Source organism: Salmo salar, chromosome 23 (genome assembly GCF_965601325.2).
Source record: "Salmo salar chromosome 23, fSalSal1, whole genome shotgun sequence".
Lineage (NCBI taxonomy): Eukaryota > Metazoa > Chordata > Actinopteri > Salmoniformes > Salmonidae > Salmo > Salmo salar.
In genome coordinates, this window is record NC_138313.1 from 34,331,688 (window position 1) to 34,445,166 (window position 113,479).

The 113,479-nt window shown below is 43.0% G+C and overlaps 7 protein-coding genes across 9 annotated transcripts; 1 reads left to right on the top strand and 6 right to left on the bottom strand.

Annotated features, from left to right (window-relative positions):
* Positions 1–25,961: 25,961 nt before the first annotated feature.
* On the bottom strand, positions 25,962–29,041 carry LOC106584264 (hydroxysteroid 11-beta-dehydrogenase 1-like protein). Its single transcript, XM_014169312.3, has 6 exons — positions 28,874–29,041; positions 27,645–27,775; positions 27,316–27,519; positions 27,087–27,180; positions 26,843–27,008; positions 25,962–26,687 (listed from the first exon to the last, which is right to left on the bottom strand). The coding sequence occupies exons 1-6, from the start codon at positions 28,959–28,961 to the stop codon at positions 26,510–26,512; spliced, it is 861 nt and encodes a 286-aa protein (XP_014024787.3). The 5' UTR covers positions 28,962–29,041; the 3' UTR covers positions 25,962–26,509.
* Positions 29,042–46,146: 17,105 nt separating this feature from the next.
* On the top strand, positions 46,147–47,883 carry LOC106584447 (MICOS complex subunit MIC13). Its single transcript, XM_014169800.3, has 4 exons — positions 46,147–46,335; positions 46,785–46,941; positions 47,047–47,098; positions 47,194–47,883. Exons 1-4 carry the CDS (start codon positions 46,307–46,309, stop codon positions 47,289–47,291), a joined length of 336 nt encoding a protein of 111 aa, XP_014025275.1. The 5' UTR covers positions 46,147–46,306; the 3' UTR covers positions 47,292–47,883.
* Positions 47,884–53,149: 5,266 nt separating this feature from the next.
* LOC106584448 (spindlin-Z) lies at positions 53,150–59,749 on the bottom strand. 2 transcript variants are annotated; one of them, XM_014169801.3, is made up of 5 exons: positions 59,606–59,749; positions 58,859–58,897; positions 58,381–58,634; positions 57,938–58,171; positions 53,150–57,635 (listed from the first exon to the last, which is right to left on the bottom strand). In XM_014169801.3, the coding sequence occupies exons 2-5, from the start codon at positions 58,876–58,878 to the stop codon at positions 57,430–57,432; spliced, it is 714 nt and encodes a 237-aa protein (XP_014025276.1). In that variant the 5' UTR covers positions 58,879–58,897; positions 59,606–59,749; the 3' UTR covers positions 53,150–57,429. The 2 variants fall into 2 exon arrangements, with proteins under 2 accessions (XP_014025276.1, XP_014025278.1); XM_014169803.3 differs by having other exon boundaries at positions 58,859–58,900; positions 59,606–59,725.
* Positions 59,750–77,593: 17,844 nt separating this feature from the next.
* On the bottom strand, positions 77,594–80,352 carry LOC106584449 (complement factor D). The gene is made up of 5 exons (XM_014169804.3): positions 80,215–80,352; positions 79,778–79,940; positions 79,500–79,632; positions 79,026–79,280; positions 77,594–78,478 (listed from the first exon to the last, which is right to left on the bottom strand). Exons 1-5 carry the CDS (start codon positions 80,267–80,269, stop codon positions 78,323–78,325), a joined length of 762 nt encoding a protein of 253 aa, XP_014025279.1. The 5' UTR covers positions 80,270–80,352; the 3' UTR covers positions 77,594–78,322.
* A 377-nt stretch (positions 80,353–80,729) lies between these two features.
* On the bottom strand, positions 80,730–82,707 carry ddn1 (Duodenase-1). 2 transcript variants are annotated; one of them, XM_082967830.1, is made up of 5 exons: positions 82,368–82,707; positions 81,781–81,931; positions 81,527–81,662; positions 81,147–81,413; positions 80,730–81,031 (listed from the first exon to the last, which is right to left on the bottom strand). In XM_082967830.1, exons 2-5 carry the CDS (start codon positions 81,870–81,872, stop codon positions 80,870–80,872), a joined length of 657 nt encoding a protein of 218 aa, XP_082823956.1. In that variant the 5' UTR covers positions 81,873–81,931; positions 82,368–82,707; the 3' UTR covers positions 80,730–80,869.
* Positions 82,708–82,872: 165 nt separating this feature from the next.
* On the bottom strand, positions 82,873–89,359 carry LOC123729825 (chymase-like). The gene is given in 5 exon segments (XM_045706185.1): positions 82,873–82,928; positions 83,478–83,607; positions 83,974–84,010; positions 84,012–84,113; positions 89,298–89,359. Coding segments are annotated over 5 exon segments (387 nt in total).
* Positions 89,360–98,688: 9,329 nt separating this feature from the next.
* LOC106584265 (duodenase-1) lies at positions 98,689–103,769 on the bottom strand. Its single transcript, XM_014169313.3, has 5 exons — positions 103,672–103,769; positions 103,243–103,411; positions 102,418–102,556; positions 101,941–102,198; positions 98,689–98,900 (listed from the first exon to the last, which is right to left on the bottom strand). The coding sequence occupies exons 1-5, from the start codon at positions 103,730–103,732 to the stop codon at positions 98,736–98,738; spliced, it is 792 nt and encodes a 263-aa protein (XP_014024788.1). The 5' UTR covers positions 103,733–103,769; the 3' UTR covers positions 98,689–98,735.
* Between the last annotated feature and the right edge of the window lie 9,710 nt (positions 103,770–113,479).

A 113,479-nucleotide genomic window follows, 5' to 3' on the forward strand; every position in this document is an offset into this window, starting at 1 on the left:
TAGGTTGTAGTTATTATAGGAATTATAGGACTATTTCTCTCTATACGATTTGTATTTCATATACCTTTGACTATTGGATGTTCTTATAGGCACTTTAGTATTGCCAGTGTAACAGTATAGCTTCCGTCCCTCTCCTCGCTCCTACCTGGGCTCCAACCAGGAATACATCGACAACAGCCACCCTCGAAGCAGCGTTACCCATGCAGAGCAAGGGGAACAACAACTACTCCAAGTCTCAGAGCGAGTGATGTTTGAAACGCTATTAGCGCGCACCCGCTAAATAGCTAGCCATTTCACATCGGTTACACCAGCCTAATCTTGGGAGTTGACAGGCTTGAAGTCATAAACAGTGCAATGAAGAGCTGCTGGCAAAACACACGAAAGTCCTGTTTGAATGAATGCTTATCAGCCTGCAGGTGCCTACCACCGCTCAGTCAGACTGCTCTATCAAATCATAGACTTAATTATAATAAACACACAGAAATACGAGCCTTAGGTCAATAATATGGTCGAATCCGGAAACTATCATCTCGAAAACAAAATGTTTTTTTCTTTCAGTGAAATACGGAACCGTTCCGTCTTTTATCTAACGGGTGGCATCCCTAAGTCTAAATATTCCTGTTACATTACACAACCTTTAATGTTATGTCATAATTACGTAAAATTCTGGCAAATTAGTTCGCAACGAGCCAGGCGGCCCAAACTGTTGCATATACCCTGACTCTGCATGCAATGAACGCTAGAGATGTGACACAATTTCATGTTAGCAGGCAATAGTAACTAAATATGCAGGTTTAAAAATATATACTTGTGTATTGATTTTAAAGAAAGGCATTGATGTTTATGGTTAGGTACATTGGTGCAACGACAGTGCTTTTTTCGCAAATGCGCTTGTTAAATCATCACCTGTTTGTCGAAGTAGGCTGTGATTTGATGAGAAATTAACAGGCACCGCATCAATTATATGCAACACAGGACACGTTAGATAAACTAGTAATACCATCAACCATGTGTAGTTAACTAGTGATTATGTTAAGATTGATCGTTTTTTATAAGATAAGTTTAATGCTAGCTAGCAACTTACCTTGGCTTTTTGCTGCCCTCGCGTAATAGGTAGTCAGCCTGCCATGCAGGCTCCTCGTGGAGTGCAATGTAAGGCAGGTGGTTAGAGCGTTGGACTAGTAACCGGAAGGTTGCAAAAACGAATCCCCCCTGAACAAGGCAGTTAACCCCCGTTCCTAGGCCGTCATTGAAAATAAGAATGTGTTCTTAATCTGACTTGCCTAGTTAAATAAAGGTGTAAAAAAATAAATAATAATAATAATAATCGTAAAATCGGTGGCCAAAAATACCGATTACCGATTGTTATGAAAACTTGAAATCGACCCTAATTAATCGGCCATTCCGATTAATCGGTCGACCTCTAGTTAGTACATCTACTTTGTGCACGACACAAGTAATTTTTCCAACAACTGTTTGCTGACAGGTTATTTCACTTATAATTCACTGTATCACATTTCCAGTGTGTCAGAAGTTTACATATACTAAGTTGACTTTGCCTTTAACCTGTTAGGGCTAGGGGGCAGTATTGACACGGCCGGATAAAAAAACGTACCCGATTTAATCCGGTTACTACTCCTGCCCAGTAACTAGAATATGCATATAAGTATTGGCTTTGGATAGAAAACACCCTAAAGTTTCTAAAACTGTTTGAATGGTGTCTGTGAGTATAACAGAACTCAAATGGCAGGCCAAAACCTGAAAAGATTCCATGCAGGAAGTGGCCTGTCTGACAAGTTGTGTTTCATCTTGACTCTTTTTATTGAAGACTGAGGATCTTTGCAATAACGTGACACTTCCTACGGCTCCCATAGGCTCTCAGAGCCCGGGAAAAAGCTGAACGATATCGAGGCAGCCTCTGGCTGAAACACATTATCGCTTTTGGCAAGTGGCCGATCAGAGTACTATGGGCTTAGGCGCGTGCCCGAGTCGACCGAATGCTTTATTTTCTTTCGTCTCTTTACCTAAACGCAGATTCCCGGTCGGAATATTATCGCTTTTTTATGAGAAAAATTGCATAAAAATTGATTTTAAACAGCGGTTGACATGCTTCGAAGTACGGTAATGGAATATTTCGATTTTTTTGTCACGAATTGCGCCATGCTCGTCACACTTATTTACCCTTTCGCATAGTGTCTTGAACGCACGAACAAAACGCCGCTGTTTGGATATAACTATGGATTATTTTGAACCAAACCAACATTTGTTATTGAAGTAGATGTCCTGGGAGTGCATTCTGACGAAGACAGCAAAGGTAATAACATTTTTCTTATAGTAAATCTGACTTTGGTGAGTGCTAAACTTGCTGGGTGTCTAAATAGCTAGCCCTGTGATGCCGGGCTATCTACTGAGAATATTGCAAAATGTGCTTTCACCGAAAAGCTATTTTAAAATCGGACATATCGAGTGCATAGAGGAGTTCTGTATCTATAATTCTTAAAATAATTGTTATGCTTTTTGTGAACGTTTATTGTGAGTAATTTAGTAAATTCACCGGCAGTGTTCGGTGGGAATGCTAGTCACATGCTAGTCACATGCTAATGTAAAAAGCTGGTTTTGATATAAATATGAACTTGATTGAACAAAACATGCATGTATTGTATAACATAATGTCCTAGGGTTGTCATCTGATGAAGATCATCAAAGGTTAGTGCTGCATTTAGCTGTGGTTTGGGTTTATGTGACATTATATGCTAGCTTGAAAAATGGGTGTCTGATTATTTCTGGCTGGGTACTCTGCTGACATAATCTAATGTTTTGCTTTCGTTGTAAAGCCTTTTTGAAATCGGACAATGAGGTTAGATAAAGGAGAGACTTGTCTTTAAATAGCTGTAAAATAGTCATATGTTTGAAAAATTGACGTTTTTGCATTTTTTGGTTTTTGAATAACGCGCCACGGGATTACACTGGCTGTTACGTAGGTGGGACGATTTGGTGCCACCTACCCTAGAGAGGTTAAACAACTTGGAAAATTCCAGAAAATGATGTCATGCTTTAGAAGCTTCTGATAGGCTAATTGACATCATTTGAGTCAGTTGGAGGTGTACCTGTGGATGTATTTCAAGGCCTACCTTCAAACGCAGTGCCTCTTTCCTTGACTTCATGGGAAAATCAAAATAAATCAGCCAAGACCTCAGAAAACAAATGGTAGATCTCCACAAGTCTGGTTCATCCTTGGGAGCAATTTCCATATGCCTGAAGGTACCACGTTCATCTGTATAAACAACAGTACCCAAGTATAAACACCATGAGACCACGCAGCCGTCATACCACTCAGGAAGGAGACGCGTTCTGTCTCCTAGAGATGAACGAACTTTGGTGTGAAAAGCGCAAATCAATCCCAGAACAACAGCAAAGGACCTTGTGAAGATGCTGGAGGAAACAGGTACAAAAGTATCTATATCCACAGTAAAATGAGTCCTATATCGACAAACCCTGAAAGGCCGCTCAGCAAGGAAGAAGCCACTGCTCCAAAACCGCCATAAAAAAAGCCATGGAGAAAATGTCCTCTGGTCTGACGAAACAAAAATGGAACTGTTTGGCCATAATGACCATCATTTTGTTTGGAGGAAAAGGGGGAGGCTTGCAAGCCAAAGAACATCATCGCAACCGTGAAGCATGGGGGTGGCAGCATCATGTTGTGGGGGTGCTTTGCTGCAGGAGGGACTGGTGCACTTCACAAAGATGTGGCAAAATGGCTTAAGGACAACAAAGTCAAGGTATTGGAGTGGCCATCACAAAGCCCTGACCTCAATCCCATTGACAACTTGTGGGCAGAACTGAAAAAGCGTGTGTGAGCAAGGAGGCCTACAAACCTGACTCAGTTACACCAGCTCTGTCAGGAGGAATGGGACAAAATTCACCCAATTTTTTACGGGAAGTTTGTGGAAGTTCTACCCGAAACATTTGACCCAAGTTAAACAATTTAAAGGCAATGGTACCAAACACTAATTGAGTGTATGTAAAATACTGACCCACTGGGAATGTGATGAAAGAAATAAAAGCTGAAATATATCATTCTCTCTACTATTATTCTGACATTTCACATTCTTTAAATAAAATGGTGATCCTAATTTACCTAAAACAGGGAATTTTTACTAGGATTAAATGTCAGGAGTTTTGAAAAACTGAGTTTAAATGTATTTTGCTAAGGTGTATGTAAACTTCCGACTTCAACTGTATCTCCATCAATTACCTCGTACCCGTGCACATAGACTGTGTACTGGTACCCCATGTATATAGCCAAGTTATCATTACTGATTGTGTATTTATCCCTTGTGTTATTATTTGTCTATGATTTATATTTCTCGCTGCTTTGTTTGGAAGGACCCTTAAGTACGCATTTCACTGTTAGTCTTAACCTTTTTACAAAGCATGTGACAAATACAATTTGATTTGATTTACAATCTCATCATTTTTCCACAGAATGGACACAATGGCAGTATGGTAGGAATTCCTCCTTCATCTTAAAATAAACATAAACTTTTTGTACTGTATGCTAAGGGTATACTATTTTACTTTCCAGGGTAAAGATACTGTAACATCCATGACCATCCATGTCATGCATCCATATTCCATAACTGAGTATGTTATAGACAGGAGGTGTCTTTTCTGAGGGGGAAAAATATGTATGCCCCCAGCAGCTATAAATTGTGTTGAGACAAGCAGGCCAGTGCAGAGCTGGGGGATGGAGAAAGTGGAGAGATCAGGAAGTGCCTCTCTCTTCTTAGTCTGGGAGTCTCCATTTCTCCCAGGGTTTAACCCCTTTCACCCCTCCTCATTCGCCACTTTTATTCAAGTGGCTGATTTATGGCTGTGTGGAGGGGAAAAATACAATGGCGCTACGGCCATCCCAAACCTCCATCTTCATCTCAGAAAAGACCCCAGGTTCCACCAGGGAAGAAGGTGTGTGGTGGTGATTGTGGGATTGGGACTGTGTTAATGGGTTTACTGTAGTCTTTGTGATGACCGCTGTGTGTAAATTGGCCTCTTGTTTGGGTTGTTTTGCATGTGTTTGACGGAGAGAGAGAAAGAGAGATCTGTATTTCTTGGACCAATAGGCCTATAAACATGCTTGAACAAAAATGTATGACACTTGTAAACTCGGAAGCAGAGTCCAAATTCATGACTCCATTATTAATTAATACCTGTTTGTGTGTTTACAGCAGGTTGAGAAAGCCGGCTGTCTGTGCTTCTAAAATGGTACATTAATAATAATTCATGCAGCAACACAGACAGACGGCAGCCAGAGGAAGAGTCCCTTTTCTGTAAACATTTTTTTTCCTTCTCCTGGTTGTTTCTCTCCTCTCACTCCATCCTATCCCTGCACAAAGCAGCCCCTTTTCTCTCCCCAAATTAAATTCTTTGGAAAGTCATTTTATATCACCCTTTGAACGTGCATTGAACTGTAAAAGCACCCCTTTGGAAACCAAATAAAGGGATAGGAGAGGGAGGGAGAGGGGGTATGAGGCAAGGAGGAGAATACTATTTTTTTTGCAGACCTTTGGTATTAACCCAAACACCATAGCTGTCAGCGGCTCAGAGAGGGAGGTGCGAGGGGCAAACATTCAGTGTTAATTGGCACTTTGTAAGCTCTGAGCCTTCCTTTTGTAGTGAAAGTGGATGAGAGAGAGAGAGTGGGACAGAGAGAGCGAGGGAGAGAGAGTGACCGAGAGAGAGAGGGATTGACAGAAAGAGAGAGAGAGTGAGAGAGAGAAAGACAGCTTTTGTTCTTGTAAGTTTGTTGGGTCTTGTAGAGGGTGTTTACGGTTCACTTCTTATCCTTTGTTAATTGGTCTTTCTCTCCTCCTATGAAAAAAAGAAAAATAAGAATTCATCTGACCCCCATCCAACCACCCATGCTCCCTAACCCACACACACACACCCCAACAGCAGCCAGATCTGTTAGAGGGAGAAACAACCAACGAGAGTCGAGAGTACATCAACATGATTGTTCACAAAAGCTCCAATATAGGACCATCCAACCACCCATGCTCCCCCCCCCCACACACACACACACACACACACCCCAACAGCAGCCAGATCTGTTAGAGGGAGAAACAACCAACGAGAGTCGAGAGTACATCAACATGATTGTTCACAAAAGCTCCAATATAGGACCAAAACATTTGAATGCTCGTTCTATCATAACACATGTCATTTGAAACAATTCCTTTGTTAGGGTGCCTGAAAACATTCCAAAGTCGATGCAACTGGAGCACATGACATCCAACCAAACCATTTTAATTGGGAGGCCAGTCATAAAAAATCTTTCAATCTATTTTTCACACAAAGTGAAGTGTAAAAAATGAACAAGTGCAGGATGGAAATTAAGAAGAGAATGAGGAAAAAATTATATATACAAAATTGACTTCCACCACCCTTCCTTGTCTGTCATTTCAGTCCCCCCCCCCCCCCCCCCCCCCCAGGCATGTTTTAAACAACCAACACCAATCAGGAGTTTCTTTGACCTCACCTTAAACCCTCACTCTTAATGGAGCTGATAGAGAATAATTAAAATGGGAAAGACAGAATTAACCGGGCCAAAACAACTCTCTCTCTCTCCTCCCTCCCATCTCACTGCATCCACTCATGTGTTTGGGGCAAGCTCACCATAATTAGAGGGGGAGCTGGAGAGAAAGGAAGGGACCTGTTTTTGGGTGAGAGATGGGGGGACAAGGGTTGGCCTGCTCCACAGCACCTCTGGCCCCTCTTTCTCCCAGTGAGTGATGTAAACAACAATAGTGTCAGGACTGAAAGGACACAGGTGTCAACCATTGTGCTGCTGTGAATGGAGCTGGGGAGGAATGTCAGGGGGGGCACATTGCCGGCTCAGCCACCTCTCACACCCACACTAGTTTTTTTCACCACCACCTCCCTCTTTCATGGACTTCATATTGTCTCCTTTCTGTCATCCTCCCTTTGTTATTATTAAGGCTAACTGCATAGCTTCATGTTGCAAAGGCTTAACATTACTTAACATCATGAAGTGCTTTGAGAGGCTGGTCATGGCCCACATCAAGGCCAGCATGCCAGGCACACTGGAGTCACTCCAATTTGCCTACCACTCCAACAGATCCACGGAAGATGCATTTCCATCACTATTCACATGGCCCTAACACATCTGGACAAGAGGAACAGCTATGTGAGAATGCTGTTCATTGTCTACAGTTCAGCATTCAACACTATTGTTCCCTCCAAGCTCGACACCAAGCTCAGAGCCCTAGGTCTGGACACCAATCTCTGCAACTGCATCCTGGACTTCCTGAAGGGCAGACCACGGGGCAGTGAGGATTGGCAACAACACCTCCAAACTGACTCTTAACACAGGGCCCCGCCAGGGGTGTCCTCAGACCTCTGTTGTACTCCCTGTTCACCCACGACTGCATGGCTTTGCACGACACCAACTTCATCATCAAGTTTGCTGTCGACACCACGGTTGTAGACCTGACAACCAACAACAACGATTAATTTTATAGGGAGGAGGTAAGTGAACAGGCATTGTGGCGTCATGACAACAACCTCTCCCTCAATGTCAGTAAAACAAAGGAGTTGATTGTTGACTCCAGGAAGCAGAGGAGGGAACATGCACTGATCCACATCAACGGGCCTGCAATAGAGAGAGTCACAGGTTTTAAGTTTGCTCCGTTCACGACCACAAGCCCCTCCAACGGGTGGTGAGGACGGCCCAGTACATCACTGGGACCGTGCTCCCACCAATCCAAGACATTTACTTGAAACGGTGCCTGAGGAAGGCATGCAGCATCTTCAACAACCCCACACACCCCAGCCACAAGCTGTTTTCTCCCTTACTGTCAGGCAGACAGTATCGGAGCCTGAGGTCTGATACCAACAGGCTCAGAGACAGTTTCTATTTACAAGCTATCAGACTGCTGAACACTTGAACTGGACTGACCACCTGATCTGATTCTCCACACCTTAGCACACATGCACACACCCACACAACATACACACACACACACATATACATTCATACTTCACAAACATCACAACTGCTGCTACCAGACTCTTATTATACTGCTGAATTTATACATTTGTGTCCCATCCCCCTTCTCCAATACACATGTAAATATTGCATTATAATTTGTGCCTTCCTGTATTATACTTATACTAAAATGTCTATTCTATTCTACTGAACCATTTACTTATTGTTCATATTCTTATCTTTTATTATTTCTTATTGTTGTGAAGGAACCTGCAAGTAAGCATTTCGTTACATACGACTAATAAAACTTGAAACTGATTGAAACTCAAACATGACTGCTTCAGCACAAAACAAAGGCCTGGTTTGGTGTGGTCTTTAACATGCTTTGATATTTTAATACTATGTTTTTTCTTTGATTACATCTCGAGATATAGTATAAGAAAAAAAAAATGAAACGTAAATGCAATTTCTTACTAACTAATACAACATCAACTAACACTTTACGTAGCCTGTATTATTACCGAACAAGCAGCATGCATAGTCAACTGTTTTCTAAAAACACCAGGCAAGTTGAGTTATTTCCCAAACCTACACCAAACACATGATTCCTGCAGAAAGGTACACTACCATTCAAAAGTTTGGGGTCACTTAGAAATGTCCGTGTTTTTGAAAGAAAAGTTCATTTTCTGTCCATTAAAATAACATCAAATTGATCAGAAATAGAGTGTAAACATTGTTAATGTTGTGAATGTGTCATGTCCTGACCATAGAAAGCTTTAATTTTTTCTATGGTAGAGTAGGTCAGGGCGTGACAGAGGGTTTTGTCTAGTTTATTTATGTCTATGTGGGGTTCCAGTTTTTGTATTTCTATGTTGTTGTTTTTTGGGATGATCTCCAATTAGAGGCAGCTGGTCATCGTTGTCTCTAATTGGGGATCATATTTAGTTGTTGTTTGTCCCACTAGGTTTGGTGGGAGAGGTATTTTGAGTAAGTGTATGTTGCACCTCTTCGTCACGGTTTGTTGTTTTGTTCATTAGTTTATTTGTATGTCTTGCATAGTTTCACAGTTATAATAAAATGTGGAACAATACACACGCTGCGCTTTGGTCCCATTCTTCAGACAGCCGTGACAAAATGACTATTGTAGCTGGAAATGGCCGATTTTTTATGGAATATCTACATATGCATATAGAGGCCCATTATCAGCAACCATCACTCCTGTTTTCCAATGGCACGTTGTGTTAGCTAATCCAAGTTTATCATTTTAAAAGGCTAATTGATCATTAGAAAACCCTTTTGCAATTATGTTAGCACAGCTGAAACTGTTGTTCTGATTAAAGAAGCAATAAAATTGGCCTTCTTTAGACTAGTTGAGTTTCTGGAGCATCAGCATTTGTGCGTTCGATTACAGGCTCAAAATGGCCAGATACAAAGACCTTTCTTCTGAAACTCGTCATTCTTGTTCTGGCAGCTTCATTAAATAGTACCCGCAAAACACCAGTCTCAACATTAACAGTGAAGAGGCCACATTGTGATGCTGGCCTTCTAGGCAGAGTTGCAAAGAAAAAGCCATATCTCAGACTGGCCAATAAAAATAAAATATTAAGATGGGCAAAGGAACAGACAATGGAACTCTGCCTAGAAGGCTAGCATCTCAGAGTCACCTCTTCACTGTTGAGACTGGTGTTTTGCAGGTACTATTTAGTGAAGCTGCCAGTTGAGGACTTGTGAGGTGTCAGTTTCTCAATCTAGACACTCTAATGTACTTGTCCTTTTGCTCAGTTGTGCACCAGGGTCTCCCACTCCTTTTTCTATTCCGTTGCCAGTTTGCTCTGTGAAGGGAATCGTTTTTTATTTATTTTACAAGGCAAGTCAGTTAAGAACAAATTCTTATTTTCAATGACAGCGTAGGAACAGTGGGTTAACTGCCTTGTTCAGGGGCAGAACGACATATTTGTACCTTGTCAGCTCGGGGATTTGATCTTGCGACCTTTCAGTTACTAGTCCAACACTCTAACCACTAGGCTACCCTGCCGCCCCACAGGGTTGTACGAGACCTTCAGTTTCTTGGCAATTTCTCGCATAGAATAGCCTTAATTTTTCAGATAAAGAATAGACTGACGGGTTTCAGAAGAAAGGTCTTTGTTTCCGGCCATTTTGAGCCTGTAATTGAACCCACAAATGCTGATTCTCCAGAAACTCAACTAGTCTAAAGAATGCCGCTTCTTAAACAGAACAACAGTTTTCAGCTGTACTAACATAATTGCCAAAGGGTTTTCTAATGATCAATTAGCCTTTTAAAATTATAAACTTGGATTAGCTAACATAACGTGCCATTGGACACAGGAGTGATGGTTGCTGATAATGGGCCTATGTACGCCTATGTACGCCTATGTAGATATTCCATAAAAAATCTGCCGTTTCCAGCTACAATAGTCATTTACAACATTAACAATGTCTACACTGTATTTCTGATCAACTTGATGTTATTTTAATGTACAACAAATGTGCTTTTCTTTCAAAATCAAGGACATTTCTAAGTGACCCCAAACTTTTGAACGGTAGTGTACATTCTCACGGTATTAACCGAATTAATCAACACTGAAGGCAACATATAAAACTGATCAAATGTGCTGCAAGCAGAGACCAACCCCAACATACATGCAGCTACCCCACCATAAGCATGTCAGAGCTGTGTGCAGGGGTTAGATACTATATGTGGCTATGTGGGAGAACATGGGACATCCACCAGAGATAGTGGAGATGCTTTGCTATACATCAGCATTTTTTTGTGATTTACTCTTCGTCATCTTCCCTTCCCCAACAGTTCTTCTCCACCTGGAAGAGAGGAGATTTATGAGTCCCATTTCCACCAGTGGCCCACCCATTCTCCAGGCTATGGATTATAAATGTTACACACACACACACCTGCACAGTCACACACACCTCAGAACATGGGCTAACCATCCAAAGCCATTCTTCCCATGTTTCTCACAGGAGCTGGTGATGGTGACTGGATGAAGATTTGTGGACTGGTGTCCTTTGTGCTCAAACACCCAGGGTGAGGCAATAACATAAATTGAGATGAGCGCATGATGACTGTGGTGTGCCCCACTTTTTTAATGGATGGATGATTATTTATGTTCTGCCATCTCAGCAGCGTGGTGGCACAAATATAAACATCGATAGATTAGAAACATTTCCTCAATGATGACTGTAAAAGAAAACAGAGTTATTTCAACTAATTATTATTTAGTAACTGGTGCCACAGCCTTTTTATTTGTTTACTCAACTTTTCAATCAGTGTTCCCTGAACTTAAAATGTTTAGTTGGCCCAAACTTGGCTCCAACTTAAGAAAACTTAAATAAATAAATAATCTTACAAAAAATGTATTTAAAAAAAATAATGCAACACAAAACATCCACATACAAACGACAAAATAGAGACGCATACAAACATCCACAACATCACCCCTGCCCAGACCCACCTGCTCACACCCCTATCTCCAGCGCCCGCATATCTCCAGCGACCACACACTTTCAACATTTAGATAATAAAGCATTGGACCTTTCCATTGTGTTAACAATGGAGGATTGGTTGATTTCCAGTTTTTAAGTACACGTTTTCTCAAGCTGATTGAAGAGAAAAGTATCATCCAACCCATCGGTATCTCAGTGCACCCTCATATTCCATGGCTTGAAATATAGTGGTTTAACATACAATGTTTTCAATTGACATAGTTGACACACATTGACATTGTGCATTTACACAGTAGTTATTATTCAACGTGTCTTCACCTGGGACTTGAACTCCTCTTGAACTCCTCCAACCTCTTGGTTCACGGCATTCCAATCGTCCTGCTACTCCACCATGTCTGTGTCAGTTGTCAGTTAATCTGACTATTCTCAAATCATTGATTTGATTTACTTGTTTACTTATTTTGGAGTTTTCTGTTTTAATGTTACTCCTTAATCACTATGATAAATAAAATAGGCTAGTTAATCTTGAGTGTACTTTTAACAGAGCTGAGATTTACCTTGAAGTGCAAAGTGTAGCAAAACAGTTGAAATCAGTCATTGACACAGACATGGTGGCATAGCAGGAAGATGGGAATGCCATGAACTAAGAGGTTGTGAGTTCTTTACACAAATATGGAATTTCCATCACAGCAGAATACAAATCAAGAGGCAGCCCAGAGCACCTACATGTTATTGATAGTAATGCATGCATCAAATTGGAATGTGTTATGCAGCCCTTTCCTTGAGAAACATACTAGGTGAATAATAGGTAGATTAAAAGGGACATCATATATCGAAACCATAGGGAAGGTATCCAAGGTGCACAATCAATAACATTGCTTGCACTACTGTAGTCTCTAACAACACATCATGGTAGGATCACATGTGAGAACTGGGCTTGACAGGGTGTGTCTTTAGTAAAAGTGTGTGTGTATGTGTCTCCCAGTGCTTGGGCTCCATGCTTGGTGGAGATGCTAGAGGAGAGTGAAGGGATTTATTACGAAGCATTAGGAGCACTAATCTGTTTCAGGTGATACTGGCTGCTATCCCAGGCTGTGCCTTCTCCCTTCCCCAGGAGGCCCAACGTGTGTGTGTGTGTGTGTGTGTGTGATTCTGTTTAGTTTAACATTCCTTAGAAGGACCATGCCATCTTCTCACAATATCAAATGGAACCTCAGAGAATGATTTGATTTCTAAGTGGAAAAATGTGTTTCAATACAATACGGATTTAAGATGTGGTCAAAAAGGTTAGGGCAGACGTGATCACTTCCAATCAGTCAGCCAAATCAAAGGAATATCATAGACAGGTTGGACGGACAGGGTTTCAAACCCTATGGCTGCTGCATGCCACAATACAGTGTTAGCCAGCTGAGCTAAAGCCTAAGCATTAGGCTGGGGAGCTAACGCAAGACTACAGGTCTCATGCAAGGTTCACTGAACCGGCTCCATGACACAGGGAAATAGTACATCATGATCATGTAATCTACCAACCCCACCATGTTTAAACCATCACTACAAAACCTGAAGGTTACATGGAGCTCCCTAGTAACTTATAACTCAGGATAATGCCTGGGGTACTATATTTAAATACAGTGGACCACCTAGATGGATTACCCATTCTGGCAGGATGCCACACATCCTACTGTGACAAGTTACGACATTGAGTGCTGGGGGGGTGTTCGCTATGATTTACAATTAAAATATACTAAAGAAGAAAAAAGTAAGTGAAACTCCTAGAGTACACTAGAGTACAACCTACCCATACATTTCTGGGAAAGTGAGCATTAAAATAAGGATGAAACAGTACTGTAATATAGATTTATGAACTTTACAGTATACTACAGTAGTTTCATTCCATTGTGGGTATATCAAGGTAGGGGAGTTTTGGGAAGGTAAAATCATGCCAGACTAAGTAGGAGGCTGCTGGAATCTAAAATGCCTCTCATGTCTAGGTTCTGCCTCCTTTATTGGGAACTACTGCCCTCGAGTGGGCATCATGGGGATTGTTCATTGATGCAATAAAAAAGGTTGTCTGGTGGAACCAGCCTGATCGAGCAAAAGCTCACAGAAAATAAATATGAACGCGGCAGTCGGTCTGCTTGTCTAGGCTATAAAATGTATCATAAAGTTAAACAGATAACACTACACACTACTAAAACGTGTATTCTGCATTTAACTCTTGTTTGTTGTTCATGTTTTTGTTATTCACCCAATGTTCCCGGGTCTGATGGGTTTTTAAAATAATACAGCCATAACAATTTACGTAAAAATACCTAATACTTAGATGTTTACTTATATCAATTACAAGCAATATAGACAGCGTACATGGCTATAATTGCCATTTACTACCTCCGCTAGATCACATTTATCAATAAAAGCACTACACTTTTTAATTGATAAAATGTGATTTTTGTAAACAAAAATCTATTATAATCAAGACATGGGTGGAATAAATCATGTTTATCTTGAACAAATATAAATGAAACAAGGTTTTCATCACTATTTATGTTTATTACACTGAACAAATTAGGACACATTTTACATACAGTATTTTATGGAAATGATAAATAAGCCCCATTGAACACAAATGAAGGCCAGTCTACACACCACATGAGGGACAGAGTTACTGTGTGTGTTGCAAATGTATTTCTTGCACTTGATGCATGTGTACTGTGTCTTCCTGTACTTCTTGGGAACACACACATCACAGCGCTTCTTCTTGACGCTTCCAGCTGCAATTTAGAATTTTAACAACACTTAGTTCAGGAAATTTTACTAACATCTCACTCACTCACTCACTCACTCACTCACTCACTCACTCACTCACTCACTCACTCACTCACTCACTCACTCACTCACTCACTCACTCACTCACTCACTCACTCACTCACTCACTCACTCACTCACTCACATACAGCTTAGCTAAATACATTTAAAATCAGTAATTCCTGACATTTAATCCTAATAAAAATCCCCTGTCTTAGGTCAGTTAGTAGCCTTCCACAAGCTTCCCACAATAAGTTGGGTGAATTTTGGCCCATTCCTCCTGACAGAGCTGGGGTAACTGAGTCAGGTTTGTAGGCCTCCTTGCTCACACATTCTTTTTCAGTTCTGCCCACACATTTTCTATAGAATTGAGGTCAGGGCTTTGTGATGCCCACTCCAAAACCTTGACTTTGTTGTCCTTAAGCCATTTTGCCACAACTTTGGAAGTATGCTTGGGGTCATTGTCCATTTAGAAGACCCATTTGTGACCAAGCTTAACTTCCTGAGTGATGTCTGGAGATGTTACTTCAATATCGCCACATAATTTTCCTGCCTCATGATGCCATCTATTTTGTGAAGTGCACTAGTCCCTCCTGCAGCAAAGCACCCCCACAACATGATGCTGCCACCCCGTGCTTCACAGTTGGGATGGTGTTCTTCGGCTTGCAAACCTTCCCCTTTTTCCTCCAAACATAACAATGGTCATTATGGCCAAACAGTTCTATTTTTGTTTCATCAGACCAGAGGACATTTCTCCGAAAGTACGATCTTTGTCCCCATGTGCAGTTGCAAACCGTAGTCTGGCTTTTTTATGGCGGTTTTGGAGCAGCGTCTTCTTCCTTGCTGAGCGTCCTTTCAGGTTATGTCAATATTGGACTCGTTTTACTGTGGATATAGATACTTTTTACCTGTTTCCTCCAGCATCTTCACAAGGTCCTTTGCTGTTGTTCTGGGAGTGATTTGCACTTTTTGCACCAAAGCCGCGTGGTCCCATGGTGTTTATACTTGCGTACTATGGTACCTTCAGGCATTTGGAAATTGCTGCCAAGGATGAACCAGACTTGTGGAGGTCTACAATTTTTTTTATGAGGTCTTGGCTTATTTCTTTTGATTTTCCCATGATGTCAAGCAAAAAGGCACTGAGTTTGAAGGTAGGCCTTGAAGAAATACATCCACAGGTACACCTCTAATTTACTCAAATGATGTCATTTAGCCTATCAGAAGCTTCTAAAGCCATAACATCATTTTCTGGAATTTTCCAAACTGTTTAAAGGCACAGTCAACTTAGTCTATGTAAACTTCTGACCCACTGGAATTGTGATAAAGTGAATTATAAGTGAAATAATATGTTTGTAAACAATTGTTGGAAAAATTACTTGTGTCATTCACAAAGTAGATGTCCTAACCGACTTGCCAAAACTATAGTTTGCTAACAAGAAATTTGTGGAGTCGTTGAAAAACGAGTTTTAATGACACCAACGGAAATGTGTGTAAACTTCCGACTGCAACTATATATAAACTCAACAAAAAAATAAATGTCCCTTTTCCAGGACCCTGTCTTTCAAAGATCATTCGTAAAAATCCAAATAACTTCACAGATCTTCATTGTAAAGGGCTTAAACACTGTTTCCCATGCTTGTTCAATGAACCCTAAACAATTAATGAACATGCAACTGTGGAATGGTCGTTAAGCCGTTAACAGACGTTAGGCAATTAAGGTCACAGTTATGAAAATGTAGGACACTAAAGAGGCCTTTCTACTGACTCTGAAATACACCAAAAGAAAGAAGCCCAGGGCCCCTGCTCATCCGTGTAAACGTGCCTTAGGCATGCTGCAAGGAGACATGAGGACTGCAGATGTGGCAAGGGCAATACATTGCAATGTCCATACTGTGAGATGGCTAAGACAGCGCTACAGGGAGACAGGATGGACAGCTGATTGTCCTCACAGTGGCAGACCACGTGTAGCAACACCTCCACAGGATCGTTACATTCGAACATCACACCTGCAGGACAGGTACAGGATGGCAACAACAACTGCCCGAGTTACACCAGGAATGCACAATCCCTCCATCAGTGCTCAGACTGTCCACAATAGGCTGAGAGAGGCTGGACTGAGGGCCTGCAGGCCTGTTGTAAGGCAGGTCCTCACCAGACATCACCGGCAACAACGTCACCTATGGACCAGACAGGACTGGCAAAAAGTGCTCTTCACTGACAAGTCGCGGTTTTGTCTCACCAGGGGTGATGGTCGAATTCGCGTTTATCGTAGAAGGAATGAGCGTTACACCGAGGCCTGTACTCTGGAGCGGGATCGATTTTGAGGTGGAAGGTCCGTCATGGTCTGCGGCGGTCTGTCACAGCATCATCAGACTGAGCTTGTTGTCATTGCAGGCAATCTCAACGCTGTGTGTTACAGGTAAGACATCCTCCTCCCTCATGTGGTACCGTTCCTGCAGGCTCATACTGACATGACCCTCCAGCATGACAATGCCATCAGCCATACTGCTTGTTCTGTGCGTGATTTCCTGCAAGACAGGAATGTCAGTGTTCTGCCATGGCCAGCGAAGGGCCCGAATCTCAATCCCATTGAGCACGTCTGGGACCTGTTGGATCGGAGGGTGAGGGCTAGGGACATTCCTCCCAGAAATGTCCGAGAACTTGCAGATGCCTTGGTGGAAGAGTGGGGTAACATCTCACAGCAAGAACTGGCAAACCTGGTCCAGTCTATGAGGAGGAGATGCACTGCAGTACTTAATGCAGCTGGTGGCCACACCAGATACTGACTGTTACTTTTGATTTTTACCCCCCCTTTGTAAAGGGACATTATTCCATTTCTGTTAGTCACATGACTGTGGAACCTGTTCAGTTTATGTCTCAGTGGTTGAATATTGTTATGTTCATACAAATATTTACACATGTTAAGTTTGCTGAAAATAAACGCAGTTGACAGTGAGAGGACATTTCTTTTTTTGCTGAGTTTAGTTACAGCAGGCCAAGGTTGGAGAGTCAGACACACACACTTGCAACAACATCACTCACACTTACTTCCGGTATTGGGCAGATGGGGTACCAGCATCCTTCTCCTGAATCCTCCTCACAATGTCTGCAGAAGCTGGGGTCCTTGGGATATGTTGCCTCCTCTGGATTTCAGGTCTTACCAATGCCTTGCACAGCTCCTCGAGAAAGAGCCGTCTCCTTTGGAGCTTCCCTCTGTTCCAATCTAGGTTCAATGCCATCCAGATGACAAAGATGTCCAAGATGTTGAAGAATATCACAAGTGGCCAGCGTAGGGTTTTTATTTTGCAGCAGTAGCCAATCACCAGCTTGTCTAAATAGTCCACTCCTCCTTTTGTGGCATTGTAATCCATTATGATTTCTGGTTTTTGATGTTCCTGGCCACAGATTCTCACATCCGTATGCAGCGTACTCATGAGTATCACATTTTTTCCTTTCTTTGGCAGATAGGACACTTGGGACGTGTCTACCGTGAACACAAGCAGAGGAATTGATAGGCCTGTTCCGTGTATTCAACAGCTGAGGTGGGAGCTCTGGCTGTTTTTTTTCGTACTGTTCCTACCATCGTCAGCTTCCTCTTGAGGAGCTCCTGTCCCAGCTTGTGCGAAGTAAAAAAGTTATCGCAAGTGATGTTGTGGCCACGGAATCCCTGTATCACGTCCAGGACAACCCGCATCCCTTGGTTCTTCTCAGGTGCTCCTCCATCTGTCTTCCCCGTATACACTTGCAAGATCCAAGCATATGATGAAGCAGCTTCACAGGCAGCCCAGATATTGATTCCATATTTTGCGGGTTTAGACGGTATGTACTGCCTGAATGGGCAGCGGCCCCTGAATGGCATAAGCTGCTCATCAACAGTAACGTTGGGCCCAGGGTTGTAAAACAGGGGAAGGCGGTTCACCCACTTGTCCCACACTGACTTGATTGCAGCTAGCTTGTCACTCTGCCGCCGAGCTGGTCTGGTGTCTCTGTTATTGAAGCGGATAGTCCTGGAACTAATATGGAAGTTTTCCAGACATTGTTTCACAGAAACGTTCTATGCCCGTTTCTGCATCCCACCTGGATTCTGTGGATTCCCCATTGGATCTGAAAACACCAGCAAGGATAAGAACCCCAAAGTATGCATGTAAATGAGTTTGGTCCATCTCCTTCCATCTCTCTCCAAAAGCATGCCTTCCCTCCAAATTAGTGCAGTCCAGAATGATTTTCTAGATGGTGTCTAGGATGAACAGTTCAAAAGAAGACTTTATTTCCTGCACATGAGTAACCACCATCTGCATCCTTATCACATTGGCAGCCGTGTGGGGTGACTCATACCTTGGAGAAACTGCTGATGAGCTGGTTACTGACGGGCTGGTCCTGGGGCTGGCTAAGGGTCATTCTCATCCTCTTCTTCCAACTCACTGTCAGACTCCAAATTGACAGAGACACGATCCTCATATTCTGAAAATTCTTCATCTTCCAAAGTGGAAGATGCTCCTTCCACTCAAGCTTCTCTCTCTTATTTCTAAGGCCCTCTGAGCAGAGATTATGTTTGCCATACTAATTGTTTGAGGTAAGGAGCAATACATGCAAAGCTATTTATTTGTTGTGTCCCTCCCCCAATTTGCACCTGGCTGGGGTAGAGTGGGGTAAAATACTGCATTTCTTACAATGTATCAAAATAGTTTAATTGATATTATGTATTGTAATAACATTGTGCAGGTTCGTACAAGACATTGTGTAGTTTCAGACACTACAAAGGGTAAAGTGTGTGAGAAAAGCAGGAGACAGGCAGACAGGCAGGAAGACAGACAGGTTCTTGGTGCTATATTTTACTTCATTTGTTTCACTGGACCCAAACACCACATATGTAATATAAATGTGCAGGGGGGTGCACAGTGTGCACTCAATGAAAATGTGTTATTTGACATGTTCTTCATAGAAAATGAGCCAAGGCCAATGAGCCTCAGGTTGAAAAAACAATTCATTGTATAATTTTTATTTTAGTAAAGATTGAAAATGGGTCCCATAGACCCAAACACCACACAAGGGTTAAACCGACTCCTTTAAAACAGAGAGGCGCGGGGGGCTGCCTTAATCGACATCTATGGCACAAGGGGAGCAGTTGTTGGGGGTTAACTGCCTTGCTCAAGGGCAGATTCAAACCAGCGAACTTTTAGTTACTGGCCCAACATTATTACCCGCTAGGCTACCTGCCCCACAGTTGCACATGAAAGCAAATCCCATACTGAATAATCTAACGATCTTTAAAATAAATGTTTATAGAATGATGTTTACATGATCAATGTCAGAGAAGTTGGCTTTAACAGCATTTTAAAAAGTCAACAAATAGGCTAACTGAAATAGCTGTCATTGTAAAAAATATTTTGTTCTTAGCTGACGTGCCTAGTTAAATGAAGTTTAAATATAATACAAATTACTCAGTACTTTGTTGAAGCACCTTTGGCAGTGATTACAGCCTTGAGTCTTCTTTGGTACGACAACGCAATATTGGCACACCTGAATTTGGGGGGTTTCTCCCGTTCTTCTCTGCAGATCCAAGCTCTGTCAGGTTGGATGGGGAGCATCGCTACACAGTTTTTTTAGGTCTCACCAGAGATGTTCGATCAGGTTCAAGTCCGGGCTCTGGCTGGGCCACTCAAGGACATTCAGAGACTTGTCCTGAAGCCACTCCTATGTTGTCTTGGCTGTGTGCTTAGGGTCGTTGTCCTGTTGGAAGGTGAACCGTCATCCCAGTCTGAGGTCCTGAGTTCTCTGGAGCAGATTTTCATCAAGGATCTCTATGTACTTTGCTCCGTTCATCTTTCCCTCGATCCTGACTAGTCTCCCAGTCCCTGCCGTTGAAAAACATCCCCACAGCATAATGCTGACACCACCATGCTTCACCGTAGGGATGGTGCCATGTTTCCTCCAGATGTGACTCTTGGCATTCACGCCAACGAGTTCAACCTTGGTTTCATCAGACCAGAGAATATTGTTTTTCGTGGTCTGAGAGTCCTTTAAAACCTTTTGGCAAACTCCAAGCGGGATATCATGTGCCTTTAACTGAATAGTGGCTTCCGTCTGGCCACATAAAGGCCTGATTGGAGAAGTGCTGCAGAGATGGTGGTCCTTCTGGAAGGTTCTCCCATCTCCACAGAGGAACTCTTGAGAGCTTTCAGAGTGACCATCGGGTTCTTGATCACCTCCCTGACCAAAGCCCTTCTCCCCCGATTTTTCAGTTTGGGCGGCTCTAGGAATAGTCTTGGTGGTTCCAAACATCTTCCATTTAAGAATGATGGAGGCCACTGTGTTCATAGGGACCCTCAATGCTGCAGACATTTTTTGGTACCTTTCCCCAGATCTGTGTCTAGATGCAATCCGGTCTTGGATCGCTACGGACAATTCCTTCAACATCATGGCTTACAGTGAGGGAAAAAAGTATTTGATCCCCTGCTGATTTTGTACGTTTGCCCACTGACAAGAAATGATCAGTCTGTAATTTTAATGGTAGCTTTATTTAAACAGTGAGAGACAGAACAACAACAACAAAAATCCAGAAAAACTCATGTCAAAAATGTTATAAATTGATTTGCATTTTAATGAGGGAAATAGGTATTTGACCCCTCTGCAAAACATGACTTAGTACTTGGTGGCAAAACCCTTTGTTGGCAATCACAGAGGTCAGACGTTTCTTGTAGTTGGCCACCAGGTTTGCACACATCTCAGGAGGGATTTTGTCCCACTCCTCTTTGCAGATCTTCTCCAAGTCATTATGGTTTTGAGGCTGACATTTGGCAAATCGAACCTTCAGCTCCCTCGACAGATTTCCTATGGGATTAAGGTCTGGAGACTGGCTAGGCCAATCCAGGACCTTAATGTGCTTCTTCTGGAGCCACTCCTTTGTTGCCTTGGCCGTGTGTTTTGGGTCATTGTCATGCTGGAATACCCATCCACGACCCATTTTCAATGCCCTGGCTGAGGGAAGGAGGTTCTCACCCAAGATTTGACGGTACATGGCCCCGTCCATCGTCCCTTTGATGCGGTGAAGTTGTCCTGTCCCCTTAGCAGAAAAACACCCCCAAAGCATAATGTTTCCACCTCCATGTTTGACGGTGGGGATGGAATTCTTGGGGTCATAGGCAGCATTCCTCCTCCTCCAAACACGAGTTGAGTTGATGCCAGAGAGCTCCATTTTGGTCTCATCTGACCACAACACTTTCACACAGTTGTCCTCTGAATCATTCAGATGTTCATTGGCACACTTCAGGCGGGCATGTATATGTGCTTTCTTGAGCAGGGGGACCTTGCGGGCGATGCAGGATTTCAGTCCTTCACGGCGTAGTGTGTTACCAATTGTTTTCTTGGTGACTATGGTCCCAGCTGCCTTGAGATCATTGACAAGATCCTCCCGTGTAGTTCTGGGCTGACTCCTCACCGTTCTCATGATCATTGCAACTCCACAAGGTGAGATCTTGCATGGAGCCCCAGGCCGAGGGAGATTGACAGTTCTTTTGAGTTTCTTCCATTTGCGAATAATCGCACCAACTGTTGTCACCTTCTCACCAAGCTGCTTGGCGATGGTCTTGTAGCCCATTCCAGCCTTATGTAGGTCTACAATCTTGTCCCTGACATCCTTGGAGAGCTCTTTGGTCTTGGCCATGGTGGAGAGTTTGGAATCTGATTGATTGATTGCTTCTGTGGACAGGTGTCTTTTATACAGGTAACACGCTGAGATTAGGAGCACTCCCTTTAAGAGTGTGCTCCTAATCTCAGCTCGTTACCTGTATAAAAGACACCTGGGAGCCAGAAATCCTTTTGATTGAGAGGGGGTCAAATACTTATTTCCCTCATTAAAATGCTAATCAATTTATAACATTTTTGACATGCGTTTTTTTCTGGATTTTTTTGTTGTTATTCTTTCTCTCAATGTTCAAATAGACCTACCATTAAAATTATAGACTGATAATTTCTTTGTCAGTGGGCAAATGTACAAAATCAGCAGGGGATCAAATACTTTTTCCCCCCTCAATGTAGTTTTTGCTCAGACATGCACTGTCAACTGTGGGACCTCATGTAGACAGGTGTGCTTTTTCAAATCTTGTCCAATCATTTGCATTTTCCACAAAAAAACTCCAATCAAGTTGTAGAAACATCTCAAGGATGTTCATTGGAAACAGGATGCACCTGAGCTAAATTTTGATTATCCTATTAAAGGGTCTGAATACTTATGTAAATAAGCTATCTGTATTTCTTTGTAATACATTTGCAAATATTTTTAAAAACCTGTTTTTGCTTTATCATTATGAGGTATTGTGTGTAGATTGATGAGGATAATTGTTTATTTAATCCATTTTAGAATAAGGATTGAACTTTTCAAAATGTGGAAATGTCAAGGGGTCTGAATACTTTCCGAATGAACTGTATATAAACGCAATATCATTTGGTATTTGGTATTTTATTAGGATCCCCATAAGCTGTTACAAAAGCAGCAGCTACTCTTCCTGGGGTCCACACAAAACATGAAACATGACTTACAGTGCCTTGCAAAAGTATTCATCCCCCATGGCATTTTTCCTATTTTGTTGCATTACAACCTGTAATTCAAAAGGTTTTTATTTGGATTTCATGTAATGGAATTACACAAAATAGTCCAAATTAGTGAAGTGAAATGAAAAAAATAACAAACATTTTTAAAATGTAAAAAAACGGGAAAGTGATGCGTGCATATGTATTCACCCCATTTGCAATGAAGCCCCTAAATAAGATCTGGTGCAACCAAATACCTCCAGAAGTCACATAATTAGTTAAATAAAGTCCACCTGTGTGCAATCTAAGTGTCACATGATCTGTCACATGATCTCAGTATAGATACACCTGTTCTGAAAGGCCCCAGAGTCTGCAACACCACTAAGCAAGGGCACCACTAAGCAAGCAGCACCATGAAGAGCAAGGAGCTCTCCAAACAGGTCAGGGACAAAGTTGTGGAGAAGTAAAGATCAGGGTTGGGTTATAAAAAAATATCAGAAACTTTGAACATCCCACAGAGCACCGTTAAATCCATAATACATTTTTTTTAAGAATATGGTACCACAACAAACCTGCCAAGACAGGGCCGCCCACCAAAACTCACGGACCAGACAAGAAGGGCATCGATCAGAGAGGCAACAAAGAGACCAAAGATAACCCTGAAGGAGCTGCAAAGCTCCACAGTGGCGATTGGAATATCTGTCCATAGGACTACTTTAAGCCGTACACTCCACAGAGCTGGGCTTTACGGAAGAGTGGCCTGAAAAAAGCCAGTGATTAAAGAAAAAAATAAGCAAACACATTTGGTGTTCACAAAAAGGCATGTGGGAGACTCCCCAAACATATGGAAGAAGGTACTCTGGTCAGACGAGCAAAAATTTAGCTTTTTGGCCATCAAGGAAAATGCTATGTCTGGCACAAACCCAACACCTCCCATCACCTCGAGAACACCATCCCAGTAAAGCATGGTGGTGGCAGCATCATGCTGTGGGGATGTTTCTTGTCGACAGGGACTGGGAAACTGTTTAGAATTAAGGAATGATGGATGGCACTAAATACGGGAAAATTCTTGAGGGAAACCTGTTTCAGTCTTCCAGAGATTTGAGACTGGGATGGAGGTTCACCTTCCAGCAGGACAATGACCCTAAGCATACTGCTGAAGCAACATTCGAGTGGTTTAAGGATAAATATTTCAATGTCTTGGAATGGCCTAGTCAAAGTCCAGACCTCAATCCAATTGAGAATCTGTGGTATGACTTAAAGATTTCTGTACACCAGTAGAAACCATCCAAATTGAAGGGGCTGGAGCAGTTTTATCTTGAAGAATAGGCAAAAATCCCAGTGGCTAGATGTGCCAAGCTTATAGCGACATACCCCAAGAGACATGCAGCTGTAATTGCTGCAAAAGGTGGCTCTACAAAGTATTGACTTTGGGGGTTGAATAGGTACAGTTGAAGTCGGAAGTTTACATACACCTTAGCCAAATACATTTTATTTTTCACAATTCCTAACATTTAATCCTAGTAAAAATTCCCTGTCTTAGGTCAGTTAGGATCACCACTTTATTTTAAGAATGTGAAATGTCAGAATAATAGTAGAGAGAATTATTTATTTCAGCTTTTATTTCTTTCATCACATTCCCAGTGGGTCAGAAGTTTACATACACTCAATTAGTATTTGGTAGAAATGCCTTTGAATTGTTTCACTTGGGTCAAACGTTTCGGGTAGCAATAATTTGGGTGAATGTTGACCCATTCCTCCTGACAGAGCTGGTGTAACTGAGTCAGGTTTGTAGGCCTCCTTGCTCGCACACGCGTTTTCAGTTCTGCCCACAGATTTTATATAGGCTTGAGGTCAGGGCTTTGTGATGGCCACTCCAAAACCTTGACTTTGTTGTCCTTAAGCCATTTTGCCACAACTTTGGAAGTATGTTTGGGTTCATTGTCCATTTGGAAGACCCATTTGTGACCAAGCTTCAACTTCCTGACTGATGTCTTGAGATGTTGCCTCAATATCTCCATATAATTTTCCTTCCTCATGATGTCATCTATTTTGTGAAGCGCACTAGTCCCTCCTGCAGCAAAAGCACCCCCACAACATGATGCTGCCACCCCGTGCTTCACGGTTGGGATGGTGTTCTTCGGCTTCCAAGCCTTCCCCTTTTTCCTCCAAACATAATGATGGTTATTATGGCCAAACAGTTCTATTTTTGTGTTCATCAGACCAGAGGACATTTCTCCGAAAAGTACGATCTTTGTCCCCATGTGCAAACCGTAGTGTGGCTTTTTTATGGCGATTTTGGAGCAGTGGCTTCTTCCTTGCTGAGCGTCCTTTCAGATTATGTCGATGTAGGACTCGTTTTACTGTGGATATGGATACTTTTGTACCTGTTTCCTCCAGCATCTTCACAAGGTCCTTTGCTGTTGATATTCACTTTTCGCATCAAAGTACGTTCATCTCTAGGAGACAGAACGTGTCTCCTTTCTGAGCGGTATGACGGCTGCGTGGTCCCATGGTGTTTATACTTGCGTACTGTTGTTTGTACAGATGAACGTGGTACCTTCAGGCATTTGGAAATTTCTCCCAAGGATGAGCCAGACTTGTGGAGGTCTACAATTTCTTTTGATTTTCCCATGATGTCAAACAAAGAGGCACTGAGTTTGAAGGTAGGCTTTGAAATACATCCACAAGTGCACCTCCAATTGACTCAAATAATGTCAATTAGCCTAACAGAAGCTTCTAAAGCCATGACATCATTTTCTGGAATTTTCCAAGCTGTTTAAAGGCACAGTTAACTTATTGTATGTAAACTTCTGACCCACTGGAATTGTGATACAGTGAATTATAAGTGAAATAATCTGTCAGCAAACAATTGTTGGAAAAATGACTTGTGTCATGCACGAAGTAGATGTCCTAACGGACTTGCCAAAACCATAGTTTGTTAACAATACATTTGTGGAGTCGTTGAAAAATGAGTTTTAATGACTCCAACCTAAGTGTATGTAAACTTCCGACTTCAAGTCCATGCACTCTCAGCTAGAAGTTTTCATTTTTTTTGTCTTATTTCTTGTTTGTTTCACAAGAAAAAATATTTTGCATCTTCAAAGTGGTTAGCATGTTGTGTAAATCAAATGATAGAAACCCCCCAAAAATCTATTTTAATTCCAGGTTGTAAGGCAACAACATAGGAAAAATGTGAAGGGGGTGAATACTTTCACAAGCCACTGTAATACAGAACATCAATAAACAAGAACAGCAGGACAGAACTACATACATTTTTTTAAAGGCACACATAGCCTACATATCAACGCATACACACTAACTATCTAGATCAAATAGGGGAGAGTCGTTGTGCTGTGAGGTGTAGCTTTGTCTGTTTTTTTAAACCAGGTTTGCTGTTTATTTGAGCAATATGAGATGGAAGGAAGTTCCATGCAATAAGGGCTCTATATAATTTATATATTTTTTTCTCTATTGTGTTATTAACTGTATGTTTGTTTATTCCATGTGTAACTCTGTGTTGTTGTTTGTGTTGCATTCTTTGCTTTATCTTGGCCAGGTTGCAGTTGTAAATGAGAACTTGTTCTCAATTAGCCTACCTGGTTAAATAAAGGTGAAAAAAATATATATATAATACTGTATGCTTTCTTGATTTTTTTTGTCATCATAACGTGTATTTCAAGCATATGTTTAATATTTATAAAAGTTACGTATAGAAATATCCCTTAAGTAGGGGAACCAGTCTCTGATGAGAGAGCCATAATACCAGAACCAGGGGTAGTAAGACTCTGTCTGACGAGTGGCTCCAGAAGTGATGATGTGAAGCGCTGCCTCACTGGCCGGCCAGGCTGGGATGTTGGTGAACCCCCTGTAATACAAACAGTGATGGCTCTGCATCCTTTCAATATTTTTTAAATGTATCCAAGGATACTTGGATAAAGGTGCTCTAACAACTATCAAGACAACCATAAAACACTTTGTAGGGTTGCAACTTGACTGAAGTTGATATCAACAATATCGTACTTGACTTTCTCCATAGCCGAGTCCGTATCGATCAGGGCCAGGACGGTGATAGTAATGGACACGTTGCTCCTCTGCATGGCCAGCTCATGCTGCAGCGTCCCAAAGAAACCGTTCAGGGCAAACTTAGTGGATGTGTAGGGGGCCATAAACGGGCTGCACATTTTTCCTGTGGGACCAAAACACTAGCCAATCATAGGTCCAGGGTCACTTGGAAAGCTTTGTTTAGAGAAGAGCTCTGACCCACCTAATAAGGAGGAGACGACCACAATGGAACCGCTACTCTGCTCAAGGGTGGGCAGAGCAGTCTTCGCCATCTGCAGATAGCTGAGGAAATTTACCTGACAAAGAGCAAGTAAAAGAGGAGATAAAATAACACTATTGTAATAGTGGTACTGTACATATAATGGTAGGCTACATGTACATGTCATCCTACTGGGTCACATGAAACACAGTAGTCGAGATAGATACCCCACCTGCATTAACCATCTAGTGTGCTCCACATCTCCGTCCCACATGGCGAATGGGCTAGAACCTATGTGGTTCAGCACCAGGTAGTCCAGTCCTCCCAGCTTGTCCACAGCAAACTGCACCACTCTCTCTGGGTCAGAAGGATTGGCCATATCTGCTGCTACGTACAGAGCTTTCTGGGCCCCCAAACCCTGGCACTTCTCTACTACCTGCAATACAAGAGAGTGATGTTTGCATAAGAGTAACATAATTTTGAAAAACATTAAAAGGTATTGTCATAGACAACTATTGCCTAGCGACATTGATGAAAACACCTGATTGAAGTGTCACTGACCTGCTGTAGAACCTTCTCCCTCCTGGCTGTAATAACCACCTGGGCACCAAAGCCGGCAAGGTGATATGCCATTTGTTCACCTATACCCGTACTGGCACCAGTCACCAGGACCCGTGCACCCTTTAAAGACTCTGAAAACCAGCCATGTTGAAAGTCATTAAAGTACTCATTACATTTTACAGTATAGTTTGTCTAAATAAAATTCAAAACGGAAAAAACTAAGACAAGGAGATGTTTATTGTCGATGTGAGGCCTATCAAGAAAATGTGCATTTGATGTGCACTAAAGTACATGCTGCATCTTAGACCTGATGGACACTTTCCTGGCATCCAACTAGCTGGATGATATGGATCTTTATGTCTGTCTAGGACTCAGTGTATAGTTCAATGTGTAATCTATATGAGTAGAAACAAGGGGAATGTTAATTATAGGCCACCAGAGAATTACTGCTTTAAACACTTCCCACTGAGCACACACTGTTTGAATGAACATTGTTTACACGTCATTTCAATGAAATTATGTTGAATATATGTTGAATTGATGTCTGTGCCCAGTGGATTATGAATGAAGTTAATTGTTAGATAGTGCCTGAGTTTGCTGCTTTTGGATCTGAAAAAACCCAGGCTAATTTATGGTGAGAAATAGCAGGGGAAAACAAATGTCCACACTTAGAGAAATAACGATAACCTAGGTTTAAATGTGATAGATTATTAGAAGTATAAGGCTGTGACTGCAATTTCCACTGCTTTTTACTGTACATGGAAACTACTCTAGCCTGATTATCAACTACTACGGTTTCCACCCTAAACCAGTTATGAGTGGAATGCATATTACGTAGTAGGCTGTAGTTCTGTATGGTTCCAATTCCACATGGTTGCCTCTGACTCATTTCAGGCCTATGACGACTATACTGTATTATCGTATGTGTATTGTACTGTATTGCACTCACAAAGGTCATCTGGCCGAAAGCTTAGCTCAGTAAACCTGAAAGTTGCATTGAATAAGTGTTTGTGAATTCATTCATATCAGATTGGTTATTACGGAGTGCACCAAGTAGTGCACCAAGGAGTGCACCAAACATTACTCATCACTTAGCCTACCAAAACAAAACGGAAACACATTCCAGCAGTGTTGCTTTGGATTTAAACGTGTAAGTAAACGTGTACTTTGAAACAGTTTTACTTGATAGACCAGTCAAGGATCATGAAGAAGCTAAATAAATATCTTACCTGAGTCCAAGGTGGGTCCACTCCATTGGAAAGCAACAAAAGCTACTCCTATAGCACCAACAATTAAGAGTTTAGTAAAAGCCTTCATCTTGTGACTGCAATACCGTACTCAATGGGCTTGTTTGAGTGGTAAGGCGGAAGCAACTAGCCTCTGCCGAGTCCCCAACAACCGGACATTCCGGTTTTCAGGGGAAATGGAAAGACAGCCTGTGATGCAACTTCCTCTTTGGTTGTTAACAAGGTGACACTATCTTAACTCTTCCTCCACATATACTGGATTGGTTAAACAGTTTTTGTCTTCTCGTCAAGACCAGTATGTAGGGGATTTAGTTTCAGGTGTTCATTTTACACCTGTAACTGACTATAGACCAAAGTCCAGGAGTGAAGTCGGGAGGTGCATCAGCTACAGCCCAAAGTCGGACACTGATGTGGTTTTCCAACAGCAAAGCTTAGTGCAACATGGCAGTGTTGCCATTGTTTATAAAAGTTTTTCTTTGTAATGTCAAAATAAACATGTCTCCAACCCCCATATCACACACTCATAAACTGAAAATATACGTGTATGTGTGTACATTGTACCAGTGGAGGCTGCTGAAGGGAGGACGGCTCATAGTAATGGCTGGAATGGAATCAATGGAATGGTATCAACCACATGGAAACCAGATGTTTGCTACCATTCCATTGACTCCATTTCAGCCATTATTATGAGCCGTCCTCCCCTCAGCAACCTCCACTGCATTGTACTATCAATTGGGGTTGAGAGAGCCGCAAATATCACATTTATCTGTACATATCCACTGTATACATATGAATCGCGGCAGTAAAATATCGGGGTCGTAAAATATCCCCAAAAACTAAATATGTTTTGGATGAACACATTTATATGAACTACCAAAAAAAATAAAACATGAACCAAAATTCACGCTACTTCTGCTAATAAAATCCTGTGCAATCTGATCCCTACACAGGCTCAGGAGCCTGGGAGGGCGGTACTTCTTCCGTTGCCAGTACCCCTTGGAGGTCTTCTGCTGTGAATTCTTTCAAGCCCAGAAACGTTTCTGCCGCAGCCACAATGATGTACAATTTGTGGGATTTTTTCGACACTTGAGCGGTACAATTAATAATCGTTGCAATAAACAGCACAAAATCCACATTTTTCACACAAAGCGTGTCCGGTTCTCTTGATTGACAAACATTCACTAACGGCTGGGGTGTATCTACTACTATATCATCAACACTAGAGTCGCTTGCTTTCTCAATTCAATTAATCAATCAAATGCATTTATAAAGCCCTTCTTACATCAGCTGATGTCACAAAGTGCTGTACAGAAACCCAGCCTAGGGCCTTCCTCTGACACCGCCTGGTATAGAGTTCCTGGATGGCAGGAAGCTTGGCCTCAGGCAACAGAACATTGTACTGTCTACACTCGGTTTGTTGATTATATTAAAAAAGTTTAATTAAATCGTTTTTAATCCGAACTAAAGTTTTGTTGCTAAGGATTCCACGACGCGGTTAGCCTTTATGGCTGGGACTGCAAGTTTGTGTTCCGTTTTTTGCGTGGATTCCGCGACTGCTACAGTGGGGGGAAAAAGTATTTGATCCCCTGCTGATTTTGTACGTTTGCCCACTGACAAAGAAATGATCAGTCTATAATTTTAATGGTAGGTTTATTTGAACAGTGAGAGACAGAATAACAACAAAAATATCCAGAAAAATGCATGTCAGAAATGTTATAAATTGATTTGCATTTTAATGAGGGAAATAAGTATTTGACCCCCTCTCAATCAGAAAGATTTCTGGCTCCCAGGTGTCTTTTATACAGGTAATGAGCTGAGATTAGGAGCGCACTCTTAAAGGGAGTGCTCCTAACCGCAGCTTGTTACCTGTAAAAAAGACACCTGACCATAGAAGCAATCAATAAATCAGATTCCAAACTCTCCACCATGGCCAAGACCAAAGAGCTCTCCAAGGATGTCAGGGACAAGATTGATGACCTACACAAGGCTAGAATGGGCTACAAGACCATCGCCAAGCAGCTTGGTGAGAGGTGACAACAGTTGGTGCGATTATTCGCAAATGGAAGAAACACAAAATAACTGTCAATATCCCTCGGCCTGGGGCTCCATGCAAGATCTCACCTCGTGGAGTTGCAATGATCATGAGAACAGTGAGGAATCAGCCCAGAACTACACGGGAGGATCTTGTCAATGATCTCAAGGCAGCTGGGACCATAGTCACCAAGAAAACAATTGGTAACACACTACGCCGTGAAGGACTGAAATCCTGCAGCGCCCGCAAGGTCCCCCTGCTCAAGAATACAAATACATGCCTGTCTGAAGTTTGTCAATGAACATCTGAATGACTCAGAGGACAACTGGTGAAAGTGTTGTGGTCAGATGAGACCAAAATGGAGCTCTTTGACATCAACTGAACTCGCCGTGTTTGGAGAAGGAGGAATGCTGCCTATGACCCCAAGAACACCATCTCCACCGTCAAACATGGAGGTGGAAACATTATGCTTTTGGGGTGTTTTTCTGCTAAGGGGACAGGACAACTTCACCGCATCAAAGGGACGATGTACCGTCAAATCTTGGGTGAGAACCTCCTTCCCTCAACCAGGGCATTGAAAATGGGTCGTGGATGGGTATTCCAGCATGACAATGACCCAAAACACACGGCCAAGGCCACAAAGGAGTGGCTCAAGAAGAAGCACATTAGGGTCCTGGAGTGGCTTAGCCAGTCTCCAGACCTTAATCCCATAGAAAATCTGTTGAGGGAGCTGAAGGTTCGAGTTGCCAAACGTCAGTCTCGAAACCTTAATGACTTGGAGAATATCTGCAAAGAGGAGTGGGACAAAATCCCTCCTGAGATGTGCGCAAACCTGGTGGCCAACTACAAGAAACATCTGACCTCTGTGATTGCCAACAAGGGTTTTGCCACCAAGTACTAAGAGTCATGTTTTGCAGAGGGGTCAAATACTTATTTCCCTCATTAAAATGCAAATAATTTTATAACATTTTTGACATGAGTTTTTCTGGATTTTTTTGTTGTTATTCTGTCTCTCACTGTTCAAATAAACCTACTATTAAAATTATAGACTGATCATTTCTTTGTAAGTGGGCAAACATACAAAATCAGCAAGGGATCAAATTATTTTTTCCCCCACTGTAGCTGGCTGTACTACAAACACCTATCGTTGTCGTGTGAAAGACTCATTGTTATCTTTTCGTAAAACAACTGGTTGCAGTAAAGAGCCAATCTGGATACTAAGGAGATCCTCAGGGAAATCGACGAGTACCAACAGCTTTACGCTATGGAGGGACAACATACTCCATCATGGAAAGATCCAACCACCTCACAAAATAACTTTAACCTGACAAAAAAAATAAAAACAGATTCATCTACAGACACGGACGATTTACTTACCATTGAGGTAGAGGCTAGTGCTCTGGCTGGAATCCATGCAACACTGGAAAAGTTGTGTGAGGAGGTACCAGGGCTGAGAGGGAGTTTGGAGTTCAGCCAGAGGGAAATTCTCACGCTCCAAAAGAGAAAACAAGACACTCACAGCCAAGATAAAAATCCACGATTCCGACATGGATTGTCTACTCAGGGAAAACAGGATGATGAAGGAGTTGCTACTAGACATACAAAGTCATAGCATGCGTGAAAATAAAAAAAATTCTGGGATTCCTGAGGACGCATACAATAATCCTGAGGGCGCGATCAAAAATTCAATCAAACCGCATTGAAACTACCTATAGAGACTTTAAACAAGAGGGCATTCCACCGAGTACACAGACTTGGAGCTCGGAGCGACAAGACCAAGGGTCCCCGACCGATCATCGCAAAATATGAACACTACCAACAAAAGGAGCTGATCAAAAGCAGGGGAAGGGAGCTTAAAGGGACCAAATTCGGTCTCAATGACAAATTTCCAAGAGAGATAAATTAATGTCGTAAGAGACTGTATCCAGTACAAAGACAACAAAGGGAGAATGGTAACCGTGCCTTTATCATTGTGGACAAACTCTTTATAGATGGACAGCTATTCCGAGACAGCTCCGTAACACCGTGGCTGTACTAAATTCTACAGGGACTTCAGGTTACGAAAAACAAATAAGGTATGGGAACTGTAAAAATATCTGAACATTATGAAGTGGATATGAACACGCACATACTCAATTACATGCTTGCTTACACATATGGACACACACACACACACCTGATCTCGCTCTTTTCTCTCACTCTCTCTTTCTCTCTTTTCTCTTCTCTTCTCTCCCTCTCTCTATTGTCAAGAACTGTTTTATAATTTAATGTGTATTGTTTGTCTATCTTTTTTATGTATTTGTCTACAAGTTTATATATGTTAACAACAAGCAAGGGGAAGATATCAGAATAGGGCCATTGGGGAATAATAACATATTGTACGGAATACATTTGTACTGTAGTGAAGCCGTCTCTCGAGTAATGCAAGGTCTCTTTCATGATCATGTGAAACGTCAATTGCTATGGAAATGCTGGGATGTGTTTTTCAATTATGTTAAAGGTAATTATGATGGTGATATGATGGTGATATGATATGGATTACAATTATCATCATGAATATTAAGGCTATACACACTACATGTTACACACATAGACACTTAACCATGCAAATTTGCAGAGTTATTATTTATTTGGACATCACACATTATAGTCTTACTCTTATACAGACATCGTACACACTCTCACTATATCACATCTAATATCATACACATCAACCTACTCAGATTTGCTACACACATAATATATTGTCTCAATTTTCTAACATCTGTGGCATTGGCTCACAAGCAAACAAGCAAGGGAATAAAACAAATATTGCTAAAAACCTATTTCTTGAATTCTAAATATCAGACATTTGAAAGATCTAGTTTTAACCTTCATAATACCTCTGATGGCAGTAACTTTACAAGCACTAATTATGGTCAATTTAGACTGAGAATAGTATCTAGTTATGGTAAGGGCTGAAATAAGTATAGCCAGTTATAATTGGAATGGTTTAGCAGATTATTTTAAAAAAGATCAGTCTTTACATGGCTAAAAGAAAAGGAATATAACATATACTGTTTACAGGAAACTCACTCTACATCCTTAGATGAAGTTGCGTGGAAAAAGGAATGGGGTGGTGAAATATTTTTCTGTCATGGACAAAGGAACTCAAAGGGTGTGATGATATTAATTAACAAAAATCTCAATCTGAATGTGCAAATAGTCACGAATGATTCGCAAGGAAGGTGGATCCTTTTGAATATGAAAGTGGATGAAAAAGAGATTTGGCTCATTAATCTATATTGTCCAAATCAGGATGATTCACCCTTCTTCGACAACATTTATACCAATTTATTGAACTTACAGGCAACAAATGATCTAGTCATTATGGTAGGAGACTATACCACAGTGTTAAGTACCTCAATGGACTGTAAAGGTAATCACTCTACAAACTATCATCATCGTGCCCTTAAGGAAATCACAAATATTATGGACACATTAGAAATAGCGGATGTTTGGAGACTAAAAAACCCTGACCTAGTGAGATATACATGGAGGAGACTTAAATCAAGCTAATCATCTTGACTACTTTCTTGTCTCTTTCTCTCTTGTATCAAAGGTTAAAAAAGTTTTCATAGGAATACGATCGGATCATCATCTAATTGGCATTCACATAACTCTTATTTTCCACGTGGACAGGGATATTGGAAATTTAATCAAAGTTTACTGGAGGACAACTTATTTTTAACTAAGACAAAATAATTTATAACTGAATTTTTCCAGTATCCAATGGAAATGAACCAATGGAAATGTTCAGCTAATCCCCGTATTGTTTGTTATACCTTTAAACCATTCAATTCAATAATTCATCAATAATAAAAAAGCAGTTTCTGGCTAAAGAGACAAGACTAACAAAGGAAATCCATGAACAACAGTACAGGTAGATAGTAATAAAAACGATACTACAGAGATAGAAAATAAGTTAGAGGGAAAACAAAAAGAACTTGAGGAACTTATCCTCTATGGGCTAGGCGGGACGTAATCGCAAACTTCCGGTGAATTTACTAACAATTTACTAAATTACTCACGATAAACGTTCACAAAAAGCATAACAATTATTTTAAGAATTATAGATACAGAACTCCTCTATGCACTCGATATGTCCGATTTTAAAATAGCTTTTTGGTGAAAGCACATTTTGCAATATTCTAAGTACATAGCCCAGCCATCACGGGCTAGCTATTTAGACACCCGGCAAGTTTAGCCTTCACCAAAATCAGATTTTCTATTACAAAAGTTTGATTACCTTTTGTTGTCTTCGTCAGAATGCACTCCCAGAACTGCTACTTCAATAACAAATGTTGGTTTGGTCCAAAATAATCCATCGTTATATCCGAATAGCGGCGTTTTGTTCGTGCGTCCCAGACACTATCCGAAATGGTAAATCAGGGTCGTGCGCATGGCGCAATTCGTGACAAAAAAATTCTAAATATTCCATTACCGTACTTCGAAGCATGTCAACCGCTGTTTAAAATCAATTTTTATGCAATTTATCTCGTAAAAAAGTGATAATATTCCGACCGGGAATCTCCTTTTCGGAAAACAGAGGAAAAAACACAAAGACGGGGGCGGCCAGTGCACGCGCCTAAGCCCACAGTCCCTTGATCGGCCACTTGAGAAAGGCGATAATGTGTTTCAGCCTGGGGCTGGAATGACGACATTCAGGTTTTTCCCGGGCTCTGAGAGCCTATTGGAACCGTGGGAAGTGTCACGTTACCGCAGAGATCCTTTGTAATGGAATGAGATGTCAAAGAAAGACAATAAATGGTCAGACAGGCCACTTCCTGTAAAGGAATCTCTCAGGTTTTGACCTGCCATTTGAGTTCTGTTATACTCACAGACACCATTCAAACAGTTTTAGAAACTTTGGAGTGTTTTCTATCCAAAGCCAATAATTATATGCATATTCTAGTTACTGGGCAGGAGTAGTAACCAGATTAAATCGGGTACGTTTTTTATCCAGCCGTGTCAATACTGCCCCCTAGCCCTAACAGGATTCAAGAACGATCTAAAAAATAAAGCAAACTGGATGGAATATGGAGAAAAATACACAACATACTTCCTGAATCTCCAATACAGGAACGCTAACAAAAATAATTTTCAGAAACTCATTACTGAAGACGGAGTCATCTATGATTCTCCGAATGATATTTTAAAAGAGGAAGCTAATTATTTTAGGCAGATGTTCTCTTTTCCGTAGTCACGACTTCCGCCGAAGTTGTTCCCTCTCCTTGTTCGGGCGGTGTTTGGCGGTCGACGTCACCGACCTTCTAGCCATTGCTGATCCATTTTTCATTTCCATTGGTTTTGTCTTTTCTTCCATCCCACCTGGTTCCAATCCCATCAATTACATGTTGTGTATTTAACCCTCTGTTTCCCCTCATGTCCTTGTCGGTGATTGTTTATTGTAAGTGTATGTGTACGTCTGTACTGGTGTGCGTCGGGTTATGTTACCCATTGATTTTTATTATTATGTTTTCCGGTGGGTTTTTTGTAAATAAACTGCGCCGTTGGAAACACAGTTATTTCTCTCCTGCGTCTGACTTCTCTGCCGAAAGTTAAACACCCTTACATCCGTCTCATCCTTTCCCACTGAATGAAGATTATGGTAAGGATTTTTTTCCAAATAATACAAAAAATGGAAAAATAACAAATGTACAGAAAGATCAGTGAGAAGGCCAAATTACAGAGGAATAACTTTTTGAGGCTTTTAAATCCTTTCAGTCTGGAAAAACCCCAGGGCTTGATGGCATACGGGTAGAGGTATATCAAATAATTTTTAATATACTAAAAGCTCCATTGTTAGATTGTTTTAACTACTCCCATAGAAATGGTAGTCTGTCAGGTACTCAGCAGGAAGGTCTGATTTCTCTATTACTAAAACAAGATCCAGATGGCAAATATAAAGACCCAGTCTATGTAAAAAACTGGAGGCCCCTTACACTTCAATGTTGTAATGCAAAAATACTAGCAAAATGCATAGCACTCAGAATTAAAAGGGTTTAACCAGGTATTGTTCATCCTGATCAGACAGGTTTTTTACTTGGACGATACATTGAAAATATTATACAACAACTACTAGAAATAATAGAACATCATGAAACATATAAGAAGCCAGGAATGGTATTTATAGAGGATTTTGAAAAGGCATTTGATAAAGTAAGACTGCATTTTATTTAGAAATGCCTGGATTTTTTCAATTTCAGTAATACTCTTATAAAATGGGTAAAAATAATGTATAGCAACCCCAGCTGTAAAATAGTAAATAACGGCTACTTCTTATTGAGTTTTGAATTGTCAAGAGGAGTTAAACAAAGGTGTCCACTGTCACCAAATCTATTCATTATGGCCATCGAAATGATAGCTATTAAAATCAGATCCAATGACAACATTAGAGGATTAGAAATCCAAGGCTTAAAAACAAAGGTGTCCATGTATGCCGATGACTCAAGTTTTATATTAAGTCCGCAAGCTAGATCCCTGTAATGTATCATTGATGATCTAGATAACTTTTCTGTACTCTCTGGACTAAAACCTTAAATACCTGTCTATTTATGGAAAAATTGCCCTGATTAACTCCTTAGTCATATCTCAGTTTACTCATTTACTTATGGCGCTGCCTACTCCTGAAGATTCATTTTTCAAATCATATAAGAAAAAAATATTTCACTTTATCTGGGACGCTAAACCATACAAAATAAAACGTGCCTATCTATATAATGAATATGAATTGGGTGGGTTGAGATTATTAAATATAAAACCACTAAACCTCTCTCTAAAAGCTTCACACACTCAAAAGTTTTATTTGAACCCTAAATGGTTCTCAAGTAGATTACTAAGAAAAGCTCATCCATTGTTTAAAAATGGTCTTTTTGCCTTTGTGCAGATTGCCATGTCTCATTTTTGATTAATTGAAAATTATACTTTTTTCAAAGTATCTCTCTTTTTCAAACAAGCATTGCAAAGCTGGCTACAATTTCATCCCCCTGAAAAGATAGAACAAATATTACAACAAATATTATGGCTGAACTCAAATGTGCTGGTTGTTAAAATACCTGTATTCATGGGAAAGATGTTTGAAAAGGGTATTTTGTTCTTAAATGATATTGTAAATTGGAATGGTAGAGCTATGTCCTTCAGAGTTATCAGAATTGTACAGAAAGGTCTGCTCAATCCAAGAGTACAACCAATTAATTACAGCATTACTCCAAAAATGGAGGCAGGTGGCAGCGGGAGAAGGTAGGGAACTTGTCTGTCTGCCCAATATAAAGGATCAAAACTGGCAGAGGAATAAAAATATCATAAACTGGAAAGTATACCAGTTTCATTTGAGGACCTGGATGTTGACAACTGTGCCATACAGATAGTTGGGAAGAGAATTTTGATGTACCGATTCCATGGTACAGGGTGTATGAGTGGATATATAAAACAACGTAAGATTCAAGACTTCGTGTTTTTCAGCTAAAATTATTATATAGAATTCTTGCCACCAACAAAATGTTGAATATTTGGGGCATAAAATCATCAAAGCTCTGCAGATTTTGTTGTGACAGAATCAATTGACCATTTATTTTGGTATTGCCCTCAGGTAGCCTGTTTCTGGTCTCAGGTTCAGGAATGGCTGAAAATGCATAGCATTGATCTAGAATTGACCCTAGAAATAGTATTGTTAGGAGATCTGGAGAGACCGGGTCAGTCAATTACTAATATACTAATACTCTTAGTAAAAGTATTTATCTTCAACTCGCAATCTGTAGATTCTATTCAATTAGATAGATTGAAATTGTACGTTAAACATCACAGCATAGTTGAAAGATATGTGTTGCGTAGAAACCCGAAGTGGGTGGCCAGCAGAGATAGATGGGATGGGCTGAGGGAAGCTGAGGGTTGGTATGTGGAATTGGAGACAAGTGGGAGTGGAGTTCCTGTGTGGGAGATAGAATGATGGTCAAAGATGAAAGTAAAAAAGTCAAAATAAAACATAATAAAAAGTACATTTGAATGACGCTAAGTGTGTCATAGGTGTCGATGAAGGGGGACCAAAACGCAGCGGGTAAAGTGCTCATCTTCTTTTATTATTAAATAAATTGAACAAACAAAAATAACAAACCGACAATAAACAGTTCCATAAGGCACATAGGCTATACCGAAAACAACCACCCACAAAAACACAGGAAAAACAGGCTGCCTAAGTATGGCTTCCAATCAGAGACAACAAAAGATAAGCTCTGGATAAGAGCGTCTGCTAAATGACGTAAATGAAAGACACCTGCCTCTGATTGGAAGCCATACCTGGCCACACATAGAAAAAGAAACATAGAAATAGAAAACGAGAACCAAAATCCCCTAGAACCAAACAACCCCAAAACAAACACCCCCTGCCACGCCCAGACCATACTACAATTACAAATGACCCCTTTACTGGTCAGGACGTGAAAGTACCCCCCCCCCCCCCCCCAAAAAAAAAGGTGCACCCACAAAACAACCCCAAACCTAAAGGGAGGGAAGGGAGGGTGGCCACCGTCAACGATGGTTCCTGTGCTACACCCCCCCCCCCCCTTCGCCAATCTTCCCCCTATGGAGGTGGCTCTGGTTCTGGGCGTAGCTCCCATTCTGAAGACTCTGGGCTGCAGACCACCGCTGAAGGCTCTTGGCTGCAGACCACCGTTGAAGGCTCCGGGTTGAGGAGCGTCGCTGAAGGCTCCGGGCCGAGGAGCGTCGCTGGAGGCTCCGGGCCGAGGAGCGTCGCTGGAGGCTCCGGGCCGAGGAGCGTCGCTGGAGGCTCCGGGCCGAGGAGCGTCGCTGGAGGCTCCGGGCCGAGGAGCGTCGCTGGAGGCTCCGGGCCGAGGAGCGTCGCTGGAGGCTCCGGGCCGAGGAGCGTCGCTGGAGGCTCCGGGCCGAGGAGCGTCGCTGGAGGCTCCGGGCTGAGGAGCGTCGCTGGAGGCTCCGGGCTGAGGAGCGTCGCTGGAGGCTCCGGGCTGAGGAGCGTCACTGGAGGCTCCTGACTGGGGAGTGTCGCTGGAGGCTCCTGGCTGAGGAACGTCGCTGGCGCCCTCCTGCGTGGAGCTGGGACCGGTCTCCCCGGACTGGGAAGACTTACAGAAGACTGGGTGCGCAGAGCAGGCACGAGGCACACTGGGCCGTGGAGGCGCACCGTAGGTCTGGAGCTCAGGGCTGGCACACTTCGTCCTGGCTGGATGGTCCCTGTAGCCCGGCACGGGCGGAGCGCTGGCACAGGGCGAGCTGGGCTGTGCTGGGGAATGAGGGCTGCCGTGCGTAGAGCAGGCGCTGGATAAGCTGGACCGAGGAGAGGCACTGGTGGCCAGATGCGCTGAGCAGGCACACTCCTTCCTGGCTGAGTGCCAACTCTAGCACGGCAACGCTGCGGAGCCCGTACCGACCACACCGGACTGTGCGTGCGGATGGGCGAGAGAGTGCGCATCACCCCGTAATGCGTCATTCGCCCCTCTGCACACCTGCTCAGTCGTGCCCTCTCTACCAGTACCTCCTTCCGGAATCTCGCGTCAAGCTCGGCGCTCGACTCCTTTCTCGGCTCCGGTTTGCTCCACGGCTCCCTCCGAATAGCCCGGGAAGTTAGGTCAGGGTTCCCCCCTGACCTAGCAACACTCCCCTTATGCCCCCCCCCAAAAAAATGTTTTGGGGCTGCCTCTCCACCTCCTGAATAGGAGGATACAACACCTCGTACCTCCGTCGTTCCCTCTTTGCTTCCTCCAGCTCCGCCTTCGGGCGCTAGTACTCCCCAGCCTGGCTCCATGGACCCTTGCCGTCGAGGATCTCCTCCCACGTCCATGACTCCAAATACTTCTCCTGCTGCTCCTTCCTCCGCTGCTTGTTCCTTCTTTGGTGGGTGGTTCTGTCATAAGTGTTGATGAAGGGGGGACCAAAACGCAGCGGGTAAAGTGCTCATCTTCTTTTATTATTAAATAAAGTGAACACTTAAACAAAAATAACAAACCGACAATAAACAGTTCCGTAAGACACATAGGATATACCGAAAACAACCACCCACAAAAACACAGGAAAAACAGGCTGCCTAAGTATGGCTTCCAATCAGAGACAACGAAAGACACCTGCCTCTGATTGGAAGCCATACCTGGCCACACATAGAAAAAGAAACATAGAAATAGAAAACTACAACCAAAATCCCCTAGAAACAAACAACCCCAAAACACACAAAACAAACACCCCCTGCCACGCCCTGACCATACTACAATTACAAATGACCCCTTTACTGGTCAGGACGTGACAAAGTGGCAGTGTTTTTACAATTAATGCCGGTTTGCCTGAGGCTAATGCCGTGCAGGTGTTTGTACACATGCACATACACACACTCTCATTCAAATAAGCACATACAAGAACACACACATACATGTAATAGTGCCAGGCATGCACACAAACATATACATTTGGCATGGTTGTTATGGTTTTAGTTGTCCTTGACGTCCTTTGTTAAAAAATGTATTTGTATTTATAAATTGTTTTTGCATTGTTGTTTGCTGTTTTCTTCTGTCTTTTTTTTCCTTTTTCTCTTTAGTTCATTCTCTTGGTTGTTGGTGCATTGGGGGGTTCTTGGGGTGGGGAATGGAATAGATTGTATTATTTATTTATTTTTTATTCCTGGCGGGGGGGACTGTGGGAGGGGACTCCAATGGTTGAGGCACAGCTATTGGGGAACTGTGGGGGGATCTTGGAGGGTTCGGGTTCACGTTTTTTGACCTGATGGTAGATCGGTCAACATGCCCTTGAGCAGGGCATTGACTCTGGATGCTTCTGTGTGTCGCTCTGAATGGGAATCTGTTGGATGACTGGTATGATGTAGTTGTTGAGCGGCTTCACTGCAAGTATATTGTATGTTTCGAATATAAAAAAAATATAAAAAAAATATTTCACCTTTATTTAACCAGGTAAACAAGTTGAGAACAAGTTCTCATTTACAACTGTGACCTGGCCAAGATAAAGCAAAGCAGTTCTACACAAACAACAACGCAGAGTTACACGTGGAATAAACAAACATACAGTCAATAATACAGTAGAAAAAGTCTATATACAGTGTGTGCAAATGAGGTAAGATAAGGGAGGTAAATAAAATAGGCCATAGTGGCGAGGTAATTAAGATATAGCAATTAAACATTGGAGTGATAGATGTGCAAAAGATGAATGTGCAAGTAGAGATACTGGGGTGCAAAGTAGCAAAATAAATAAATATATACAGTATGAGGATGAGGTAGTTGGATGGGCTATTAACAAATGGGCTACGTACAGGTGCAATGATCTGTGAGCTGCTCTGACAGCTGGTGCTTGAAATTAGTGAGGGTGATATGAGTTTCCAGCTTCAGTGATTCATGCAGTTCGTTCCAGTCATTGGCAGCAGACAACTGGAAGGAAAGGCAGCCAAATGAGGAATTGGCTTTGGGGTGACCAGTGAAATATTCCTGCTGGGGCGCGTGCTGTGGGTGGGTGCTGCTATAGTGACCAGTGATAAAAAAAATGAAAAAATAAAAAAGCTTGGCCTCAGTGATGTACTGGGCCATACGGACTACCCTCGAAAGTGTCTTGAGTCTGATGGTTCGTCGGAGGGCGTAGTGGGATTTCCTATACACTTCTGGTTAGAGTCCCGCTCCTTGAAAGCGGCAGCTCTACCCTTTAGCTCAGTGCGGATGTTGCCTGTAATCCATGGCTTCTGGTTGGGGTATGTACGTACGGTCACTGTGGGGACGACGTCATCGATGCACTTATTGATGAAGCCACTGACTGACGTGGTGTACTCCTCAATGCCATCGGAAGAATCCCAGAACATATTCCAGTCTGTGAAAGCAAAACAGTCCTTTAGCTTAGCATCTTTTTCATCTGACCAATTTTTTATTGACCGAGTCACTGGTTCTTCCTGCTTAAATATTGTCTTCTATCAGGAGCATAGAATTAGGGTCAGATTTGCCAAATAGAGGGCGAGGGAGAGCTTTGTATGCTTCTCTGTGTGTGGAGTAAAGGTGGTCTAGAGTTGTTTTCCCTCTGGTTGCACATTTAACATGCAGGTAGAAAATTGATTTAAGTTTCCCTGCATTAAAGTGCCCGGACACTAGGAGCACCAACTCTGGATGAGCGTTTTCCTGTTTGCTTATGGTGGTATACTGCTGATTGAGTGTGGTCTTAGTGCTAGCATCGGTCTGTGGTGGTATGTAGACAGCTACGAAAAATACAGATGAACCTCTCTTGGTAGATAGTGTGGTCTACAGCTTATCATGAGATACTCTACCTCAGGCGAGTAAAACCTTGAGACTTCCTTAGATATCGTCCACAAGCTGTTGTTTACAAATATACTTAGACCACCACCCCTTGTCTTACCAGATGCTGCTGTACTATCCTGCTTATACAGATTAAAACCGCCAGCTGTATGTTTTTCATGTCATTGTTCAGCCACGACTCGGCGAAACAGAAGATATTACCATTTTTAATGTCCCGTTGGTAGTTTAATCTTGCTCGTAGGTCACTAATTTTATTTTCCAATGATTGCACGTTAGCCAATAGAACAGACATCTTGGATTCTCTTGAAGTATCCCATATCTACCCATCCATCAACACCCAGGCTATGACTCCTTTAACTGGTGCTCTACTTCGCAGTTCAAAGCATAATACTTCGGGATTTGCAATTCTTGTAATTCCAAATGCCTTCTTCTTCTGCTCTTCAGAAACAAAATTAACCTGAACAAGCCCATTCCTGGTCACTCTGATTGATTCCACTTTTCACAATACATGCTTCACCTTCTTCGATACCTCAAACGGGTTTCTCAGATACACATCCTTATATACACTGCTCAAAAAAATAAAGGGAACACTTAAACAACACAATGTAACTCCAAGTCAATCACACTTCTGTGAAATCAAACTGTCCACTTAGGAAGCAACACTGATTGACAATACATTTCACATGCTGTTGTGCAAATGCAATAGACAACAGGTGGAAATTATAGGCAATTAGCAAGACACCCCCAATAAAGGAGTGGTTCTGCAGGTGGGGACCACAGACCACTTCTCAGTTCCTATGCTTCCTGGCTGATGTTTTGGTCACTTTTGAATGCTGGCGGTGCTTTCACTCTAGTGGTAGCATGAGACGGAGTCTACAACCCACACAAGTGGCTCAGGTAGTGCAGCTCATCCAGGATGGCACATCAATGCGAGCTGTGGCAAGAAGGCTTGCTGTGTCTGTCAGCGTAGTGTCCAGAGCATGGAGGCGCTACCAGGAGACAGGCCAGTACATCAGGAGACGTGGAGGAGGCCGTAGGAGGGCAACAACCCAGCAGCAGGACCGCTACCTCCGCCTTTGTGCAAGGAGGAGCAGGAGGAGCACTGCCAGAGCCCTGCAAAATGACCTCCAGCAGGCCACAAATGTGCATGTGTCTGCTCAAACGGTCAGAAACAGACTCCATGAGGGTGGTATGAGGGCCCGACGTCCACAGGTGGGGGTTGTGCTTACAGCCCAACACCGTGCAGGACGTTTGGCATTTGCCAGAGAACACCAAGATTGGCAAATTCGCCCTGTGCTCTTCACAGATGAAAGCAGGTTCACACTGAGCACGTGACAGACGTGACAGAGTCTGGAGACGCCGTGGAGAACGTTCTGCTGCCTGCAACATCCTCCAGCATGACCGGTTTGGCGGTGGGTCAGTCATGGTGTGGGGTGGCATTTCTTTGGGGGGCTGCACAGCCCTCCATGTGCTCGCCAGAGGTAGCCTGACTGCCATTAGGTACCGAGATGAGATCCTCAGACCCCTTGAGAGACCATATGCTGGTGCGGTTGGCCCTGGGTTCCTCCTAATGCAAGACAATGCTAGACCTCATGTGGCTGGAGTGTGTCAGCAGTTCCTGCAAGAGGAAGGCATTGACGCTATGGACTGGCCGCCCGTTCCCCAGACCTGAATCCAATTGAGCACATCTGGGACATCATGTCTCGCTCCATCCACCAACGCCACGTTGCACCACAGACTGTCCAGGAGTTGGCGGATGCTTTAGTCCAGGTCTGGGAGGAGATCCCTCAGGAGACCATCCGCCACCTCATCAGGAGCATGCCCAGGCGTTGTAGGGAGGTCATACAGGCACGTGGAGGCCACACACACTACTGAGCCTCATTTTGACTTGTTTTAAGGACATTACATCAAAGTTGGATCAGCCTGTAGTGTGGTTTTCCACTTTAATTTTGAGTGTGACTCCAAATCCAGACCTCCATGGGTTGATAAATTGGATTTCCATTGATTATTTTTGTGTGATGTTGTTGTCAGCACATTCAACTATGTAAAGAAAAAAGTATTTAATAAGATTATTTCATTCATTCAGATCTAGGATGTGTTATTTTAGTGTTCCCTTTATTTTTTTGAGCAGTGTATATACAGTACCATTCAAAAGTTTGGGCTCACTTAGAGATTTCCTTTTTTTTTTTTAAGAAAAGCAAAAAAAATTGTCAATTAAAATAACATCAGAATTGATCAGAAATACAGTGTAGACGTTGCTAATGTTGTAAATGACTATTGTAGCTGGAATATCTACATAAGCGTACAGAAGCCCATTATCAGCAACCAGAAAGAGACGCCTCACAAGTCCTCAACTGGCAGCTTCATTACATAGTACCCGCAAAACACCAGTCTCAACGTCAACAGTGAAAAGGCGACCCCGGGATACTGGCCTTCTAGGCAGAGTTGCAAAGAAAAAGCCATATCTCAGACTGGCCAATAAAAATAAAAGATTAAAATGGGCAAAAGAACACAGACACTGGACAGAGGAACTCTGCCTAGAAGGCCAGAGTTCCTCTTTCTTTTTTTTTATCCCAGCCCCTGCAGGAGGTCTTTTGCTTTTTGGTAGGCCGTCATTGTAAATAAGAATTTGTTCTTAACTGATTTGCCTAGTTAAATAAAGGATAAATGAAATTTAAATAAATAAATGTATGCACATGTTTTCTTGTGTTCTGAAATGTACAATCCCCCTCCCCCATCAACAGCAGCTGCATCACGAACTTTTTCTATCATTATTCGTTTTTATACCCAGACGAAATCCAGAAAAAAATATGATTTGTAGTATAATATAAATAATTTGATACATGACAGTCTCTAAATATATTTATTTTTATGTATTATATTTTTGCGAATCAGCTACTCTCGTTAAAAAATCGTTTAAAACAACTGTGTCAGAGGGTTGCCCTTCAACGTAGTTTTCGAGGTAGCGTAACCGGTTAATCTTCGTTGTCGAGTTCATTCATTTCATGTGCGCTGTTGCAACTAGCCAGTAAATACACAACGTTAATTGAAGAAATATATAGATTTACCTGTGACACTATGGCTGCTAAGCTATTGCCTGTTCTAAAGTAAGTTTTCGAGAAAGCATAGCTAACGTTAGCTAGCGAGTTATCTGGCAAACTGGTTAGCAGGTTGACATTTAGCTAGCTAACGGTAGTAGCTAGCTTTAATTTTGCTTTGAATTCAGTAACTATGTCCATTAGTCATTATCCAGCCAGTTAGCTAAACAGCACACGATCTAATAGTTAACTAGCTAGTTAGTAACATGTAGCTAACAACACTAACTGGCTAACGTTAACTAGCGAATATATACCAGATAGCTAGCAAACGTTGATGCAACATGGTGTGGTGGTTTTCAAGTTATGAATTTACTTTTTGTGCATTTAACACGTGAATGTGTTTGTACACTTTAATGTCAGGTGTAACGTTTAACAAGGCATGTTTCTCTGTCATCAAATACGTGGCACTTCGCCATCCACTTAGTTGTTTTATCTCGGTGTCAATCTTTTTCTCACAGGTTGGCCACTAAGGTGACAATTGCAGGAGGTGCTTTGTATGTTACCTATGATTCTGGACTATTAGGGGGAAGTGAGCAGGGCTCAGAGGTCCTTGGAAAAGCTAAAGCTGCTATTCCCCCTGCAGTGGATGAGTGGGTGAAGTATTTTGGCTTTGAGGTAAATATGCCTTTATTGTACTGTGATTTAACTGTCTGACAGCCAGAATAATGCACTATGGAGTATGAGGTGAGGGAGGATTAAACGTGTATGTCTTTCGTCTAGCTTCCAGCCGTCCCAAAAATGGGATTCTCCCCTGTCGAAGCGTGGAACTCGGGTAAGAAATGGTTGACAGCTGATTCATAAAGGACTTTTCCAGACTTACAAGTCTAAAATGTAGCAATTTCAAGAGTTTCTGTTATTTCATTCCAGGGGTGCAGTCATCCATATCTGCTCTCTCATCGGGCCCTACAGCATTAGGTGGCTACACCAACCAAGGCTTGCAGTACCTGAAAGACCTCACCAAATGAAAAGTGACATCCAGCAACTAGCAGACATTTAAATAACCTAATTTCTGTTTTGGATTGGTCCCTATGCAATCACAACCAAATCCTCAGGAGTAATATGACTGGTGCAAATACATACAGCCCTCCTGTAAAAGTCGCTTGCTTTGAATGCATAGCACATCAACTATAAAATGCAGTGGTACAGTAAAATCAGTGGAATTAGGCCATGGCCATTGTTGATTTGTGGAATGTGTAGTTGCTGATAATGCCAGAACTCAATATTTGCATTCTATTGGGATGACAGTAATTTGTCAACACAAGTAGAATACATTGCTTTATGCTACTTTGTGAGTAAAAAAAAAGACTGAATCTGGATACCACAGCAAGACCTGCACCCAAAAGAAATTACAACTGATTGACATGTAGTGTTATGTCTTGTGTGCACATTGTTAATTGTACAATTTATTTTTCTCAAGACTGATATATTTGGCATGTTCTGACATTGACCTGATTCCATATGTATCCCATCCAACACATTTTATACAGACTGTTTTCTGTATGTGTATATATTTCACTATTTAAGAGTGTAAAATAAACCTAAACATGTCAGATATGAGGCCTTTGGTGGGATCTGTCTTTTTTACTGAATATGTGCTGTGTACTTTAAATCAGTGGTTCCCAACTGTTTTTGCTCCAACTGAATTTTGCTCTGCTCGGAGTACCCCGTCATGTGTATTTTAACAGTAAGCCTATGGCAGGAATCAACTATACTTACCAAATATAAACAAAACTTGTGAAGTGTTTCTCAGAACATTTCTCAGAACAAGAATAGACTGACGAGTTTCAGAAGAAAGTGCTTTGTTTCTGGACATTTGACTTGTAATCGAACCCACAAATGCTGATGCTCCACATACTCAACTAGTCTAAAGAAGGACAGTTTTATTGCTTCTTTAATCAGTACAACAGTTTTCAGCTGTGCTAACATAATTGCAAAAGGGTTTTCTAATGATCAATTAGCCTTTTTAAATGATAAACTTGGATTAGCTAACACAACGTGCCATTGGAACACAGGAGTGATGGTTGCTGATAATGGGCCTCTACGTCTATGTAGATATTACATAAATCTGCCGTTTCCAGCTACAATAGTCATTTACAACAAAGTGTTTACACTGTATTTCTGATCAATTTGAAGTTATTTTAATGGACAAAAAATGTGCTTTTCTTTCAAAAACAAGGACATTTAAGTGACCCCAAACTTTTGAGCAGTATGGTATATACAATCAAATGTATTTTTAAAGACCTTTTTAAATCGGATGTCACAAAGTGCTATACAGAACCCCAGCCTAAAACCCCAAACAGCAAGCGCTACAGAAGTAGAAGCAGTGCCTTCGGAAAGTAGTCAGACCCCTTGACTTTTTCCACATTTTGTTAGGTTACAGCCTTATTCTAAAATTGTTGAAATAGTTTTTTCCCCCCCCTCATCAATCCACACAATACCCCATAATGACAAAGCAAACGCTGTTTTGAAATTTTTGCTAATTTATTACAAATACAAAAATGAAATCTCATTTACATAAGTTTTCAGACCCTTTACCAAGTACTTTGTTGAAGCACATTTGGCAGTGATTACAGCCTCGAGTCTTCTTGGGTATGAAGCTACAAGCTTGGCACAATCTTGGCACACCTGAGTTTCTCTCATTCTACTCTGCAGATCATCTCAGGTTTGTCACATGCGTCAAATACAACAGGTGTAGACCTTACAGTGAAATGCTTACTTACAAGCCCTTAACCAACAATGCAGTTAAGAAAAAAAAAGTTACAAATAATTAGAGCAGCAGTAAAATAACAATAGCAAGGCTATATACGGGGGTACCGGTCAATGTGCGGGGACAACGGTTAGTTGAGGTAATATGTACATGTAGGTAGAGTTATTAAAGTGACTATGCATAGATAATAACAAAGAGCAGCAGGGTAAAAGAGGGGGGTGGGGGGGCAATGAAAATAGTCTGGGTAGCCATTTGATTAGATGTTCAGGAGTCTTATGGCTTGGGGGTAGAAGTTGTTTAGAAGCCTCTTGGACCAAGATTTGGCGCTCCAGTACCGCTTGCCATGCGGTAGCAGAGAGAACAGTCTATGGCTAGGGTGGCTGGAGTCTTTGACCATTTTTAGGGCCTTCCTCTGACACTGGCTTGTATAGAGGTCCTGGATGGCAGGAAGCTTGGCCACCAGTGATGTACTTGGCCGTACGCACTACCCTCTGTAGTGCCTTGTGGTCGGAGGCCGAGCAGTTGCCATACCAGGCAGTGATGCAACCCGTCAGGATGCTCTCGATGGTGCAGCTGGAGAACCTTTTTGACGATCTGAGGACCCATGCCAAATCTTTTCAGTCTCCTGAGGGGGAATAGGTTGTCGTGCCAGCTTCACGACAGTCTTTCTTTTTTTTTAAAGTTTTTTTTAAAAAACATGTTAAGTCAGTTAAGAACAAATCCTTATTTACAATGACGGCCCAACCCGGCTAAACCTGGATGACGCTGGGCCAATTGTGCGCCACCCTATAGGACTCCCAATCACGGCCGGATGTCATACAGCCTGGATTCAAACCAGGGACAATAGTGATGCTTCTTGCACTGAGATGCAGTGCCTTAGACCGCTGCGCCACTCGGGAGCCCAGACCGCTGCACCACTCGGGAGTCTTGGTGTACTTGGACCATGTTAGTTTGTTGGTGATGTGGATGCCAAGATACTTGAAGCTCTCAACCTGCTTCACTACAGCCCCGTCGATGAGAATGGGGGCATGCTTGGGCCTCCTTTTCCTGTAGTCCACAATCATCTCCTCTGTCTTGATCATGTTGAGGGAGAGGTTGTTGCCCTTGGACCACACGGTCAAGTCTCTGACCTCCTCCCTGTAGGCTGTCTCGTCATTGTCGGTGATCAGGTCTACCACTAGTGTGTCGTCTGCAAACTTAATGATTGTGTTGGAGTCGTGCCTGACTGTGCTGTCATGAGTGAACAGGGAGTACAGGAGGGGACTGAGAGCGCACCCCTGAGGGGCGCCCGTGTTGAGGATCAGCGTGGCGGATGTGTTGTTACCTACCCTTACCACCTGGGTGCGGCCCGTCAGGAAGTCCAGGGTCCAGTTGCAGAGAGAGGTGTTTAGTCCCAGGGTCCTCAGCTTCGTGATGAGCTTTGAGGGCACTATGGTGTTGAATGCTGAGCTGTAGTCAATGAATAGCATTCTCACATAGGTGTTCCTTTTGTCCAGGTGTGAAAGGGCAGTGTGGAGTGCAATAGAGATTGCATCATCTGTGGATCTGTTGGGGCAGTATGCAAATTGGAGTGGTTCTAGGGTTTCTGGGATAATGGTGTTGATGTGAGCCATGACCAGCCTTTCAAAGCCCTTTTTTTTTTTTTTTTTTTTTAGTCATTTAGCAGACGCTCTTATCCGGAGCGACTTACAGTAGTGAATGCATACATTTAATTTCATACATTTTTTTTTTCCTGTGCTGGCCCCCCGTGGGAATCGAACCCACAACCCTGGTGTTGCAAACACCATGCTCTACCAACTGAGCTACAGGGAAGGCACTTCATGGCTACAGACATGAGTGCTACGGGTCGGTAGTCCTTTAGGCAGGTTACCTTAGTGTTCTTGGGCACAGGGACTATGGTGGTCTGCTTGAAACATGTTGGTATTACAGACTCGGACAGGGAGAGGTTGAAAATGTCAGTGAAGACACTTGCCAGTTGGCCAGCGCATGCTCGGAGTACGTGTCCTGGTAATCCGTCTGGCCCTGCGGCCTTGTGACTGTTGACCTGTTTAAAGGCCTTACATCAGCTGCGGAGAGCATGATCACACAGTCTCCGGAACAGTTGATGTTCTCATGCATGTTTCAGTGTTACTTGCCTCGAAGCGAGCATAGAAGTAATTTAGCTTGTCTGGTAGGCTTGTGTCACTGGGAAGCTCTCGTCTGTGCTTCCCTTTGTAGTCTGTAATAGTTTGCAAGCCCTGCCACATCCGACGCGTCGGAGCCAGTGTAGTACGATTCGATCTTAGTCCTGTATTGACGCTTTGCCTTTGATGGTTCATCTGAGAGCATAGCGGGATTTCTTATAAGCTTCCGGGTTAGAGTCCCGCTCTTTGAAAGCGGCAGCTCTACCCTTTAGCTCAGTGCGGATGTTGCCTGTCTTGACTGTGTGCTTAGGGTTGTTGACTTGTTGGAAGGTGAACCTTCGCCCAAGCTTGAGGTCCTGAGTGCTCTGGAGCAGGTTTTCATCAAGGATCTCTCTGTACTTTGCTCTGTTCATCTTTGCCTCAATCCTAACTAGTCTCCCAGTCCCTGCAGCTGAAAAACATGCTTCACTGTAGTGATGTTGCCAGGTATCCTCCAGACGTGGCACTTGGCATTCAGGCCAAAAAATTCTAACTTGGTTTCCTCAGACCAGAGAATCTTGTTTCTCATGGTCTGAGAGTCTTTTGGCAAAGTCTTTGGCCAACTCCAAGCGGGCTGTCATGTGTCTTACTGAGGAGTAGCTTCCGTCTTGCCACACTACCATAAAGGCCTACTTGGTGGAGTGCTGCAGAGATGGTTGTCCTTCTGGAAGGTTCTCCCATCTCCACAGAGGAACTCTAGAGCTCTGTCAGTGACCATCGGGTTCTTGGTCACCTCCCTGACCAAGGCCCTTCTCCCCCCCGATTGCTCCGTTTGACCGGGTGGCCAGCTCTTGGTGGTTCCAAACTTCTTCCATTTAAGAATGATGGAGGCCACTGTGTTCTTAGGGACCTTCAATGCTGTGGAAATGTTTTCCCCAGATCTGTGCCTCGACACAATCCTGTCTCGGCGCTCTACGGACAATTCCTTCGACGTCATTGCTTGGTTCTTGCTCTGACATGCACTGTCAACTTATATAGACAGGTGTGGGCCTTTCCAAATCATGTCCAATCAATTGAATTTACCTCAGGCGGACTCCAATCAAGTTGTAAAAACATCATGGATGATCAATGGAATCAGAATGCACCTGAGCTCAATTTCAAGTCTAATAGCAAAGGGTCGGAATACATACGTAAATAAGTATGTCATCAATTTGCTAACATTTCCAAAAACCTATTTCGTGTTGTCATTATGGGGTATTGTGTGTAGATGGTGAGGAAATTGTTTTATTTAATTCATTTCAGAATAAGGCTGTAACGTGACAAAATGTGGAAAAAGTCAAGGGGTCTGAATACTTCCCGAAGGCACTGTACAGTATGATCACATATCTCTCTTATGTGTGGGAATACTTTGGAACAGATTTCCAAAATTAAATTAAAATCACTTGTAGCTGATTTGCTGGTATTTTTACAGCCTTATGTCTAAAATACAAAATATATTATTATTTTTGGAAGGGAGGCTCAACTTGGGGGGGACAAATAAAAACCCCTGCGGGCTGCCAGGTGGGGAACCCTGGCCTATGGTCTCATGCGTCTTCTCATGTACTCCCTGTGGAAAGGCCAAATACCCGCAGGGGTCCTCGTACCCCTGGTTGGAAAGCACTTTAAGATATGTCATAGCCTACTTAGGTAAAGTACTTGGATGTGAGGTTGGGTCAGTAGTATTATTAATTACATTCTACAATGTATACTGCCTCAAAGTCCTATAACTTTGGGGGGAGTGGGGTTTTTAAAAGTTTCAGTCAAATTAAATCACAACTGTACATCATTCTGAACCTAAATCACATCCAATGGGTGAAAAATGGCAGAGAAAAGGGATGTGCAAAAAAATAAAATAATGTATTACTCATGACATAACAATTACACAAATGTGTTATGGATTGCTACAACTCCAGACCTGGGAGGAGTAAAAAAAAAAAAGAAAGAAAGATGAACAATAACAGAAGAGTGCACACAATCTTTTGGAGTTTCATTTTACTGTACATAGAAACACCACAACACAAATGGTGGTGATACAAGTAGCATTAAGAGATTGGTAGTTTAGCAACAAAACCGACACGTACGCAACTATGGGGCAAAACATACAGGGTTGGCTTAGATTTTTGACAAACTATATTTTGTCTCCAATGTTTATTGAAAACATAAATGTGCACAATGAGCACTTGTATGGGGTCAATTTCACTCCATATGTATTGAATTCAAAATAAAATATAACGTCAACATGAAAAATAAAGTTGAGAATGTAAACATATTTTCGAGGACGGGTGAAATAATGGATGTTGAAATGAAAAACCAAACAATTGAAAGCAAAATGTATAGAATTGTAAACAAAAATGAGACATCAAAAGCCAAAAACTTGTAAGCAAATCATTTTAAAGCGAGAGGAAAACTATGACAAATGGTAAAAATATATATATATATTTGAAAACGAATGCAAAAATTGTTTTCGGTTAAACTTTCCCAGCAACCAATCCTGTTGAATACATTTTGCCTACGCTCTTGCCTGCATGTACTACCTTTTGGTTACGCTACTCGTATCTTTGCTTTTGTTGGCTGTTTCTTTGCTTTCACTGCCAGTCTTTTCGATTGTGAGTTTTGACATTATTTTTCCGTGAAGAGCGGGGTTTAGAGGGAGGTGTAGACAATGAGTCTCCATTGGTCCACTAGTTTTGGAGTGACGGTTCGTCTTAACCCAATCAATGAACACGATAAGTAGGTAATAGAAAAAAAGCTTGTCTAAGTAGACGGTCTGACGTCACCTGGTTTTAGCTAACGTACTTCAAAATTGTCAGTCACGGGTCAATAATGTATGGATATTAGAAGCATGTCTATCTAATACATTTAATGACAAACCATCTAACTACTTAGGTAAACATATGAATAACCTGTTGCACAACGTTTGGCGCAGGTGTAAGTCATATGTTTACCTAAGTAGTTAGATGGTTTGTCATTAAATGTATTAGATAGACATGCTTCTAATATCCGTACATTATTGACCCGTGACTGACAATTTTGAAGTACGTTAGCTAAAACCCTAAAACCAGGTGACGTCAGACCGTCTACCTAAGTAGGTAATAGAAAAAAAGCCTGTCTATCATGTTCATTGATTGGGTTAAGACGAACCGTCAATCCAAAACGAGTGGACCAATGGAGACTCATTGTCTACGCATCCCTCTAAACCCCGCTCTTCACGGAAAAATAATGCCAAAACTTACAATCGAAAAGACTGGCAGTGAGAGCAAAGAAACGGACATAGAAAGCAAAGATACGAGTTGCGTAACAAAAAGGTAGCACATGCAGGCAAGAGCGTAGGCAAAATGTATTCAATAGGATTGGTTGAAAGTTTAACCGAAAACTATTTTTGCATTCGTTTTCAAATAAAAAATATATATAATTTGTCATAGAGTTTTGCTCTCGCTTTAAAATTATTTGCTTAAAAGTTTGTCTTATTTGTGTTTCCAATTCTATACATTTTGCTTTCAATTGTTTGGTTTTTGATTTCAACATCCATTATTTCACCCGTTCTCTAAAATATGTTTACATTCCCAACTTTATTTTTCATGTTCACATTTTTTTTATATTTTTGAATTCAATAATTATAGCGTGAAATTGACCCCATACACTTGTCCCTCAAATATAACGTTACAGAATATTAGCATAGATGTGACATCAGTCAAAACGCCTCAAAACAAGACATGGTATCAAGAACTAGGTAAACGAGCCCTACAGATTCCCCACGTGGCAGGTTCTTGACATTTTTGCTAGCTATCTGACCATCCAGAATCACAACACACTGTCTTCTGCCCCATTGAAGCGTGCGCATCGTTTTCGTGACGTCAGCTAACCCGTCTATAGATAAGCCCTGACAATTGTATTTTTTTACAGTCACATTTTCTAGCTAAATATTTTACTAAAATTGGACTGCAAAGACTGCCACAAAATTATCTGCCAGATATATCATATTATACCTCTGCAACTGTCATAACCAATATGCTTGGTTGCATTCAAGTTATGCATGCACATCTGACAATAAAAGGCTACATTTATACTGGCAGCCCAATTCAGTATTTATTTCTCGCTAATTGGTCTTTTGACCAATCACATCAGATCCTTTCACAGATCTTTTTCAGAGCTAATCTGATTGGTCAAAAGACCAATTAGTGAAAAACAAGATCAGAATTGGCTGCCTGTCTAAACACAGCCTAAGTACAATGACCCTTATGCACCATGGACCAATGTACTGTGTAAAGAGATAGACTGGATACCCTGGACTGGATACCCTGGAGTGGTGAGTAGGACAGGAGACTGTAAATCTGAATTCTCCTAGCCAGTCCATTGGAGTTTTGGGCTTCCTGGGATTACATTATGGAGTGTAGCTCCCAAGTCTTTAAAATAAGATTAAAAAGTGAAAACTTGTATTTTTCCTCTCAAGGGACCAGGCCTAAGGATTTTTTGGAAGCTGTCTTTGCTGCATTTCTCTAAGTGAGATTTCTAGATGGGTTTTAAAGCTGGTGTTTCAATGGGATATTTACAATATAACGGGAGTAATCACAACAGCATACATTTACAACACAATCTAAAGTTACAGATGAAATACTGTATGCCGTGTCATAAATGTTTTATTTTCTCCATGCGTTTTACCATTATGGTTTACCATTGCTACAATATACCACTTGTTGTTGTTGGTCATGGATGTTATATTGGGGGACATTATTGTATACTGCATTAACTGCCAACATTGCACATATTCTCTAATACAAACCGACAATAGCAACAACCTTGTCACGTAGTCTTTGACACATTTGTTTCTTTCGAGCATTTTTTACTTTTACTAATACTGACCAAATAGTGGCTTTAACATTAAACAGAATAAAATTGTGAGAGGTTAGCAAACATATAGAGTATGGCAACATGATCAGCCTGAAGGCACTTTATGATGCTTGTTTATTTTCTATTGAAGATCAGAATGTAGTGTAAAGCCCTGCCTCTATTCTACTCCTCAAGCTAATCATACAGTCTGATGATGTTTTGAACATGTCAGGTATTGTTAGGGTGAGGAGTTTTCCTGATCTGGACAACTCATCAGGTTGTGTGGTCAAGAAAAACTCTCGGCCCTAACTTTATGAAAACCTGTATTCCTTGTTTCTAACAAGTCTTGATTCAGCATTATGAGTGTTATTTGAGGCAGTTCAAAATAGTGTTTGAACCATCACCACACAGCAGTGCTTCTCAACTCCAGTCGTCCAATAACCCCAACAGCAAAGATTTTTGTTGTAGCCCTGGACAAGCACACAGATTCCAATGGTTAACTAATCATCAAGCCCTCAATGAGCTGAATCAGGTGAGTTTGTCCGGGCCAACAACAAAATGGTGTGCTGTTGGGGGTACTCGAGGACTGGAGTTGGGAAACACTGCTATACACTACTCCTAGGCCAGTGCAACCCAGTGCTATGAATCCAATGATAGCACTGTGGGTTTATCAAGGAATGATTGTCTATGAACTGACTGACACAAATCAAACAAAGTTAGTTGCCTATTAATAAAGACAACAAAAAAATGTAATGATGCTTTCAGGGGCATCACAGCTTACTGCATTTCACTTTCAAAGCTAACACTTCACTGAACAAAACAGCTCAAACTAGTCTCTACAAATAATCACTTATACATCATGCTCACTGTTTGGTCATTCAAGGAACAAATATGAATGGCTACTGGGGGCAGCTTTTAGTTTTATAATATATAATTCAGTTCTGCTTTGAATTAAGCATCAAGATGTGAGAAACAATTGAAATGTGGTCGTTCTTGCACTATACTGTAAGTCTGTCATAGGGCAAGGTGCACTCCTGGACTGTCCAAGATGTGAGTCTGTCATAGGGCAAGGTGCACTCCTGGACTGTCCAAGATGTGAGTCTGTCATAGGGCAAGGTGCACTCCTGGACTGTCCAAGATGTGAGTCTACGGTGGAGCACAACCACAAAATGGGGTAACCAAAGAAGTGGGGAGGGTAAAAAGGTCCTTCCAAGTGTACACGTTCCCACCCTCCTCCTAGTGGCCTACAATAGCATTGCTACAGTTCTGCTGTGCATATCATAGAACTAGATTGAATGTGGACTAATAGATTGCACTTCCTGAATGACAAAGCATAACTGTTAAACCCTCCAGGGCCTTTAGAGAGTTCGAGAGATAGAGAGAGGAGGATAAGTGAAAAGTAAGCGATGGAGTGAGTAAAGAAGTGTCCTATGTGGTCTTGACCAGGTCGTAGACATGGATGTGAAAGTCATCGTCGTATTTGATGTAGTATACAGAGGGCTTGGCAGGGACTTGGTAGATCACTAGGCCTGTTCGCTTCACACCTTTGTCAGTAACATACTCCACCTGCTTACCCACAAGACTCTCAGTCTCCTCGCCTGGCTTTCGGTCGGCCGGAAGCAAGTGCTTATTTTCTAGAGGGAAAAACAATGAATAATGTCAATGCTAGGGGTCTGTTCTTGAAATCTGCTTAGGGGAATTATCAAAATATGTTATGCTTATAAGTATTCATAGATAAATATTTGTCCTTTCTACAAGAACAAACACAGCAAATACTGTAAAGTAACCCTCCTAAATCCACTATCCTATAATTGGTGTGTAAAGAATAAACAAGTTGTACTCTGTAATCAGCCTCTCTCCAGTTCTCTGTAGGGGGAAGTATCTGAACACTCTGCTGCAGGTGGAGATGATACTGAAGCTGAGAAATGGTCAATACCTGCTTCAGGTAAGATCCTGAGATCTCCCTCGGCATAATCGTCCCACAGCTGGTACATGTATAGCACTGGGTCCTTCTCATAGGTGATGTAATACCAGTTAGTCATAATGGGAGCTCTGGAGAGGACCATGCCTCGCCACTCATTCTTCTCTCCATCCTCCTTCTCAAAAAGGTGCTCCACCGCTTTGCCTACCAAATCCTCTGCCCCGTGAGGAACCTTGATCTTGTTGTTGACTGAGGAAGCAGATAAGTGTCGTCAAGGCAGAGACCAACATCGCATAACCACTGTGTCCCTGCTGTCTGATCATGCAGTAGCAGATATACAATAAGAACACGTCATAACCTGTGCAAACCAAATTATGCAGTTTTTGTATTACTCAGAGCAGAGGATATGATGCCTGATCTAAAAAAGGAGTCAAACCCATCATATTCACAACACTCACCAAGTTTCTCTGTGAGGACCTGTAGATTAGACACCCTTTCGTCCTTGAATAGCTCGATGCCGTAGACGCAGTCAAACCCGTCGTACTTGACCATGAATAGTGAGGGGTTGACACTGAGACGGTCCAGGACGGTGCCTTTCCATTTGCTCTGGTTGCCCTTCTCCCTCCAGTTGTGTTGTATTCTCACTCCTAGGAGACTGTTGGGGTCAGGGGTCATCACTGTGGTGTCACTCAGCTCCCCGCTACTCCGCTTTCTGGGGACACAATTTATGTATGTCATAGTTGGATATGCAAACTCATAGGATAATTTCACAAGGAAGTGGGACATATTTTACACGTTATTATGAGAGTTAAACAATTCATATTTGCTCATAAGTGAAGCCTAGTGTAGCTTACCCTGACAGTCTGGAAAGAGGAAAATCCCAAAGTGTGCATGTCATGATAACATATTTACAGAAAACAACATGTTTACACATACCTGCCCCTTTTCTTGGACATGCCTCCAAAACTTCAAATACTGCTGAGTGAAGAAACAGAAATGTTCAGAGATTGGGAGAAAAACAGCCATTTTCAGAAAGATAATGCTAATCTTAGAAAGAGACTGAGCTGTTATGTGTACAGTAGTGGTTGAGACAGACAACCAGAGCAGCCAATGGCTTAGCATGTCTGAATAACTTCCTGGTTATTTCCTTGTATGCATTGCATCCATGGAGGTCACTGCAACCAATGCAGAACAAAACTGCCGCAGTTATACATCTTTACCCCACATTTCATAATCTATAATAATTCATGTAACTAACTATTTGAAGATACACAACCGGGATCAGGAAAAACAAACTCATAGACTGCAAGTTGGCTATGACAGATCAAGAGAAGTGCTATTCAACTTCAAGAAAAATACGTCAGTCAACACCACTGTATCCCACATGCATAAATGACAGGAGTGTAGCCAATTTAAATTCGCCACAACGATTGTATCACAAATGTAACATCGTCAATGTTACTATGTGACCCAGTGCTAGCCTATCGCACACACTGCTGATGAGACATGGAAAATGCGCGCCACAAGCACTGTTTGATCGTAATAGGTTATCAATAATTATTGTATTGATGTCAACTCCACGATATGCTGTTGTTCGGCGCACAAGAAAATCTAAATCTGTGTTAATGTCCCCGATAAATAATCAATAACACGATGGATTCTCTCCCATAAATATCATATTACCTGTACACGAATTTCATGCCAAAACGACTAAATTCTTCCAACAGAGAAACGCACACTACCGTCAATGCAAACCTTGCGAAACCTATGGAAAATGGGAGGATACTTCCGTGGGAAAAAAATAACTACAGCCCCCATAGAACCTCGAGGAGCGATGTCCGTTGATAGATAGGTGAAAGTCAGCGCAATGAACAATGGGAATTGTTGTCATTGTGGTGATGACCGCAGGTTTCGTTCAGGGTCGTTCTACGAAAATGGTGACTTTTTGACCAGACAACGATATATATATATATATATATTCATTTTTTTTTTTTTTCAGGGTCGTTCTACGAAAATTGTGACTTTTTGACCAGACAACTTTAATATATATATTTATGTTGATTCATAATGTAAAGGGGTTAACTATTACCTGACTATAAGTTTTGGTAAAATATAATATATATATATATATTTCACCAAAACTTATAGTCCTTTACATTATTACTTTTACCCCTTTACATTATGAATCAACATAAATGACATCTTAATGTATTTTTATATTTTTACTACATTAAATACAAATAAAAATGCTTGTGCTGCCTTTTTGTCACTGGTGTTACTGTTACCTATATTTGATAACAATTATTTAACATAACAATGGCTAACTGTGAACATCAAATCAAATGTTATTGTACCTATGTGTCTGGCTAAACTGTAAACTCTTCTTCCAGGTTCACATTAAGCATCTCCAATCCAAAGTTAAATCTAGAATCGGCTTCCTATTTCACTCATGCTGCCAAAGATACCCTCGTAAAACTGACTATCCTACCGATCCTTGACTTCGGCGATGTCATTTACAAAATAGCCTCCAACACTCTACTCAATAAAATGGATGCAGTCTATCACAGTGCCATCCATTTTGTCACCAAAGCTCCATATACTACCCACCACTCGACCTGTATGCTTTCGTTGGCTGGTCCTCCCTACATATTCGTCGCAAAAACCACTGGCTCCAGGTCATCTATAAGTCTTTGCTAGGTAAAGCTCTGCCTTATCTCAGCTCACTGGTCACCATAGCAACACCCACCCGTAGCACGCGCTCCAGCAGGTATATTTCACTGGTCATCCCCAAAGCCAATTCCCCCTTTGTCCGCCTTTCCTTCCAGTTCTCTGCTGCCAATGACTGGAACGAACTGCAAAAATCACTGGAGACATATCTCCTCACTAACTTTAAGCGTCAGATATCAGAGCAGCTAACCAATCGCTGCAGCTGTACACCTGTACACCCATCTGTAAATAGCCCATCCAACCAACTACCTACCTCATACCCATATGTGTTTTTGTTTTTCTGCTCTTTTGCACACCAGTATTTCTACTTGCACATCCTCATCTGCACATATATAACTCCAGTGTAAATTGATCAATTGTAATAACTTCGCCACTATTGGCCTATTTATTGCCTTACCTCATTACTTCATTTGCACACACTGTATACAGATTTTTCTATTGTGTTATTGACTGTATGTTTGTTTATCCCATGTGTAACTCTGTGATGTTGTTTTTGTCGCACTGCTTTGTTTTATCTTGGCCAGGTCATAGTTGTAAATGAGAACATGTTTTCAACTGGCCTACATGGTTAAATAAAGGTGAAATATATATATTTTTTTTTAATTAGTCACATGCACCGAATACAAAAGGTGTAGGTAGACCTTACAGTGAAATGCTTACTTACGAGCCTCTAACCGACAGAGCAGTTTAAGAAATATGGATAAGAATAAGAGATAAAAGTAACAAGTATTTAAAGAGGAGCAGTAAAAAAAATAAGAATATATAGAGGGGGGTGCCGGTACAGATACTAATTTGCGGGGCACCGGTTAGTTGAGGTAAGTGATCAAAGTGATCCATTTTTCATTTGGAAGAGTCAGCTTTTTAAACCAACATGGCTCAGTTTAAATTGTACATGTAAGTAGAGTTAATTAATTAAAGTGACTATGCATAGATGACAACAGAGAGTGGCAGTGGTGAGGGGAGGAGGGGGCAATGCGAATAGTCTGGATAGCCATTTGACTAGATGTTCAGGAGTCTTATGGCTTGGGGGTAGAAGCTGTTTAGAAGCCTCTTGGATTTAGACTTGGCTCCGGTACCACTTGCTGTGTGGTAGCAGAGAGAACAGTCTATGACTAGGGTGACTGGAGTCTTTGAGGTCTTGGATGGCAGGAAGCTTGGCCCCAGTGATGTACTGGGTCGTTCGCATTACCCTCTGTCGTGCCTTGCGGTCGGAGGCCGAGCAGTTGCCATACCAGGCAGTGATGCAACCAGTCAGGATGCTCTCGATGGTGCAGCTGTAGAACCTTTTGAGGATCTGAGGACCCATGCCAAATATTTTCAGTCTCCTGAGGGGGAATAGGTTTTGTCGTGCCCTCTTCGCGACTGTCATGGTGTGCTTGGACCATGTTAGTTGGTTGGTGATGTGGACACCAACGAACTTGAAGCTCTGAACCTGCTCCACTGCAGCCCCGACGATGAGAATGGGGGCGTGCTCGGTCCTCTTTTTCCTGTAGTCCACAATGATTTCCTTTGTCTTAATCCCGTTGTGGGAGAGGTTGTTGACCTGGCACCACACGGCCAGGTCTCTGATCTCCTCCCTGTAGGCTGGCTCTTTGTTGTCTGTGTTCAGGCCTACCACTGTTGTGTCATCGGACATTTTAATGATGGTGTTGGAGTCGTGCCTGTCCGTGCAGTCATGAGTGAACAGGGAGTACAGGAGGGGGCTGAGCACGCACCCCTGAAGGGCCCTATGTATTGAGGATCAGCATGGCGGATGTGTTGCTACCTATCCTTACCACCTTGGGGCGGCCCGTCAGGAAGTCCAGGATCCAGTTGCAGAGGGAGGTGTTCAATCCCAGGGTCCTTAGCTTATTGATGAGCTTTGAGGGCACTACAGTGTTGAATGCTGAGCTGTAGTCAATGAATAGCATTCTCACATAGGTGTTCCTTTTGTCCAGGTGTGAAAGGGCAGTGTGCATTGCAATAGAGATTGCATCCTCTGTGGATCTTTTGGGGAGGTATGCAAATTGGAGTGAGTCTAGGGTTTCTGGGATGATGGTGTTGATGTGAGCCATGACCAGCCTTTCAAAGCACTTCATGGCTACAGACGTGAGTGCTACGGGTGGATAGTCATTTAGGCAGGTTACCTTAGTGTTCTTGGGCACAGGCACTATGGTGGTCTGCTTGAAACATGTTGGTATTACAGACTCGGACAGGGAGAGGTTGAAAATGTCAGTGAAGACCCTTGCTAGTTTGTCAGCGCATGCTCGCTGTACACGCCCTGGTAATCTGTCTGGCCCTGCGGCCTTGTGAATGTTGACCTATCTAAAGGTCTTACTCACATTGGCTGCGGAGAGCCTGATCACACTGTCTTCCGGTACAGCTAGTGCTCTCATGCATGTTTCAGTGTTATTTGCCTCGAAGTGAGTATAGAAGTAGTTTAGCTCGTCCTGTAGGCTTGTGTAACTGGGCAGCTCTTGGCTGTGCTTCCCTTTGTAGTCTGTAATGGTTTGCAGGCCCTGCCACATCCGACGAGCGTCAGAGACGGTGTAGTACGATTCGATCTTAGTCCTGTATTGACACTTTGCCTGTTTGATGGTTCATCGGAGGGCATAGCGGGATTTCTTATAAGCTTCCGGGTTAGAGTCCCGCTCCTAGAAAGCAGCAGCTCTAGCCTTTAGCTCAGTGCGGATGCTGCCTGTAATCCATGGTTTCTGGTTGGGGTATGTACGTATGGTCACTGTGGGGACGATGTCATCGATGCACATTTAAATTTACGGCATTTAGCAGACGCTCTTATCCAGAGCGACTTACATATTGGTGCATTCACCTTATGATATCCAGTGGAACAACCACTTTACAATAGTATATATATATATTTTTTTTTGGGGGGGGGGGGGGTTAGAAGGATTACTTTATCCTATCCCAGGTATTCCATAAAGAGGTGTGGTTTCAGGTGTCTACGGAAGGTGGTGATTCACTCCGCTGTCCTGGCGTCGTGAGGGAGCTTGTTCCACCATTGGGGTGCCAGAGCAGCGAACAGTTTTGTCTTGGCTGAGCAGGAACTGTGCTTCCGCAGAGGTAGGGGGGCCAGCAGGCCAGAGGTGGATGAACGCAGTGCCCTTGTTTGGGTGTAGGGCCTGATCAGAGCCTGAAGGTACGGAGGTGCCGTTCCCCTCACAGCTCCGTAGGCAAGCACCATGTTCTTGTAGCAGTTGCGAGCTTCAACTGGAAGCCAGTGGAGTGTGCGGAGGAGCGGGGTGACGTGAGAGAACTTGGGAAGGTTGAACACCTGACGGGTTGCGGCGTTCTGGATGAGTTGTAGGGGTTTAATGGCACAGGCAGGGAGCCCCGCCAACAGGGAGTTGCAGTAATCCAGACGGGAGATGACAAGTGCCTGGATTAGGACCTGCGCCGCTTCCTTTGTAAGGCAGGATCGTACTCTGTGAATGTTGTATAGCATGAACCTACAGGATCCCGTCACCGCCTTGATGTTAGCGGAGAACGACAGGGTGTTGTCCAGGGTCACGCCGAGGCTCTTAGCACTCTGCTGTAGAGCTCATCACTCCCCCAGTTAGGGGGAGTGATGAGCTCTACAGCAGAGTCTCACAACTCAATCGCTGGTTGAAAACTGTTTTCTGCCCCTCCCAAAAGATAGAATTTGTAGATAATTGGCCCTCTTTCTGGGACTCACCCACAAACAGGACCAAGCCTGGCCTGTTGAGGAGTGACGGACTCCATCCTAGCTGGAGGGGTGCTCTCATCTTATCTACGAACATAGACAGGGCTCTAACTCCTCTAGCTCCACAATGAAATAGGGTGCAGGCCAGGCAGCAGGCTGTTAGCCAGCCTGCCAGCTTAGTGGAGTCTGCCACTAGCACAGTCAGTGTAGTCAGCTCAGCTTCCCCCATTGAGACCGTGTCTGTGCCTCGATCTAGGTTGGGCAAAATTAAAAATGGCGGTGTTCGCTTTAGCAATCTCACTAGTATAAAGACCTCCTCCATTCCTGCCATTATTGAAAGAGATTGTGATACCTCACATCTCAAAATTGGGTTACTTAATGTTAGATCCCTCACTTCCAAGGCAGTTATAGTCAATGAACTAATCACTGATAATAATCTTGATGTGATTGGCCTGACTGAAACATGGCTTAAGCCTGATGAATTTACTGTGTTAAATGAGGCCTCACCCCCAGGTTACATTAGTGACCATACCCCCCGTGCATCCGGCAAAGGCGGAGGTGTTGCTAACATTTACGATAGCAAATTTCAATTTACAAAAAAAAAAACAACAATGACGTTTTCGTCTTTTGAGCTTCTAGTCATGAAATCTATGCAGCCTACTCACTCACTTTTTATAGCTACTGTTTATAGGCCTCCTGGGCCATATGCAGTGTTCCTCACTGAGTTCCCTGAATTCCTATCGGATCTTGTAGTCATAGCAGATAATATTCTAATTTTTGGTGACTTTAACATTCACATGGAAAAGTCCACAGACCCACTCCAAAAGGCTTTCGGAGCCATCATCGACTCAGTGGGTTTTGTCCAACATGTCTCTGGACCTACTCACTGCCACAGTCATACTCTGGACCTAGTTTTGTCCCATGGAATAAATGTTGTGGATCTAAATGTTTTTCCTCATAATCCTGGACTATCGGACCACCATTTTATTACGTTTGCAATTGCAACAAATAATCTGCTCAGACCCCAACCAAGGAGCATTAAAAGTCGTGCTATAAATTCTCAGACAACCCAAAGATTCCTTGATGCCCTTCCAGACTGCCTCTGCCTACCCAAGGACGTCAGAGGACAAAAATCAGTTAACCACCTAACCGAGGAACTCAATTTAACCTTGCGCAATACCCTAGATGCAGTTGCACCCCTAAAAACTAAAAACATCTGTCATAAGAAACTAGCTCCCTGGTATACAGAAAATACACGAGCTCTGAAGCAAGCTTCCAGAAAATTGGAACGGAAATGGCGCCACACCAAACTGGAAGTCTTCCGACTAGCTTGGAAAGACAGTACCGTGCAGTATCGAAGAGCCCTTACTGCTGCTCGATCATCCTATTTTTCCAACTTAATTGAGGAAAATAAGAACAATCCGAAATTTCTTTTGATACTGTCGCAAAGCTAACTAAAAAGCAGCCTTCGCAAATGGAGGATGGCTTTCACTTCAGCAGTAATAAATTTATGAACTTCTTTGAGGAAAAGATCATGATCATTAGAAAGCAAATTACAGACTCCTCTTTAAATCTGGGTATTCCTCCAAAGCTCCATTGTCCTGAGTCTGCACAACTCTGCCAGGACCTAGGATCAAGGGAGATACTAAAGTGTTTTAGTACTATATCTCTTGACGCAATGATGAAAATAATCATGGCCTCCAAACCCTCAAGCTGCATACTGGACCCTATTCCAACTAAACTACTGAAAGAGCTGCTTCCTGTGCTTGGCCCTCCTATGTTGAACATAATAAACGGCTCTCTATCCACCGGATGTGTACCAAGCTCACTAAAAGTGGCAGTAATAAAGCCTCTCTTGAAAAAGCCGAATCTTGATCCAGAAATTATAAAAAACTATCGGCCTATATCGAATCTTCCATTCCTCTCCAAAATTTTAGAAAAAGCTGTTGCACAGCAACTGACTGCCTTCCTGAAGACAAACAATGTATACGAAACGCTTCAGTCTGGTTTTAGACCCCATCATAGCACTGAGACTGCACTTGTGAAGGTGGTAAATGACCTTTTAATGACGTCAGACCGAGGCTCTGCATCTGTCCTCGTGCTCCTAGATCTTAGTGCCGCTTTTGATACCATCGATCACCACATTCTTTTGGAGAGATTGGAAACCCAAATTGGTCTACATGGACAAGTTCTGGCCTGGTTTAGATCTTATCTGTCGGAAAGATATCAGTTTGTCTCTGTGAATGGTTTGTCCTCTGACAAATCAATTGTAAATTTCGGTGTTCCTCAAGGTTCCGTTTTAGGACCACTATTGTTTTCACTATATATTTTACCTCTTGGGGATGTCATTCGAAAACATAATGTTAAATTTCACTGCTATGCAGACGACACACAGCTGTACATTTCAATGAAACATGGTGAAGCCCCAAAATTGCCCTCGCTAGAAGCCTGTGTTTCAGACATAAAGAAGTGGATGGCTGCAAACTTTCTACTTTTAAACTCGGACAAAACAGAGATGCTTGTTCTAGGTCCCAAGAAACAAAGAGATCTTCTGTTGAATCTGACAATTAATCTGGATGGTTGTACAGTCGTCTCAAATAAAACTGTGAAGGACCTCGGCGTTACTCTGGACCCTGATCTCTCTTTTGAAGAACATATCAAGACTGTTTCAAGGACAGCTTTTTTCCATCTACGTAACATTGCAAAAATCAGAAATTTTCTGTCCAAAAATGACGCAGAAAAATTAATCCATGCTTTTGTTACTTCTAGGCTGGACTACTGCAATGCTCTACTTTCCGGCTACCCGGATAAAGCACTAAATAAACTTCAGTTAGTGCTAAATACGGCTGCTAGAATCCTGACTAGAACCAAAAAATTTGATCATATTACTCCAGTGTTAGCCTCCCTACACTGGCTTCCTGTTAAGGCAAGGGCTGATTTCAAGGTTTTACTGCTAACCTACAAAGCATTACATGGGCTTGCTCCTACCTATCTTTCCGATTTGGTCCTGCCGTACATACCTACACGTACGCTACGGTCACAAGACGCAGGCCTCCTAATTGTCCCTAGAATTTCTAAGCAAACGGCTGGAGGTAGGGCTTTCTCCTATAGAGCTCCATTTTTATGGAATGGTCTGCCTACCAATGTGAGAGACGCAGACTCAGTCTCAACCTTTAAGTCTTTACTGAAGACTTATCTCTTCAGTAGGTCCTATGATTAAGTATAGTCTGGCCCAGGAGTGTGAAGGTGAACGGAAAGGCTGGAGCAACGAACCGCCCTTGCTGTCTCTGCCTTGCCGGTTCCCCTCTTTCCACTGGGATTCTCTGCCTCTAACCCTTTTACAGAGGCTGAGTCACTGGCCTACTGGTGTTCTTCCATGCCGTCCATGGGAGGGGTGCGTCACTTGAGTGGGTTGAGTCACTGACGTGGTCTTCCTGTCTGGGTTGGCGCCCCCCCCCCCCCCCTTGGGTTGTGCCATGGCGGAGATCGTTGTGGGCTATACTCGGCCTTGTCTTAGGACGGTAAGTTGGTGGTTGGAGACATCCCTCTAGTGGTGTGGGGGCTGTGCTTTGGCAAAGTGGGTGGGGTTATATCCTGCCTGTTTGGCCCTGTCCGGGGGTATCATCGGATGGGGCCACAGTGTCTTCTGATCCCTCCTGTCTCAGCCTCCAGTATTTATGCTGCAGTAGTTTATGTGTCGGGGGGCTAGGGTCAGTCTGTTACATCTGGAGTATTTCTCTTGTCTTATCCGGTGTCCTGTGTGTATTTAAATATGCTCTCTCTAATTCTCTCTTTCTCTCTTTCTGTCTTTCTCTCGGAGGACCTGAGCCCTAGGACCATGCCTCAGGACTACCTGGTATGATGACTCCTTGCTGTCCCCAGTCCACCTGGCCGTGCTGCTGCTCCAGTTTCAACTGTTCTGCCTGCGGCTATGGAACCCTGACCTGTTCACCGGACGTGCTTGTTGCACCCTCGACAACTACTATGATTATTATTATTTGACCATGCTGGTCATTTATGAACATTTTAACATTTTAACATTTTGACCATGTTCTGTTTTAATATCCACCCTGCACAGCCAGAAGAGGACTGGCCCCCCCTCATAGCCTGGTTCCTCTCTAGGTTTCTTCCTAGGTTTTTGGCCTTTCTAGGGAGTTTTTCCTAGGGAGTTTTTCCTAGCCACCGTGCTTCTTTCACATGCTTTGCTTGCTGTTTGGGGTTTTAGGCTGGGTTTCTGTACAGCACTTTGAGAATATCAGCTGATGTACGAAGGGCTATATAAAAATAAATTTGATTTGATTTGATTTGGGAGGAGGACACAAGGGAGTTGTCCACCGTGATAGCGAGATCATGGAAAGGGCAGTCCTTCCCCGGGAGGAAGAGCAGCTCCGTCTTGCCGAGTTTCAGCTTGAGGTGGTGATCCGTCATCCACACTGATATGTCTGTCAGACATGCAGAGATGCGATTCGCCACCTGGTTATCAGAAGGGGGAAAGGAGAAGATTAATTGTGTGTCGTCTGCGTAGCAATGATAGGAGAGACCATGTGAGGATGACAGAGCCAAGTGACTTGGTGTATAGCGAGAATAGGAGAGGGCCTAGAACTGAGCCCTGGGGGACACCAGTGGTGAGAGCACGTGGTGCGGAGACGGATTCTCGCCACACCACCTGGTAGGTGCGACCTGTCCAAGAGTGAGCCGCGCCGGAGATACCCAACTCGGAGAGGGTGGAGAGGAGGATCTGATGGTTCACAGTATCAAAGGCAGCAGATAGGTCTAGAAGGATGAGAGCAGAGGAGAGAGAGTTAGCTTTAGCAGTGCAGAGAGCCTCAGTTGAATGACCAGTCTTGAAACCTGACTGATTTGGATCAAGAAGGTAATTCTGAGAGAGATAGCAGGAGAGCTGTCCAAGGACGGCACGTTCAAGAGTTTTGGAGAGAAAAGAAAGAAGGGATACTGGTCTGTAGTTATTGACATCGGAGGGATCGAGTGTAGGTTTTTTGAGAAGGGGTGCAACTCTCGCTCTCTTGAAGACGGAAGGGACGTAGCCAGCGGTCAAGGATGAGTTGATGAGTGAGGTGAGGTAAGGGAGAAGGTCTCCGGAAATGGTCTGGAGGGGATAGGATCAAGCGGGCAGGTTGTTGGGCGGCCGGCTGTCACAAGACGCAACATTTCATCTGGAGAGAGAGGGAAGAAAGAGGTCAAAGCATAGGGTAGGGCAATGTGAACAGGACCAGCGGTGTCGTTTGACTTAACAAACGAGGATCGGATGTCGTTGACCTTCTTTTCAAAACGGTTGACGAAGTCATCCGCAGAGAGGAAGGGGGGGGAGGGGGGGAGGATTCAGGTGGGAGGAGAAGGTGGCAAAGAGCTTCCTAGGGTTAGAGGCAGATGCTTGGAAGTTAGAGTGGTAGAAAGTGGCTTTAGCAGCAGAAACAGAGGAGGAAAATGTAGAGAGGAGGGAGTGAAAAGATGCCAGGTCCGCAGGGAGGCTAGTTTTCCTCCATTTCCGCTCGGCTGCCCGGAGCCCTTTGGGTCTTTTTTATGCACTTATTGATGAAGCCAAGCAACTGTTTTGATTATGCAGAAGTTGTTGATTCTGCTCTTCACAATTCCTCACTGCCAGGCCTAGCTATGGAAACACAATTTCTCTAGTTCAACATCAGGGTGTATTCACTAGTGTAACACTGGTGTTAAAGTCAAACCCGCAGGAACAGTAACACCAGTGACGGTAACAACAGTGACAAATCTGCAGACAATATGACAGCCAATATGGCAGCCAAAGGAGCTCCAACCACACATCTTAAAATTGTAAATCATTAATGAATCATGTGATTTGATCAATTGTTTTAAACACATTTATTTTCCCCTTACTATAAACTGTGTAACAACAGTTACACATCTTAAGGCCTCACAGGAAATCATCAAATGAACAGCTTCCACCCCCAAGCCATAAGATTGTTAAGACAATACTGCTAATTAGCTAATGAAATGGCTACCCGCTGCTGCTACCATCTATTTTCTAGCCTGTTGCTTAGTCACTTTAACCTGACCTCCAGTTGTAGCCGGAAGTTTACATACACCTAAGCCAAATGCATTTAAACTCGGTTTTTCACAATTCCTGACATTTAATCCAAGTAAAAATTCCCTGTCTTAGCTCAGGTAGGATCAACACTTTATTTTAAAAATGCGAAATGTCAGAATAATTGTAGAGAGAATTATTTATTTCAGCTTTTATTTCTTTCATCACATTCCCAGTAGGTCAGAAGTGTACATACACTCAATTTGTATTTGGTAGCATTGCCTTTAAATTGTTTAATTTGGGTCAAACGTTTCGGGTAGCCTTCCATAAGCTTCCCACAATAAGTTGGGTGAATTTTGGCCCATTCCTCCTGACAGAGCTGATGTAACTGAGTCAGGTTTGTAGGCCTCCTTACTCACACACGTGTTTTCAGTTCTGCCCACAAATTTTCTATAGGATTGAGGTCAGGGCTTTGTGAAGGCCACTCCAATACCTTGAGTTTGTTGTCTTTAAGCCATTTTGCCACAACTTTGGGGTCATTGTCGATTTGGAAGACCCATTTGCGACCAAGCTTTAACTTCCTGACTGATGTCTTGAGATGTTGCTTCAATATATCCACATACTTGTCATTTTTTGGGATGCCATCTATTTTGTGAAGTGCACCAGTCCCTCCTGCAGCAAAGCACCCCCACAACATAATGCTGCCACCCCCGTGCTTCACGGTTGGGATGGTGTTCTTCGGCTTGCAAGCCTCACCCTTTTTCCTCCAAACATAACGATGGTCATTATGGCCAAACAGTTCTATTTTTGTATGATTTTGTACGAAAAGTACGATCTTTGTCCCCATGTGCAGTTGTAAACCGTAGTCTGGCTTTTTTATGGCGGTTTTGGAGCAGTGGCTTCTTCCTTGCTGAGCGGCCTTTCAGGTTATGTCCATATAGGACTCGTTTTACTGTGGATGTAGATACTTTTGTAAATAAGGGAGAGCCGCACACTCTAGAAGCTCAGATGCAAAAATTTCATATCCAACGTTTCGACAGCCAAGCTGTCTTAATCAGGGTATCATCACAAACACTGCGAGATGACTCGTTTATATAGTGTCAGAAGACACACAGATGTCTGTAATCATGGCCAAATGTGGCCTAATATCATTGGTTAACTCTGAAATATAAAAATGGCATACAAAGAACATACAAAAGAAAAAATGGATAGCATACGATCATAGATACATTTTAGACTACACAAGCTTACAAACAGTTACAATGGCAAAGTCACAAAAATCACAAGAATGGCTTCAGATCAAAGTCTACGTTGAGACCGAAGGGAGCAAGGGTCTTTAAATTAAAGATCCAGGCAGCCACTCGTTTTAACAATAAATTATCAAGGTCACCCCCTCTCCTAGGGAGGGTGACATGTTCGATGCCAATATAACGCAGAGACGAATCGAGTGGTTTGCTTCCATAAAGTGGGCCGCAACTGGGTATGTCAAGTTTTTGCACCTAATGGTGCTACGATGCTCTGAGATACGTACTTTTAATTCACGCTTTGTTTTACCCACATAATTTTTACCACAAGGACAAGTTATAAGATAAATAACTGCCTTAGTGGAGCACGTAATAACACCTTTGATTGGGATCGATTTCCCTGTTTGTGGGTGTTTGAAGGATCTACATTTATAAGTGCCATTGCATTGAGCACAGCCATTACACTTGTAGTTTCCATCCAGTAGGGGCGCAAATAGGCGTTGTTCAGGAATATCTTGGGCTGGTAAATCAGAGTGTACCAATTGGTCTCTGAGATTTCTGCCCCGCGAGAATACGACCAAGGGAAGGTCCGAAAACACATTACCGAGACTATCATCGGATTTTAGAATGTGCCAATGTTTGAGAACGATTCCCTTAATTTATTCAGAGCGCTTTGAATAGCGGGTAGTTAGAACGCAAGAATGCGTCTTTTTGCGAGACTGACCTTGAAAAAGGTCATGTTTTGTTTTGAATTTTCTCAATGGCAATATTAATCTGATCATTTTTTGTCCCCCTCTCCTTGAACTTTCTGTGCGTCTCAGCCATATTTCTGTCGAAATCTGATTGTTTTTTACAAATTCTTTTGATTCGACAGAATTGGCTGTAGGGCAAACTATTTTTCATGGGAAGTGGGTGACAACTATCAGCCCTCAACAAACTGTTATGATCAGTAGGTTTCCTGTAAAGATCAGTATATAGAACATTATTTTCACACAAGATCAGAAGATCAAGAAAACTGATTTGACGTGTATCAGATTGCATAGTAAATCTCAAATGTTCAGAACAGGAGTTAAGAAAAGTATGGAATGCCTGGAGCTGTTCTGCATCACCCCTCCATAGAACAAAAATATCATCAATATACCGTTTCCAAATAATGATGTTAGGCAAGAGGTCCCGTGTGGCTCAGTTGGTAGAGCATGGTGTTTGCAACGCCAGGGTTGTGGGTTCGATTCCCATGGGGGGCCAGTACGAGAAAAAAAAAAATATATATGTATGAAATGTATGCATTCACCACTGTAAGTCACTCTGGATAAGAGTGTCTGCTAAAAGACCAAATTGTAAATATAATGCAAGAAAACATTTTTGAGAGGGTTGAAAATGGACTGTTTCTCCATGTAACCCACATACAAATTAGCATAGTTAGGAGCCATGGGGAATCCCATAGCAGTACCCTTCGTCTGAATAAAGAAATCATTTAGAAACATGTAATAGTTATGTGTGAGTAGTATTTTAGCCAATGTTATAATACAGGCACTGGAAGGTAGTTCATTAGGGTCACGTTGCAGAAGAAAATGTTCCATGGCTTCAATACCGCCCTCGTGTGGAATATTTGTGTATAACGACTCAACATCAAAAGTAACTAACAAGGTATTCTCAGGGAGAGGATCAAGAGATTCAATGATAGAGATCATACTGCTGGTGTCCTTTACAAAGGAGGGGAGCTGTTCTGCGGGTGGTCTAATAAAAAAGTCAACAAAAGTAGATAGAGGGGCCGTTACTGCATCAATGCCCGCTACAATAGGGCAGCCTGGAGGGTTTGTAACATTCTTGTGTAATTTCGGCAAAGTATAAAAAGCGGCAATTTTAGGGTGTTGAATAGCCAGAAAGTCGTTCTTTTTTGGTTATCTGACCAGAATTTAAATACCCATCTAGGACAGTAAAGATAGTGTTCTGAAATTGGGAAGTAGGGTCACTTCTGAGTTTCTTATAAAAGGTGTTGTCAAGCAGCTGTCTATGACACTCATTTACATAAATTTTGAGTTGTCAACAAATGTGAATTCAATGTTAAACCAAGAAAAGTGTGTGAGTGAGCTCAGAAACATTTAGAAATAACTGTTTTGAAGTTATGTCTTGGTAAAAGCCCATACCCACTGGCGGACTAAGCATTAGGCAGAAGTGGCAATTGCTTCAGGCCTCACATCATCAAAGGGCCTTTCTAGCTGGGCATAAATTATTATTGTACATTTTTTATCATGTTTAAATAATTTATCCCCCACATGCTCCACTCGAGGCGTAAAAAAATAAAAAGACCCATCAAAATCTGTTTAAGCTAGAGGTATGTTTTTTGCATGGGCTGCGTCTCAATCCATCACATCTGCCCATCGATTTCGGACTTCCGCATCTGCGGTGGAAGGTTGCAGAGCTACAGCAGTGTTTGTCAGAACAGAAGACAACCCTGAAAATCGGTCTTCTCACGAAAACATCTGTAGCATCGAACGGTTTGGCTACACACTAATATGACCCATCTTTGGAAAGACCCCCACAAGTGTCACGGGACACCTCTGAAGGTAACCCGGAAACTGGCCAAAAAATGTATGAAAGCAAATAGGGCATTTCCACAAAAGATATAAGGGTAATTCCACTGTAAAAAAAATAAAATAAATATATATATATATATTCTGAGCTTTCTTATCTCTCAGATAGACGACAGACACTTCAAAACATACTTCCTTTTGATTACATTTTTGACTAGCAGTTTTTCCATGTTATTCAATGCGTTTCTATGGGCTAATAGCAGTTTTTCCATGTATGTTTCATCAAATAAATGTTTTTTATTTTTTTATCAGGGGTCCTAAAATTTGAAATCAAATAGCTAAATGATCCTTGGTATGACCATCGTTAAACAATTCCATATGTTAGCTTAGAAATCCCATCCCGGGCTCTTAGACTCAAGGGGATATAATACACATTTATTTAGTAAAAAGACAAGTGTTGCTAATAATACTGCCATCATTGTCCAGGCAGAGGACAAATACAGTATGTGTAGCCCATGGACAGTATCTGATGCTGTATGGAAAAAAATAGTATGGGGGCCTCTACATGGGGCCTCCAAATCACTAAATTTGCTCCTGCCCATACTTCCTGGTAGACACCTGATTCTAAAAGATAATCAAAGATAGATGCCACATGTGGGTCAGAAGTCAGTGATATAGGGAAACTGATTGACAATTACATTGGTAGAAGTTTGTATGCCTTTTTACCTCTTTTCACAGATGGATCCAAGGACCCAGATAGTGGGCGCACAGGAGCAGGCGTTTACATGAAGGCTAATGAACTGTTGTCCCCAAGTGGGTGGAGGACGTAGAACCTGTTAGAATCATAGTATGCACAGATTCTCTGTCCGTATTGAATAGTTTATCATCTGGTAAATCTAATAGGAGTGACCTACTATTGGAGGTATTAGAGCTTTGAAACAAGATATAATTGATATTAATGTTCCACTTGGTAGAGGTGAGGCCAAATGTAAGATCAGAGCCATTTTGATAGATGAGTGGCAGAAGAGATGGTACTCTGAGCACAATGGCTGGCATTTATATGCCCTCCAAACAAAGGCCGGTGGACCAAGATTCTAAGGTCAGATTAGGAAGAAAGAGGTGGTATTTTCTCGATTGCGTTTAGGACATTGTACATTGAACTTCTCATTACATCTGGTTGGCAAGCATGTGAATGGTTTGTGTCTGAATGTGTATGGTCAATGAAATGGTGGAGCATGGGTTGTTATATTGTTCTAAATATGCTGAAGAGAGGGAAAGATTGAAGTGTGGGGTCATCGAGGTTGGACAGGGTTGGGCGGTTTGGAAGGGATTTTGGGGATGGGCGAGGGTCTATTAGAAGTTATTAGGGCTTTTTTTTTATTTTCTCAGAAGTACTGAGTTAGGTAGGAGGATTTAGAAATGTGGAACTGATGTTGTAAAACGTGATTGACCACCCACTTCAGCACAGTAGGTGGTGGCATGCACCTTTAACATTTGTTTGCAGACCGCCATTATATCATAGAAGAAAAAGAAGATGCCACGTCTCAGACAGCCGTACTTTGCCCCTCCATATATGTGAGTAGGCTGCATTATATTTAGGAGTGGTTGCAATATCAGAGACAGCCTAGTGCACAGTGTGCTCCCGAATCCTGCATCCGCTATCTGGCTCCCAGGTCCCCTCAATGGTTTCTACCGCTGCAGTCATTGTACACATTGTTCCAACTTAAATGACGCAAAAGTATTCTACCACCCACGCTTGTGTAAAATTGTAGTACAACACATGTTGTTTAAATGCTCAAATGCCCATGTGGGCTTGTTAACATTGGTCAGACAAAACACACGCTCAAATTAAGAATAGCTGAACACAAAACAACTATCTGCACCAAAAATATGAACTGCTATGCGATCGTGCGGCACTATGTGAATGTCAATCATAGCTCTGCCTAAACCTTACAATTCTGGGGAATTAAGAAAGTTTCTCTTTCCTCCAGAGGGGGCAATATTGTGAGGGAATTATTACAGAGAGGTACGTTGGATCGACTGCTTAGATTGCGTCGAGCCAAAGGGTCTGAATGAACAGCTCTCTTTCTCATATTTTTTGTAAATATGTTTTTATTTGTTAATTCTCTTTCTTTTGTTATTCAAGTGGAATGTATGTGTAGGAATCTTGAATGACGATCATACTCTTGTTTGAATTACCTGTCTATTTGCTACTGACAGTATTGACATTATTGACATGTTTGATTGACAAGACAAGTGGGACACTCCTCTGCGAGGGTACTTAAAGGCTCTGGTGATTTATGCCGAAACGTAAGCCTATTGTTTGTTTGTTCCATTTAATAAATCTATCAGATTTACACAGAAACGGAGTGCTCCTTTTTCTTTATTCTCCCGGATAGTCACCAGTTGAAGTATCTGGGGTAATGAATGATAGTCACCATGTCACGACTTCTGCCGAAGTCGATGCCTTTCCTTGCTCGGGTGGTGTTCAGCGGTCGACGTCACCGGCCTTCTAGCCATCATTGATCAGTTTCTCATTTTCCATTGGTCTTGTCTTGTTTTCCTACACACCTGTTTACAATCCCATTAATTACATGTTGTGTATTTAACCCTCTGTTTCCCCTCATCTCCTTGTCGGTGATTGTTTTTGTGATGTGATGTTACGTGTGGTTTGTATCGGTGTGCGACAGGTATATGTTACCCATGTTATTTTGTACTTTGGTTGTGGAGTTCGTTTTTTTAATTAAATACTCCATATTAACCAATTTGGTTTCTCACGCGCCTGACTTCCCTGCCACCTACATACACGAATATGACACACCAGTTGAAGTATCCTGTGGTAATGAATGATAGTCACCAGTTGAAGTATCCTGTGGTAATGAATGATAGTCACCAGTTGAAGTATCCTGAGGCAATTAATTTCTGGGGGATTTTCAATTCCCCCTTTTTTGTTTAAGCTGGGCTGAAGCATGGTTGGATATACTTTTTAATCATTAGGCTACGTTATGCTTTGAGACAGGCAAAAACACTGCAATGATTAATCAATCAAGCACACCAATCAATGACATAGTCTGACAAGGTGCAGTATCTGACACTGAGTCCTCTCCTCAGGAGTGGTGTAAAGTACTTAAGTAAAAATACTTTAAAGTATTACTTAAGTAGGTTTTTGGGGTATCTGTACTTTACTTTACTATTTATATTTTTGACAACTTACTTTTACTTCACTAGATTCCTAAAGAAAATAATGTACTTTTTACTCTACACATTTTTTCCCTGACACCCAAAAGTACTCAAAAGTAATTTTGCATGGCTAGCAGGACAGGAAAATGGTCAAATTCACTCACTTATCAAGAGAACATCCCTGGTCATCCCTATTGCCTCTGATCTGGCGGACTCACTAAACAAAAATGCTTTGTTTTTAAATTATATCTGAGTGTTTGTGTGTGCCCCTGGCTATCTGTAAATAAATTTAAAAAAAGAAAATGGTGCCATCTGGTTTGTTTAATATATGGAATTTGAAATTATTTATACTTGTACTTTTACTTTCAATTCTTAAGTATATTTTAGAAATTAAATTCACTTTTGATACTTACGTTTATTTAAAACCAACCACTGCTCCTCAGGTAAACTATCGTAGGGATTTGATGGAACCTGCTGGAGCCAACAATGCATCCAACCTTCAGTAACATTGGCCAACTTATATATATAGAGTCTACTGCCTGACCATCCATACCAGGTGAGTGACCAAGAGCCTAAATGATGTAGAGAATCTGCATATGCTAATGTTACATTGTTTTGTTTTTACTTTAAATCAGTAGTTGCTTTTAGTCTTTGAACATCAATTCAAGAAATGATGGCCTGAGGATTTTTGCTAAACCATTTAGGGAACTCATGTCCTCCAGAGTGAGACACAGGAGCCAAAATGAGTTAACAAAGTTGAATAAGAACGTCAACAAGGGAACAAGTGATCATTAAACACCTTGTGCAAACCTGGTCTAAATGAGATCATCAGTTATATTGTGTAAACACACACTGACAGCTTACATGCCCAAAACCTTAAAGGCAAAATCCACCAAAAAATTTGGGCTGGTGACACTTTGCTTCTTGAGTCCAGTATCTTAACTTGACTGCTGATATGCAAAACATTTTGTGACTATTAACAGTGGACTAATGAAAACAATTATAAAATATATTTTTGTTGAGTGGATTTTCCCTTTAAGGGTTTCTAGTTAACACTGTCTGAATCCATCGGCGGTAGGAAGCCACTCGTGTGTACACATCAGGGGTACTGGGGTTGGCACACCTCTGCCCTGAGAAAGAGACAATGCCCGCTGACATCCCGTTACACACCAACGGACCTCCTGAATCACCCTGCAAAGAACAAAGGAGGAGTAGCATAGTTACAGCCTTGACTAGGATCAACTTTTATTCTAGTTACCTTAAGAGTCTAAGTGGTTTTAAGATGGTCATACCAAGGATAATTTAGCCACTGAATGTTGAATTTTAGAACCCCTTTAAGCAGTCAACAATTTATGTGTTCTCTGTCACCTGCATGTTAAATGGTCCAGGAACAAAGGACAATGCCAAAGGACTAGACTTTATATATATTTTTTACCCACATAAAAAAATGGCACTAAACTACTTCCATATATTTGTTGATAATTTTTTTTAAACTGGTACCGGGCTACCTTCAGACCAGTCCTGTGACGCAGTGGATTGCAGCCCATGCAAAAAAACTGATATCTCTAGCTTAAACTGATGGATTTTGATGGGGATTTATGTATTATCTAATTTGATTTCTGCAGGGGCATGGACATCGGCTCTAGGGAGTTATAGCCAAGTTGTAGACAATAATAGCCTGTCCCGACCAGGAAAAACTCATTGCAGAGAGTTATAGCCTAAAACAGTGCAGTCATACCGAGCAGAAGCCTTGGAAAGCTCTGGGGCCTGTTGCGCACACCATGCGGCTGGAGATTTCAACGGCTGTCCACCTGCGGGCACATTCTCTGGGAGGGACGATAGTGGCGTTGACCTCCTGCAACTTGTCTGGTAGTGTGCCATTATCACCTATATCCCCCCAGCCGGCCGTGGTGCACATGCTTCCCTCAGCCATAGAGCCATTCATCAGAGGGATCAACTGTACTGCTGTGTTGAGGGTGGCCCTCGCTCTCAACTAAGAATGATCACAGAGATAACACACTGTATAGATGATCTGTATGTCTTCATATATATATGTATGATGTAAATATATTTAGGATATAATTATACTTTTTCTATCAGTTTTGCATGATTCTATAATCTATTTGATGTATTTTCATGGACATTAAACCTACAATTAGAAGTTAGCTTACAATAATCTCCATGGTGATACTATGTCCTTGATGTCACTCACCTTGAGAAGCATGATGTCATTCTCCAGGTTGTCCCCATACCTCGGATGTGGAATGGATCGAACCACATCCAATACTTGTTGTGAATTTTCATCCTCTGACAAGTCGTGAGCCCCAAGAACCACCTTGTATCGTCTGAAAATCAGTACATGAAAGAATTTAGGAGGCAATATTTATTTGCGCAATTACCTTGAAGGACTAGTGCAATAACTTTGAGGGAAATTAGTTTGAGAAAATCTGAGAGAGGTTAATATGTTAATGTTTTGATAGAGATTCTCACCCATCACAGTGAGCAGCGGTGAGGACAAAATCCTCTCTCACCAGAACTCCTCCACAGATGTGTTGACCACGAGACTGAAGGGAAGCCATGTAGGGACGAGAGTTGCGAGCAGCCTCTCTGCCACCAACAATACCCACTTTCGGCACCTTGCGCCCATCAGTGCCTTTGAACAGAAAGTAGAGAAGACTATTTCAATAGCTTTTGTCTATAGCTCTGCAATGCTACTATATCCGCACAGCTTACAACAAATTATGGTACTGTATGTCAGTTTGTTCATTACTGCGAAATAGAATATGAACCGCTGTATGCAAAAGCATTGAAATTGGTCAAATATACTTTTCATAACTAGTGCTATACTTTTCAATGTTAGTCTGCATGGTGCAGTCAGTTTAGTGCTATTGGTAGTTAGTGTGTTATAGAAATGAAACATAGCTTACTATTCAAGGCGATGAGCAGAATAACTATGTGAAGAACCACTGAGCAGATTGCCATAGTGCAAATGGACAAATGCCATGATGCACCTCGTGGGTATAAATATGTAGGGTGGGCGGGAGGGTGTTACTTTTTCAAAATGTGGTTATAGACAGTACTGGCTCTTTGTTCAACCCCCCAGTGTTTGCCAATATGTTGCTGTGGCTTCATGGTTTCAAATGTTGCTTGGTGTAGTCTATGATGAAAGCTGGTTGTGATATTATGAAATGATAATTCTGCTGGTTGGTCTGATTGCATAGAGAACACTTGTGCAATGAGATGCTACCACTAACCGTTGTTTAAAGTGTTAGAAATTTGTGGTGTTTGTGGTTCTGTGCATTACAGTTTGCCATGATGGGCTCAGTTTGTTGGTTTAACGAATAAATACAAAAAATGGTTTGGCCTGCAAAATTGTTTAGGTATAACACACAGTGCATGCCTTCTGATGTGTATGCAAATAATATCACTAGAGCAATTTCACCATGATTAAGAACACATTTATTTCCCTTACAGTACATGGTAATGCATTAGACAGTTTAACAGCAAACTAAAGAATCAGTAATATCATCAGTTATGTGTAATAGCCAAAGGCATAATTTTGCAGCAAACAAAGTATCCATTCTAACATGACTGCTTGTTGATGACCTCCTTTATCCAGGGTAAGTACTTGGAAATCTGAGTGTAAACATTGGGCACGTTGGGATAGGCACAGTTTCCATTCATGTTGAAGGAGACGATGCCCACTGCCTCTCCATTGCACACCAAAGGACCACCAGAATCCCCCTGTGGGAAAGAGAATAATCCCCTTATATGCCAAACATTGCTTACTGGTTCTTGCTTTGGATCTTCATTTATGATGTGTGTGTATTGAATGTAAATTAAATTAAATTAGACAAACCTGACATGTGCCTTTGTTGGTCGGGTATCCACCTGCACAGATGACATTGGGAGGAAGATTAAAGTCGACATGGTCCCACTGCTTCTGGCAGACCTTCAGATCAATGGCTTCCACATCCACCACTTGAAGTTCGTCAACGAATGGTCTGTCTGTTGTTGTAGTGCCCCATCCAGCAGCAAGGCACTTTGTGTTGGGTTTGAGGACTTTATCCTTGGTTGGAAGCCTCACTTTTTTCACAGATTTGCTTAATTTAACTTTCCTAGACAGCTTGAAACACATTTAATATCTGTTTAGCAGTTATGAAAGTATATGACCTTCTAGCACTTTCAGGATACTCTGTTATATCATATGAAGACAAATATATTTAACTAAAGCCCTACCTTTAGAAGCATGATGTCACTACCATCCTTTACATTTTCATATGAGTTGGATTTGCATTTGCGTTCCACATTGTATCTGACAGCTTTCCCGAGGCCCATCTTGATGTTGTGGGTACCAAGAACAACACTCAAGTTGCTACACAAGGTGCAGAACAATGTGTTTATCAGTCTGAGTAGTAAGGACGCTCAATGTATGTAATGATATGTTATTATTTGGAATTTACAGTTGTAATTGAGTTAGGCTACTACTGTACCTTTTGTTACAGTGTGCAGCTGTTAGCACAAAGTCTGGAGTGATCACGAATCCTCCACAGATGTGCTTCTCATTGTTCTGCACAGAGGCCATGTACTGCAAGGAATTCCTCTTGGCTTTTTTCCCATTGATGATTTGACCCCCAAATGCAACTGAGAGGGTAAAAGTAGTACAGACAGCCACAATGAACTAAACCGTAAGGTAATAGGCAAATGTTAGAATCTCATTGATGTGTGTCCATTGAGTTCAGCAGAGAGACTTACCCGAATGTCCCAGATAGGTCAGGAGAACAGTGAGTAGAAGTTTGTTTATGGTGTGCATGTTTGGAGGGCTTGTCAAATGATCCAGGATTACCTGATTCATATGGCCCCTTTATATACACTAGACAGCAGTTTTTTTCTGCAGAAAACTGTGTGGCTTCACTTCTATGATGACTATCTATGATAATTCTAGCGATCCATGTATGGTTTCTTCCGGTTAAGGCAAGGTAGGTGGTCTCTGCATTTACTGGAACTCTGGCAGCCCTTCTACACATTAATGTAGGTGGTGAGTTATCATAGACACATAATAGCCTGCAGTATTGCATACCTCATAGGTCAACTCATCTCCCCCTCTCTCATGAAAAAGCCTTGTCTTCTCTGGTTCGATGCTTTCCGGTGTTAGCATGCCAACCAAGTGGTTTACAAAGGAGGACAACACTCTTGATGCCTTGAAAGACACTGGAACCTTGCCAATCCCACCAGGGTAAAAAGAGGGACCGTTCTTTTTCACAATGAAAACAAAATGTAAAAATATGAAACGGGGCATAACTTTCAAGTCACTATAGAAACAACAGTAAATGACATATTTAAATGTGTTGCTAGTTTAAGATTAAGAGGAAGTTGTGCTGTCAACCTTGTTGACTCATCTTGATCCTTTGTGGTATTCTTCTGTCAAATGTTCTGCATCCCCTCTGAGTGACAGACAGGCAAGCAGGCAGAGAGGCAGACTGGAAGACAGACAGACAGACTTACAGACAGATCATGTCCTCTGGTCTGGGAACTGCAGCTGTGGTGTGGTTTCAAAGCATTGTGTCGCCTTCATCAAACCAGAGTTACTTTGTTGTCTTGACCACAAGTTTCCACGTGTGGTGGAGTTTGATGAAGACAGCTGAAGATGTAAGAGGAGATAGCTTTCTAAAGATGTATACATGTTGGCTTAAAGAGCTAAGTCATCATTTTAATTGCACATACCCTTGGTCTGAAGTGAAAGATGGAAAAGACACATTCACTTGCATGCATATACACTCTCTCTTACAAGCGCATTCATATTCTTCTCACACTCTCACGCTAACACACAGCACAAGGTTTATTTAAGGACTGATGGTCTTTTCTGTTTGATAAATTACATTTTATTAATTACAAATGTCTTCATTTGGTTCCTTAATACCTTATGATACACTTGATCCAGGAGAGATACTTGGATATTTTGGTATAGATGTTGGGCTCCTTGTGATTGTCACAGTTTCCTTTTTCATTGAAGGACACAACTCTCACTGCTGTCCCCTTACACACCAGAGGCCATCTGAATCTCCCTGGTTAAAAACAGCTACTCTGCAAATCAAGTCACTTCTCTATAATGAATGCATTATCAGACCAACCTTAACTACATTATCTGACCATACCTGACAAACACCTTTATAATCAGCCGCAGTATCACCAGCACATATCATAGACGGGGTTATGGTGGCAGTGTTCCCCCATGATCTCTGGCAGGAGGCTCTGTCTATGACGGTGACATTCACCTCCAGAAGATGTGGGTTTGCAGTTCCACCTGTTTTGGTGGCACCCTACCCAGCTACATACAGTACAGTAGAATTTGGCCATGATGTCCTAGTCTTTCTTAGGGAGAGGGGGGGATCTGTTGCACAGATTTGTTTTTCGGCATAGTTTTGACGAGCTATATTTGGAGCATATGACTGTAGTTAGATACAGTCGATTCTCAAGTAACCTATATGATATTATGCAAAGCAGTGTTATGCACATCTTCAAAAGGTTTTCATATATGATTACTGCACCGGATTTGAACAAACGCAAAATGTTTGCTTATTTCTTTCTCTATTTGATCTAAGGGCTGTTGGCATATATTACCTGGGCAATGGTGTGCTAAGCTAAGAGACATTCTGACATGTGTGCATTCTTCCACTGTCATGTACCTGCAACAGCATGATGTCGTTCTGAAATGTCTTAGTTGTACCCAGGATGTATGTGGTAATATTTCACATCAATCTTGCGAGCAGAGCTTTCCTGCCTTGAAATGTCATGAGCACCAACCACAACCATCAGATTCACACCGCTGTGAAGAGGAAACAACAGTCTACTTGCTGAGCATTGTCTCCGCAGAGGAACTCTGGAGCTTCTTCAGAGTGACCATCGGGTTCTTGGTCACGTCCCTGACCAAGGCCCTTCTCCCCCAATTGCTCAGTTTGACCGGGCGGCAAGCTCTTGGTGGTTCAGATGGATTGAATCACTATGGGGGCCCAAGTTCCTCACACGGTACGTTGCTGTGTGGTTGAGTAGGTCAAATTTAAAAGAAATTGGTCACGCCCTGACCATAGAGAGCCCATGGTTCTCTATGGTATAGTAGGTCAGGGCGTGACTGTGGGTGTTCTATGTTGTTTATAAGAAACAATACTGTGCTGCCGTATTCATTGATCTGGCCAAGGCTTTCGACTCTGTCAATCACCACATCCTCATCGGCAGACTCAGTAGCCTTGGTTTCTCAAATGATTGCCTCGCCTGGTTCTCCAACTAGTTCAATGTGTCAAATCGGATGGCCTGTTGTCCGGGCCTCTGGCAGTCTCTATGGAGGTGCCAGAGGGTTCAATTCTTGGGCCAACTCTTTTCTCTGTATACATCAATGATGTCGCTCTTGCTGCTGGTGAGTCTCTGATCCACCTCTACGCAGACGATACCATTCTGTATAATACTGGCCCTTCTTTGGACACTGTGTTAACAACCCTCCAGACGAGCTTCAATGCCATACAACTCTCCTTCCGTAGCCTCCAACTGCTCTTAAATACAAGTAAAACTAAATGCATGCTCTTCAACCAATCGCTGCCCGCACCTGCCCGCCCGTCCAGCATCACTACTCTGGATGGTTCTGACTTAGAAAATGTGGACAACTACAAATACCTAGTGTCTGGTTAGACTGTAAACTCTCCTTCCAGACTCACATCAAACATCTATTTCGCAACAAAGCATCCTTCACTCATTCTGTCAAACATACCCTCGTAAAACTGACCATCCTACCGATCCTCGACTTTGGCAATGTCATTTACAAAATAGCCTCCAATACCCTACTCAATAAACTGAATGCAGTCTATCACAGTGCCATCCGTTTTGTCACCAAAGCCCCATATACTACCCACCACTGCGACCTGTACGCTCTCGTTGGCTAGCCCTCACTTCATACTCGTCGCCAAACCCACTGGCTCCACGTCATCTACAAGACCCTGCTAGGTAAAATCACCCCTTATCTCAGCTCACTGGTCACCATAGCAGCACCCACCTGTAGCACGTGCTCCAGCAGGTATATCTCTCTGGTCACCCCCAAAGCCAATTCCTCCTTTGGCCGTCTCTCCTTCCAGTTCTCTGCTGCCAATGACTGGAACGAACTACAAAAATCTCTGAAACTGGAAACACTTATCTCCCTCACTAGCTTTTAGCACCAGCTGTCAGAGCAGCTCACAGATCACTGCACCTGTACATAGCCCATCTATAATTTAGCCTAAGCAACTACAGTGAGGGAAAAAAGTATTTGATCACCTGCTGATTTTGTATGTTTGCCCACTGACAAAGAAATGATCAGTCTATAATTTTAATGGTAGGTTTATTTGAACAGTGAGAGACAGAATAACAAGAAATACATCCAGAAAACGCATGTCAAAAATGTTATAAATTGATTTGCATTTTAATGAGGGAAATATGTATTTGACCCCCTCTCAATCAGAAAGATTTCTGGCTCCCAGGTGTCTTTTATACAGATAACGAGCTGAGATTAGGAGCACACTCTTAAAGAGAGTGCTCCTAATCTCAGTTTGTTACCTGTATAAAAGACACCTGTCCACAGAAGCACTCAATCAATCAGATTCCAAACTCTCCACCATGGCCAAGACCAAAGAGCTCTCCAAGGATGTCAGGGACAAGATTGTAGACCTACGCAAGGCTGGAATGGGCTACAAGACCTTCGCCAAGCAGCTTGGCGAGAAGGTGACAACAGTTGGTGCGATTATTCGCAAATGGAAGAAACACAAAAGAACTGTCAATCTCCCTCGGCCTGGGGCTCCATGCGAGATCTCACCTCGTGGAGTTGCAATGATCATGAGAACGGTGAGGAGTCAGCCCAGAACTACGCGGGAGGATCTTGTCAATGATCTCAAGGCAGCTGGGACCATAGTCACCAAGAAAACAATTGGTAACACACTACGCCGTGAAGGACTGAAATCCTGCAGCGCCCACAAGGTCCCCCTGCTCAAGAAAGCACATATACATGCCTGTCTGAAGTTTGCCAATGAACATCTGAATGATTCAGAGGACAACTGGGTGAAAGTGTTGTGGTCAGATGAGACCAAAATGGAGCTCTTTGGCATCAACTAAACTCGCCGTGTTTGGAGGAGTAGGAATGCTGCCTATGACCCCAAGAAAACCATCCCCACCGTCAAACATGGATGTGGAAACATTATGCTTTGGGGGTGTTTTTCTGCTAAGGAGACAGGACAACTTCACTGCATCAAAGGGATGATGGACGGGGCCATGTACCGTCAAATCTTGGGTGAGAACCTCCTTCCCTCAGCCAGGGCATTGAAAATGGGTCATGGATGGGTATTCCAGCATGACAATGACCCAAAACACACGGCCAAGGCAACAAAGGAGTGGCTCAAGAAGTAGTACATTAAGGTCCTGGAGTGGCCTAGCCAGTCTCCAGACCTTAATCCCTTAGAAAATCTGTGGAGGGAGCTGAAGGTTCGAGTTGCCAAACATCAGCCTCGAAACCTTAATGACTCGGAGAAGATCTGCAAAGAGGAGTGGGACAAAATCCCTCCTGAGATGTATGCAAACCTGGTGGCCAACTACAAGAAACGTCTGACCTCTGTGATTGCCAGCAAGGGTTTTGTCACCAAGTACTAAGTCATGTTTTCCAGAGGGGTCAAATACTTATTTCTCTCATTAAAATGCAAATCAATTTATAACATTTTTGACATGTGTTTTTCTGGATTTTTTTCTTGTTATTCTGTCTCACTGTTCAAATAAACCTACCATTAAAATTATAGACGGATCATTTCTTTGTCAGTGGGCAAACGTACAAAATCAGCAGGGGATCAAATACTTTTTTCACTCACTGTACCTCTTCCCCTACTGTATTTATTTATTTATTTTGCTCCTTTGCACCCCATTATTTCTATTTCTACTTTGCACTTTCTTCCACTACAAATCTACCATTCCAGTGTTTTACTTGCTATATTGTATTTACTTTGCCACCAAGGCCTTTTTTCCCTTTACCTCCCTTATCTCACCTCATTTGCTCACATTGTATTTAGACTTATTTTTCTACTGTATTATTGACTGTATGTTTGTTTTACTCCATGTGTAACTCTGTGTTGTTGTATGTGTCGAACTGCTTTGCTTTATCTTGGCCAGGTCGTAATTGTAAATGAGAACTTGTTCTCAACCTGCCTACCTGGTTAAATAAAGGTGAAATAAATAAATAAATAAAAATAAAAATGTTGGTGTGCTTGGTATGGTTCCCAATCAGAGGCAGCTGTTTGGACATGTCTCTGATTGGGGATCATATTTAGGCAGCCATTTCCCCAATGTGTTTTGTGGGATCTTGTTTTTGTGTAGGTGCCTATTTGCACTTCACTGTCTTCACGTTTCGTTTGATCATTTATTGTTTTTGTATTTTGCTGAAGTTTCACGTTATAATAAAGATGTGGAACGCTACTCATGCTGCGCCTTGGTCCAATCATTACGATGAACGTGATAGAAGATCCCACCACAACAGGACCAAGCAACGTACCCAGGAGGAGAAGGCCTCCTGGACTTACGAGGAGATCGAGGAGAGAATATCATGGACTTGGGAGGAAATCTTGGCAAGATACGAAAGCCTGCCGTGGAAGCAGACGCAAGGAGAGAAGGGAGGACAGCGACGACACCGGGGTTCGCGGCCACAAAGACAGCTCAAAAGACAGCCCAAAATCTTTTGGGGGGGTGCACAAGGGGTGGTCGGCAGAACCGAGGAGTGAACCAGAGCCAGTCTGGGAGAAGAGGAAAAAACTGGAGGAGAGTGAACGGAGAGAATCAGAGACCGTCAGTGAGTTGAGGGAGAATTTGGAGGAGAGAGAAATGAGAGAGTTGTTGAATTGGTGGAGGATGCACGACATTTGCCCTAAGGAGCGTGTTATTGGTTTACTGCCACCTGAGTCAGCTCTCCATACTCGTCCTGAGGAGCGTGCTATCAGTCTGGTGAAAGTTGTGCCGGCTCCACGCACCAGGTCTCCAGTACGCCTTCCCAGCCCTGTACGTCCTGTTCTAGCTCTCCACACTCGCCTTGAGGAGCGTGTCATCGAACCGGTACCATTGATGCCGGTTCTACGCACCAGGTCTCCAGTGCGCCTCCACAGCCCAGTACGTCCTATGCCAGCTCCTCGCACTTGCCGTGCGAGGTGTGTCATCGAACCGTTACCATTGATGCCGGTTCTACGCACCAGGACTCCAGTGCGCCTCCACAGCCCAGTACATCCTATGCCAGCTCCTCGCAGTGGGTCATCGAACCGGTACCATTGATGCTGGCTATACGCACTAGGTCTCCAGTATGTCTCCACAGCCCAGTACGTCCTATGTCAGCTCCACGCACCAGGCCTCCAGTGCGCCTCCCCAGTCTGGTACGTCCTGTGCCGGCCCCACGCACCAGGCCTCCAGTGTGCCTCCCCAGTCCGGTACGTCCTGTGCCGGCCCCACGCATCAGGCCTCCAGTGCGCCTTCACAGTCCAGAGCTTCCAGCAACAGTTCCCAGTCCAGAGCTTCTGGATACGGTTCCCAGTCCAGAGCTTCCGGCGACGGTTCACAGTCCAGAGCTTCCGGCGACGGTTCCCAGTCCAGAGCTTCCGGCGACGGTTCCCAGTCCAGAGCTTCCGGCGACGGTTCCCAGTCCGGAACCTCCTGAGACGGTCCACAATCCGGAACCTCCTGAGACGGTTTACGGTCCGGGACCTCCAGCGACAGTCCACGGTCCGGAACCTCCAGCGATGGTCAACGGTTCGGAACCTTCAGCGAGGGTCAATGATCCGGAGCTTCCAAACACGGCGTCCAGTCCAGCTCCATGGCAGGAGCTCTCCTCTGGGCAATGCCCAGTCCAGACACGTCGTCCAGTCCCGCTCCATGGCAGGAGCTCTCCTCTGCGCCGATGCCCAGCCCAGATACGGCGTCCAGTCCCGCTCCATGGCAGGAGCCTTCCTCTGCGCTGATGTCCAGTTCAAACACGGTGTCCAGTCCAGCTCCATGGAAGGAGCCCTCCTCGGCGCCGATGCCCAGTCCAGACATGGCGTCCAGTCCCGCTCCATGGCAGGAGCCTTCCTCGGCATCGAGATCCAGTCCAGGCACCGTGTTCAGCCTGGACCGCGGGATGAGCGGTTTCTTCGGCCCGCACCAGAGCCACCACCAAAGATGGTGGATTCGCGAGCTGAGCGGTTTCTTCATCCCGCACTTCAGCCCCCGATGCTGGCAGATCTGCGGGTACTTCGTCCCGCACCAGAGCCGCCATTGACACTAATCACCCCCCCACCCTCCCTATTTGGTTTCAGGTTTTGTGGCCGGAGTCCGCACCTTGGGGGGGGTACTGTCACACCCTGACCATAGAGAACCAAGGGCTCTCTATGGTATAGTAGGTCAGGGTGTGACTTGGGGTGTTCTATGTTGTTTATTTCTATGTTGATGTGTTTGGTATGGTTACCAATCAGAGGCAGCTGTTTAGCGTTGTCTCTGATTGGGGATCATATTTAGGCAGCCATTTCCCCACTGTGTTTTGTGGGATCTTGTTTTTGTGTAGGTGCCTGTTTGCACTTCACTGTCTTCACGTTTTGTTTGATCATTTATTATTTTTGTATTTTGCTGAAGTTTCACGTTATAATAAAGATGTGAAACACTACTCACGCTGCGCCTTGGTCCAATCATTACGACGAACGTGACAAAATGTGCCATCTTACTGCCCCAGAAGTCAGGGGTACAGTTCCTGCTTCTGCCTGTCCCACTTTCCCTCCTCTGTCTCCTGCTATTTCTAATCTGTCGAAACAAAGCACTGAAAAATAAAGGTAGACTTCCACAGAATAATATTCTCCCAAGGCCCTATTCAGACTTGACACATTGATTTAACGTGGACAAAAGGAAAAAGAAAAGGACCACTTGCCCCTTGAAGTTTAAACACAGCAAAATTCCAAGCCAAAGAAAAGAGGAACAAACCAAAGTAATGGACAAATGGAAGAACTCGAACAGGACAATGACGATGAATTTTACAGATATGAAATACCGTCATGGGCATACCGAGCAAAAAAACTGAAAGTGCTGATGTAGAACCTGCAGAACACACAGTTGACCCCAAGCAGGACACACCTGTGGACAACCCAATGCCTCTGCTAGAAGAGACTCAGAACGAAGTGGAACAGACAAGGGACTTACTGTGCATTCGGAAAGTATTCAATCTTTTTTCACATTTTGTTACGTAAGTCTTATTCTAAAATGGATTAAATAGTTTGTTTCACCTCATCAATCTACACACTATCCCATAATGACAAAGCAAAACAAAAAATATTTTTTTGCAAATGTATTAAATATAAAAAGCTAGCATATTTACATAAGTATTCAGACCCTTTATTCAGTACTTTGTTGAAGCACCTTTGGCAACGATTACAGCCTTGAGTCTTCTTGGGTATAACGCTACAAACTTGGCACACTTGTATTTGGGGAGTTTCTCCCATTCTTCTCTGCAGATCCTCTCAAGCTCTCAGGTTGGATGGGGACCATCGCTGCACAGCTATTTTCAGGTCTCTCCAGAGATGTTCGATCGGGTTCAAGTCCAGGCTCTGGCTGGGCCACTCAAGGACATTCAGAGACTTGTCCCAAAGCCACTCCTGCGTTGTCTTGGCTGTGTGCTTAAGGTTGATTATCCTGTTGGAAGGTGAACCTTCGCCCCAGTCTGAGGTCCTGAGCGCTCTGGAGCAGGTTTTCATCAAGGATTTCTCTGTGCTTTGCTCCATTCATCCTTCAACTGAAATGTGTCTTCTGCATTTAACCCAACCCCTCTGAATCCGAGAGGTTCGGGGGGCTGCCTTAATTGACATCCACATCTTTGGCACCCAGGAACAGTGGGTTAACCACTTTGCTCAAAGGCAGAATGACAGATTTTTACCTTGTCAGCTCAGGGATTCGATCCAGCAACCTTCGTTTAACTGGCCCAACACTCTAACCGCTAGGCTGATTGAGGCCACTGTGTTCTTGGGGATTTTTTTGTTGCTCAATGTCTTTATTTTAATAACTTTTAATTGCTAAATATTTCCAATAAATGGCAGCAGAAGACCACAAAGTTATAGGCTTTAGCAGCAATTTGATTGTCATAAAGAAATAGCATGCAACCAAAGAATATATGTCATATGATTTTCTAAAATGGTTACTAATTACTTTACATAGTATATACACACTACCATTCAAAAGTTTGGGGTCACTTAGAAATGTCCTTGTTTTTTAAAGAAAAATAACATCAAATTGATCAGAAATACAGTGTAGACATTGTTTATGTTGTAAATGACTAGTGTAGCTGGAAACGGAGGAAACAGAGGCCCATTATCAGCAACCATCACTCCTGTGTTCCAATGGCACGTTGCGTTAGCTAATCCAAGTTTATCATTTTAAAAGGCTAATTGATCATTAGAAAACCCTTTTGCAATTATGTTAGCACAGCTGAAAACTGTTGTTCTTATTAAAGAAGCAATAAAATTGGCCTTCTTTAGACTAGTTGAGTATATGGAGCATCAGCATTTGTGAGTTCGATTACAGGCTCAAAATGTCCAGAAACAAAGCACTTTCTTCTGAAACTCGTCAGTCTATTCTTGTTCTGAGAAATGAAGGCTATTCCATGTGAGAAATTGCCAAGAAAACGGAAGATCTCATACAACGCTGTGTACTACTCCCTTCACAGAACAGCGCAAACTTGCTCTAACCAGAAAAGAGTGGGAGACCCCAGTGCACAACTGAGCTTAGAGGACAAGTACATTAGTGTGTCTAGTTTGAGAAACAGACGCCTAACAAGTTCTCAACTGGCAGCTCAATGAAATAGTACCCGCAAAACACCAGTTTCAACGTCAACAGTGAAGAGGTGACTCGGGATGCTGGCCTTCTAGGCAGAGTTCCTCTGTCCACTGTCTGTTCTTTTTCCCATCTTAATCTTTTATTTTTATTGGCCAGTCTGAGATATGGCTTTTTCTTTGCACCTCTGCCTAGAAGGCCAGCACCCCGGAGTCGCCTCTTTACTGTTGACGTTGAGACTGGTGTTTTGCGGGAACTATTTAATGAAGCTGCCAGTTGAGAACTTGTGAGGCGTCTTTTTCTCAAACTAGACACTCTACTGTACTCAACTAGTCTAAAGAAGGCAATTTTTCATCTGTGCTAACATATTTGCAAAATGGTTTTCTAATGATCAATTAGCCTTTTAAAATGATAAACTTGGATTAGCTAACACAACGTGTAATTGGAACACAGGAGTGGTGGTTGCCAGTTTCCAGCTACAATAGTCATTTACAACATTAACAATGTCTACACTGTATTTCTGATCAATTTGATGTCATTTTATTTGACCAAAAATTTGCTTTTCTTTAAAAAACAAGGACATTTCTAAGTGACCCCAAATTTTTGAACTAGTGTATATCTATCTCGTATTAGGCCTGTGTTGCTTTTGGGAGAGCAAAACAATAAATAACTATAGCCCTTTTATACATGTATAATATAATAATTTTAACATCTGATATGACAGCGCGAGTATACACCCTCGGAATAGAAAAGACAAGAGTGCAGCTTCCACAGCCTGCCAATAAATTACGTCATGCACCCCACGCGGTTAACAAATTTACCTCCGCTTGTGCGAGAAGGCAGAGCAGCTCGATGCTGGCTGATGAATTTGACAATGCATGTACTCGGAAAATACGTTTCTCGACCAGAGGTGACAGAATTAATGTTCAGGATTATTGATAATCGTTATTGAAATAGTAATCAAGTATAATTTCAAAACATGAGCATGAAAATAGGTAATAATAAACATGAATCATTATTATAGTAATTCACAAAAATCTGTTAAAATTATGTTCAGCCCTTTCTCTTGCGTTAGCAGTGTGGAAAGGGACAGAACGAAGCGCGCGAAGGAGTTTTACTGTGAGGGCGAACGGAAGGAGGAAAACGGAGCCTCTGAAATTTAATCCGTGGTCTTATCCTGCCATCTATTGGAATTATTTAGCAATTGTAATACATTTTTTCGAAGCAATGTGTTGATTTTACCATCAGTTTCCATACCGAAGGTCACTGAATAAAGTGTATTTCCATACTGAAGTAGTAATTACTCAGAATTGCAAAATATAAAATACATATTTTATCACTTACAACCATAAAATAGCAATTTACAGCATAAGAATAAACAACTGTTGATTCACCTTTAACATAAACAGAGACACTAGACACAGACACTGTAGATTAGATGTATATATTGAAATCTGGTAGATTTTAAGAGCTTTTGCTTGCTGAGCAGTTTGTTCTCAGAAGTATGCTGCCTGCCATGCCATGCTATCAGAGAATTAGACCTGTGAATAATGAAACAATTTTGCTAGTTCAAACCACAAAATGGAGAACACAAAGGCAAATGGTAGCAGATTTTTTTATTTTTTATTTCACCTTTATTTAACCAGGTAGAACAAGTTCTCATTTGCAACTGCGACCTGGCCAAGATAAAGCAAAACAGTGCGACACAAAAAACAACACAGAGTTACACATGGAATAAACAAACGTGCAGCTTATAACACAATACAACAAATCTGTATACAGTGTGTGCAAATGAGGTAAGATTAAGGAGAAAGGCAAAAAATAGCCCATAGTGGCGAAGTAATTAAAAACTGGAGTGATAGATGTGCAGAAGATGAATGTCCAATTAGAGATACTGGGGTTCAAAGGAGCAAAAAAATAAATAACAATATGGGGATGAGGTAGTTGGATGGGCTATTTACAGATGGGCTATGTAAAGGTGCAATAATCTGTGAGCTGCTCTGATAGCTGATGCTTAAAGTTAGTGAGGGAGATATGAGTCTCGAGCTTCAGTGATTTTTGCAATTTGTTCCAGTCATTGGCAGCAGTGAACTGGAAAGAAAGGCGGCCAAAGGAGGAATTGGCTTTGGTGTGTGACCAGTGAAATATACCTGCTGGAGTGCGTGCTACGGGTTTCTGCTATGGTGACCAGTGAGCAGAGATAAGGCGGGGCTTTACCTAGCAAAGACCTGGAACCAGTGGGTTTGGCAACGAATATGAAGCGAATATGAAGCGAGGACCAGCCAACGAGAGCACACAGGTCGCAGTGGTGGGTAGTATATGGGGCTTTGTTGACAAAACGGATGGCACTGTGATAGACTGCATCCAATTTGCTGAGTAGAGTGTTGGAGGCTATTTTGTAAATGACATAGCCAAAGTCAAGGATTGGTAGGATAGTCAGTTTTACGAGGGTATGTTTGGCAGCATGAGTGAAGGAGGCTTTGTTGTGAAATAGGAAGCCGATTCGAGATTTAACTTTGGATTGGAGATGCTTAATGTGAGTCTGGAAGGAGAGTTTACAGTCTAGCCAGACATCTAGGTATTTGTAGTTGTCCACATATTCTAAGTCAGAACCGTCCAGAGTAGTGACGCTGGATGGGCGGGCAGTTGCGGGCAGCGATCGGTTGAAGAGCATGCATTTAATTTTACTTGCATTTAAGAGCAGTTGGAAGCCACAGAGGGAAAGTTGTATGGCATTGAAGCTCGTCTGGAGGTTAGTTAACACAGTGTCCAAAGAAGGGCCAGATGTATACAGAATGGTGTGGTCTGTGTAGAGGTGGATCAGATAATCCCCAGCAGGAAGAGCGACATCATTGATGTATAGAGAGAAAAGAGTCCACCCGAGAATTGAACCCTGTGGCACCCCCATAGAGACTGCCAGAGGTCCAGACAACAGGCCCTCCAATTTGACACACTGAACTCTGTCTGAGAAGTAGTTGGTGAACCAGGCGAGGCAATCATTTGCGAAACCAAGGCTGTTGAGTCTGCCGATAAGAATGTGGTGATTGACAGAGTCAAATGCCTTGGCCAGGTCGATGAATACGGCTGCACAGTATTGTCTTTTATCGAAGGGGATTATGATATCATTTAGGACCTTGAGAATGGCTGAGGTGCACCCATGACCAGCTCGGCAACCAGATTGCATAGCAGAGAAGGTACTGTGGGATTCGAAATGGTCGGTGATCTGTTTGTTATTAACTTGGCTTTCGAAGACCTTAGAAAGGCAGGGTAGGATAGATATAGGTCTGTAACTGTTTAGGTCTAGAGTGTCTCCCCCTTTGAAGAGGGGGATGACCGCGGCAGCTTTCCAACCTTTGGGGATCTCAGACGATACAAAAGAGAGGTTGAACAGGCTAGTAATATTGGTTGCAACAATTGTGGCGGATAATTTTAGATAGAGAGGGACCAGATTTAGAGCGTTGGGCTAGTAAACTGAAAGGTTGCAAGTTCGAATCCCCGAGCTGACAAGGTACAAATCTGTCGTTCTGCCCCTGAACAAGGCAGTAAACCCACTGTTCCTAGGCCGTCATTGAAAATAAGAATTTGTTCTTAACTGACTTGCCTAGTAAAACAAAATAAAAACCCGGCCAGGTAGTCCTGAGGCATGGTCCTAGGGCTCAGGTCCTCAGAGACAAAGAGAGAATTAGAGAGAGCATACTTAAATTCACATAGAACACCAGATAAGACAGGAGAAATTCTCCAGATATAACAGATTGAAGCATAAACTACTGCAGCATAAATACTGGAGGCTGAGACAGGAGGGGTCGGGAGACACTGTGTCCCCGTCCGATGATACCCCCAGACAGGGCCAAACAAGCAGGATATAACCCCACCCACTTTGCCAAAGCATAGCCCCCACAACACTAGAGGGATATCTTCAACCACCAACTTACCATCCTGAGACAAGGCCGAGTATAGCCCACAAAGATGTCCGCCACGGCACAAGCCAAGGGGGGGCGCCAACCCGGACAGGAAGATCACGTCAGTGACTCAACCCACTCAAGTGACGCACCCCTCCTAGGGATGGCATGGACGAGCATCAGTAAACCAGTGACTCAGCCCCTGTAATAGGGTTAGAGGCAGAGAATCCCAGTGGAGAGAGGGGAACCAGCCAGGCAGAGACAGCAAGGGCGGTTCGTTGCTCCAGTGCCTTTACGTTCACCTTCACACTCCTGGGCCAGACTACACTCAATCATAGGACCTACTGAAGAGATAAGTCTTCAATAAAGACTTAAAGGTTGAGACCGAGTCTGCGTCTCTCACATGGGTAGGCAGACCATTCCATAAAAATGGAGCTCTATAGAAGAAAGCCCTGCCTCCAGCTGTTTGCTTAGAAATTCTAGGGACAGTAAGGAGGCCTGCGTCTTGTGACTGGCAGGACCAAATCGGAAATATAAGTAGGAGCAAGCCCATGTAATGCTTTGTAGGTTAGCAGTAAAACCTTGAAATCAGCCCTTGCTGAACAGGAAGCCAGTGTAGAGAGGCTAGCACTGGAGAAATATGATCAAATTTTTGGGTTCTAGTCAAGATTCTAGCAGCCGTGTTTAGCACTAACTGAAGTTTATTTAGTGCTTTATCCGGGTAGCCGGAAAGTAGAGCATTGCAGTAGTCTAACCTAGAAGTGACAAAAGCATGGATTCATTTTTCTACATCATTTTTTGGACAGAAAGTTTCTGATTTTTGCAATGTTACATAGATGGAAAAAAGCTGTCCTTGAAACAGTGTTGATATGTTTGTCAAAAGAGACATCAGGGTCCAGAGTAACGCCGAGGTCCTTCACAGTTTTATTTGAGACATATGGTGTCCAGGACACAGCTGTGGGCTGAAGGTGGTCTATAACAAGTGACATCTAGCAGTGGCTAACTGACTACTAGCTAGTAGCTAGTTAGCTGCCTGTCTTCTGTTGGGGGTTCCGGTTCTAAAGTATAGAAAATAGCAGATCCATTTCACATTGGGTGAGGCAGGTTGCAGGAGAGTATGTTCAAATTGAGGTTAACATTTTTTTTTAAATATATGAAATATATACGAAGAAAAAAAATATATATCACGGGACACGACGAGACAAAGACCTCCCACATGTCTGAACTGCTACGCCATCTTGGATTCTGGTTAAGTACGCTGGTTAAATAAGAATGAGCTTTTAGACAGCCCTATTTCCCCAACACAATGGCAACGTCTGAATTTCGCCAAATAACTCAATGTATATTTAGATTTTTTTTCAAGTCGGTAGGCGAAATTAAGAGGGGTAAATAGACCAATGGTCATTAATATAGAGTTGGTCCGACCTTTGCTGCCATAACAGCCTCCACTCTTCTGGGAAGGCTTTTCACTAGATGTTGGAACATTGCTGCGGGGACTTGCTTCCACTCAGCCACAAGAACATTAGTGAGGTCGAGCACTGATGTTGGGCGATTAGGCCTGGCTCGCAGTCGCCGTTCACATTCATCCCAAAGATGTTTGATGAGGTTGAGGTCTTTGTCTTCTCAGACTGCTGGGTTTCAAAGTGCTGAGTGTCTCTCTAAACCCTTTACAAGATGTACCACTTAGTTTCACAGGGTGTGAAGTCTACCACAGTGGGGACTTTCCATTTGTACCATTGCCTGACACCTGGTATAGATCACAGATTATGACTGTTGATATTTGCCGGGAGAACAGCCCTAAGATTATATTTTGCCGTACTTAGTCTATTAGTTAACTTTCTTTGATCAAACAGAAGGACAGTTTTAATCACTACTTTGTCTTATGAAAAACAATGGCTTAAAAGTATTTTTAATTCCAGATATTAATGAAAGGATTGTGTTTAGAAATGCTTGTAAGATCATTTGCCATGCATCTCAGTATATCCAGCAGAGGGAAGTCAGACATATTTAGTCTTACAAACAAAAGATGGTGCAGCTTCCTCATTAAAGTAGACATGGGCCTAGTTTCCCACATTCAATGTTTTCCCCCCTACAATGCATTGTTACTACGTGCAACATTGACCTACTCTAGTGTTTTTTATCACACCAGGGAATCCCACCAGTTTGTTGTACCTATTCATATAGTATATACCTCGTCCCTCATTCAAGAGCTATGTGTCTCACATGGAGGTTGACACCCTCCTGTGTTTCACCCAATTCTGTGCCAATGTAACCTCTACATGCCAACCATGACCACCTACAGGTTTATAATGTTTGACCACACTCTAGATACATTAACTTTGACAGACCTTGCTACTGTCATCTCAGTCTGTTTTTCCAGTACCTATGCAGCAGTTTTTGCACCTGCTAAGTTTGCAGTGTGTTAGTGCCGTGCTTAGCAGCACTACGAACCAGATAGATGAACCACAGTGACCAAGGCTTCTGGCACTGAAAATAAGCAGTGGTGAGCTGTCAGAGAATTGTGTCGCTTTCATGTAACCAGAGATACTTTGTTGTCTGAAGCACATGTTTCCATGTAGCCTATCTGTCTAAAAATAATGCATATAAAATAGTAACCCTATGTTGTCTGTCAGTACTTGAGACTTTTACAGGAAATCAACACACATGTACATACACTCAGTTAATATTTTCTGTAACAAAGAGTGTGTGTGTTTATTAATCATTTAGTTGACTGATTTAAGTCCAGTTACTTTCTTGATCCAGGGGAGATAGGTTGATATGTTGGTGTAGACATTGGGTGCTCTCGACTGGTTGCAATGGTCTGCATCATTGAAGGACACAACTCCCACTGCTATCCCTCCACACACCAGAGGACCTCCTGAATCTCCCTGAAATCAATGGTTGAAACACCGACGAGAAGAAACAGTTACTCTACATTTGAAAAACAAGTATTTTATATATATATACAGTACCAGTCAAAAGTTTGGACACACCGACTCATTCAAGGGTTTTTCTTTATTTTTTACTATTTTCTACATTGTAGAATAACAGTGAAGACATCAAAACTATTAAATAACACAAATGGAATCATGTAGTAACCTAAAAAAGTGTTAAACAAATCAAAATATTATATATTTGAGATTCTTCAAAGTAGCCATCCTTTGCCTTGATGACAGGTTTGCACACTCTTGGCTATTTGATCAAGGAGAGTGATGGATGGCTGCATCAGATGACCTTGACTCCACAATCATTTGACCTCAACCAAATTGGATCATTGCTGCCCGGACTTGCTTCCATTCAGCCACAAGAGCATTAGTGAGGTCGGGTACTGATGTTTGGTGATTAGGCCTGGCTCGCAGTCGGCGTTCCAATTCATCCCAAACGTGTTCGATGGGGATGAGGTCAGGGCTCACTATTTTATTCACTTGTCAGCAACGAGTGTGGCTGAAATAGCCAAATCCACTAATTTGAAGGGGTGTCAACATACTTTTGGTCATGTAATGTATATACACATACACTGAGTGTACAAAACATTAAATCAAATCAAATGTTATTTGTCACATACACATGGTTAGCAGATGTTAATGCGAGTGTAGCAGGGACAACTTCCATGACATAGACTGACCAGGTGAATCCAGGTGAAAGCTATGATCCCTTATTGATGTCACCTGTTAAATCCACTTCAATCAGTGTAGATGAAGGGGAGAAGACAGGTTAAAGAAGGATTTTTATGCCTTGATCAGAGGGCGAATGGGCAAGACAAAATATTTGTGCCTTTGAATGGGGTATGGTAGTAGGTGTCAGGCGCACCAATTTGAGTGTGTCAAGAACTGCAAAGCTGCTGGGTTTTTCACACTCATCAGTTTCCCATGTGTATCAAGATTGGTCCAATACCCAAAGGACATCCAGCCAATTGGAGTCAACATGGACCAGTATCCCTGTGGATGTCACGATCGTCAAAAGGAGTAGACCAAGGTGCAGCGTGGTAAGTGTTCATTGTTGTATTTATTTTAAATCAGAACACTAAAAACAAAATAATAAACAATGATAACGACCGTAACGTCTTGCAGGCTTAGACAACGATAGACTGCTGCCTCTGATTAGAACCATACCCTGACCTAACCACATAGAGAAACAAATTGTCTCTCTCAGGTCAGAGCGTGACAGTACCCCCCCCAAAGGTGCGGACTCCCGGCCGCAAACCTGAACCTATAGGGGAGGGTCCGGGTGGGCATCTATACTTGGCGGCGGCTCTGGTTCGGGGCGTAGCCCCCACACCGCCCGCTGATCCCCCCGCTTCTATATCGCCGGAGGAACCAGTCCGTGGATCATTGCCGGAGGCTCTGAACTGCCGACCGCCGCTGAAGACTCTGGGCTGCAGGCCGCCGCTGAAGACTCTGGGCTGCAGACCGTCGCTGGAGGCTCCGGGCTGCAGACCGTCGCTGGAGGCTCCGGGCTGCAGACCGTCGCTGGAGGCTCCGGACTGCGGAGCGTCGCTGGAGGCTCCGGACTGGGGAGCATCGCTGGAGGCTCCGGACTGGGGAGCGTCGCTGGAGGCTCTGGACTGGAGAGCGTCTCTGTAGGTTCCGGACTGGGGACCGTCGCTGCAGGCTCCGTGCCATGGATCATCACTGGAGGCTCTGGGCCATGGATTATCACAGGAGGCTTCGTGCCATGGATCATCCCTACATGCTCCGGGCCATTGATCATCACTGGAGGCTTCCTACGTGGAGCTGGAACCGGTCTCACCGGACTGGGGAGACGCACAGGAGACTGGGTGCGCAGAGCAGGCACAGGGTATACTGGGCCGTAGAGGCACACTGGAGGTCTGGAGCTTAAGGCTGGCACACCCCGTCCTGGCTGGATGGTTATTTTAGCCCAGCAAGGGCAGGGCGCTGGTACAGGACGAACTGGGCTGTGCTGGTGAACGGGGGGTACCGTGTGTAGAGCAGGTGCAGGATAACCTCGGCTGTAGAGACGCACTGGAGACCAGATACGCTGTGCCGGCGCACTTCTTCCTGGCTGACGGCCAACTCTAGCATGGCAACGGTGAGGAGCTTGCACCGAGCGCACCGGGCTGTGAGTGCGCACTGGCAACACAGTGCGCATCACCGCATAACACGGTGCTTGCTCGGTCACTCGCTCCCCCCGGTAAGCACGGGGTGTTGGCTCCAACTTCGACAATCTCCCCGTGTGCCCCCCAAAATGTTTTTTGGCGCTGCCTCTTGGGCTTCCGTGGTTTCCTTGCCTGTTCCTCCTAGTATCGCCGTTCCGCTTTCGCCGCCTCCATCTCCTCCTGCGGGCGGCGATACTCCCCAGGCCTTGTCCAGGGTCCTGCCCCATCCAGGATTTCCTCCCAGGTCCAGTCCATCGGCCCACGCTGCTTGGTCCTTTGGTGGTGGGATCTTCTGTCACGATCGTCAAAAGGAGTAGACCAAGGTGCAGCGTGGTGAGTGTTCATCTTTGTATTTATTTTAAATCAGAACACTACAAACAAAATAATTAACAATGATAACGACCGTAACATCTTGCAGGCTTAACAAGCAGTACAAAAATAAGATCCCACAACTACAGGTGGGGAAAGGCTGCCTAAGTATGATTCCTAATCAGAGACAACGATAGACAGCTGCCTCTGATTAGGAACCATACTCGGCTCAACACAAAGAAATAGACACCATAGAATGCCCACCCCACACCCTGACCTAACCACATAGAGAAACAAACCGTCTCTCTCAGGTCAGGGCATGACAGTGGAATGCTTTCGATGCCTTGTAGAGTCCATGCCCTGAAGAATTGAAGCTGTTCTGAGGGCAGAAAGTGTTCCTAATGTTTTGTCCACTCAGTGTATATATTTATATAATATACCTGTATATTATTATGATTATTATTATTATTAATTTCAGAATTAACTATACTTTATAACCATACCTGACAAAAGCCTTTATCATCAGCAGTACCACCAGCACATATCATAGAAGTGGGTATGGCTCTTCCCCAAGTTCTCTGGCAGTCACCCCTGTCTACAACAGCAACATTCACATCCAATAGGTCTGTGTTTACAAAGCCGTTAGTTTCAGTGGCTCCCCATCCTGCCACATTACAGATAGCTCCAGCCTTGATGTGCAGGTCTTTCTTAGCGACAGGGATCGGCTTCACAGATCTCCGCCATGGGGTGGGTGTCTTGAGCTGTGTTTAGAGTACAGGATTGCAGTTAGAGTCCCATGTGTTGTGTCAGGCAGGGTAGAATATCCCTGCAAATGGTTTATTAAGGATTTGTATGCTACACAATTCCCTTCTGGGAAGGTAATCATACAAAATCATATACATCACACCTGATTTGAATAGGTGTTTATAACATACTCTAGTTACCCCTTACACACACTTCATTACTTCCCTCTCATTTACCTCCAACAGCATGATGTCATTCTTGTGTGTTTCGAGATCATAATCATTGATGTAATAACTTTTCACACCAATCCTGTGAGCCGAATGTTCCCACTTTTTAATGTTATGAACACCAACCACAACCGTCAGCTGTACACCACTACAAGGACAAAGAAACAATTACTGAATGGCAATAGTTCACTGAAAATATAGATTGTGATTTTCCCCTAACTTGGAGGATATCACTGGAGCTACTGCACTTCCTTTCCTCTATAAGCTTTGACTTACTTATCTCACCCCTATGAAGAGGAAACAACATGCTACTCACTGAGCTTCTAAGCACACAGCACATTCAACAGCGAGGGAGTCCAATCTGGCTGATGGGGTGGTTTGAGCAAAAATATTTACAGGAAATACAATAATATTAATAATAAAAACATTTAATGGAGGGGGGAGGGAACTCATTTATACTTTAAAATGACTGAAACCAAATTTAAACTGTAGAAATTACAACGGTTTCTTGATGGTATCCACTGTCCAGGTTGCTAATAATTACCTAAATAATCACCTAAATTCAGGACAGTCAGGCAGCATCGTAAACTATGTTTTGCAATCTTTTGCACATTTTGACGGCAAGCAAATATAACACATTTTCAGTGCGGCCCTCCAGACCTAGTTGTAGACCGAATGTGGCCCCCGGGGCAAAATTTGTCTGACACCCCTGTTCTACAGCATAAAGCAAATCTGCAATTTTTTACAAAGACCACAGAACCACTTATGACTTCTTGGTGTGAGTTGTTTTCTCCCTCAAATAGTTCAATAGGATAAGAGTAAAACACAATTTACCTTGTGTAGCAGTGAGCGGCCGTCATGACAAAGTTATCTGACACAAGAAACCCCCCACAGATATGTTCCCTCTTTTCCGTTTCCTTGTTCCTCTCCTGCACAGAGACCATGTAGGGTTTAGAGTTGGTTTTGGTCTTTTCTCCATTCACAATGCCAGAGTCCTGGTGGGCTGGTAGAGACATAGAGATATCCCCAAAGAAACCCAAATTAACAACAGTGGGCTTTAAACGACTAGAATTCAAAGACTAGAATTTGTGATGATCACGTGAATTTTTATGCTTTTGCTATGCAACCAAATCAGTGTCACTTTGCAGTTTTCTGCTGTCCATGGTTAGAGGGTCAAATGTCATCCTCTTTTAACTGCCAGAGTGAGTGGAAGTGTGAGTGGACATGTGATAGGTTGAAGTGATAGATAAAGTTTGGTCTTACCTGTGAGCCCTTGAGGGGGCAGGAGAGTGACCAGCAGGAGCAGGACAGATGTGGCAGCCATATTGTCAGAGAGTGTGTCTTCTTCTCAGACTGTCCTCAAAAGTCCTGAGCATCTTTATAAACCCCTCCCAGCTCATCTACCTACACAGGGTTTGACCTATGAATGTGTGAACCTTGCATATCATTCATTCACCCACCACATTCACACCTCATATAGGTCACCGCATTGTGGTTATTCACATTTTACTAGAACAGCAGGACACTGACAAGCAGACATGGTGGTCTTACACTGGTAAATCCACACTCTGTTTCTCCCAATCTGTGAGAAATAGGCTTAAAGGGGCAATCTTCAGTTGCTACATCAATCTTTGGACTCAAATGAAAGATATGCACCAATTGATACCTGATTAATATAACTTATAATTGACTCATGGGCTCAGGTCAACTGTCAAATCCCATCAGAACCCAAAATATAAGATTGCTTCCCCCCAATGTTTTTAAACAACGTAAATGCAAACCAACACTGTATAGCCTCAAAACTTGGTTAAAACTAGAATTTTTATATCATGGATGCCCAATTCTTGAATCCATAGCTCTGTCTATACATTTGAGAGTGGTTACATTTCTCCAGCCCCATCCCTCAGCTTTCTACCAAAACAGGGGGAGCTCTTTGTCATTGTTTCAACTGCTGATTGCTGCTTTAAGAGATTAATCCTTTCATTCCAATCCTAGTGATATGCACAGATCTCAAGTTAGGATTCAGCTCTTACAGATTTAAACCTTTAAGAGTAAATAAAGTACTGCGGTATATCCAGTGGAGGGGGCAAGAGAGTCAGAACTATACAAGCTGCCACAGAAAACATCTGATCATCCTTTTTCGAATTGACTGACCTTCGTGTCTTAAAGAAATTATGGATTGTTGTTTCTATTTGCTTATTTGAGCTGTTCTTGCAATAATATGGACTTGGTCTTTTACCAAATAGGACTATCTTCTGTGTAGCACCCCTACCTTGTCACAACACAACTGATTGGCTCCAACGCATTAAGAAGGAAAGAAATTCCACAATTAACTTTTAAAAGGCACACCTGTTAATTGAAATGCATTCCAGGTGACTACCTTATGAAGCTGGTTGAGAGAATGCCAAGAGTGTGCAAAGCTGTCATCAAGGCAAAGGGTGGCTACTTTGAAGAATCTCGAATATAAAATATATTTTGATTTGTTTAACACTTTTTTGGTTACTACATGATTCCATGTGTTATTTCATAGTTGTGATGTCTTCACTATTATTCTACAATGTAGAAAATAGTTAAAAAAAGAAAGAAAAACCCTTGAATGAGTAGGTGTTTCCTAACTTTTGACTGGTACTGTATAAAGTGGGTAAAACAGAACGTAAACATTATTAAAGTGATCCATGTTCAATGACTCTATGTACATAGGGCAGCAGTCTCTAAGGTGCAGGGAAGAGTACCGGGTGGTAGCCGACTAGAACAGTGACTAAGGTTCAGGGCAGGGTACTGGGTGGAGGCCACTAGTGGTGACTGTTTAACAGTCTGATGGCCTGGAGATAGAAGCTGTTTATCAGTCTCTCGGTTCCAGCTTTGATGCACCTGTACTGTCTCCACCTTCTAGATCAGGGGTGGGCAACTCCAGTCCTCGGGAGCCTGATTGGTGTCACACTTTTTCTCCATCCCTAGCAAACACAGCTGATTAATCAAATTGCATTCTAAGCTGAAGATCATGATTATGTGATTATTGGAGTCAGGTGTATTAGCTGGGGCTGGGGCAAAACTGTGACACCAATCAGGCCCTCGAGAACTGAAATTTCCCACCCCTGTTCTAGATGGTAGCAGGGTGAAAAGGCCGTGGCTCGGGTGGCTGAGGTCCTTGATGACCTTCTTGGCTTTCCTGTGACACCGGGTGCTGTAGATGTCCTGGAGGGCAGGCAGTGTGCTCCTGGAGAGTCCCGTGGTTGCGGAGGGTGCAATTTACCATACCAGGGGGTGATACAGGCTGACAGGATGCCCTCAATGGTGCATCTGTAGAAGTTAGTAAGGTTCTTAGGGGCCAAGCCCTCTCCCTGTCAATGTGGGTGGGCCGTGCTGTCTGTGCTGTCTCTTGTAGGCCACGATCAGCTCCTTTGTTTTGTTGACGTTGATGGAGAGGTTATTTTACTGTCACCACTCCGCCAGGGCTCTCACCTCCTCACTGTAGGCTGTCTCATAATTGTTGGTATCAGACCTACAACTGTTGTGTAGTCAGCAAACTTGATGATTGAGTTGGAGACGTGCATGGCCATGCAGTCATGGGTGAACAGGGAGTACAGGAGGGGGCTGAGCATGCACCCCTGTGGGTCCCCCCTGTTGAGGATCGGCGTGGCGGAGGTGTTGCTGCCTACATTCCCCACTTGGGGTCAGCCTGTCAGGAAGTCCAGGACCCAGTTGCACAGGGAGGGGTTCAGTCCCAGGGCTCTGAGCTTAATGATGAGCTTGGTGGGCACTATGGAGTTGAAGGCTGAGCTGTAGTCAACGAACAGCATTCTTACGTAGGTATTTATCTTATCCAGGTGGGATAGGTCAGTGTGCAGTGCAATGGCGATTGCGTCGTCTGTGGACCTGTTGGGGCAGTATGCAAATTGTAGTGGGTCTAGGGTGTCAAGGGTGTCAGTGACTCAGGGGCTGAGTCACTGGCGTACTGGTGTTCTTCCATGCCGTCCATGGGAGGGGTGCGTCACTTGAGTGGGCTGAGTCACTGACGTGGTCTTCCTGTCTGGGTTGGCGCCCCCCCTTGGGTTGTGCCGTGGCGGAGATCTTTGTGGGCTATACTCGGCCTTGTCTTAGGACGGTAAGTTGGTGGTTGGAGACATCCCTCTAGTGGTGTGGGGGCTGTGCTTTGGCAAAGTGGGTGGGGTTATATCCTGCCTGTTTGGCCCTGTCCGGGGGTTTCATCGGATGGGGCCACAGTGTCTCCTGATCCCTCCTGTCTCAGCCTCCAGTATTTATGCTGCAGTAGTTTATGTGTCGGGGGGCTAGGGTCAGTCTGTTACATCTGGAGTATTTCTCTTGTCTTATCCGGTGTCCTGTTTGAATTTAAATATGCTCTCTCTAATTCTCTCTTTCTCTCTTTCTTTCTTTCTCTCGGAGGACCTGAGCCCTAGGACCATGCCTCAGGACTACCTGGCATGATGACTCCTTGCTGTGCCCAGTCCACCTGGCTGTGCTGCTGCTCCAGTTTCAACTGTTCTGCCTGCGGTTATGGAACCCTGACCTGTTCACCGGACGTGCTTGTTGCACCCTCGACAACTACTATGATTATTATTATTTGACCATGCTGGTCATTTATGAACATTTTAACATCTTGACCATGTTCTGTTATAATATCCACCCGGCACAGCCAGAAGAGGACTGGCCACCCCTCATAGCCTGATTCCTCTCTAGGTTTCTTCCTAGGTTTTTGGCCTTTCTAGGGAGTTTTTCCTAGGGAGTTTTTCCTAGCCACCGTAATTCTTTCACATGCATTGCTTGCTGTTTGGGGTTTTAGGCTGGGTTTCTGTACAGCACTTTGAGATATCAGCTGATGTACGAAGGGCTATATAAATAAATTTGATTTGATTTGATGTTCCTTAACTAGCCTTTCAAAGTACTTCATGATGACAGAAGTGCATGCTACGGGGCGATAGCCATTTAGTTAAGTTACCTGGGGAGGCAATCAATAAAGTAATAGAGTTCAGGTGAGTCCCATGAAGCGCTGATGCGCGTAACAATGGTGACAGGTGTGAGTAATGATAGGGCACCTGGTGCCCTTGAGCGCCAGAGAGGGGGAGCGGGAGCAGGTGTGACAGTACCCCGGCCCCACCCTCTAGGGGCACCACCCGGCATCCCCCCTGGGCGAGCCTGGCGGGCCGGCCGAGGCACGGGAGCTGGACTAGCCGGGCTGAGGCATGGGAGCCCGATGAGCTGGCTGAGGCTTTTTTATTTATTTAATTTGTATTTCACCTTTATTTAACCAGGTAGGCAAGTTGAGAACAATTTCTCATTTACAATTGTGACCTGGCCAAGATAGAGCAAAGCAGCTCGACGCATACAACAACACGGAGTTACACATGGAGTAAAACAAAAATACAGTCAATAATACAGTACAAAAATAAGTCTATATACAATGTGAGCAAATGAGGTGAGATAAGGGAGGTAAAGGTAAAAAAGGCCATGGTGGAAAAGTAAATACAATATAGCAAGTAAAACACTGGCATGGTAGATTTGTAGTGGAAGAAAGTGCAAAGTAGAAATAGAAATAATGGGGTGCAAAGGAGCAAAATAAATAAATAAATACAGTAGGGGAAGAGGTAGTGGTTTGGGCTAAATTATAGATGGGCTATGTACAGGTGCAGTGATCTGTGAGCTGCTCTGACAGCTGGTGCTTAAAGCTAGTGAGGGAGATAAGTGTTTCCAGTTTCAGAGATTTTTGTAGTTCGTTCCAGTCATTGGCAGCGGAGAACTGGAAGGAGAGACGGCCAAAGGAGGAATTGGCTTTGGGGGTGACCAGAGAGATATATCTGCTGGAGCGCGTGCTACAGGTGGGTGCTTCTATGGTGACCAGTGAGCTGAGATAAGGGGGGACATTACCTAGCAGGGTATTGTAGATGACCTGGAGCCAGTGGGTTTGGCGACGAGTATGAAGCGAGTGCCAGCCAACGAGAGCGTACAGGTCGCAGTGGTGGGTAGTATATGGGGCTTTGGTGACAAAACGGATGGCACTGTGATAGACTGCATCCAGTTTATTGAGTAGGGTATTGGAGGCTATTTTGTAAATGACATCGCCGAAGTCGAGGATCGGTAGGATGGTCAGTTTTACGAGGGTGTGTTTGGCAGCATGAGTGAAGGATGCTTTGTTGCGAAATAAAGGTGACAGGTGTGTGTAATGATGGGCCGCCTGGCGTCCTCGAGCGCCAGAGAGTGGGATCGGGAGCAGGCGTGACAGAAACAAAGCAACAAAGCAACAAACACAAAACCTTATTAAAACTTAAAATGGCACTTCAGTCTCCTTTTCACCTTATTTAAGAACTAATTTAACACCTCATTTAACATCTGAAAGGCACATCTCAATAGGTGGTCCAGGTAAGTCATGACATAGCAGTGGGGGGGGTGGGCCTTTCCTCTTTTGTTCTCTATTGCTCCTCTATTGCACCTCAAGCAAGGAGGAGGCAGATGACATCACGGATTCCCATTAGACCAACTCATTGAATGCCCTACTCCTTTAAGTTTGCAGTTGTGTCTAAAAAACACTATTCTACACAAAACATATTTTTTTACCCTTTAGTGTGTGTGTACTTTACTGTATTTATACTGGGGATATTGCTTTTCAACAGTAAAAGTTCATAAATCGCTGAAGGTCTTCTTTAATATGTTTATCTTCTTATCCTTCTGTGATATTGCAAGGTTCCCAGGTTCAGATCCCAGACGAGCCCCACAGAATGGATCCTCAGTACAGCATAGGAGGTTACACTTCTCTTGAATTGTAAATTATTTTTCTTCTCATGTTTTTACCCTTCTTATGAGACCCTGTGAATCATACCTACAGCACATTGTACCAAGAGGTTTCATACCTACAGCAGTTACACAGAACCAGACATTATTAAAATTATGTGTGGACCACAATTGAAACAGGACTCCTTTAATTTCAGAGACCTTTAGAAGAGAATGCCCACCTAATGCCACAGTTCTGATGGAGTGGGTTTGGAGAGCTAGTGAAGTGGAGACAGAGATGGAGGACGCACACACAGAGGTGGGACTTGAAGGGGAAATTGGTACATTAGTGGCTCCCAGAGGGAACTATATTATAAGCTCATAGCTAGTCTAGACTCGAGGCATTCTGGTCAAAACACTATACCCTCTTAGTGTAGGCTACATGTTGTTGTCACTCTTTGATTAAGTCTGTCTCCATATTTATCTTGGGTACTGAAAAAAAACATACAATTTCACAGGCTGTTTCATTAAAAAAAGGTGCCCCCTCAAACTGAACTGTAACAGAGCATTGTATTCCTCTCCCTTTGCCAACAGTGTCAAGTTATCTGTGTTCTGTTCTTGAGAAGCAGATGATGACATGGCTTGACAGAGGAAACGGACACTTTCTGGTAATGGATATTTTATGCGTCTGATACAGCCCGCCAGGGTAATAAAATAAAAACGTTTTCACCACAGCGAAACCAACTTATTTTAAAACCCCTAAGAAGGACAAATTAGCCATGATGAATTTCAAACATTATACTTGGAAAAATTTATCTTTAGGGAAGAACATCCACCTGCTAGTCCTTGAACATGAAAGGACAGCGTGTGCTACCGTAGCGTTAGCTCTGAGAAAATATCCCAGCACAGATGGTGACAAAAGACAGAGACAGTCTAGCCCCTCTCGCTTGGAGAATTACTCCAAACACACACTGGAGCTCGAGGGGCAGGGTGGATAAGGTTTGGCCCGCCTCAGACTTCTCATGAACCTGTCCCGACTTAGGCCTTTTCCAGTCACCAAAAGCCAAAGACAACCTTATGATGTTGACTGGGACTTGCTTCAGTTGGCCAAACTATCTGGACGGAGCCTCAGCCCCTCCACCCTTTCCCCATCCTCCTAGCCTTCCCTTCCAATCCTGCGGTGTCTGACATGCCCGCAGGCATCTGGGGAATGCCATATGGGGTGAGTGTGGACGGAGGCCTCTGTGGCACCAAATATCTGTGAAGTGGCATAGTAGGGCTTTGGGGGTAATGTAGCTGGTGCGTGTGGCCCTAAGAGGCCCTGTCTCATGTGGCTGCAGACGCACAGACTAATCCACTCACTCAGTGATGAGAAGGCCCGGCCTGGCCTTTCTGATGGATCTGATGTCTGCTGCCAAGACTCCAGCAGACAGTTCGGCCAGGCAGCCACAGAAAGAACAAAAAGGTAAAGGAATTTCTGAAAGTTATGAAACTTAACTTGTTCTAACTGACATTGTAACTCATTCTAACTGAGTTCTACGAGGAAGAAAATAAACAGTCTGCTTTGTCTGAGACATTGGACATACAGTATTCTCATACTCTTCTAACATATACAGGTACACACGCACGCACTCACGCACGCACGCACGCACGCACGCACGCACGCACGCACACACACACACACACACACACACACACACACACACACACACACACACACACACACACACAGACATGCACATGTGCACTCACAGACTCATCGTCTGCCCCTCGGTCTATTCACCGTAATAACTTGGGCTGTTTTTGTAACAAAACATGACCCTAATCCCAAATGCAGGGAGCTGTGAATGGCTCTGAACAAAATGGCAGACAAATGAGAAGGATTAGAGTAGGCCTGTGAAAGACTGAAGGGTTTGCTATTGATCTTCGGTGGTCCTGGTCTCTCTCTGGGCCTTTCTGTTTAAAAACCCCACTGGGTAAGAGCATGCAGGGCCACTCCAGAGCCCCCTCGGCGACTGAGAGACACACAACAGCCGCAATTAGTCTCAGGAGCTGTAATAGCAATTCAATAAGCGCTTTAAAATTCTGCCCCTTCCCCCCTCCTTTTTAGTCTACATACATCAGATCGGTATTGTGAGTGGCAAGGTTTTTTTTTCTTCTCCCACCCACCACAGTTCTTTTCACTCCTCTGAGAGAAATTGACCACACAGGGTTTCAAAGGTCCCTGAAGCTTTAGGACGTTGTAGCTAAAGCAGCATGACTTGTGCCCCCATCATATTATTGCTTGTTTTGTCTGGAAGAAATCATTTTTATGAATCTTTTACAGATGACAAGGAATGTATAGCTACAAAAAACCTCTGCTTAGTTCAATAATCTATATACAGTATGTGTCTGTAAAATAGGGTAATAGGCAGAAAAATGTATACTAAAATTCACAGTTTGAGGTTAGAATAATTCCCACAGTACTGCCCTAATATTGTGAGGTCAGTACAGAGTTCTGCTGTAAACAATCAGGACAAATCATTAGAACACTGAGCAGCTATGCATTGCTATGGGGTCGTTTTCAAATATAGTTCTTCACAACTAAATGATATTGCTTATATTTTCTATGCCCTTTGCCAAACCTTGGAACCAACCTATACGAGTGCATCAACACATTACGTAGTGACACATAGCAACTGATCAAACCCTATATTTAGTAAGAAGCACCTGTGCATAGGGCATTAACTGGCCATAGTAGAGTGGGAGTGGGTGATGTCCTTTGGAGGATATCCATTCCCATTCACTTGTATTATGTTTGGAGCATTCCACCTTGATTTTTTCATGGCGTTTTTCATCAAAGTCGATTGCTTTGATGACCGCTGCCTAGGGATCCCTCTTGTTTTTCTGGCGAGCGCACTGACAGGACAGCAGAGGAACAATGATAATTACAGACTCCCATTTAGTGTCCCTGTGCTCTGAGCTGGGTCTGGTATAAACAGGCAGCCTCACCTTAAAGCCAAGAAATACATTCTTGGACTGTTAGACGAGTGGAGAGGTGAAGACACTTTGACGATGAGGCGAGCCATTCAACAGAACAGGCATAAAATGGGATTACTTTACTTTGTGGGCTTGCATGTTTCAAAGAGATGCTGTGCCTGCTGAAGGATTAACAAGGACGCATTGGTCGAGAAACACCTGCAAAACTAGACTTCTGCAATTACAGTATATAACATCTGTCTATTGTCTACTAAACTTTATTTCCCCAATTAACTGTTAGTAAAATACAGAACTAAGTGAAGGTTTCACTGCTTTCAGCTGTTTCTTGTGAGACCCTATAGATTGGGCATGTGGCACTTTAAAGGTTCAGATGGTGTCGCAGCTGAAACTTCCCCCACTAAGATACAAGTAACCCTTGGCCACGTCTTCAGCTCTAAAGATGTAAAACTATAAGGGTGTAAAAAAAATACTATTTAAAACTTACACACTCAGTCTCCCTAGACCATCACACCCACATCCAATTGTTTGGCAGACCTTTGGATCGAACGGCAGCGTGACACAAAGTTGTTTTGAATAGACATGTTTCCCATCAAAAACAAATCACATTATGACGGGCTGAAACGTTTGCCTTTCTCCCACCAATAGAGGCCATTCATCTCCATCTTTGCAGTCTGCAGGGTAAAAAGATTCTATAGCCTCCCATTCTACCAGGCCTTCAATGTGATTAAAGACCCATGATAGCCCATTGAAGAGCTCATCAGGGGAGGTCCACTACATCAAATCCACTCCCGCTGTGAATGTTCATGTGGGGATGATGATGATGATGCAGGTTATGTAACTCTGATGGAGATGTTGACAACGCAAAACAATCAAGGCAAGTACAGTACATTACATGAGAGGCAAAAAGGTCACTCTTTAGAATGGAGCTAACTGAAGAGATGTGGAGCGTGTTAGCATAAGTGACTCCATGAACATTGGGTAATTTATGTGCATTTTATTGACGTTCAAGCTGAACACGAACCAAGACACTCACTAATGTTGTTTTGATGACAGTATTCAACTGACAGACTACCTAATAACTGACTAATAATTGAAACAGGTGTTCTTGTAGATCCTCATTGCTGACCATTCAGATGATGGGAGGAGGTGCCATATTGCAGTAACATACAGTATAGACTAGAATATGGACTGGAATACAATTAGGATTTCAGACTAGACACAAAATGGAGACAATAACATCAACTTCAAATGTTATACGGTACAAAAAGGTTGAAATATATTAAAAGTTCTATTTGCAACAGGTTTTTGAAAATGTTAGCAAGACATGACAAGATAATGCAATAACCAGCTACCATACATACAAAATGAA

Bases quoted from the DNA above. Each gene is read 5' to 3' on its own strand.
- LOC106584264 (XM_014169312.3), bottom strand. From the start codon at position 28,961: ATGAAGGCTTTTACTAAACTCTTAATTGTTGGTGCTATAGGAGTAGCT. The intron at 27,520-27,644 runs GTCAGTGACACT...CTTGTATTGCAG, and splicing joins GGGAGAAGGTTCTACAGCAG to GTAGTAGAGAAGTGCCAGGG. The intron at 27,009-27,086 runs GTGGGTCAGAGC...TTGGTCCCACAG, and splicing joins GGTCGTCTCCTCCTTATTAG to GAAAAATGTGCAGCCCGTTT.
- LOC106584447 (XM_014169800.3), top strand. From the start codon at position 46,307: ATGGCTGCTAAGCTATTGCCTGTTCTAAA. The intron at 46,336-46,784 runs GTAAGTTTTCGA...TTTTTCTCACAG, and splicing joins AAGCTATTGCCTGTTCTAAA to GTTGGCCACTAAGGTGACAA. The intron at 47,099-47,193 runs GTAAGAAATGGT...ATTTCATTCCAG, and splicing joins TGTCGAAGCGTGGAACTCGG to GGGTGCAGTCATCCATATCT.
- LOC106584448 (XM_014169801.3), bottom strand. From the start codon at position 58,878: ATGTCCAAGAAAAGGGGCAG. The intron at 58,635-58,858 runs GTATGTGTAAAC...TTGTGTCCCCAG, and splicing joins ATGTCCAAGAAAAGGGGCAG to AAAGCGGAGTAGCGGGGAGC. The intron at 58,172-58,380 runs GTGAGTGTTGTG...CTGCTTCCTCAG, and splicing joins GGTCCTCACAGAGAAACTTG to TCAACAACAAGATCAAGGTT.
- LOC106584449 (XM_014169804.3), bottom strand. From the start codon at position 80,269: ATGGCAATCTGCTCAGTGGTTCTTCACATAGTTATTCTGCTCATCGCC. The intron at 79,941-80,214 runs GTAAGCTATGTT...TTCTGTTCAAAG, and splicing joins TCTGCTCATCGCCTTGAATA to GCACTGATGGGCGCAAGGTG. The intron at 79,633-79,777 runs GTGAGAATCTCT...ACTGATTTTCAG, and splicing joins ACCGCTGCTCACTGTGATGG to ACGATACAAGGTGGTTCTTG.
- ddn1 (XM_082967830.1), bottom strand. From the start codon at position 81,872: ATGGCCTCTGTGCAGAACAATGAGAAGCACATCTGTGGAGGATTCGTG. The intron at 81,663-81,780 runs GTACAGTAGTAG...CACCTTGTGTAG, and splicing joins GCTGCACACTGTAACAAAAG to CAACTTGAGTGTTGTTCTTG. The intron at 81,032-81,146 runs GTTTGTCTAATT...TCTTTCCCACAG, and splicing joins CCAACAAAGGCACATGTCAG to GGGGATTCTGGTGGTCCTTT.
- LOC106584265 (XM_014169313.3), bottom strand. From the start codon at position 103,732: ATGGCTGCCACATCTGTCCTGCTCCTGCTGGTCACTCTCCTGCCCCCT. The intron at 103,412-103,671 runs GTAAGACCAAAC...TGTCTCTACCAG, and splicing joins GCCCCCTCAAGGGCTCACAG to CCCACCAGGACTCTGGCATT. The intron at 102,557-103,242 runs GTAAATTGTGTT...TTGTCCTTGTAG, and splicing joins GCCGCTCACTGCTACACAAG to TGGTGTACAGCTGACGGTTG.